Raw genomic sequence first — 116512 nt, forward strand, 5'->3', positions numbered from 1 at the left:
TGAGAGGCCCACATACTGAAAAAAAAAAAAAAAAAGAATAAGGTTTTCCCTGACTTGCCTACCTGGTAAGACCAATAAAAAGACATTAAATTTGCTCTATAAACTGCCACAAGAAGCTGCCTGCTAGTCTCTCTGTACATTGCCCAGCATCCTGAAAACACTGAAGGTACAATTTTTGGTAACAATGATATTAATAATGAGTACTATTTTGGACGAGCTTGGTTTCTGCCAAGTCTTCAGCATAGTCAGACAGACTGACAAATTAGACCAAAATACTTTGTAATTCTCATTCACTTCTTTCCATCTATTTACCTGCATGTTTCTAGGCTCCTGGTTATGATGAAAATGTGGAGGAATGCTTGATATACAGATATGATTGATTTAAAATCATCTAGATAATGGTAAGTAGGTGTTTTCTAAAGTGTTTTAGGGTGCTTGTAAATACTTTCTATGTATTTTAGGTATGCCATGAAAGGCTCCTTTTGCTTAGCTTAATTCATTTCAATTACGTATGAAAAAAAATTGTTAAGCAAAAATAGAACAATCAGAATTTTGTCTGGAATATTGGTATCAGTGCAATTCAAAATTTTTAATGATATTTAGATGTTTAGAACAGTACTTCAAGATATCTGTTTCCTATGTTATTATAAGAGAAATAACATTAGAACCATCCACCTCCTTAAAAGTGCTGGATTAAATATATATATATAACAAAAAGTGGTAAAGTAGCCATCCTCCAAAATAAAGTTATAAAGGGATCATACTACAAAAAATAAAATAAAATATATATTGCTGAAAACTTTGCTGAGCTGATAATAAGGCATCCGTAAGTGCAGATCAGCCTGATAGTTTCTGACAAAATTTCTGTTTTGACAGTTGCATGGGACTTAAGGATAGGAGATAAAATTTGACATTTTTCAAAGTTGGCATTCCAAAAGCCAACAAAAGGAGAATGTGGCATGAGGCTTCAAAGGGTTGTCTGATGTACAAAAAAGGAAGAGGAAACTTTCCTGGCTTGACTTTGACATTGAGTGGAAAAGAAAAAAAAAAAAAACTCTCATAAGTATTAATAACCTCAAATTAACCATCTCCAGCATGGGCTTGTGACTTATTGCACATTTTTTTGTGTATATTCCCAAAACCTCAAGCATAGAATTTAATTAAATTATACTCTGATTGTTGGTGTTTCCAGGTAACTGAACAAAGCAAAAGAGTATCTTTTCTAGAGGAGTCTATCTTCAATCTCAAATTCCCACAGATAGGGATCTATAGACTATGAGCTCACAATCAGATTTCAAAAACAACCCGCAAGAAAACAAGGGTTCAGCAGAGATAATAGAAAACAGACTAAGACATGAAAATACTTTAGATATTGGAATTATTGGACATGGAATATAAAATAAGATTTTTGAAAATGTTTGAAGAAATTAAAAATGGAAATTGACAGTATGAGTAAAGTACCAAAGACTATAAAATGGGCCAAGCAGATTTTTCAAAAAGTATCAAAATGATCTAGAAATAAAGTTATCACTGAATTTAAAAACCCAGTGAACAGATTTTGAGCATATTGGAAGTAGCTGAAGAGAGAATGAAGAAGAAATTACCTGGAATTCATCATAGTGAGAAAAAGAGAAATTTAGACATGGAAGATAAAAGGGGAAAGATCTAAGCTCTATGTAATGGGGTTTCCAAAAGGAGTGGTGAAAGAAAATGGGTGAGAGGGAACATTTGAGTAGATGAAACCTGAAATTTTCCAAAATGGATAAAAGACAACAATTCTTAGATTAAAGAGCCCAGCAAATCTCAAGCAAAGTAAATAGAGATCCACTCATACAAATCTTGTGATAAAATACAGAATACCAGAGGGAAAGCAAAAGATGAAGCACCTAGAGTGAAAAGAGCTACAAAGCATCAGTGACTATGCTGATTGCTTATTTCTCTAAAATAACAATGAAAGCTAGAAGACAATAGAATAATATCCTGAGTATCTGATAGAAAATCATTATCAACCTAGATTTGTATAGTCAGTGAGACCATTTTTTTTTTTTTTTTTTACAAAGCTACTTTTAATACTTTGGGGTGAGCCCCACAGGAATAAAAAACACTGGGAAGGGGTAACCCCCTCACCCCCAGGAGTGGCCCAGGGGGAGAGAGGCTACCTGAGGGGAAGGAAGCACAAAAGGGACTCGCTGCAGACTCAGGGCAAAGGGAATGCCATCGGTGCTGGGACCTGTGAGCACTACAGGAGAAAACGCGAGCGTGGTAGGACTGGCTCCAGGCACACAGGCGAAGGGCAAGAGGGTTGGACACGAAGCCACAAAGCTACTTGGGTTCCTCCTTCTTCTCGTTTGCCTTTTTCTGCTTCTGCTGCATGATCTCCGAGTCCCTCTGCTTGCGGGCAGCAGCAGAAAGCCCGTCATCTCGGCGCTTTCCCTTAACCGAGTCGCTCTGCTTTTTCATATTCTTCTGGCGGGTGAGCTCGCGCTGGTTACCGCGGGTCATGGCGACGGCAGCAGCTCCGGCCTGCCTCCGTTGCGTCCCCTCATTCAGTACAGTGAGACCATTTTTTAAAAACTAGAACAAAATAATATTTATAGATGTGTAACAACTAATATTGTTTACCACCCATAGAATCACATTAATGAAAACTTTAAAGGAAGCACTTTGGGCAGAAGGAAAATGACCCAAGATCATCTGAGATTCAAGAACAAATGATAAATAAGAGTAAAGGTGAATATATGGGTAAATCAAAACTAACATTGACTCTATTAAATGATAACAACAATGGCTAATTTAAAGACTATATAGGATAAAATTAAAATACCAGACCATACTTAACATACCTTGAGAGGGAGGTGTGATTGGAGCTAATGTTCTGTGATGCTTGTCTTTTCAGGAAAAGGTAAGTTTTTTTTTTTAACTTTAGACTTTAAGCATGCATGAGAAAATGCCTAGAGTAAAAGCTAAAAGATTAAAGAAAAATATTCTAAAATAAGAGGAGGAAGTTGTATGAGAAAGAAAGTCAGTCAAAATGGAAGGATGATGAGAGAAGCACTTCCACATTGGTGGAGTGAGGACCTCTGAAAATCCATTCCTTCACAGAGGAAATAAGAATACAGCAGAAAGTGTCAAAATTAGCTTTTTCACAGCTCTGAAAGTTTACCAAAGGCTTGTAAAAATCCAAGGAGCATTTATTTTTTAAAAAACAGCTGAATCTCAGTAAAACAACACTGTGAAGTTTTGACTTTCCCTATTCCCATCCTCCTTTCCTGAGTTCTGGGGTAGCCTTAAAAACCAGCAGTCTCAGGACCATGTGTAGCTGTGAATAACTGTAGCCTAGCAGACACAGAAGGGGGAAGATTGGATTTCGAGCTCCCCAAAGAGCCTCATACCCAGAGAAATGTCAGCATTTGACCTTTTTGGCAGTTCCCTGGGAAATCCTCATTATCAGGACTGGCTTTTGTTTGACCCAACTGTTGGCTTGCTCGATGAGGAAAACCTTATCCTTAGGACATTTTTCATTAAAAAAAAAATTAGAGGCAATTGTCTAATATCACAGTCTCCTGAGGGGACCATTAATAGTTGGGGCAAACAGACAGCAGGCCAAAAACCTTAAAAATCTGGGGAATGAAATGTCCATAGGGATCTTTGAAAAGTTCTGACATATCCCTGAGGATCTAGGTGGCCATGAACATGTGCACATCTGAGCAAATACCCAAGAAAGAACTGAGAAGACCCTAATCTCTTATCTGACTGACCTTGAAGCTCTGTAAAAAACAGGAAATAAAGGCTAAGGCAGGGTTGTAAACTGCCAGTATTGAAGGCATTTTTCAACAAACAGCACCTCAGCAAAGGGTGGGAAGCTTACTAGTTTGAGGTGATGGAGGTAATCTCTGTTCAATCATTAGCTAACCATTCAGCTATCTGAACAGACTTCAATGGCCACAAAAGCCAAAGAATATAGACTCTAAAGAATTAGTTAGAGTTAGTTAGGGAAGTCACTAAACAATAATCAACAAGAAACCCTGGGGAAGGAAGATCTGATTTCCAGAGTTGCCACATTATATTATTTAAAACATCCAATTTTCAATAACAAAAAATTAGAAGACACACAAACAGGAAAGTATGGTGCATATACATAAAAATTGTAGTCAATAGAAATTATCCCTGAGGAAGCCCTGAATTTTGATATACTACTCAATGAATATAAATAAGCAATTATAAATATGTTCAAAGAATTAAAGGAAACCATGTCTCAAGAGTTGAAGTATGAGAATGATGTTCACCAAATAGAGAATATCAATAAAGAGATAGAATTTATAAGACAGAACCAAATAGAAATTTCACAGTTGGAAAGTGCATTTCATTAGGGTCAGGCTCAAAAACAGATTTGAGCTAGCAGAAAAAATAATCAGAATTCTTGAAGATTGGACAATTGGGATTATCCAGTGTGAGGAACAGGAAAAAAAAAAAGATGAAAAAAATGAATAGAAACCCGTGGGACACCATCAAACACACTTACTTACACATAAAACTCCCAAATTTGACAAAAACATTGGTCTACACACCCAAGAAGCTTAACAAACTTTAAGTAGGATAAACTCAAAGAGATCTACTCCAAGACAAATCATGGTCAAACTGTCAAAAGACAATGAGGGAAACTTGAAAATAGCAAGAGGGGCACTAGGAGGCTGATCTCTGCTTGTGAGAACAAGGGCTGCTTCTTGCTCCCTCCATGCCTGTTTGCATTCTTGAGGAGCCCCTAACAAGATGGAGCAGATCTCAGAGGTGACTTCAGGAGAACAGGAGGGTGAAAAGGTCAAGCTGAAGGCTAAGGGAAGGGATAGAAACAGAGATAACCTGTCCACCATCTTCTTAAGTCCCAGGGCCCTTTGAAAACTCTGCAAGAAAAGGGAGTTCTGTTATTCTGCCTTGATCTCCAGTACCTCACTCAGTACCTAACACAGTGGGAGACACATAGACCTTTCTCTTTAGACACAGGGAGTAGCCAATTTCCTAGGCGAGGTGGGGAGAAAGTCCTACTCCTTTCAGAATGGATCAAAGGAAACATTCAGGGGTTAGTATGCAACAAAATTTGAATACCTACTATGTGCCAGACGTAATCTCCCACTCCTGCTACTACCCTTCTGTTACTTCAAGGGCCTCTCTCAGGAAACTGTCCATTTCTGGTAAATTGATCTGGAAATCTCATCCAGGGAAACACATCCAACCCAGCCCCTTTCCAACTCTGCATACCTCTTCTACTTTTACCATCTTTAACCCACAGACATGTCTACAAACTTGCTTATTGTAGTCTTAGGAGACTGAGCAGGCTCTACTTTTTGTTTAGTTCAGTCACCAAGGTTTCAGTAGTCATAGCAACATTTACACCTCCAACAATGAGCCTAGGCCTAGGAGTTGATTGGTCACCTGGACTGTTGCCCTGGAGACCTGAAGGGAATCCTGGTTCTCCAGACTTCTATTAATGACACAGGCAATTCTATGAGCAGGGACCACAGTCGCATTTTAGGATTTCTTCTTTTGTGGTCCCAAGGAGTATCTGTATGGTTCTAGGTCCAGGGAGCATATCACATGCCTGTTTTACTAAAGAACAACTATAAAGGAATGAATCATATGCTTCATTTTTTAATTGTTCATTTTATTAAATAGTTTATTATATAAAGTCAGACCAATTGGTCTGACCATAAAAAAGAAAAAAGAACACAGCAAGAAAAAAGTGACTGATTATGTACAAGGGATGCTTAATAAGATTCACAGCTGATTTCTCATCAGAAAGAGTGGAAGCCAGAAGGCAGTGAAATGACGAAGTGCTAAAAGAAAGATTCAATTAAAAATTCTATAACTAGCAAAATTATTCTTCCAAAGTGAAGGAGAAATTAAGATACTCTGAGATTAAAAACATAGAATTTGTCACTAGCTGACCTGCCCTACAAGAAATACTAAAACCTGAAGTGAAAGGACACTAGATAGGAGCTTGAATCCACATGAGATAAAGAGCACCCTAAAGGTAAGTACATAGATAAATATAGAAGTCAGTGTAAATGCAATTTTGTTTGTAACTCTTCTATCTGACATAAAAGACTTCTGTGTAAAACAGTAATTAGAAAACTGCACTCATGTGCTTATAATGTATAAAGATGTAATTTGTATGACAATGATAGAAAAAAGATGGGGGAGGGGCAGAGAAATATTGGAGCAAAGTGTTTGAATACTACTGAAATTAAGTTGGTACTAATCTGAACTATATTGGTTTAATGTTAGATATTAATTGTAACTCTCATGACCATCACTAAGAAAATAACTAAAAAGAGATTAAAAGAAACAAGGGAATGAAATGGTATACTACAAAATATCTATTTAAGAGAAAAGAAGACAGTAATTGAGGAATAGAGGAACCAAAAAGACATAAGATATATAGAAAACATTGCATTTACATTTACATTTATAAATACAAAACCATAATAAGGTACCACTTCACACCCACTAGGGTAGCTATAATCAAAAGGACAGATAATAACACGTGTTGGTGCAGGTGTGGAGAAATTTGAACCATCATATATTGCTGACGGGAACATAAAATATTGCAGATACTTTGGAAAATAGTCTGACAGTTTCTCAAATGGCTAAACATAGAATTACTATATTACCCAGCAATTCTATTTCTAAGTATATGCCCAAGAGAAATGAAAACGTGTCCACAACAAAACCTTGTACATGGATGTTTATAGTAGCATTATTTATAATAACCAAAAAGCAGAAACAACCCAGATGCCTATTAAATGATGAATGAATAAGCAAAAAGTTGTATATTCATACAATGTAATGTTATTAGGCAGTGAAAAGGAATGATGAACTGATTCAGGCCACAGCATGGATAAACCTTGAAAAAATGCCAGGAAGGCAGTCACTAAAGACCATACGTTATATGATTCCAATTACATGAAATGTCCAGGATAGACAAACCTATGGAACATAGGTTAGTGGTTTCATAGGACTGACAGGGTGAAAAAGGGGGTTGGGTGTACATACTACTGCATGTGGGGGTTTCTTTTTGTGGTGATGAATATATTCTAAAATTCATGGTATTGATGGCTGCACAACTCTGTATCTATATTAAAATCTATTAAACTGTACACTTTAAAAGGGTGGATTTTATCATGTGTGATTATATCTCAATAATGCTGTTATTTTAAAAGACAAAATATGGAGAAAAGCAAGACAAAAAGTAGAAAATAATTTTAGACAATAAATGTAAACGAAGCTATATTTCCAGTTAAAGGCACAGATTGTCAGATTGAATCAATATATAAAAGAAAAAAGATAGACAATTATATGCTGTCTGTAAGATACACTGAGAGGGAATTCCCCAGTGGTCCAGTGGTTAGGACTTTGAGCTTTCACTGCTGAGGGCCCGGGTTCATCAGGGAACTGAGATCCCACAGGCTGCACGGCATGCCACCCCCCCCCCCCAAAAAAGATACACTGATGTTGAACACTGAGGTCATAAAATCATGGTAAAGTTAGCAGGCAACTTTTAACAATAAAGAGCTTATGTATTATACTGAGGCAAAATAGACAATAAGTATGACACAGTCCTAGCAACAGTTAACACATTATAAAATTCTCAACTTGGGGCTTCCCTGGTGGCGCAGGGGTTGAGAGTTCGCCTGCCAATGCAGGGGACACGGGTTCGTGCCCCAGTCCGGAAGGATCCCACGTGCCGCGGAGCGGCTAGGCCCGTGAGCCATGGCCGCTGAGCCTGCGCTCCGCAACGGGAAAGGCCACAACAGTGAGAGGCCCGCATACGGCAAAAAAAAAAAAAAAAGTCTCAACTTACCATGAAGGTATAGTAAGTCCAAATTTGTGTGTACCCAGTATCTTAGCCTTAATATATATAAAGCAAAATCTCTAGATAGAAAATTTAAAAATTAACAAATCTACCGTCGTATTTTAATATATCTTTCTTAGTGTTTGATTCATTAAGAAGACCCCTCAAAAATGACTAAAGAATAGAGAAAATTTTGACAGCACAATTAACATATCTGATTAAAATCACTTTTATATAGAATGGTGCACCAAGCAAGTGTAAGGCCACAAAACATGGGAGTTGAGGATACTGACAACAGAAGGTTGAAGTGATAGATAGAACATGAAATCTAAATTTGATAGGGAAGAAAAGCAAAGATATTGGTAGGGTGAGAATCCTGAAAATATTCTCAAATGGTATGGTGACCAAATTTATTTCAGAAGTAATTAGTTCTGGGTGACTACAAGGTCCAGAGTGTTGCCATGGAAGTATATGGCTGAAATGGGGTAGAAGTCATGGGAGGTAGAGATTAAGGTACTGAAAGTTCAGAATGATGGATATGTCATTAACATAGATTTGAAATACCCTAAAATGTCAGGACTTGAAGCGGAAAAGTGTTCTGAACTAACCATAAGTCAAATCTTCATTGAATGGAGGAATATTAGCAGGAATTGGTAGTTCCACAACCAAAAAAGGTGTGGTTAGAGCTAGATGGCGTAAACCAGGGTTTTCACAGGCAACTAGATGTGTGAGGCTCTAAAAGTAATATGAAATGAAGAGAACACTGGTCCCATCACTTACCCAGAGCTAAACTGACTGTAGGAGAAATAGCAGCCTCTACCTGGCTGTATAGCAAGAGAAGTATTATCCAGAGATAAACCTGTTTAAATTAAGGTTAGAGAAGGAAATTGCAGTCAGTGAAGGAGCTTAAATTGTATCACAGTTTGTTAAAATATTTTGGAGGTTTAAAAGGAGAGGTAAGAGATTAAAGAGACCAGTGGTAGATTCAGTCAGGCGAAAATAATTGTTAGAAGGAGAATGGACAGCTGAATGAACTTATATTCATACAAAGATGACAGATGTGTGGATTAAGCTGGTTGATAGTTATAAGTAATCCTGGCTTTCCCTTAGTGGATGGTGACAAGCAGGTGTAGGTCCATTGCACTTCTGAGAGGATTTGAGTCTTTGATGGATTCAAAGGAGGGAGTTATTATCTGGCTTGAATTCTAAGGGGTCTGGCTCATAGCTCTAAAGATTCAGAGTAGATGTGAGGCTCCCATTACCTCTTTTTCATTTCATTAAGTCTTTTGAAGAGTCCAGGCTAGATGTTCTGCAGAATGTCACACATTCTGGATTTATTTGAAGTTTTCCTTATGATGAGTTTCAGGTGAAACATATCTAGCAAGAAGATAACATGAGAGTGTGTATAATTCCCACAGCATCACATTAGGTTACATATCATGTGAAGCCATTCCATTATTGTTGAGGTCAAGCTTGACCACTAGGTTAATGTGGTGACCACCAGATCTGTCCATTGTAAAGCACTATTTCCTCTTTGGTCTAATCAGCCATAGCTTGAGGGTGAACAGGGTCATTTGGTATAGACCATGGTGACATATACCTAGCAGGGTTGTGAGAAACAGGCAATAAGCCATGACTGGTATACACAAATAATCCACATATGATATAAATTGGTAAGAACTGTAAGAAAATTGCTTATAGAAACATACACGAGGGAGCAGTCTTTTCTGTGTGCCTAGAGTGGGGATGGTGGTTGTGGAGGAAATAAAGGAAAGCTGTGGAGCAAAGGTGATATTTGAGAGTTGGATCTTTCAAGACGAGTTAGGGCTTATTAGTGGTTGAAAGTGGTGAGGACATCCCAGGCTGAGAGAAAAATCATGAGGGGAAAAAACAAAAACAAAAATAGAGGCCTGAAATTATATGGTTCAACTAACCATATAAGAGAAAAAAATTCTGAGTGCTAGCATATATGATGCATAGAAACAAGTGACTGGGAGATAAGGTTGGAAAGGTAGACTAGGATAGGTTATGAAAAACCCTGAACTCCATGTTAAGGAATTTAGCCATGATTCTGTAAGTAATGATGCTAAGGAAGGTTTCAAAGAAAAGGAATATTCATATTGGGCTTTTAGAGAGACGTGTGGATGGCAGTGTGGCAGAATAAGAGGGAAGATTGGCAAGAAGTCTGACAGACAGGTTTTTGTGAGAAATGATGAGGGCACAGACTAGGTCAGTGGCAGTGGGTAGGAGAGGAAGGAATTGATATGAGAGATATTTTAGGGGCAAAATCAATTGAAGTTGATGAGTGGCTACATGTTGGCATTGGAGGGGAAGTCAAGAATATTCTAGGCTTTCTGCCTTGAATCATATTAATGGTGATGCCATTACCAATATAAGGAAGGTAGTAGGAGAAGCAGATTTGGAATAGGGCAGTTAAGTTCTAGATATATTGAATTTGAGTTACCTAAAGTGTACAATTTTCTGTTGTAATTTCAGTTGATTTCTTCTTCTTTTTTATAAAGCTTTTTTCCTCTATTTTATTCCATATTCCTATTTGGATCACAGGGAGTAAACTGGAGTGATGTATACAAGTTCCAAGTAGGCATGCAGAAAGCAAAATATGTCCTTTGACCTAAAGATAACTAGGAAGGAATCAATCAATTGTTTCCTGGGCTATACATTGGCAGTCATTATATCTGAACAAACTTGGATTAAAACTCTAGGGAAGACCTGTTCTCAAAGGATTTGTGTACCTACTCATTGATATGCTTTATGAAGTGACTTGAGCCATTTAATTTCTCAGTCGAATGAGAAAATCAACCCACAGATTGACCCTTAACTTTGAAAGATTTGCAAGGGTTAATTAGATAAAATGTTCCTTTTTCCTTAGAAGCCAAGGGTTTGTTATATTAGTCCCAACCAAGATAAATCAAGTGTTTTTTTTTTTCTCGAATTTCTTTGTTTTTCTGACAAAGCTGTTTTTATTTATTATTTAATTCCACTAAACTCTCTAATTTCAATAGATGCTAAGAATAAATCCCCTAGAGGAGAAAAAAATAATGAACAAAGAGAGAAAATAAGCCAACATTATGACATGGAGCTGCATACACAGCTGACTGCACACTAATAAACAATGTCCAAGAAGACTGGGTTCTGAAGAACATTTCCTTAATTATGGTCATGATCTGTGCCTTCCAAGAATAATATAGTATGTGCAGTATTTTAACAAGGGTAGAAAAGACATTAGTAACAAGATCTCTATTTTTACTGGAATTTTTCAGGTCATGACATGTATATAAAAATGTTTATCATATATTCCTAGGAAGGTAGGATAAGAAATCTTTAAACTGTAAAAGGTTGATAATTTTGAAAACATTTAAAAATGGAAATGATAAATTTATGAAACTTTAAATAAAACCTCAAGATTTCTAGGATGCTCAGGAGTTTCAAGGCGTGGGTGTTTTCCCCCCTCTAATTCAAAGCAAGTTCCTTCTTTTGGAAGTTCCACTGCCAATTCCCTTTTTGTTTAATTTAGGTTATGTTGGGTAATGTGCAGGGTTTATAACTCAGTCTTCCCAGATGTATTTTAATTTAATGTTCTTTCTCTGGACTGTCTCCCAGTTTTTTCTAGTCTAAAGATTGTCTAATATAATTTTGATTGTGAATGTTACTTGGGGTGAGAAAACAAACTGAGATTGAAGCACTCTAATGGGGAAAAAAGCCATAATACATGTTTGCCTGTACTTCATACTTTCCTGTTTATAACTTGGCTTTCTTCTTGTATACCTCCTCTATTTGTGCCCAGAAGTTTCACACTGATTTTTCATCTTCCAATCTGCTAGATCGACCTTTTCTGGATTAGGAATTAAAGAACAGTGATTAGGAAATGAAGTATAGAATGAGGAATCTGCAGAAAAAGAAAAATAAAGGGGGAACCAGAAGATCTGGAGATGGACCTAATCAAATTTATGAAGCAGACAAGCACATATCTTTGGTACCTTCTGTTCTCCTAGTTCAGCCTCTCTCCCCACTTCCACCATCCTACTTTTGCTCTTTCATCCCCTTCCCGCCTAGCTTGATTTTCCTTCCTATACCACCTTGCCCTTTGCTAGCTTGTCAGCTGTTTCCTCTAAGATAATAATGGACCCATCTAAAAGTATCCTTCACACAAGTATTTGCATTTTACTAAAAGTCTATTACAGAGTAGAATTCTCTCTAGGCCCAATAATGAGTTCCTAATGACTTAATGGAATTTGCTTCACCATTGTATATGGGTGTACTTTGTGCTCCTAACTTTCATACTTCTCACTTTCATGTCTGCTTCCCTCCTGAACTTCATTCTTCCAGCAACCCCAGTCTCACTAGGTTTTGTACATGTTCAATTCCCAGAAGATATTGCTACTTTCACCAGAAGAGTCAAAGTGAAGTGTGGTGGTTGTGTGTATGAGGAGAGTGGACAATACCTAAATGTACACACACACACACAGAAACACACACACACATACAGGAGGGACAGGTTTGCAAGCTTTACTGAAAGCTATAATTACAGTCTGCGGAATGAAGGCTCTTCCAATCAACATAAGAACCTCTTTCACAAGGGACATCTGCTTGACAACTGCATTCAGGGAAAGAGGATTTTATCTATTTCAGGAAACTCTTCTTGTATCTGTTATTATTTTTGGATTATTTTCCAGTGAACTATGACTATCAGATCTGTGATACAGACTTGAAAATAAGCTTTTTTTAGTTACTCTGAAATTATTTAGCAAGTGTCTCTCTCTCTCCTTTTCTCTCTCTCTCGCTTTCTGTATTCCCTTTGCATTAGCTTTTCTCTCCTTTTCCATGGGAACAGTATGTATTTGCAGGGATAGAAACTACTCCCTGTTGCTCTAGGGAACATAGGACATAGCCAAGATGGCCTTGGGGAATGTGGGAGGGAAAAGAGAATATGTAGAGGCTTAATTCTTCTGGAGGCCACTTTGATCATAAAGATGGAATAGGGAAGAAAAGAAAAATTGTAAACCTTGCCAGGCCATGAGAAAATTATCTGTTTTAGTATGATGTTCTTCTACGATCCCTGTGGAAAAGAGGAAGAGACAGTTTGAATGAGTAAAGGTACAGATGGGACTACAGACATACTCATTTTACTGTATTTTGCTGATACTGTGTTTTTCATACATTTCTTTCTTGGTGGCAACTCTGCTTCAAGCAAGTCTATCAGCACCATTTTTCAAGCAGCATTTGCTCGCTTTGTGTCTCTGTGTCACATTTTGGTAATCCTTACAGTATTTCAAACTTTTTTATTATTATTACATTTGTTATGGTGGTTTGTGATCAGTAATCTTTAATGTTACTATTGCAGTTGTTTGGGGACGCCATGAACCTCACCCATATAAGATGGTGAACTTATTTGATAATCATTGTGTGTGTTCTGACTGCTCCACTGACCAGCCATTCCCCCCATTACTCTGCCTCTCCTCAGGCCTCCCTATTCCTCTCTATAACAATATTGAAATTAGGCTAATTGAAAACCCTACAGTGGCCTCTAAGTGTTCAAGTGAAAGGAAGTCACATTTCTCTCACTTGATTGATTGATTGATTGATTGCTGGCTGCGTGGTTTGTGGGATCTTAGTTCCCTGACCAGGGGTCGAACTTGGGCCCTCGGCAATGAAAGTGCAGAGTCCTAGCCACTGGACCACCACATTTCTCTTACTTTAAATCAAAAGCTAGAAATGATTAAGCTTAGTGAGGAAGGTGTGTGTTGAAAGCCAAGATAGGCCAAATGCTAGGCCTCCTGCACCAGTCAAGTTGTGAATGCAAATGAAAAGGTCTTGAAGGAAATTGAAAGTGCTACTCCAGTGAGCACATGAGTGATAAGAAAGCAAAACAGCTTTATTGCTGATATGGAGAAAGTTTTAGTGGCTGGATAGATGATCAAACCAGTCACAACATTCTGTTAAGCCAAAACCTAATCCAGAGTAAGGGTCTAACTCTCTTCAATTCTATGAAGGCTGAGGGAGATGAGGAAGCTCCAGAAGAAAAGTTTGAAGTTAGCAGAGATTGGTTCATGAGGCTTAAGGAAAGAAGCCATCTCTATAACATTAAAGTGCAAGGTGAAGCAGCAAATACTGATGTAGAAGCTGAAGCAAGTTATCCTGACCATCTAGCTAAAATAATTAATGAAGGTGGCTCAACTAAACAATAGATTTTCAATGTAGAGGAAGCAGCCTTCTATTGGAAGATGATGCCATCTTGGACTTTCATAGCCAGAGAGAAGTCAATGCTTGCCTTCAAAGGACAGGCTGACTGTCTTGTTAGGAGCCAGTGCAGCTGGTGACTTTAAATTGAAGCTAGTGTTCATTTACCATTCTGAAAATCCTAGGGCCCTTAAGAATTATGCTAAATCTAGTCTGCCTGTGCTCTATACATGGAATGGCAAAGCCTGCATGACAGCACATCATGTTTACAACATGGTTTACTGAATATTTTAAGCCCACTGTTGAGACCTACTGCTCAGAAAAAAAATTGCTTTCAAAATATTCCAGCTCATTGAAAATACACCTGGTCACCCGGAAGCTCTGATGGAGATGTACAGTAAGATTAATGTTGTTTTCATGCCTGTTAACATAACAACCATTCTGCAACCCATGGAACAAGGAGTCATTTTCACTTTCAAGTCTTCTGATTTAAGAAATACATTTTGTAAAGCTATAGTTACCATAATGATCCCTCTGTTGGATATGGGCAAAGTGAACTGAAAGCCTTCTGGACAAGATTCACCATTCTAGATGCCATTAAGAACATTCCTGGGCTTCCCTGGTGGCGCAGTGGTTGAGAGTCTGCCTGCTGATGCAGGGGACGTGGGTTCGTGCCCCAGTCCGGGAGGATCCCACATGCCGCGGAGCGGCTGGGCCCATGAGCCATGGCTGCTGGGCCTGTGCTTCGCAACGGGAGAGACCACAACAGTGAGAGGCCCACATACTGCAAAAAAAAAAAAAAAAAAGGAACATTCATGTCATGGGAAGAGGTCAAAATATCAACATAAACAGGAGTTTGAGTAAAGTTGATTCCAACCCTCATGGATGACTTTTAGAGGTTCAAGACTTCAGTGGGGGAAGTAACTGCAGATATGGTGAAAATAGCAAGAGACTTAGCATTAGACGTGCCAGGTGAGTGAATTGCAGCAATTTCATGATAAAACTTTAATAGATGAGGAGTTCCTTCTTATGGATGAGCAAGAAAGTTGTTTCTTGAGATGGAGTCTACTCCTGGTGAAGATGCTGTGAAGATTGTTGAAATGACAGCAAAGGATTTAGAATATTACATGAACTTAGTTGATAAAGCAGTGTCAGGGTTTGAGAGGATTGACTCCAATTTTGAAAGCAGTTCTACTGTGGTAAGATGCTATCAAACAGCATTGCATGCTACAGAGAAATTGTTCGTGAAAGGAAGAGTTAGTCAACGCGGCAAACTTCATTGTTGTCTTATTTTAAGAAGCTGCCACAGCCACCCCAGCCTTCAGCAGTCGCCACCCTGATCAGTCAGCAGCCGTCAACGTCAAGGCAAGACCCTCCACCAGCAAAAAGATTGTGACTTGCTGAAGGCTGAGTTGATGGCTAGCATTTTAGCAAATAAAGTATTTTTAAAATTAAGGTATGTATATTGTTTTTTTAGACATAATGCTATCGCACACTTGATAAACTACAGTGTAAATGTAACTTCTATATGCACTGGGAAATTTTAAAGATTTGTGTGACTTGCTTTAAAGCAATATTTGCTTTACTGTGGTGGTCTGGAACCAAACCTGCAATATCTCCAAGGTATGCTTGTATAATAAATTGGAAGGTATGTAAACACAGTGATTTGGTTGTGAACCTTTTCTCCAACAGCAGTGGTGTGTTTCCCCATCCTTTCTATAAACTCTGATTTCCTATACATACAGACATTGTTGTCTTTCTTATGTCTGTTCAAAAATCAACTACAGACTGATAACTGTCTACCAAAGTCTGTTCTGTCCTACTTCCTGTGCACCCAGCTAGTCTACATTTCCCAGCTTCCCTTGCAGTTAGGTTAGGCCATCTGACTAAGTTCTCTCCAATGGAATGGGAGCAGAGGTTACATATGTCAATTCCAGGACGTGCCCATAGAACCTCCATATGTGCACTTCCAAGTTTTATTTGCCTTTCCATGGAAAAGAATGATGGCAACCAAAGCAACATTGGAAACCATATGTTGAAAGTAGAAAGATTACCTGGTGACCTGAATACCCACTCTGGATTGTTAAGTGAACAAGAATTAAGCCTTTGTTGCATTTGTGCAATTGCATATTTATGTTTATTTGTTAACAGGAGTCTAACCTACCCTACTATGTTGTAGTAGGAGAGCACTGTATTCCCCACAAAGTGTGGCACAGTGCTGAGCAGAGAGTTGGTACTCAATAAATATTAGTTGAATGAATGAGCCACTACACTAGCCCATTCATGAAAACTTTCCCAGAAGGTATAATTACCATGCAACACTAAGCTGAAAATTTTGCACCGTTTGCACATAATTTCATTTATTTTAAGTGATAATTGATATTCAGTTATTGAGCACTTAACTGAATGACATGTTTTACTCACAAAAAATCCTGATGAGGGAGATGATACTACTTCCATTCGACACCTGAGGAAACAGGTTCAGAGAATTAAGCTACTTTCCCAAGGCCACATAACTCCTAAATGGCTGAGCTGGAATTTAAATTCAAGCCTCTCTGACTTCAAAACTCTTTCCATTACATCATGCTGCCTTAAATACGTTTGGCTTAATACACCATGTTTGTTGTTTAGATTTATAATCTTGAGAATATAATATGATTCAAAGCAAAGTACAGTCACTTGGAACTTAGTCTCTAAATAAAGTAATAACACATGAGATAATCTTAGCCTATTAATAGAACCATTTAATTAGTCTGGTAACCAGTTTACGGCCATCTCTTACACTCTTTCTTCCTAAGTGTTCTTTAAAATTATAGAGTAAATATAGTAAAAGCTCAGCTAGAAGGCATGAGGATTGAATTTGAGACACCATGGCTAGACAATTTTCTGGTTAGGGATCAGAAAGCAACAGAAAACATTTTTAGTCCTTGTTGGAAAATACTTCAAAATTTATAAATTCATTTTCTCACCATCGCATGGACTGGTGCAGTGGTATGTCAAGCTAGAGAAATATACTCTAGGGGTTGTTTTAGGTGGACATTGTTGTTGAGTATACATATAAGAATGTCAATTTATATTTATTTTAATAAAAAATAATGAATCTTTTATTATATATAATTGCATATATATATATAAATAATGTTGTCATCACTTAGTCTGTTTGATAACAGAGGGTCACATGTGATGTCATATAATATCTCTGAGGTATCCCAGAGCAAAAGTGTAGAGGAATGGACCAAAACACTCATTTATTAAATTTCAGCATCGTGTAAGATATTGCAGTTTACATGTTCCCAGTTAGATTTCTCAATCACATCATCAAATTTTAAACTAGCCCTCACAAAATGACTCTAAAAGATTCCTGCAAAGAATATTGATGATATTACTAATAATGTAAGAATGACTGAATAAGAAATTGACAGCATTCTTTGCAAACTACATTATTAGTTTAAATACAAAACAAAAGAAATCCAAAAAACATGATGATCTAATAAGACCTGCTAAAATGTTGGCCTACAGTGTTCAAAGTTAACAAGACTTTGATATATGAATTTATATCCTGTATAGTAAAAGTGAACTTCACCTTGAAAATGCTTTTTGCCTTAAGATATTAGCTAATTATGACACTGTAGGTGTATAATTTATAAATGAACATACATCTACTGAGAGGATGTGTTCAAAATAAAACAGTGAATTTTATTATCTACAAAGTTTGGAGACCTCTTACTGTATTAGCAATATTTATTTACATGTCTGTTTTCTATACTAAATACTAATTTCCTTGAGGGGAGAGGGACTGTGTCTTATGTTTGTATCTAGAGTATGTAGCTCTTGGTTTTTTAGTGCTAGGTGCTAGGTGCTCAATTAATATCTTCTAAATGGAAATAGAAGAATATAGGAATACAGACAACAGTAAAAGACAGCCTGATCTCTGCTAAAAGATAGACAATTTTTTGTTATGTGATCTTGGAAAATGCACTATTTTCCTCATCTAGAAAATGGGGTGAATACTTCCTGTTCTTCCTATCTCAATGGTTTCCTATGAAACTCACATGTAAAAATAAATATAAAATTTAAAGTCATGTACAGCTCTGATGTGTCTATACTATTTTTCAAATATAAACTACTTTGGAAGCTTAGTATCATGAAAAACTAAAAAAAGAAGATGACAGAGGAGAAAAATATTAACTATGTGCTGAAAATTAAAATAAATGCCTTTTAATGTGTTTTGCCTTTGGAATGCTGACAGTTTCCTCCAGTTGTTCAAACAAATTATTTCAATGAACATACTATAAATGTTACAGGGTTTTTTGTTTTTTTTCTTACATCTTTATTGGAGTATAATTGCTTTACAATGGTGTGTTAGTTTCTGCTTTAATAACAAAGTGAATCAGTTATACATATACATATGTTCCCATATCTCTTCCCTCTTGCACCTCCCTCCCTCCCACCCTCCCTATCCCACCCTCCAGGCGGTCACAAAGAATGTAGCTGATCTCCCTGTGCTATGCGACTGCTTCCCACTAGCTATCTACCTTACGTTCGGTAGTGTATATATGTCCATGCCTCTCTCTCGCTTTGTCACACGTTACCCTTCCCCCTCCCCATATCCTCAAGTCCATTCTCTAGTAGGTCTGTGTCTTTATTCCTGTCTCACCCCTAGGTTCTTCATGACATTTTTTTTTCTTAAATTCCATATATATGTGTTAGCATACGGTATTTGTCTTTCTCTTTCTGACTTACTTCACTCTGTATGACAGACTCTAGGTCTATCCACCTCATTACAAATAGCTCAATTTCGTTTCTTTTTATGGCTGAGTAATATTCCATTGTATATATGTGCCACATCTTTATCCATTCATCCCAAGATGGGCACTTAGGTTGTTTCCATCTCCTGGCTATTGTAAATAGAGCTGCAATGAACATTTTGGTACATAACTCTTTTTGAATTATGGTTTTCTCAGGGTATATGCCCAGTAGTGGGATTGCTGGGTCATATGGCAGTTCTATTTGGAGTTTTTTAAGGAACTTCCATACTGTTCTCCACAGTGGCTGTACCAATTCACATTCCCACCAGCAGTGCAAGAGGGTTCCTGTTCTCCACACCCTCTCCAGCATTTATTGTTTCTAGATTTTTTGATGATGGCCATTCTGACTGGTGTGAGATGACATCTTATTGTAGTTTTGATTTGCATTTCTCGAATGATTAATGATGTTGAGCATTCTTTCATGTGTTTGTTGGCAGTCTGTATATCTTCTTTGGAGAAATGTCTATTTAGGTCTTCTGCCCATTTTCGGATTGGGTTGTTTGTTTTTTTGTTATTCAGCTGCATGAGCTGCTTGTAAATTTTGGAGATTAATCCTTTGTCAGTTGCTTCATTTGCAAATATTTTCTCCCATTCTGAGGGTTGTCTTTTGGTTTTGTGTATGGTTTCCTTTACTGTACAAAAGCTTTGAAGTTTCATTAGGTCCCATTTGTTTATTTTTGCTTTTATTTCCATTTCTCTAGGAGGTGGGTCAAACAGGATCTTGCTGTGATTTATGTCATAGAGTGTTCTGCCTAGGTTTTCCTCTAAGAGTTTGATAGTTTCTGACCTTACATTTAGGTCTTTAATCCATTTTGAGCTTATTTTTGTGTATGGTGTTAGGGAGTGATCTAATCTCATACTTTTACATGTAGCTGTCCAGTTTTCCCAGCACCACTTATTGAAGAGGCTGTCCTTTCTCCACTTTACATTCCTGCCTCCTTTATCAAAGATAAGGTGACCATACGTGCATGGGTTTATCTCTGGGCTTTCTATCCTGTTCCATTGATCTATCTTTCTGTTTTTGTGCTAGTACCATACTGTCTTGGATTACTGTAGCTTTGTAGTATAGTCTGAAGTCAGGGAGCCTGATTCCTCCAGCTCCGTTTTTCGTTCTCAAGATTTCTTCGGCTATTCGGGGTCTTTTGTGTTTCCATACAAATTGTGAAATTTTTTGTTCTAGTTCTGTGAAAAATGCCAGTGGTAGTTTGATAGGGATTGCATTGAATCTGTAGTTTGCTTTGGGTAGTAGAGTCATTTTCACAATGTTGATTCTTCCAATCCAAGAACATGGTATATCTCTCCATCTATTTGTATCATCTTTAATTTCTTTCATCAGTGTCTTATAATTTTCTGCATATAGGTCTTTTTTCTCCTTAGGTAGGTTTATTCCTAGATATTTTATTCTTTTTGTTGCAATGGTAAATGGGAGTGTTTTCTTGATTTCACTTTTAGATTTTTCATCATTAGTGTATAGGAATGCAAGAGATTTCTGTGCATTAATTTTGTGTCCTGCTACTTTACCAAATTCATTGATTAGCTCTAGGAGTTTTCTGGTAGCATCTTTAGGATTCTCTATGTATAGGATCATGTCATCTGCAAACAGTGACAGCTTTACTTCTTCTTTTCCGATTTGGATTCCTTTTATTTCCTTTTCTTCTCTGATTGCTGTGGCTAAAACTTCCAAAACTATGTTGAATAAGAGTGGTGAGAGTGGGCAACCTTGTCTTGTTCCTGATCTTAGTGGAAATGCTTTCAGTTTTTCACCATTGAGGATGATGTTAGCTGTGGGTTTGTCATATATGGCCTTTATTATGTTGAGGAAAGTTCCCTCTATGCCTACTTTCTGCAGGGTTTTTATCATAAATGGGTGTTGAATTTTGTCAAAAACTTTCTCTGCATCTATTGAGATGCCCATATCTTTTTTCTTCTTCAGTTTGTTAATATGGTGTATCATGTTGACTGATTTGTGTATACTGAAGAATCCTTGCATTCCTGGAATAAACCCCACTTGATCATGGTGTATGATCAGTTTAATGTGCTGTTGGATTCTGTTTGCTAGTATTTTGTTGAGGATTTTTGCATCTATGTTCATCAGTGATATTGGCCTGTAGTTTTCTTTCTTTGTGACATCCTTGCCTGGTTTTGGTCTCAGGGTGATGGTGGCCTAGTAGAATGAGTTTGGGAGTGTTCCTCCCTCTGCTATATTTTGGAAGAGTTTGAGAAGGATAGGTGTTAGCTCTTCTCTAAATGTTTGATAGAATTTGCCTGTGAAGCCATCTGGACCTGGGCTTTTGTTTGTTGGAAGATTTTTAATCACAGTTTCAATTTCAGTGCTTGTGATTGGTCTGTTCATATTTTCTATTTCTTCCCTATTCAGTCTTGGCAGGTTGTGCATTGCTAAGAATTTGTCCATTTCTTCCATGTTGTCCATTTTATTGGCATAGAGTTGCTTGTAGTAATCGCTCATGATGCTTTGTATTTCTGCAGTGTCAGTTGTTACTTCTCCTTTTTCATTTCTAATTCTATTGATTTGAGTCTTCTCCCTTGTTTTCTTGATGAGTCTGGCTAATGGTTTATCAATTTTGCTTATCTTCTCAAAGAACCAGCTTTTAGTTTTATTGATCTTTGCTATCGTTTCCTTCATTTCTTTTTAATTTATTTCTGATCTGATTTTTATGATTTCTTTCCTTATGCTAACTTTGGGTTTTTTTTGTTCTTCTTTCTCTAATTGCTTTAGGTGCAAGGTTAGGTTGTTTATTCGAGATGTTTCCTGTTTCATAAGGTAGGATTTTATTGCTATAAACTTCCCTCTTAGAACTGGTTTTGCTGCATCCCATAGGTTTTGGGTTGTCTGGTCTCCATTGTCATTTGTTTCTAGGTATTTTTTGATTTCCTCTTTGATTTCTTCAGTGATCACTTCGTTATTGAGTAGTGTATTTCTTAGCCTCCATGTGTTTGTATTTTTTACAGATCTTTTCCTGTAATTGATATCTAGTCTCATAGCGTTGTTGTCGGAAAAGATACGTGATAACAATTTCAATTTTCTTAAATTTACCAAGGCTTGATTTGTGACACAAGATATGATCTGTCCTGGAGAATGTTCCATGAGCACTTGAGAAAAATGTGTATTCTGTTGTTTTTGGATGGAATGTCCTATAAATATCAATTAAGTCCATCTTGTTTAATGTATCATGTAAAGCTTTTATCTCCTTATTTATTTTCATTTTGGATGATCTGTCCATTGGTCAAAGTGGGTTGTTAAAGTCCCCTACTATTAATATGTTACTGTTGACTTCCCCTTTTATGGATGTTAGTATTTGCCTTATGTGTTGAGGTGCTCCTATGTTGGGTGAATAAATATTTACAATTGTTATATCTTCTTCTTGGATCGGTCCCTTGATCATTATGTAGTGTCCTTCTTTGTCTCCTCTAATAGTCTTTATTTTAAAGTCTATTTTGTCTGATATGAGAATTGCTACTCCAGCTTTCTTTTGGTTTCCATTTGCATGAAATATCTTTTTCCATCCCTTTACTTTCAGTCTGTATGTGTCTCTAGGTCTGAAGTGGGTCTTTTTTAGAGAGCAAATATATGGGTCTTGTTTTTGTATCCATTCAGCCAATCTGTGTCTTTTGGTGGGAGCATTTAGTCCATTTACATTTAAAGTAATTATCGATATGTATGTTCCTATTACCATTTTCTTAATTGTTTTGGGTTCGTTATTGTAGGTCTTTTCCTTCTCTTGTGTTTCTTGCCTAGAGAAGTTCCTTTAGCAGTTGTTGTAAAGCTGGTTTGGTCGTGCTGAACTCTCTCAGCTTTTGCTTGTCTGTAAAGGTTTTAATTTCTCAAACAAATCTGAATGAGATCCTTGCTGGGTAGAGTAATCTTGGTTGCAGGTTTTTCTCCTTCATCACTTTAAATATGTCCTGCCAGTCCCTTCTGGCTTGCAGAGTTTCTGCTGAAAGATCAGCTGTTAACCTTATGGGGATTCCCTTGTGTGTTATTTGTTGTTTTTCCCTTGCTGCTTTTAATATGCTTTCTCTGTATTTCATTGTTGACAGTTTGATTAATATGTGTCTTGGTGTATTTCTCCTTGGATTTATCCTGTATGGGACTCTATGTGCTTCCTGGGCTTGATTAAGTATTTCCTTTCCCATATTAGGGAAGTTTTCAACTATAATCTCTTCAAATATTTTCTCAGTCCCTTTCTTTTTCTCTTCTTCTTCTGGAACCCCTATAATTCAAATGTTGGTGCATTTAATGTTGTCCCAGAGGTCTCTGTGACTTTCGTCAGTTCTTTTCATTCTTTTTTCTTTATTCTGCTCTTCAGTGGTTATTTCCACTATTTTATCTTGCAGGTCACTTATCCGTTCTTCTGCCTCAGTTATTCTGCTATTGATCCCATCTATAGTATTTTTAATTTCATTTATTGTGTTGTTCATTGTTGTTTGTTTCATCTTTAGTTCTTCTAGGTCCTTGTTAAATGTTTCTTGCATTTTGTCTATTCTATTTCCAAGATTCTGGATCATCTTTACTATCATTATTCTGAATTCTTTTTCAGGTAGACTGCTTATTTCCTCTTCATTTGTTAGGTCTGGTGGGTTTTTATCTTGCTCCTTCATCTGCTGTGTGTTTTTCTGTCTTCTCATTTTGCTTATCTTACTGTGTTTGGGGTCTCCTCTTTGCAGGCTGCAGGTTCGTAGTTCCCTTTATTCTAGGTGTCTGTCCCCAGTGGCTAAGGTTGGTTCAGTGGGTTGTGTAGGCTTCCTGGTAGAGGGGACTAGTGCCTGTGTTTTGGTGGATGAGGCTGGATCTTGTCTTTCTGGTGGGCAGGTCCACGTCTGGTGGTGTGTTTTGGAGTGTCTTTGGACTTATTATGATTTTAGGCAGCCTCTCTGGTAATGGGTGGGGTTGTGTTCCTGTCTTGCTAGTTGTTTGGCATAGGGCATCCAGCACTGTAGCTGCTGGTCATTGAGTGAACCTGGGTGCTGGTGTTGAGATGGAGATCTCTGGGAGATTTTCGCCATTCGATATTATGTGGAGCTGGGAGGTCTCTTCTGGGCCAGTGTCCTGAAGTTGGCTCTCCCTCCTCAGAGGCACAGCACTGACTCCAGGCTGCTGCACCAAGAGCCTTTTATCCACACGGCTCAGCATAAAAGGGAGAAAAAGTAGAAAGAAAGAATTAGTAGAAGCAGAAAGAAAGAAAGAAAGGAGGGAGGGAGCGAGGGAGGAAAGAAGGAACGAAGGAGGGAAGGAAGGAAAAAAGAAAGGAGATAAAGTAAAATAAAATAAAGTAAGATAAAATATAATAAAGTTATTAAAATAAAAAAATTATTAAGAGAAAAAAAAAGAAAAAAAATTAAAAAAAACGGACGGATAGATCCCTAGTACAAATGGTGGAAGCCAAGCTATACAGACAAAATCTCACACAGAAGCATACACATACACACTCACTAAAAGAGGAAAAGGGAAAAATATCATAAATCTTGCTCTCAAAGTCCACCTCCTTAATTGGGGATGATTCGTTGTCTGTTCATTTATTCCACAGATGCAGGGTACATCAAGTTGGTTGTGGAGGTTTAATCCGCTGCTTCTGAGGCTGCTGGGAGAGATTTCCCTTTCTCTTCTTTGTTCTCACAGCTCCCAGGGGCTCAACTTTGGATTTGGCCCCGCCTCTGTGTGTAGGCCCCCAGAGGGCGTCTGTTCTTCGCTCGGACAGGACGGGGTTAAAGGAGCCACTGATTCGCGGGCTCTGGCTCACTCAGGCCGCCCATTGGGGCAGCTTCCCCATTTGGTTTCAGACTCATTTCCAGAGAATGTGCATGCTTATAGTCACATGAAAAGGCAAGTCTAATACATCATTCCTATTTTGTTAACTAAGGTAAACAAATAAGTTTGGGTTTTTTTTTTTTCTTTTTTTTGAGTGTGAGGAAATGAACTACAGTAGTTTAATGAAACCAGGGGTATGTAGCACCTTGGGAGAAGGGAAATTGATTTTTAATAGGTAGGGATCCCAAGAGCAGGAAAAAATGAATGAGGTTTATATGGAGTGAGGCTGACCTATCCTACCTGATCTAAGTTAAGTTTCATGAGAGATCCAGGTGAGATATTTCCTGATTATGTTCTAATATCACCTCTAGATTTTTCCCTGACCATTTTAATACTCTCTTCAACTACTCCAAAACCACTTACTATCCTCTCAGTTCTCAAATCAGCCCATGGTTGTCTCCATTTTATTTTCACTTTCTTTCTTCTATTCTCCTTTACTCCTTTTGCTTCTTCCATGTGTGCCCTTGTCTAAGTGTTTATAGAAAATACATATGTGGTTGTGTATATGAATATATATATCTATATAAATGATGAAGTGCAACTTGTAAGCACTGAATAAATGTTTTGAAATAAATAAACGAAAGTAACATTCAATAATATTTTGCAATTGGTTGAATAATACTTGCTATTTCTGTTTTCAACTTAATGATTTAACTGATCATTGATGTGTTCAATAGTATATCAAAGTAGAGCATGTCATAATGCCAGTCTGTATACTAGCTATCCCTCAGGGATTAGTCAACTCCTTCATTCATTTAGAGCATATTTATTGAGCACTTAATGTGTGTCAGGTACTAGTTTTAGGTACTTGGGCATCATCAGTGAACAAAACAGACAAAAATACCTGCTGCATATAGCCTACAGTCTAGAGGAGAGAGACAGGCAATAAATGACAAATTAATTAATTCACTAACTAGATGATATTGTATATTAGAAGGAAATGCATGCTTTGAAATATAGAAATAGTAGATGTTCTGTGCATGTGTGTGCGTGTGCGTGTGTGTGATTGGAACAGGTTGCAGTTCTAAATAGAGTGGACCTAGTGTTGGTCTTATTGAGAAGGAGATGTTTGAGAACCAAAGAGAGCAAGTCAGGTACTGAACCAGACTGATCTTTTAGGGCCCCTCAAATCTCACTAGAAAGGTGATACTTATTCTGCCTATGTGTAGAGTTGGTCCGATTTGTATACCACGTCAGGGTTAAATCCAAAGGGCACCATTACTTTCTCTTGTTGAGAGTCTGATTCATCAATAGAAAACAGAAGCCTTAGAGAGGCATTAGTTCTTGTGCTATTGTGTAATATTTGGGAAGACAGCTTTTACATTGGCAATACCTTCATACATTCCAAAAGCTCAAATTTCAGATATATAGCATATGGCTATTAGAACATAAAAATGCACCTTGGCCTGCACTATGTAGTTCTCCAGAGAATCTAACTTCACAAAATGAAGTGGTCTGGAAATGAGGACAAGTATCGAGTGCTCAGCCAAAATATTTCTCTGGTGACATAAGAATTAGGGAGCCAAGAACTGCATCACCCACTCCAGATTTCTGGCTTTCTCCCAAGAGTTTAAACATTTGTTTCCTGAGAAATACCACAAATAATTTCTTGGCTTCTGGACAGGATACCACAAAGCTAAAACCGCACTGCTCTTATTTTGTGAGCTTGAATTAGGACTTTTACATTTTTTTAATTTATATTTTTTTGCACTGTGGTTATACAGCTATATTTTGGATAATCTGGGTGATTGCTTAATATTATTCTGGCAGATAAAATCTTAGGTAATGAGCAGATACTATAGACCCCATGTAAATTCTAAATACATTCTAAAGGGTTTTAGAGTGTAAAACATAAAATGAGAAGCTCAAATCTAGGCAGGCCTTACCAGAATTCTGAAGCAAAGCATTTACCTAGAAAAACAGAAAATAGGTCACGGGACATAAGAGATGTGTGCTCTCAGGGGAATGTTGAAAGAACAGTATTCATCAACCCAAAGAAGAAAAGCCTGAGGGATAATTTAATAATTGTCTTAAAATATCAATGACTCAGATGCAGAGGGTAGTCAATAGTCTCTTTATTCTTAGATGATTAAATAAACTTAAGAAAGGGCAAGGGAGATTTTTGTTAGACCCTTAAGGAGGAATCTTGATTGTGAAACACTGGAAATGGATTCTGAGGAAAGTAGTGGAATCTTCTCTCTAAAGAGGTTTATAAATAGGAGAAAGTCTCACTTGTCTATGATGGTTTGAATGTAGCAGCAAGACCTAGCGACCCTAAGGATTCTTCTGTAGTACTACATTTGGTACACTAGCTCTTTTGGAATCATGTCTTTATATAATGTTGGAGTGTGCTGGCATGATTTGCATTTAAAGTATTGGTTAAGTGATATTTAAAAAAAAAATCTTCTGTAAACAAGTTATAATCTTTAGTAGTTTCCTCTCATTTCAAAATATAATGATAGTGTGAGTAATATCTCAGTATGTTTCTTTACGGTATCAGTAATAATTATTTCACTGGTGATGATTAGTATAAATATTACCCATTCTTCTTGGAAGGAGGGAAAATAATGTGAACTGTGCCAGTCCACACAAGTTCTGTTACCTTAAACATTTTGTAAAAGCAAACAGTATTTATTTGAATAATTTCCTTTCCACAGATATCATCAAGGTTACTACATTTAATATGTTTTTTCATATAAGTTCATTTGCTTTTAACCCATATTACTCTTCTACAGGCCTTGTAGAGACAGTTCACAAGAAGTGGCTGGGTCTCACACATTTGGAAAGGTAAGTCTTAATTTTCTTAAAATTTATAATAAACTTGTGTAAAATAAATGTATTTTTAATAAAGCAAATTTTATTTTAAAGTATTTTTGGAGACTAATTAGAGCTGGATACGACTTTGTAGGTCATCAAGCTTATTTTACTGTTGAAGAAATTGAGGTCCTGAGAAAATGAAATTTGCATCCAATGTAGCAGTGGTAGCATTATGGCCAAAACTCAGGTCCCCTAATTCACAGTCTAGTGCTCTTAATACACATCACTAAATCTGTCTCTATTTTGATGGTTATTTGTCTGGTGAGGTGCCATGGGTATGTGTATGTCTGTGAGGGATAAGAATCTGTTGGTCCATAGAAGCGTGACAGGCATATGAGAGAGAGATGACTCAGAAGAGCATGTTCTTTAAGATCGAGGGACACAGGAAGGGTACCATGGCAGAGGGAGATTCATACAGAAGATATTTCTTATGACTTTAGAGATGACCTTTGTCTTTTGGGACTCTTCTAGAATAAGGGGTGAGGAGGAGAAGGGAGAGATACTAATTTACCATGCTTGGAAATTTTAAAAAAAGGTTGATATCAGTTGACATCATGGGAATTTGACTCATATTAAATATCATAGATGATAGTTAAGAAATTAAATGTGGCATATATTGGCCACAACAAATCCTACCAAACCTTATGAAAAAGAATGTTCACAGCTGTTTAATTTTTTTCTAAGGAGTCCATAGTAAGTAGCATCTATGTAGCTTGGAATTAGAGTCTGTCTGTGTCATTAAGTATTTGGATGACATAGCAAATGACAATTGTCAAACAGTGTGGCATTCTAAAAGACTCATGGTAATGTGGAAGGCTAATGCCACTGATACATTAAATGAAGGAAAAAGAAGATAGTCCAAATTTACACACAGTCAAGCTACCTTGTCCTAAATAAAAACTATGTTTGCTGGACCCATCTCAAGTTCTCCCTCCCTGGACAACTCAAGTCCTCCTTCATATTTTTCTTGTGTGGCCAGAGAGGGTGGGCCAGAGGGAAGATAGGAAATACTTTCAATACTCCAAAGAGAAGATAGTGAGACCTGTTTATCATTTAAAACTCCACTTAGACATCATCCCCTCGCTGAAACCCATAGCCTGGATTTCCATAGACCCACATGGAAAAAATGCTTCTCTCTATCATAGTATTTAGTAGACTGCATCATATTTGTCTTTGCCCCTGTCTACCTGCCTAGACTAGACTGTGAGCTTCTTGAGGGAAGAAAATATATTTTTATGCCTTTCCCCTAATTTAGGTTTTCCAAGCTTTAGGAAGAAGTGGAAGTGATAACTGCTTTTCTACACTGGCTTCCTTACAATCCTTTATTCTATCTTCTGGGTCTCTGAGATTCTGCAGCCCACTCTGGCATATGGAACTGATAAACTAGGGAAGGAATCTGGTCATTGCTATTTAAGTTTGAGAACTTATAATTATCTGTGGATATTATATCCTGAGACACTCTGCTGCATTTTCTCCAAAGGAGGGGCCTCTTTTGTACCAATAATGGAACTTTAAGGATTTCTGTTAAGCATTTACAGAAAATTGTTCCTCTTACTTGAAAAGAAATGCAGGAGGCTTAGGCATAGTTGCCAAGTATGGGAATGAGGTCTTTGATGGCTTAGCAATTCTTGCTTTCCCATCTCCTTCCCTTTTGATATTTTCTCATTATGTTTATCCTCCCTCTTCTAGGATTTTTTGTTTCGTTCATACATGCATCCATGTATTCATACCTTCATTCCTTACAGATCACTAAAATGTAGCAGTCCTAGTCTTTGTACTTTGCAAAATACTCAAGATAAGAATTAGTCATACTGTGCAAATGTGAAAGATTAACACTTACCTGCTTCTTTCCCATACAGACCTCTTGAGTACTTTATGTGAATATCAATGCGTGCTTTAGAGAAATAATTCCTGCTTTGAGAGTTTATCACAGAGGCGTTATGCCAAATTGGGACTTGTAACCCCAGTAGGTGGCAAGGGGTAAATCTTGACAAGTAAATGGACAGATGGAGCTTTATTTTATTCAACCCCTGCCCAATCTTCTGATTAAAATCTTCTATCACCTCATTCACACATAGGCTTACTGTGCACCAGGCACATAGTAGATGCTTTACACATATTCGTTTAATCCTCACTGCAATCCTGTGAAGTAAGCCCTTTTAAAGATGAGGAAAGTGAGGCATGAAGATGTTTAGTACATTCTCTAGGGTCACACAACTAGTAAATAATGGTGCTGAGATTCAAACCCAGGCAATATGACTCCAGATTTAATGTTCTTAGACACTATACTAAGATCTGAAACTTTTATGATTAATTTAGTATGTATATCTGCATTTCTCTTAGCTATTCTGTGTCTTCTTCTAAATGTGTGTCACATATATATGCTAGAGAGCAGCTCAGAACCAAGGAAAATGGTATGTAACTTTGCTCTCAACATTTAAACACAGCACACAAGGATTAATGGGGAATCTACCAGAAAGATCAATTGAAACTAGTAGTAACAGAAAATCAGTGCAACAATTTGGTGACACAGAATGAAGGAAGATTTTTTTAAAAATTATTTTTAACAGCTTAGTGAGGTATAATTGATATGCAAAGAACTGTACATATTTAATGTGTACAATTTGATGAGTTTGGAGGATTTTTTTTAAAGGTGTCTTTTGGGTCCTGAAATTATGAGTCTTTGAACAACTTTCTCTTCAGGGAAATTTTCATTTATTGTCCCTTAGTTGTCACATGAGCACAAAAATTTTTAATTGGTCTTCAAACTTGAATAGAAAAGAAAGGAAATGAGGGGTTTAAAAGTAAAGAAGTTTCATATTTTAATGCAGTAATGCCACCAGCCAGGCAAGGAAAAGTTCTAGAAAAGAGCTTTGTAAGAACGAGTCTTATAAAGTGAATAAAAGACTGTGTGGCTTTTAGAAACTTAGTGATTAGCACTGTAGAGTTAATATTGCTGAAACTTTGACTATTTAAAATAGAAGTTAAAAGAAAGATGACTGAATTAGTTCTGACATGTTACCATGTGAGATAATATACTTTTGTAGTTGAGAATAAAGGACAGAAAGATTAAAACCAATGAACACCATTTAGTTTATCTAGTGATGTTTGATAATTGTTCCAATCAGCAAATGTTCATCTTTTTTTTAACGGTGTGGTAATTCTCCAGAGTTCCTAATTTTCTAGTTTTAGAATGACCCATGCCTCAACCTGCTACACAATCCAAATGGTCACCGGACAATCTCATTCTCAGTCTCAGAGCTTTAAGGACCATGTATATATCATGAACTCTCAAATTTTATCTCTAGTACTGAGCTCTCTGCTACGCTCCAGATTTGTGTATCCAACTGTCTACCCTGTATCTTCACTTGGAAGTTTAATGAGCATCTCACACTTATCATGTCCAAAATTGAATTCTTTATTCCCACACCAAGCCTGCTCCTCCCCCACTGTGCCTCCTTTCGATAAACGGCATCACCATTTACCTAGTTGCTTAGATTAGAATCCTTGGTGTCATTTTAGATTACCCTCTCTCTCACATACCCTACGTCTAATCCTTTAGAAAATCACATCAGCCCTACCTTCAAAATATATTCAGAATATGGCACTCCCCACCATCATAATGCAGGCTGCCATCATCTCTTGGCTAGAAAATTACAAAACTTTCTCGGATAGAAAACTGTTTCCTTTTCCAGTTTATTGTCTACTCAGCAGCTGGAGTTATCTCTAAGCTATAACTAATTTCATATACTCCCCAATCAAAACCTTCCAATGGCTCCCCATCTCACTCAGAACAAAAGCCAAAGTCTAAAATGGCCTGGAAGGCACCACACAAACTGCCCCCTCTGTCTACCTCTCTGACCTTTCCTCTTCTTACTTTCTTCCTTGCTTACTTTGCTCCGGCAACACAGGCTTCCTTGTCACAACCTACACAGTCCCTCATCAGGGCCATTGCACTTGCTATTCCATTTGCCTGAAACACTCTCTACTCAGTTATCTTCATGACTCCCTCCATCCTTTTATTCAGATCCTTCCTCAGAGAGGCCTTCCTGATCATCCTTTCTAAAATAGCCTTGTTTCCTCACTCCACCCATTACTATTTAGCCTCTTACCCTGCCTCTTTTTTTTATGGCATTTATCATTACCTAACATATTTTTTTGTTTGCTTGTTTGTTTATGATCTATCTCCACCACTGGAATGTAAGTTCAGTGAGGGCAGGAATTTGTTCATTCATTGCTGTATCCCGCTTACCTAGCACAAAACTCAATGTTTGTCAAATAAATGACTGACTGAATGAATGACGGTAACCTAGGGAGAAAGTAGGTCATAGTCTTAGGAAAAAAATAAAACATTTCTTTAAAGATATGCTGCCAATCTAAAATATAGTTCACAAATATTAGTGTAAAGTATCCAGCTGTTCTCTTTTCAGGTGATACAGCCACTTTGAAGTCAAATGTTAATATGCAATAAATATGATCCATAAAATCTGTGGTTTTCTTCTAAATTAAATGCAAAGATTACTAGATGAGATGGTTTTGAAACCCAGTTTAGGAACTGTTTAAGCATTTTAAAACCCGTATGCCACTATTAGAATGACAACTTGAGAAAATTAATGTGTATTGTTGATCTTTATTTTTCCTAAAATTATGCTGGGCCCTGGCTGTTAGGAATTTTCTGCTGGCTGTCTGGCCTCCAGCTGGGACTTAACTTCCTAATTTTATTAAGGCTCAATACAAGGACACACATGTGTATACTCTGGTTTCCTGTTAGTAGTTAATTAACAAGTTCATTATATGTTTGTTCCTGTCTCAACATTATCAAGACAAATAGGGAAAGATCATGATGTTATGGTAAAATTCTATATGATTGTTTCTCTGAACTCTTTTGATTGAAAACTGTTTATTTTATAATACATTTAGATGTTAAAGGGGATAAGTGGGAGAGTTGTAACTTGTATTCTCAGAAAAATTCGGCAGAACAGACTCATCTGGAGAATAGCCTAGTCTGTTTTAATGAATTTATGGAAAAAAAGGCTTTTACCACGTTTCATCAATTATTTTCAAAGGATTCAAATAAACTAAGGAGTATTTAATACTAAATAGCAGTGTGATATAGTGGAAACTGATTCTTATATAGGCTGTTACTAACTAAATGGCCTTGATTAGGTCATCGCTGCATTCAGGGCTTTGGTTTACTTGGCTGTAAAAAGAGGGTGTTAGACTAGGATTTTTAGATTTGTTTCAGCATTTAAGCAGTATCTGTGAACATGATGCTTTCTTACCTTTGAAAGTAGGAATATCAGTTTTCATGATATGATTAATAAAAATTTTGTTGAATCTAGATAATGGGTACATGCAGTTTCATTATACTATTTCTACTTTTATATATCTTTGAATATTCTTAAACAATAGCAAACTTAGAAATATAATTGATGAATAAAATGCTTGATAGCAGATAATATGTTCAAACTGATCTTGTGAAGTCTATTTCATGTCTATGCTGTTTTCTTCCAGTGTCGTCTGAAACATTTATATAAAATAGCAGTTCCTCTTATGATCATTCCAGGGCAATTTTCTTCAGTTTTTAGGGAACTGTGCCAAGGTTCATGACCAGATTAAAAATATCCCCATGTACAGATTTTCAAGGTGAAAGTATTCCTTGATCAGAAAACTAACAAAAGTTTCTTACAAGCATCATATAATTTATATTGATTTGGCAACTCACAACATGAACTTTAGATTGGCTTAATTATCTGTACCTCATTCTTAAACCCAGGCTAATTTTTCCCCTCACCACCCTACACATTGCCAGGTCATTTCTGGAAGATAATATGGCAGACTACATTGCAGCTGAACAATCCTGGGTTTAAATCCCTATTTCAACCATTTCCTTAATGTGAGACCTTGGGAAAGCTTTTAAACTTCTCTGAGCCTTAGTTATCTTTTCTACAGAATGGGAATGTCAATAGTAGTATCTACATCATGGAGTTATTGTGAGGACTAAAGAACATGGGTAATCATTAAACACACTGCCTGACAAGCAGTTTAAACCAACATCATCAGCCTATTCTGTTATTATTATTTTTGTCACTTAGTTGTTTGCATTATTAGAATAAAGCTATGTGTGGAGAAATTTTTTTCAAAAGGGAGAAAATATGGCTGTTTTGGTTACCTTCACTAGAAGCATTCAATCCATATTTATTGAACATCTGCTATACTCTAGGAACTGGATTTATAGAGGCAAGTAAGGCACACTTCCTGCTCTTAAGGAAATCACATACTAAGGGGAAAAACTGACATGTGAAAGCTTAGAGTCAGGGCTGAACTTAAAAGAGTGACAGAGTAGGCAATTGTTGGCATGCTGAGATTTAAAGGGAGCTAAAAACAAAATATAACCAAAGCCAGAAACCTCTGGCCTATCACTACATCTGAATTACCATTAGCATATTTTTCTTTGGAGTTTATACATTCTTTGATTTTTGGATTCCATGTGCAAATGCCTTTGGGAAGAGTAACACATTAAGTAATATCAATTGCGTCTTTAAAAATATTGAAGTATAGTTGATTTACAGTATTGTGTTAGTTTCAGGTGTACCACATAGTGATTCTTTTTTAATTTTTTTTTGCAAATTATATCTCATTATAGGTTATTACAAGATAATGGCTATAATTCCCTGTGCTATACAGTAAATCCTTGTTGCTTATCTATTTTATGTATAGTAGTTTGTATCTGTTAATCCCATACCCCGAATTTGTCCCTCCCTCCCTCCCTCTCCCCTTTGGTAACCATAAATTTATTTTCTACGTCTGTGAGCCTGTTTCTGTTTTGTACACGGATTCATTTGTATTATTTTCTAGATTCCACGTATAGTGATTTCATATAATATTTGTCTTTTCTCTGTCTGACTTATTTCACTAAGCATAATATTCTCTAGGTCCATCCATGTTTCTGCAAATGGCAATATTTCATTCTTTTTTATGGCTGAGTAATATTCTATATATACCACACCTTCTTAAGCTAAGCATTTGTTGATGGGCACTTGGCTTGCTTCCATGTCTTGGCTATTGTAAATAGTGCTGCTATGAGCTCAATTGCACTTTTTTTTTTTTTTTTTTTTTTTTTTTTTTTTGCGGTACGCGGGCCTCTCACTGCTGTGGCCTTTCCCATCGCGGAGCACAGGCTCCGGATGCGCAGGCTCAGCGGCCACGGCTCACGGGCCCAGCCGCTCCGCAGCATGTGGGATCTTCCCGGACCGGGGCACGAACCTGCGTCCCCTGTATCGGCAGGCGGACTCTCAACCACTGCACCACCAGGGAAGCCCCCAATTGCACTTTTATGAGGATTTATTTCTATGTTATTTAGAGTACAGAGAAAATTGCTGTAATCAAGACACCTCAAAATATTATGGGGCTTCCCTGGTGGCGCAGTGGTTGAGAGTCCGCCTGCTGAGGCAGGGGACACGGGTTCATGCCCCGGTCCGGGAGGATCCCACATGCCGCGGAGCGGCTGGGCCCGTGGGCCATGGCCGCTGAGCCTGCGCGTCCGGAGCCTGTGCTCCGCAACGGGAGAGGCCACAGCAGTGAGAGGCCCGCGTACCAAAAAAATATATATATATATTATGGCTCAAGCAACAGACCAAAGGTGGGCAGGCAGCACTGCTGCAGGAGGTCATCCAAGGCCCAGGGTCCTTCTGCCTGTTGCTTTGCTATCTCCTAGTATGGTGACTTTGTCTATGTGGTCAAAGTTTGGCTCCCATTATCATGTCTGTGCTATAGCCTACTGGTTGAGTGAGGAGAGAGACAGAAGAGGACAAGAGTTTTTTTTTGTCAAAACATGATCCAAAGGTTGCACACATTGCTGCTGCTTGCATATCATTGTCTAAATTTCTATCATATCTTCATACCTAATTGCAAAGGAGTCTGGAAAATATAGTCTCTGGCTGGGAGGCCATGTACACAGCTAAAGGTTCTGTTACTAACAGGAAGAATAGGAGAATGGATACTGGGAAGCAATTAGGGTCTCTGCCACAGTTTATCAGACAACTTTATCTTGATAAGCTTCCTGAAAGACCTAGGCCTTTCCTAATAGGGGGGTTGTATGAGTCATAAAGAAATGGTTAAAAAGACGGTTGACTCGTCTGTGGTGTTTTCTGTCATCAACCAATTATTCAGTCTCAGATTTTCTAATACCAACTGGGTATCCTACCATTCAATTCAATTCTGACACTATCTGTAGTTAGCAAAGACCCCACAGGTTAAGAGGTCAGTCCATCAAGTCTGTCCCCACTTCAGATGCCAGTCGAAAGTCCCAGCACTTCTGACCAACTAGCTATAAATTTAGGAAGTCCTAACGACTCATTTCAGGTTTGATAGTTCACTAGAGTGACTCAAGGAACTTGGGGAAACACTTTACTTGCTATTAATGGTTTATTATAAGAGCAGCCAAATGGGAGAAATGTATAGGGCAAGGTATTGGTGGGGATGAGGGTACCACAGCTCATGGAGTTTTTATTCTCTCTCCAGGCATGTCAACTTCCTAATGCCTTAATGTGCTCACCAACCTGGAAGCTCTCCACACCCAGTTGTTTAGGGGTTTTTATGGAAGTCTCATTAGTAAGGCATAATTGATTAAATCTTTAGTGATTGAAACTCAACTTTCAGCCCCTCTCACCTTCCAGGAGCTCAGGGGGTGGGGATGATAGTTCCAACCTCTAATCTCAAGGTTGGTTTCTCTGGCAACCAGCCCTCATCCTGAGCTAAGTGGAGGCTCACCAATCATCACCTCATTAGCATAAACTCAAGTTTGCTGAAAGGAGCCCATTACGAATAACAAAAGACACTCCATTAACTCAGGAAATTCCAAGGGTTTTAGGAGCTTTGTGCCAGGAACTGGGGACAAAGGACCAAATATATCAGGAGCAGCAGTTCCCCGCACCCAAGCCATCTCTTCCTAAAGATGCTCACCTTTTTTACCACAATGCAGATAGAATGAGTTGTTCTTTCCTCTGAGCTCCCTTAGCTGCCAATGATTCTATCATAGTATACTGTTCTTATCACACAGTACTATAATTATCAATAGTTTCTAGTTTCTATCCCTCTATCTAGAATGTGAGCTACATGAGATACTATCTAGCTCACATTTGTACCCCCAGCATCTAGCAAGGTGCTTGACACATCATTGCTCTGTGAACCGTTAAATGAATGTGAGAGGATAGAAAGCAGAGACTGGCACTGCTGACTTTTGGCAGTCTGTGTGTCTGTGTTTAAGTGTGTTTGGTGTTAATCTGGGGACTAGGTCATGATGTTGCTGACTGTATTTCCCAGCTCATTTGGATTTCCTGAGAATCTCAGCTCTGGTATCCTGCTGTTGAATCTGTGGTAGTCTGTAGGGGAACTCAGAGTTCATAAATTAGCTGGTTTCAGAGTATTAAAAACTAGATTTGGGGGAACACAGGGAGTCTAGATGCCCTTTGTCTTATAGAGCATGTTCTTTATAGGACACTGCTTTTCTGTATACATGTCAACTATACCAAATAACTTTTCAAGTCAGTTTTCCGGCGTGTTATTATTTTAAAAAAATCCCCACAGAACCTAAGAAGTTTAACATTTGCCTGAAAGTTTAAAAACTGTTCTCAGATTCAGAGAATTTTTTTTAAGAATGGGGTGTCTGTGTGTGTGTGTGCGCATATATAAACTAGAATGGTTATTTTATTTACTTTTTAAATCTTTATTTTTCAAATCTTTAATTTTCTTGTTCATGCTAATTTGATGTCTTTTTAGCATTACAAAGGAAATAACACTTTGGGGCATTAAATAATGCCTTTGTTGATTGCCTCACTTGAACAGCAGTTCAGGAATACCCATTTCTTGGTTTGATGGTCCACAGAGTGGGAGTTACTGAGCTTTACACAATGAAAGAGATATCGTGATCCCTGCCAGTAAGCTATTTTAGCGGCTGAGGTACCAGGAAGAATCCCAGCAGTAGCTCTGTAGGAAGAGCACTGGACTATGTGTCAGGTCTACCTAGGTTTTATTTCTCTTGAATTTTTGACTTCTGGAAGTTATTTAACCTACTGAAACTTATATATGTTCCTGCTAAAGAGCTCAGAGATAGTACTTGTCTACCCTAGGCCCATCTAGCTTCACTTCATGGTGTCAGCCTAAGAAGTCTCAGTTCTGATATACCCCTGGCCCAATGAGAACCATTTTCTTTTAGCAGGTAGAAGTCTGGAAATAACCTAGTGTATGCTATGCCTCTGGAATTGATTTGGGCCCCTGGGAAACTTTGTAAGCATCAGGCTTTAGCATTTATCTCTTACCCCACCATCTGCTACTGGCTGTTTAATTGGACTTTGGTTCCAATCTGGAAGCTCAATTCTTTTTCCGTGTCTCTGTTGAAATTGGGATCCAGACCTAAATCTTTTGCCTAATTTCTGCTGGCCCCTTTCCAGGGACTGACAGTTGACTGCTTACAGAATCATTTGTATCATCTTGCCTTATTCTCTCAGAAGAATGACTTGACCCCAATTGTCCTTAGGAACTTCCCCACTCTGAGGCTTTGATGTACCTCTTCATTTCATGTCCCTTGGGTGAAATGAAGGGACATGACCCTGGCCTGCATCAAACGTGGGTTTATACACTTTTTTTGGTGTAGACCAGCTTCCAGCTATGGGGGAACCATTCCAACTAGTCTTATCCCACCTCCTTTCTCTACACCAATCAGGCTTACTCCCAAATTCTCTCTTAGGAGTTGCAACATGCCTTGTATCTGTGTCAGAGTAATGAGTGCTAAGGTATAAGCATACAGGTTTCACTGGCAACTTCTAATGATGTCACTAGAAAGCCATCAAATAGGACTTTTAGTATATTAAAATGAGTTGTCTTTTTAGTTTTTTTCTCTTCACACCAAGGAGCAAAGCTAAGCCTATGCTTTCACTGATTAAGCTATCAAATCAATGTAGAAGTTCAAATCTAATCAACTTTAACATCTGAGGCATGGTGCATTATTGTTTCCAACAGCACTTTATTAACTTTACAGTCAGCCCCCCATATCTGTGTGTTCTGCATCCACAGATAAGGAGGACCAACTATACTACACCATTTTATATAAGGGACTTGAGCATCCATGGATTTTGGTATCCATGTGGGGATCCTGGAACTAATCTCCTGTGGGTACCACGGGATGACTGTATTTAATTTATTGTTCACATGTCTACAAATAAATGTGCTGTATTATTCCAAGGTATTATTATACTTTTATTTCTTTGAATTGTACCTCTCCATTATACTACTATAAAGTATAGTATAATAAAATATTTGCAAGGGCCAGAAAATTTGGGGGAAATAGGAAGCTTGAAGAAAACTTCCTGGAGAGTTGTTTTTTGTTTTTTCTTTTTTTAAATAGAAGAAAGTAAATGAGTTAATTGGAATTGTAGTCACAGGGAAAGGAAAGAAGATTTTGCATCTAGGTCTCCTTTTTCTTACCATCATGTCAGCAAGTTCTGATTATAAAATTCCTCACGTAGGCCTGATAAGTAATTTCTGACAAAAATGACTGTGAAAGAGGCAAACTAGCTGACATCTGAAAAGCAGATACCAAACTCCCTAAACAATTCTCAGTTTCTTTCCACTTTCCAACTTCAATTTAGGGGGAAGCATTAACTATGCGAAAGAACACAGAAAGAAAAAAATATCTTAGGTAAAACATAAAGTTAGTAATGGAGTGAAGACTGTAATCCATGATCCCCTCTTCATTCAGACTCTTTGCTTTTTCTTTGTTTATTCATATATTTAGTGTAAAATATATCTTTGGTATTTGAGAGAAGCTATCAACTCTGAACCTGTGTTCCAAAGCAAGGACGATACTTTTTATCCATTGGAATATTAGATGGTATATAGACTGAGATCCAGTCTCAATTCATCCCTATTTCAGAATAAATCAATGATGTCACTTCATCTACTTTAGAAAAGCATCAAAAGTATCCTGGCTTCTTATAGTTTTGCATTGTTCCTGGTCATGGAGATAAAATCAGGGGTGGATTAAAAACTCTGTGGAGACTTGAAAGATGAGGGATGATTTGGTGTTGATCTGAGTTTCTTAATTTGATTTTATCTGGGCTGAAATAAAATCTTGTTTGGTTATGTAAAGAACTATTTGATAAACTTTCAATGGGAGAAAATATACATGACACTTAATGAATTTTAATTATAACACTGAGGATTTTAGAAATCAGGGAAACCTTAGCCATCATCTAGTTCTAATGCTAATTTTACATATGAGAAACTGACCATTTCTTAGGGAAAATACAGAGGCAATTTTTGCTTGGAATTGAAAGTTAGACTAGATGACTTCTGAGGTTACATTCAATAAATGTTTTGAAACTGAGGCCCAAAGAAGTTGAGGAAATCGCCCAAGGTCACCTAGTTGATTGTGGGAAGGAGAGCCTAGAGTTGAACCCAGGTTTCTGGATTCCTTGTCTACTTATGACTCTCTTCCTACTTAAAGATATTTGAAACTCAACACAGTGAGTTTATAGTCCTGGCATAGTCCTAGCATACACATTCTTACCTTTGGATTATCTTTTAATTCCCAATGTGGTGAGTCACATAGTAAAATAACATTAGCATACTGAAATGCTGTATCAGGAACTAATTAAAAGGGAAAGAAAATCACTCAGATGAACTTCATGATTTCCTCTGAGTCTTTTGACAAACGTAACCTTGAATGCTGAACTGCTTTGAATGCACATTTTCTCATGACAGTGCATTTGGTGGATAAAGCAGAGCTCCTCCTACATAAAGACTTCAGTTCTAAGGTCATATAAAATCCACTAAGTTAAGAAGCTGTTCAATGAGCAGATTTCAGTGATATTGCAGAAGAATTTGATTATAACTGGACACATTATTTACTTATAGTAAGTCTGGAACTTAAATTTGGGGGAGGGAGGGGATTAGAGGTAAATTGTTTTGAATAATTATTTTTTCACTTTCTTCACCTCTTTTAAAATGGGTTCATAAATCTCTTGTGGCAAAAATTGTTTGACTTGACATTATATTAATTTGGGGAAATAATGTAATTTTTTGCATGAAGCTAATTAATAGGTGCTGGTTAATCAGTATAAATAACACTAGTGATTTTAATTTTTATTGTTGTTTTCTTATTAGCCTTTATTTTCTATACAAATCATGCCTCTTATAAGCAAACCTGGTCCTTTAGAAATGGTAAGGATAGTTGCATTTTAGAGTTAAGAGGTTTTCTGAGATTGTTTTCTATGTGATTTTTTTTCTATAAGTGAGAATCTTACACTTTGCCATAACTTTTCTCTCTTAAGCTCAGAAATAACCATAGAGCTCCTCTAAAATGAATAATTTAATTTACCTTTATATGATATTTTGATTTAATTTATGGAACATGCATACCTGTATATATGGTGATTTCATTTATTTGAATATTATGGTTACATATATAGTAGATTATTAAAATAAAAATGACAATTTTCACTGCTTTTGCTCTGAAATGAACTAACATTTTATACATTTGATGCTTGTTTTCCTTTGAAAGAATCCATAGTTAAGATTTAAATCTGACCATCACTTTTATACATTGCACTCATTTTGGATGCTTCCAGGTTAGCTTTCTTTCTTCAATATGTAAAAAGATATATAAAACCAGAACGTGAATATAGGGCATTTATCAGCTGTTTTTGGTTAAAATTTTATTAATGTATAGAATTTTTAGAGCGTTCAAGACTTAACTGCATAGATTTATTATTATTAAGTAATAAACTAAGGACTAAGAGATCTGGGCTTTAGTTCTAGATCTTTTCCATATGGTCCTGTGACCTTAGGATGGACATCCTACCCCCTCTTCATCTTTATTTCTTCATCTGTAAAGTAAGCCAGATGTCCTGACTCTGCCTAATGTTGTGAAAGGCAGTAGAAATGTTAAAAATGATTATTTAAACAATAGGATTAAACAAAGGAGAGACAGAACAACTATTGGATTCTTCTTATTTTTTTTTAATGCTAAGATCTTACCTGTAAGTGAAAAGCTGCTTTCAGGGTATTTTTTTGAAAATAGGAGAAATATCACCTGTATTTTTCTGCAACTTGGAGGAGTGGGGGTGGGGTAGGTTGCTGGTTCCTTTTGATGTATTTTTCAGAGTGTCTTCAAAGAATTAATAGGAGGTGACTCCTGGATATGGGAGAAGCTGAAGGCAGCTAATAACAATTGGGTTATTATGGCCACTATGCTGCAGACATTTTATGTGAACTATCGCAGGGCTCCCCAACCTCTGGGCCATGGACCAGTACTGGTCTGCGGCCTGTTAGGAACCGGGCCGCACAGCAGGAGGTGAGCAGTGGGTGAGTGAGCAAAGCTTCATCTGTATTTACAGCTGCTCCCCATAGCTTGCGTTATGGCCTGAGCTCCGCCTCCTATCAGCATTATGGTGAGTTGTATAATTATTTCATTATATATTACAATGTAATAATAATAGAAATAAAGTGCACAATAAATGTAATGCACTTGAATCATCCCCAAACCATCCCCCACTCCCGCCACCCCCCCACCCAGTCCATGGAAAAATTGTCTTCCAGGAAACCGGTCCCTGGTGCCAAAAAGGTTAGGGACCACTGCACTATCCCATTTAATAATTTCCTAAGCCCCAAGTATTACTGCCTTCATTTTATAGATAAGAAAATTTAAGTGCAGAGAGCTGAAGTGTCTTCTTTAGATCTGTGTGGCTGCAGTGTCTGGGCTCTTTCCATTATTCCATGCTGCTCCAAGAGTCTCATGGGGCAATACTAAGAAGATTTGGAATTATGTCTTCCATTCTCTCTGTGGGATCAAGACTTATACTGGGGAGATGGATAACGTGGAGTCACAGAGTAGGTAGGCAGGTGCCTACATTATATGATTTGGGAAGCAGTTGACAGGCCTGCCCACAAGTATCATCTTCATTGGCTTGTCACATTCACTTTTCCTGAGATTTTACCACTAAAATGATTACTTTGCTTGTTTTGTTTTTCTTTGCCAGTGGGGAGGTTGTGAGGATTTTCAAATGCACATACTCCTAGGAGAGTTCATGTATTTAGCAGACAGTGTGAAATTGGAGAGAGAGCTCAGATTTGGGAGCCAGGAAGACCTGGAACTGAATTCTGATGCCACCAAGTCCTAGCTTTTTAACTTGCATGTGATAACTAATCTCTCAGAGCTTCACTTTCTTCTTGAATAAAACAGAGATAATAATGTATATGCATAGGCCCTTATTATAATAATTATATTAAATATCTGGTATGGGTAGTTGTGGTAGAGTGGGAAGAGCACTGGAATGGAAGTCAGGAGACTTGGTGTCCTGCCATATGCTTTCATTCATTTGCACAACATCAGTCACTAATACTATTTTTAAGCTGTGTAAATAACAAACCTGTACTTATCAAAGAAAAGCATGGAGAAGAAAGTATATCTTCCCTAGAACAGTGATAAATTCCATTTATGCAGATTTTCTTAAAATAGCCAGATGATCCTTCAATACATGATTTCAAAACACGGATGTTGTAATTCAGTTTTCTCTGTTTCAAAGAACATGAATACACAGGGATTATAAATATTCAAAATATTAATGCAATTTATCATCATTTTCCTTTCCTCTATTTCCAGTACCAAATGGTAGCATAAATTCCCAAGCAGTGTCCTAAACCAGAAACAGGAATCATCCTAGATTCCTTTCTGTCATTTATCTTCAACCATCATTTCATACCCACACACATCACAGATCTCCTTCTCTAAATACCCATTTTCAGATGGAAGATCATGATTTTGGTGTTTGATATTTTGCATTTGAGGTGTGTTTGAGACTTCTAAGTGAAAAATTTGAGAGAACAATTAGATATACAGGTCTGGAGCTCAGAACAGTAGCTTGAGTGAGAGATATATGTTTGAAAGTCATTGGCATATAGATAGTAATGGAAGCTGTGGGAGTGGATAAAATTACGTGGGGAGAACATAGAGTCAAAAGAGATGAGGGCTCCAAAGAACTTCATTTAATATTAGGATAAGTAAAGGGTGAACCTAAAAATGAAATGAAAAATGTGGCCAGAGAGGTAGAAGGAAAACTGGGAAGCTGGTGTGAGAAAAACCAAGGGAACAGTGTTTCAAGAAGGATGGTGGTAAACAGGTGAATGCCACTTTAAGATTGGGGTAAAAAATATTGATTGGATTCAGTAACATGGAGGCCATTAGTTATTTTAGTGGGACATGTTTCAGGAGAGTCATGGATTGGTGGTGGGATGAAGGAAGAAGCTAGAAGGGAATGGAGTGGTGAAGAGTGAGTGGGAGGTGTGAAAATAGCAAGTATAGACAACTCTTCCTAGAAATTTGGCTGTGAAGAATATGGGAGTATTGGGGCAGTAGCTGGAGACAAATATATGGACAAGATAGTTTTTTTTTAAGTTTGGGGAGAAATGAGCATATTTAAATGCTAATAGATATATCCACCTGATATTTACGTATGTATGTATACATACATCTCATGTATGTTGAAAATATATGAGAAGAAAAAATTAAATGGTAAGATTTCTGTTAATTGATCAGGGTTGGAATCCAAAACACACATGAGGAGTTTTACCTTAATAGGAAATATACTCCTTTATTATAGCAGTAGGGAAGGAAGAGAGGGTGTGGGGAAAATGTGGAATCAAGAAGATGAGGGAATTTCCATCTGATAGCTTCAATTTTGTTGTTATTTATTTTTTAATTTTTAGTATAGTTGATTTACAATGTTGTGTTAGTTTCTGCTGTACAGCAAAGTGAATAAGTTATACATATACATATGTATATGTTATACATATATTTATATGTATAAGTTATATGAATAAGTTATACATATATTTTTAGATTCTTTTCCCATATAGGTCATTACAGAGTATTGAGAAGAGTTCCCTGTGCTATACAGTAGGTCCTTATTCAATTTTGTTTTTAAAGAGACAAAGTCATGTGCTGAGATTGGGGAGAGGAGATGAGAGGATTGGAGATACTGGAAGAAGTTTGTAATTATTGTCAAGAATGGAATAAAGCTGAACAGAGACATGTAATGTTTCTGAGTAGTACTGTGGGTTCATGTGAATTTGAATATTATAACTTTATCATGGAACTAATCTATTGTGGGACTTATTCCTTCAGCACCCACCTTCTCCGGTATAGGCACAGAGAAAACCTGAAAGTTGGATTCATTCAAGCTTGGGATTTTGTTAGGAAGTTATGATAAACAGGCAGAGGGACAGCTTTAGTTTGGGGGTATGGAAACTAATCTAGATTGAATAAAAAAGGGAAGAAAGCAAAGTCTGCCAGATGGATTTGGAAAAAACAGTCAAGTCTTTGCAAAGCTGAAAAATGATCACAGTGGCAGTACTTAAAACGTAAGCTAGAATGAAAGGAGATTATGGGAAAATCACTTAACTTCTCTGGCTTGTTTTCTCATCTGTATATAAGCCATGGTGATAGACAGTGGAAGCCAAGTATGTTTTGTGTCTGTATAAATTTATGCATGTATCTCATTGTCTTTTGATAGTAAGTATCAAGAGAATCAGGAGGACCTAGGAATTTCTGAAGAGCATCCTGCCCACTTCTAAGGAATGAAGTAGGGTTGGAGGATAGGAAGTAGAATGAAACAGGGTTAGAGGGTAGGAGGTATGAGTCATTCTAACTTTCCCACTGATGCTCAGTCAAAGGAAGACAAAGCCATGCTTCTATAGGTGTGATTCTACTACAAGTAGTTCTCTTTTCTCTAGGTATGTTTGACTTTGCTCATCCAGCAGTGATTACTCTCTAACTATGGAATCAGCCATCTCCTTTATCTAGCACTTTTGCAGGAAGAACAGTGTACATTATTGGTGGAATTAGTACTGATTCATTGAGAGGAAACTTGAACTCCAGGGCATTTTGATAATAACCAAAGCATGTAGATGAACTATCAACATCTGGAAAAGGTGAAGCAGCATAGGATTAAAATTATGTGAGTGCACCATCAGAACATCATTCAGAAAACTGTGGCAGCAGCTTATGGTGGTGGGAAAAGTGCTGTGGTACCTGAGAGCAGCTCATATTAGCAGAATCTCCAGGTGTCCAGAGAGAGTTCTCTAGCACTTATTTAGCACAGTAAGGACTTTGAAGGCCTCAAAGGGGATGTTGGAGTTTTATCACATTGTGTTTTGTCACTGTGAAAAGTTTCTACTTCAGCATTTGTGGTTATAATATTTGCAAGTGGGGTGGTTCAGTATGATTTTTCCCCCCAGGTATCTGGTTGGAGATTTTAGCCAAGGAAGTGCTACACAGCTTAAATGTAGCTGACTCAAAGCCTACGTAGAAAATGAGGGGTTGGACTGTATAAGCGCATACTTTGATTACCTGGAAATTTGGGCTTAAAAGATTATGAACTTTTAAAGGATTTTTAGGGAATTCCCTGGGGGTCCAGTGGTTAGGACGCAGCACTTCCATTGCCGTGGGCCTGGGTTCAATCCCTGGTCGGGGAACTAAGATCCTGCAAGCCACGTGGCGCAGCCAAAGAAAAAGACTTTTATACACAGTGCTAAATATGCCTCTATTTAGGTTGCAGGCTCTTCTTAAATAAGAAAGTGGTTTATTTTGCTCTCACATAACTATCTGGAGGTAGCTAATCCAGGGCTGCATGAAGCTTTCCTTCATGAGGTCAAAGGCCCTGGGCTATTCCAAACTTGTTCTGCCATGCCTAGGGTGTTTTCCTCATCTGCTTAATCAAAGATGGCTCACTACCAGGACCACATTCTAAGAAGCAGAGTGGAGAAAAGGGGAAAGGGAAAGGGGAGAAATGGTCTATTCTCTTTAAAGGCATGACAGAGATTGGAGATAACACTTCTGTTTATACCTCTTAGGCAAGAACTTAATGTTGTCATGGTAGCCTTCATTTTGTATGCCCATGTGCCCAGCTAAAACATGGGGGTTTCATTACACTGAAGGAGAGGAGAATGAATATTAGGGGACAAGTAGTAATCTCAGCCACACTGCCTCCGAAAAAGATTCTATCAATTCACATTTCTGCCAGTAGCCCAAGGAAAGCTCACACACTATAGTAACCATTTTGTTTATTAATTTTGCTTATATTATAAATTATTTAACTGTAAGTTTATATAATTTAATTTTTAAAGACTTAATTTTTTTAGAGCATTTTTAGGTTCACAGCAAAACTAAGAGGAAGGTACAGAGATTTTCCATATACCTCCTGCCCCCACACATGTATAGCCTCTCCCATTATCAGCATCCCGCACCAGAGTGGTACGTTTGTTACAAGTGATGAGCCTACATTGACACATCATAATCACCCAAAGTCCACAGTTTACATTAGGGTTCATTCTTAGTGTTGTATAGTCTATGGGTTTGGGCAAATGTATAATGACATGTATCCATGATTATAATATCATACAGAGTATTTTCACTGCCCTAAAATTCCTCTGTGTTCTGCCTAGTCATCCCTCCCCCTCACTTCAACCCCTGGAAACCACTGAAGTTTTTGCTGTCTCCATAGTTTTGCCTTTTCCAGAATGTCATGTAGTTGGAATCATCACTTATATTGCCTTTTCAGATTGGCTTCTTTTACTTAGTAATAAGAACTCAAGGCTCCTCCAAGCCTTTTCATGGCTTGATTTCTTTTTAGTAGAGTAATATACCATTGTCTGGATGTACCACAGTTTATTTATCCATTCACCTACTGAGGGACATCTTGATTGCTTCCAAGTTTTTGCAATTATGAATAAAGCTGCGATAAATATTTGTGTGCAGGTTTTTGTGTGCACATAAATTTTAAACTCCTTTGGGTAAATAACCAAGGAGCATGATTGCTGGATCATATGGTAAGAGTATGTTTAGTTTTGTAAGAAATCACCAAACTATCTTCCAAAGTGGCTGTAACATTTTGCATTCCTACCAGCAAAGAATGAGAGTGCCTGTTGCTCAGCATCCTTGCCATCATTTGTTGTTGTTGTCAGTGTCCTGGATTTTGGCCATTCTGACAAGTGTGTAGTGAGTTACTGTGGGGTTTTGTTGTTGTTGTTTTTTGGTTTCTGGTTTCTTTGGCTCTCCTTCCATAAACTTGATGGCAGGGAACTCTGTGTCTTGCTTGCTTTCGTATCTGCAGCCTTGAGTGCAAAATGGATGCTCAGGAAATGTCTGTGAAATGAAGATCTGGATAGATGCCTATGATCGTATCAGCACCAATACAGCAATCAAAGGCACAGGCCATAAAAATAGAAAATAGGGGCTTGATGAGAAGCCCCTAAAGTCATTTAAGAAACATTGTCTAACCCAACCTGAAAAGCAGCTATCAAAAAAAGTGAGAAAGTAGGTGAGTAGGCAGACCTACCACTTAAAATTATTAGTGGATTCAGAGCTTTTAAGCAGATGATTATAAAGAACCAGTTCTCTTAAAGCAGGAAATTCATTTTTATGAAGGGCAATCAGTCCAGTGAAAAACAATAAAGCTCTGCTGACATACAAGTAAAAAATAACCTTTTTATCATAAGTACTTTAAAAAAGTAAACTCACAAAGTTACAAAACTGGTCTAATCTTCAAGTAATGCATGGAAAATATTCTGAAGCCAAACAACTAATGAAAATGTATTGAGGGACTTCCACTGGTGGTACAGTGGTTAAGAATCCCCCTGCCAATGCAGGGGACATGGGTTCAAGCCCTGGTCCAGGAAAATCCCACATGCTGCGGAGCAACTAAGCCCATGCGCCACAACTACTAAGGCTGCGCTGTAGAGCCTGCGAGCCACAACTACTGAAGCCCACACACCTAGAGCCTGTGTTCCGCAACAAGAGAAGCCACCACAATGAGAAGCCCGCGCACTGCAACAAAGAGTAGCCCCCGCTTGCCGCAACTAGAGAAAGCCTGCGTGCAGCAACGAAGGCCCAATGCAGGCAAAAATAAATTAAATAAATAAATAGATTTATTAAAAAAAAAAAAAAGAAGAAAAGAAAAGAAAATGTATTGAGAAGAGAGAATGCTCCAGTATATTTAAAATAAGGACAGCCAGGAATCTAAAAATATATTTATTTCCACTTAATGGAAAAGAGAAAACATCAGTAAGAAAGAGGAAAAGAGGGAGAAAATGGAAAAAGAAAAATATAAGGAAAGAAGATGAGGGGCGTGTGGGAGAAGAAGCAAACAGCAAGAGCCTGAATGATGAAATAGGATCATCCATGCTCTGAATCTCAAATAGGCTGCCAATCTAAGCCAGAATACAAATCCTCTTGCCTAGAGATATGCACTTATTGGAGCCCTTTGGGAGTATGGACAGTTATATTATTTGATCCCTCAGTTTCAGAGTTTTCAAAATACAATAAAGGCTTTATGTTCCCTAGAACAAGAATTTCTGATATCCCTTGATTCTGATTTTCAATCATGTTTCTAGACCAATAGCCAAGTTTTTAAAGTGCCCTATAAAAATATAGTTAAAGTTGTTTCTGATTACTTTTGTTGCAGGAGACAAATTTAGAAGAAAAACAATGAAATCTCAGATTGCACATAGATGGAAAGTAAAGATGTTCTACAGTCTGGAGAAATTGCAGGCTTTTAAAAATAATATTTCATTGGAAATGTGACAAGATGGAGATACCTTTGTAAAACAATTTGAGCAGATGGAAAGTATTTGTTAATCACTGGTGAAACTAAACTTTGATAGTTTCTAATTGTCTCAGAAAAATGTTCTACCTTGGTGTGGTACCCTTTGATAAGTACAATCCTAAAATACTTTGGCCTGCATCCCTCAAATAAGAACACTCACTGTTACTAAACAGGTACGACAAAAATCTAAGTAACAACAGGATCAAACCTTTATGTGAGATGTTCTCCATTCCTGTTTTCAAGAGGGAAGAAATGAGTGACTTCCTTCTAGCAAGAGAACCTTATGTCCCTTCATTGCAAACTACTCAAGAGAGTTATCCATACTCATTGTCTCCCTCCCATTCTTTCCTGAACCCACTTTAATCTGAGTTTTGCTCCAGACATTTCACTTACTTCCTTATCAATGTCACCAACTATCTTCAGTTTGCCAAATTTGTTAGACCATTCTCAGGCCTTATCTTACTTGGCCTATTGGTAGCTTTTGACATTGTCTATCACTTTATCCTTGAAACATTTTCCATACTTGGTTTCTGGGACACCACAAACTCTGGGTTTTCTTCTCACCTCCTTGGCCTCTCCTTAGTGTCCTTTGTTGATACCTCCTCATTTCTTTGGCCTCTATATATTGGAGGGTCCCAGATCTCAGTCCTTGGTCCTCTTCTCTTTATCTTATCTGCAGTATATCCTAGGTGACTTTAATTAATCCTATGGCTTTAAATACTACCTATATACTGATGACTCTCAAAAATATATCCATAGCTCTGGTCTTTCCCCTAATCTCCAGAGTCAACTATCCAACTGCCTACTCATCTTCTCCTCTTGGATGTTAGTTAGGCAGCACAAACTGAAACATATAAAACTGAACTCTTGTCCATCATCCCCAAGCCCCATAAACAATTATTCAGTTGCCCATGACAAAAATACAGGCATCATCCTCTGGTACTCCACACTCAATCCATCAGTAAAATCCTATCAGCATCTCCACTGCTGTCAAGTTGGTCCAACTTACCATCAACTCTAGCCTGGATTATTGCTTCTATCCTTCCCTTCCATACAGAGTAGCCTTTTCAAATGTAAGTTACATCATGTTATTCTACTCACAACTGTCCAATTCCTTCTCATTTTACTAAAAATAAATAGGAAATCCAGTACCATTGCCCACAGTCGGCCTATCTTTGTGAGATCATCTAACCTTTTCTGTTTCTTATCCTACCGTTGTTGCTATTCCTAGAACTATTAAGCTGATTCCCTCCCCAGGGCTTTTGAATGTGCTATTCCTTCTACCTGCAAGTTTCTTTCCCTGTATCTTCATCTGGTTCATTCCCTCACTTCATTGAGGTCCTTAATGTTACTTTTTCAGAGAGGCATTCCCTGACCACCCTATCTAAAATGAACTCTCATTACTCTCTTTCATATTATCCTGCTTTATTTCTTTTTGTGAAACTTATAATTATCTGATATTGTCCGTCTGTCTGTCTGTTTATTGTCTGTCTCCCACTCCAGAAAGTTAGTTCCAAGAAAGCAGGTTCTTTGTTTTGTCCACTGCTGTACCTCCAGTGGCTGGAACAGTGCCTGGCATGTAGTAGGCTTCCAGAAATAATCGTTGAATAATGAATACATGATAGAAATATTTATGTGTTTTTGTTAACATTCTTTTCCATAACTGATGGCAGTATATGTTACACAATACCATATTTTCATGTATTTACAGTTTATATCTTATGTACATGCAAGAGCATACTGGTAGAATAACATTGAAACAATGTAAAATCTGCTATTGTACATTTTCTATTCTGTTTTTACTTAGTATGGAGAGGGTGGGTCACACTCTGTTACTGACTTCTAAAGTTGTTATTCTAAAGTCATTACTTGAAGTGAATGTTTTGGGTACACAGTGTTTGCTTGCTAATAATTATTTGGGAGCATCTGGGAGTGAGGAGAAGTGTGTTGAACAAACAAAAGAGATTGTTTTGCTAGTTCCAGAGCAGTGGTGCCTTTCAAGAAACTGCATTGCTCTTCAGCTGTGACTTCATTTGAATAGAACTTAAGGTGTATTTAATAATAAGAATCTGACCTATTTTAAGAAAGCGATGACCTGGTAGATTTTTTAAAAACGGTTGTAAAAGCCTGTTGTTGGTTTATTTGGATGGAATTATAAGCTAAAAAGCTCTGATCTGCCCAGTTTAGGGACAGATTCTGAAATGTGTAAACTGCTTCATGAAGGAACACTATAAACCTGTCAGTTGCTGTGGTAGCTCAAAACGGAATTCTGTAGCTTTGACAGTGCTTCAGGAAACTTGTCAGCTGGATGAACTCAGGATGTCATACAGGAAACCATCTACAAAAAGGATTTGGGAATAAAATGACTACTTATGTTTTACAGGATTTATTGAACATATTTCATAAATATCAAGAAACAATATTAGTATGTAATGTTGGCAGGGACACAAATATAATCATGTTATATATAACTGGATGTTAAAGTGGTATTTGTTAAAAAGAGAGCCTACCTGTACTTCATTCGTCTGCAGTGATTTTCATCATTCAGCACGTGCCTAACTTCTTTGTGTATTTTTGTGGGAAATGACAGTTGACTAGGGGCAAGCATGATGAATCTGTCTGATTCAAAGTCCTTTTATGTTTGAAAGTACACAAAGTCATCTTCAGCATTCTTTATAAACTACTCCACTGCGTGAAATATTACGTGCTAGTTATTATCTAAATTAGATTTGACTCACCAACAGTTCATAGACTGATTGTACTATTATTGAGCTATGTATTGATCTTAAAATGTTGTCAGGCCTCAGGATCTGTCCCGTTCCAGAGGTGCTGATTTTGATGCCGAGTCATGGCTGTACTCTAGGAACTATGAATAGACATTTGTACATGTTGGATGGTCTCCTTGAAATGAGACAAGTTATTCAGGAAGCCGGTGCTTTTGAGTCACATCCTGAAACCATGGATGGATACACACCAGATTAACTGATAAAACAGAAAGATATCCCAGGGATAACTCATAGGAGAGGAAATTGAGTTTCACTAAAGTGAGATATGTTAATAGGAGCATAGTCTTTAGAATTAGATATACACATATTTTTTGCTTAAGTTGTATGACCTTGCGTAATTTACTTAACCTTTCTGAGCCTCAAACAACTCATTTATAATACAGTATTGCGATAATAATAATTGTAACTATCAACGACTTAAATGAGCTAATCCATATCAAACATCTGGCACAGAGCTTGACTCCTGGTAAGATAAACTATAGTCCCTATTATTATCATTTTCTAAATCCCCTGCCAAAGTTGGTGCTAGAGCCCAGATCTCCTAGTCAATGCCTTCTCATGTAAGATCATATAAATTTGTCATTTCACCCCCAGACAACATTTAAGCCTTGGCAATCACCCTAAGGCAGGGAAGACAGGGTGGGGCCCAAGGACATCCTCCTTATGTATATGCATTAGGCACAAGGCAAAGCCACCTCCTTGTTTTGCATTTAATGAGGCCATGACGCAGGTCAGAATGGCATCTAAAACAGAAACTTTGTAGCATCTGAGCAAGAAACTCTGAACATGAAAACAGTGGAGCATGTGCAAATAAAAATGCACAGGTTGCTGATGAGCCTGTACAACCTTCCAGGTGTGGTGCTCAACTAGTAAGGGAAAATATAAGGGCAAACAGCTCTTAGAACGCATGTACAGTGGCTTCAGGAGGCAAGTGTGCCGGAAGCTGATGCAACCTGGTGCAATCCAGGCCACACCTAAACCTTCCCCTCGAGTATTCTGCTCCTAATCAAAAAAACCCCCACCCATTCAAAGGACTAAAAATAAGATGAAAAGGGGGATCAACAAGCCTGTGGGCACTCCTCACTTGTGAGGACGCTGGCACTCTTAGCTTCTGCCCTAAATAAACTGCTTCTTTGTTCTCCTTGCTCCTCAGCCTCAGTGTGTGTGTGTGTGTGTGTGTGTTTATTTTTCCTTGGTGTCTTGTGTTCCTTGCCCAAACTCTTTTGGACAAGTTGAACAAGAGCCTGGACTTTTGATAAAGCTTTTCCAGTATCAACCCTACTTTTCCATTTCTCTCTCCTCAAGCATTACTTCTCTTCTATTTTCCCATTTTCTTTTTCTCTTATCCCTATTCTAATTGCTTTGGATGATATTTTTAGATATTTTAAATAATACAGAAAGTATCAAATTTCATAACTTTTTTTTTTTCTAAACAACGGCAACAGAAATGACATGGCCATACTTCCTTTAGGAGGTTTTCTTAGAAGCCACTTTAGTGACATTGCAAAACCCCATTCATCATTTTATAATAGATAATTATTTGTCTTTGTAACTTGGTCACTGCCTTTACAAACAAAACAAGAACATGTGGCTATTTCAGATACTTTGGAAGGATCTTTTTTTTTCTTTGTCAGGCAGAGAAGGAAATTTTCTACAAAACCGTATTATGTAAGGGACTGCATTATTAGCTTTACAACATATTTCTGTTCCTTATTTCTGTTACCTTTCCTTTCAGTGTGGATTGTACCAGCAGTGGAGTCTTGTTCAAGTCACATCACCCTCTAAGCCCCAATTTTACTGATTGTAAATATGTGATACCAACATTTCATGTCTGCAGATTTGTTAAAATAATTCAATAAATTCTTGGTAAACTATAAAAAGCTAAACAAATGCAATAGATTATTATTACTAAGCCAAAGACCAGTAAAGGCAGCTACTGGATCAACAAGGGTGGTAGAAGTTAGAGGTTAATAATAAGTACCTACTTATCAACTGTGCACAAGTCAAGTTTGCTGAATTAGTAGGAGCAGGTGTGTAGTTTGGAGCAAGTTGTTTTCAAGTTTTTTCATAGTAACAAGGTGCTCAGAAACAAACCCCTTGCAAGTATATAGAGCAATTTACTATTCTCTTTCACTTTTACATACATTATCTCATTTAATCTTAAAACTGCCAGGCTGGTGTCATTACCTCCATTTTATAGAAGAAAACTGAGTTATAATTTGCTTCCAAACACATTAGTGGTTGAGGCAGGGCTGAAATCCAGGTTGATATTTATACTATTGTGCCGGTATACAAGCTCCTCATCTATATATCTATTGGCTTATTCAAAGATTACTTAGTCCTGTCAACTTTTGCAACACTGTGCTGTGAGTCTAAGTTTGCTTTGGATGGCTTTTAGCCCTACCTGTAACCTCCCCTATCTTGTGACTTACAGAATCTGTATCCTGGCCCACTGGCTGTTTCAGGAATACCAATCTATTTTTTTTCAGTGTGCTTGATTATCAGACAGGAAGGGAAGTGTTAGAGTTTCAGTAACTGTCTCTCAGTTGGAGAGGGGAAGAAAAGAGGGGCTGTGATAATTGCCTGTGATAATCCATTTCTTGAGAAACTGTATTATTGGTAAGTACCTGTAGTTTCTGCAATAATGCAAGGATTATCTCAGCCAACTCTTAGAATGAAGGGATTATGTAGCATGGCTTTGAAGAGGTGGGGAAGTGAGGCTGAAACCAGGAAATAACTTTAGGCCTGCCATTCCAAAGGAGATTCTTAGTGGGAAACTGTCTAAGTAACAGTGTTGTGGGAAACTGAGTGGGTAGAAACAGGAAGCTGTCCTCCACAAGGGTTACACTTGTGTAGTGGTTATCAAGGGTTCTGATACTAGGCTGTCTGGGTTCAGATCCAAGCTTCACCATTTATAGCCTGTGGTAACTTGCAGGGAGTTGTTTAATTTCTCCTTGTCTCAGTTTCTGGTCTTTAAAATGGGAATAAAAATAGTACATACATCCAAGGCTGACCAAGTATTATATGAGATTATGCACGTAAAGGGTTTAGCACAGGCTAGTGCCTGGGATGCTGGGAAGGGTAAATAAATAGTAGGAGGTATTATTTTCGTTATTACAGATGTTATGATTCATCACTTGTACCTTGTGTCTTAGACAAGATTCAGCTGGGATAGTATTTGGTAAAAAAAAAAAAGTGCACAATGAAAGATTATTGAATTATTACTCTGCTAAAAATGTGATGATGATAAAACTATGTGGTGGGGTTGATGGTATGGGTGGTGACAATAGGTTGAGGAAGGTTCGCAGGGAGCCTTCTGGTAACATAGGTTCAGGACAGACTCCTTATAACAAGAAAGTTCATTTGCTAGTCAGTGGAAAGCACTTAAGAGAGCTGGTTTTCAGTCCTAGCTCTGCCCCCAATAAGTTGTGTGAGCTAGGATAACTCACTTTCCTCTCTGGGTATTTCCTCATTTTTTAAAATAAAATGACCAGATGAGTGGTTGTTAACTGTGGACTGGGGGTGGGGAGTATATCAGAAAATGTTTCAAATTTTGTATCTCTGCATTTCCATCCCCCATCTTCCCTTTGTCTTCAGATCCCTTCCCCTCTTGTGAAAAACTCTGTCCTCTGGTAACCATATAGTATACAAAATACCTCATTGCACTAGTGACAGTCCTGTAACCCACAAGCCAAAGAAAGAATTGTCTTCATGTTCATTTGGGTAAGAAAGTCTAGGTGGGACACTGAGGTTGATTCAGGAATTCCTTTTGTGGATTTCTAGGTAAGTGATTCAGGAAGCCAGCTATCCCATTTCCTACCTTTGCTTAATGTATTTGGCTAATCCAGGAAGTGCTATTTGATAGCCTGAATCAAATTTCAGTAGCCTATAAATAGAATAGAAGCAAGGTATTTTTAACTCTTAGCATTTATGCTGTACATGACACAGGGCTATGAAATATTTAAGGAAAGAACTTTAAGATCTCTCTGAGAGGGACTTCCCTGGTGGTCCAGTGGTTAAGAATCCTCCTTCCAATGCAGGGGACGTGGGTTCCATCCCTGGTTGGGGAACTAAGATCCCACATGCCCACTAAGCCCACGTGCTGCAACTACTGAGTTCGCAGCCCACAACTAGAGAGAAGCCACGTGCTGCAACAAGGAGCCCGCGTGCTGCAACTAAGACCCGATGCAGCCAAAATTAAAATAAAATAGTTATTAAAAAAAAAAAGATCTCTCTGAGAGCATTTTAAGGGAAACCTGATTGTCTTAGTCTTTATAGGTAATATGAAAGGATTTCTCTTTGTCAGACCTATTGCCTTGGATCCAAAAGTAACCCGTCTGTTCACCTCAATCTGTAAAAGCAGCTCTATGGCAGAAATATGGCTTTCTGTTGACGAAACCTACTTACTATTTACAGATGCCTTAGAAGGCAGCAGTGGGCTGGTGGTGGGGAGGGAGGAATTGAGGAGAGAGATTCACTGGACCTCAGTAAGAGAAATGGCATCCCCTTATGAGTTTATGAGACATAGAAAAAGAAACAGCATCGTGTTGATTCAGCCTGGCTAGCTAATTGAAGGAAGACTTAAATGCTGGAGTCTCAGAGGAAAAGCTTTCATAATCCTGAGTCAAACGTGTGGGATCCAGCATAGTAAGGTGGAAGTGCACTAGACTGGGAATCTCATCTCTGTTCTACTTCCAGCTCTGTTACTAACTTGCTGTGTAATCTTGGGTAAGTCTGAGTTTTACTTCCCAATATATGAAGGAGGATTGGACTAGCATTGCCTCCAATATACTTGCTGGCTCTAACAGTTTGTTCCCAAGGTTCCATTATGTAATAATCGAAGCCTACCAACATGAGAACACTACAAATGGAACAGGTAAGATGAAGAGGGTGGAGCAGGGAGAGAGGGTCTGTCCTGCTTAATTAATTTATGTAGGAGAAAAGAAAGGTAATCCCTGACTGTTGGGGTAAGTGACCTTTAATGCTTAACTTCCTGTGAAATTGTTGGTTTTAGGAATATAGACTCAAAGAGAAGTGTAGAACTGCAAGTAGTGATGTTTCATTGAAGGGAGAGTATTTTTTGATTGAATGGATATGTGGAGACATGAATCCTTTTAGTTTCAATCATAAACTATTAGTTTAGTTTCAATCATAAACTATTATTCTTCAATAATAAAAAGATGAATAAATTGTATTCTGTGACAGTGAAGTGCTCTTTTAAGAAAGAGGTGGTAAATTCAGATTTGTCCTTACTGTATGTGGTGTGAAAATGGTTTGGAGACAGGAAAAACTGGATAAGGAGACCCCTGATGATGAGATCCTCAATTTAGGAAGGGGAGATTGGATGGGAGAGGCAGGAGTTGAGGCAAACTCTCAGGTTTCTGCTTTGGGCAACTGGGAAGATGATGGTGCCATTTACTGATATAGGAAATAACAGGGAAGAGTAGAACAGATAGGAGAGTAGAAGATGATGATGATTTTAATATTTAAGAAGAAATGAAGCAAAGTTCTGAGTTATCTGAGGTTTTGGTGTAGATTCTGAGCTTTGTCATTATTCAGATAACTTTCAAATCCTGGTCATAGCATATGATGTGTAGAAAAGTGTGTGTGTGTGTGTGTGTGTGTGTGCGTGTGTGTGTGTGTGTGTGGCGGGGGTGGGGGTTGAAGGGATATGTTTGTTTGTTTTGCTTTTTTTTTTTTGCTCTCATAAGAAGAATGAGACTAAAATCCTCCTTTCCAATTATTTTGGTTCCAAACTTGATTTTTTTTCTGTTTAAATGGTTCAAAGGGGCACAGTTTTCACAAGTCTTGATAGAAAGCACACAGAGAGTTCCCAAATGTATTTTTAGTCACATTTAGTCCTTTTTGAGGTATGATAAAGTTAAACTGCTATATTTTTCCTTCTTAGAGTAGAAATTTGAAGGTATTAAATCTTGGAGAAATGGCTTTCATTCATTTGGATATCAGATGCCTGTATACCCTTCTTCTTTGCACAGCATTCGGCTCTACTTTGTCTTCAAATGCTGAGATAAAAGGTAAACCAAGAATGGAGTAGTTTTAAAATTAGGGATATTAACTGCCTTTTCAACCTACCCTATGAAAAGTGCATAACAAGTAGATGGCTTGTTATTGGAAATATTTCAGGGAGTCCATACACAAAAGATATGTTCTTACTAGTCAGCCTCATGTATAAGGTAACTGATGATAATAAACATTTTGTGGGATAAAAGCCAAACTAAAAGACACTTTCCATACCTTTCTGTGTAGTCTTTTCTAACAAAGGAGTTAATTATCCGAAACCTCATTGCCTGGTACCCAACTAACTGAAAACTTTCCTTTATTACTATCCTTAACTTTTAAGACAATTAGATAAATTTTCAAAATACAGAGATTTAAAATAAAATTTTAAAATAATTACAGAATTATTAAATCATGTCTAATGAACTTTTCATTGCAGAAGGTAATTAGAACAATGCATTTAACAAAGATTTCTAATCATAAAAGTTGAAACAATAGTATTGTCATTTCATCCTCAATAGAAACCTTCTTTATTGGTTCATGCAGGTCCCATTTCAAATCATTATTTGTGCCACCGTTTCTTTCTGTTGATTCTTTTCCTCACCTCAACAAGTAATATGAAGTGAAGTATTAAAATGAACAACAGGGCAGAAATGAGAGGAAATTGTTAGCAGAAAGGCAACATGAGGACAGTACTATAGTACTAGATTTGCTAGTAGGTTTAGTAAGTTTATAGAATAATTTGTTTGTTTTTATTGCTTTTTAAATCACCAGATGAGGGAGCCATTGCCTCCCACTGCCCCCACCCCCTCAAAATAAAACAGGCTGTTTCCTGTCACTCTACTCAGCTGCCTGCCACTTTTTCTTGAGCCCTTCCAAAGAGTGGCTCTGGTTTGCCATGTTCTACAAATACCTCTGAACTTCAGTTGACTAGAGGATTCAATTATCCTGAATGGACCAACAAGATCTGCCTGTTCTCCTAATTCTTAAGGCGCTTAGCCATAGTAGTCATATTTTATATTTTCTATCCCTTTTTTCATGTGGGCCATGATGTTATTTACATATGGTAAACACAGGATTAATACTGACTGATTCTTGCTATGAGAGAGATTTAGGTAATAAAGTGTTCCCATCCTAGACTAAATTCTTGTCTATATGACCACAGAGATAACTCCATGTTGAATTTCTTATTTCCATGAAAACTTATTACCTAGCTTGGCTAAGTCACATTTTACATATGCAATTCCTTAAAGAAGGGACAACTATGTAGCAGTAACCTAGATTTTTAAAAACAGCTTTATTGAGATACAATTTAAAGGCTGTAAAACTTACCCTTTTAAAGTATACTGGGCAGTGGTTTTTAGTATATTCACAAAGTTGTGTAACAGCCACAACTATCAAATTCCAGAATAGTTACATTACCACCAAAAGAAACCCCAAATCCATTCAGTAGTCACATCTCATTCTCCCCTCCCTCCAGCCCCTGGCAACCACTAATCGATTTTCTGTCCCTATGGATTTGTCTATTCTGATATTTCACATAAATGGAATCATACAATATGTGGTCTTTTGTGGCTGGCTTCTTTCACTTAGCTTAATGTTTTCAAGGTTCATTCATGTAGCATGTATCAGTATTTCATTCTTTCTTATGGCTGGATAATATTCCATTGTATGGATATATCACAGTTTATCCATTCATCAGTTGATGGACATATGGAAGTAATCTAGATTTAGCAATCTTTGTCATAAGATACAGGATAAAAATTAAAATATCTTATTGATTTTTTTCAGTTAATCCTCCTCAGGATTTTGAAATAATGGATCCTGGATATTTAGGCTATCTCTATTTGCAATGGCAACCTCCACTGTCTCTGGATAACTTTAAGGAATGCACAGTAGAATATGAATTAAAGTATCGAAACATTGGTAGTGCAAGCTGGAAGGTAAGTAAAGCATGCACTTAAGATATTGGAATGATTATTAGTTTTCTTGTGATTCCTGATGTCAGTGTCTACTTTTATTCCTGTATCTCAATAGCTATTATTAAGATATAAGCTGCATGCTAATGAGAACCTACTGTATAGCACAGGGAACTCTAACTCGCTGCTCTGTGGTGACCTAAATGGGAAGGAAATCCAGAAAAGAGGGGGTATACGTATACAGCTGAATCACTTTGCTGTACAGCAGAAACTGACACAGCAGTGTAAAGCAACTATACTCCAATAAAAAAAAAAAAGAATATTCTTCACAGTTTCACCACATTTTCCTCCTGAATTATCTAGGCATAAAATGGCAATTCGTTTATTTGTATTGGAAAAGAGTGGACATTTCAGTTATTTCTGAAATAGTAATTACAATGTCCATTGCATTAAATCAGCTTTTGATTGATTTATGACTCATTAAAGTATTGTATCATGGAATAAAAGTTCTTAAGAAAAAAAAAAAAAAGCTGCATGCCTGCTGCTATCTCCTGTGCATCCTGCAACATCTGTTTTCACCCCACCCAGTATTAAGTCTACCATTGGAAATACAGGAAAAAAGAAAACTTGGTCCCATAGAATACGGACTTGAAGAGTACTTACACATTTTACCATATTTCAAAGTTACTTATATACCTGTATATGGGTCTTATATATGCTACTGGGCTATGTGAGCTTTTGCTCTGTAGGAATCAAGCCTTATTTATCTTTGTACTCTCCCTACAGAACACAGCATGGTTCTGTGCATATATTGTATTAAGTGCTCAGTGAAGGTTTACTGAATTAACTATTTACATAGTCAACAAGCATGTTTATTCAAAGATTTTGGTTGTACAAGGCATTCTGTTACCTTCCTAATTCAGCTAGGTAGTTTCAAGGGACAATTCAAATCAAACATTCATTGTGCAACTTTTTTCTCCAAGCACTCCACTAGCTAGGTATCGGTAATAGAAGGATAAATGATACATGATTTTAGTCCTTCAGGAGGTCACACTTTGTCTGGCTTTCTTCAGTTACCTCCAAGATTTTATATGATTCCTGAAGAGTTCATATGATATTTGAAATGTGATAAATTGTCATGTAATAGGCATATGGTACATGAAAATTCTCTCTCAATTTCAACTTGACGGTTATAGCTCAAAAGTTCCTCCCATAGAGCCTTTTTTGTCTTCCAGAAATTTTTTTATTGAGATGCTAAGATTCAAATGATCTCATCAAATGATATAATATGCAGAAGTGAACTCTGCCAGAAATATATCTGGGACATTTTATCAGATAATCATCAGGAATTTCTTAGATATTGGGAACTCTCCAGGGTGTTAATGACTTTTTAGCCTTATTAATGTGGCTCATGATACCATTATTGTTTTAAGCTTAACTTTGTCTCATCTTTTTATCAAACAGACCATCATTACTAAGAATCTACATTACAAAGATGGATTTGATCTTAACAAAGGTGTTGAAGCAAAGATACACACACTTCTGCTAGGGCAATGCACAAATGGATCAGAAGTTCAAAGTTCATGGTCAGAAGCTACTTATTGGATATCACCACAAGGTTAAAACAAAGCTCTCTTTTCATATTTAATACTTTCAGAACAATCTATATGGGAAGTAAGTCCCTTAACCTTTATACATCAGATTACATGTACAATTGAGAATGTGGCACAAAAGAGAATCCTTCTTAGGAGTGGGTGACTGGCCTTTTTGAATTCTTTATATCAGCAAACACATGTGGCAAAACCTACATCTTATTAGGTTAATATAGTTCCCAGTTTGGGGCTCATATTAGTAAATATGCATGTGACTATTTATGCAACTGCTCAGAGCATCCTAGAATTATTAATTTAGTACTTTTGCATATGCTTACACTAGTACCAGTAAATAAGCCCTCAAAAGTTTTTGATTTTTCATGTCCCACTTACAGTGAAGTGATTTGCAACAACTTCCTTTTGGAATATTCCTGATTATGTTGATTGCTAAATCAAGTGGAGAGGTCAAAGGAAATGAAATAAAATTGCATAGTTATTTCCCATATGATTCATCGTCATGTCTTTCAAGCATTCACAGTTTTTTCATTTCTTAGGAAATCTGGAAACTAAAATTCAGGATATGTATTGTGTATATTACAACCGGCAACATTTACTTTGCTCTTGGAAACCTGGCATGTGTGTCCATTCTGATACCAATTACAACTTGTTTTATTGGTAAGTATTTTTATAATAAGAATTCCATATTAGGAAGATATCTATCAAAATTAATTCACAGTATGAGTAACTGTATTTTCATTAAATTAAATTCATTATATCTTTTCAGAGTTGTATTTATGATGAAGTTTATTTACAATTATTTGGGATTATCAATGGGAATAAGTAGGTTTAGGCTGTAGCTACTAGAAGGCACTCTATGGGCGATAATAAGGAATGCAGTCATTGTTTCCGTACTGGATTAAATATTTTGTATCTTTTAGATAGATGGAGTTATAACCTAAAAAGTTTTGGCATATTTCATATTCTTGCCTTTTGATCCTTTTTCTGACTTCTCTACGTTTGTTAACTGTCACTAAGGCTTTTAAACTTACAACCATCTTGAATCTTCTATCTCCTTCATTCCTTAATTTTTTCATGGTAACATTAATCACCATAATCAACAATGACACTGCTTTGCAAGGTCTCACATCTGTTCTTTACTTCCCATTTCTACTGTAAGAACTCTTCTTCAGGCTTACCTCGTTCCACACCTGGATGATTGCCATAGCCTCCCAAATGATGGTCTCTCTGCTTCTAGTCTCTCCCCTTCCTATTCATTCTGCACACTGTAGCCAGATTTATCTTCCTATTCTTCTATTTTCATATGCCATTCTTTTGCTCAAAAACTTGCCGTGGCTACTCATTGCCTCCAGGATAAAGTCTAGGCCATTCAAGTCTCTGCCTCACTGCATCACTGCCTTTCCAACATTACCTTCTACTACCACCAATGTGAATGTTCTGCTCCATTTAGACCCATCTCTACATATTTTTCTACCCATGTTATGATTGATCTTTTATGCCTTTGTGTGCATTGGTACCTAGAATACCATCTGACTCTCTCTTTCACTAACCCTTATCCATCCTTCAAGACCCATTTGGTATTCAATTTCATTAACCCTTTACTGCTCACATTAGCTTCCGTTCAGTTTTTCTCTGAACTATTACTTATTATAGTTCTTAACTACTTATTGTCTAGATGACCTTTAAATTTTTGTCTCCTTCCTCTCTTAAATTTTTAAGAGATTGGTGGGCACAAACTATTTCTGATACTTCTCTTGACCGTCTCTGCTGTGCTATGCCCATAGTAGATTATCGCTAAATAGTCATTAAATGAATGAACCAAATGATGATAATAACATCGGTAAGTTGATAGACAAGTATCAGAACTTATGCATTTTTAAATAACAGAAAAAACAAGAGAGGACAAAGCATTACTCTTTGTTGAGTCTCAGGCACAAATTATCATGGTGTTTTTCTTTAGAAAATTACAATGTATAAGCAATAAGGTATAAGCTATTAACAATCTCCTGAGTACTGGGTTCTAATCCATATTATGGCATCACTTAACTTAGTGGTCTCGGGCAAACAATTTCTTGTTTTGGGGTCTCAGTTTCCTCATCTGGAGTTGGATGGGTCAATTTCTAAGTTCTAATTTATTTGTTAATTAAATAAATTCAATAAATATTAAGCAATTATTAAATGCCAGGCATTGTTCTAGATAAAAGGAAGTATGAATAAGGCAAAGTCCCTGCCCTCTTGTTCATTGTAGCTCATGTTTAACATAACTTTATCCTCACCTTAGTAAAGTAGAGAGGAATAAATATTGACATTTTAGAGACTGGAAAATAAGGGTACCGTGAGGCTTTCCACTGGCATAAAGTAAATTATGTAAAGTCCAGCCTAGAAGGCAAATATCCCAAACTCTAACCAGGTGAACTAAACCAGAGAGTACAATTTTGCAGACTTGGCCTAAAATAAATACTTGGCATAAAGTGAATTCAGTAGAGTCCTGATATTTGTACCAGCACCTTATCAGCTGCTAGATTAGCCTCATTGCAAACGGAATTTTGGCTGCTTTTAAGATAATGTCAATTTGTATTACAAGTTATTCTTTAGGAAAATAAACCAGGCATTTGTTCCTTTGGAAATCAGTAGGGAAATTCTCCCCTAATTCCCATTAGCTTTATTACTGAAAAGAGGTTAACTTTCAATGATATGGCAACATTTCTTGTCTAGGAGAATGGGAAGTTAGATATTTACTTGCCAAACAACTCCTCTTTTTCTTTTTGAGCCCCTGTTGGCTTTTCTGAGGTTTATCTCTTGATGTGTATTATATCCTCAGAGGATTTTAATTCATTTTATTAAACATAATGATATTTTGTAAGTCTGCTTTTATTTTTTGTCAAAAAATTTTCTCTTAAATTTTAAAAATTTTATATATCTTTTATATTTAATTTTTGTTTTATATTGGAGTATAGTTGATTTACAATGTTGTGTTAGTTTCAAGTGTACAGCAAAGTGATTCAGTTATACATATACATATATCCATTCCTTTTCAGACTCTTTTTCCATATAAGTTATTACAGAATATTGAGTAGAGTTCCCTGTGCTATATAGTAGGTAATTGTTGATTTTCTATTTTATATATAGTAGTGTGCATATGTTAATCCCAAACTCCTAATTTATCCCTTCCCCCTTTGGTAACCATAAGTTTGTTTTTGAAGTCTGTGAGTCTGTTTCTGTTTTGTAAATAAGTTCATTTGTATCATTTTTTTAGATTCCACATATAAGTGATATCATATGATATTTGTCTTTCTCTTTCTGACTTACTTCACTTAGTATGATAATCTCCAGGTCCATCCATGTTGCTGCAAATGGCATTATTTCATTCTTTTTTTTTTATGACTGAGTAATATTCCATTGTATATATGTACCACATCTTCTTTATCCATTCCTCTGTTGATGGACATTTAGGTTGCTTCCATGTCTTGGCTACTGTAAATAGTGCTGCTGTGAACATTGGAGTGCATGTATCTTTTTGAATTAGTTTTCTCCAGCTATATGCCTGGAGTGGGATTGCTGGATCATATGGTAGTTCTATTTTTAGTTTTTTAAAGAACCTCCATACTGTTTTCCATAGTGGTTGTACCAATTTACATTCCTACCAACAGTGTGGGAGGGTTCCCTTTACTCCACACCCTCTCCAGCATTTATTGTTTGTAGACATTTTGATGATGGCCATTCTGAGTTGTGTGGGGTGATACCTCATTGTAGTTTTGATTTGCATTTCTCTAATAATTAGCGATGTTGAGCATCTTTGCATGTGCTTTTTGGCCATCTTGTAAGTCTGCTTTTAAATCTGTTTTCTTATTAAAAAATCCGTTTTCTTCTAATAAGTTCTCCAGTACAATAGAAAAAAAGCAGTATCATTTAGGATTATCATTATAAACCCCATATTTTCTTAATAGGAATCTTATTCTTTGATTCTCAAATCCTGTTCATGAGTCAACATAACCCAAGTATATGAGTAAGAATTCTTGCCTTATATCTGAGATTTTATAAAGACTCCCACCAGATTGTAAGCTCTGTAAAATCATGGCCTATCTCTACTTTCCTTACTATTGTAGCCCTAGCACTTATCATAGGATCTGGCACATAGTTGGTGCTCAATGAGTATTGTATGTTATTAAATGATTTTTTTATTTACCTAGTATCTTACAATAATTGAAAATTGAATACCATGCTACTAGAAGATATTGGTAAACACAGTTCTTACAACACTTCTTTTTACAGGTATGAGGGCTTGGACCATGTGTTACAGTGTGCTGATTACATCAAGGCTAATGGAAAAAATATTGGATGCATATTTCCCTACTTGGAGTCATCAGACTGTAAAGATTTCTACATCTGTGTTAATGGATCATCAGAATCCCAAGTTATCAGACCCAGCTATTTCATTTTTCACCTTCAAAATATAGGTGAGGTAAACAAACAACTTCAGAATGTTTCCAGTTTAGGCCATTTACAATTGACCATGTGGAAGAGAAGAGATAGAGATAGAGATAAAGGAGATACCTACAGAAATGCAAAGCCAGAAAACTGGGGGCCAACAGAGTATGAGGAAGCACTGATTAAATATGAAAGTATGGAAGATAAGGAATTGAATGAGTATAAAGTATCATTTTCATTTAGAACTCACAATTTGTTTCCCAGCTTGAGTCTCTCTGCTATATATTTTTTTTTTTTTTTTTTTTGTGGTACGTGGACCTCTCACTGTTGTGGCCTCTCCCGTTGTGGAGCACAGGCTCCCGACGCGCAGGCTCAGCGGCCATGGCTCACGGGCCCAGCTGCTCCGCGGCATGTGGGATCTTCCCAGACCGGGGCACGAACCCGCGTCCCCTGCATCGGCAGGCGGACTCTCAACCACTGCGCCACCAGGGAAGCCCCTGCTATAAAGTATTTTTGTCCAGTGTTGGTGATGGAGTAATTATGGGATCACTTATTCCAGGCCTCAATAGGCAAATGGGTGGATATTTTCTGAGTTTGTGTTCTCAGTCCTAACAGTTATGAGAATGACAGGTTCTAGGGTCAGCCATACCTGGGTCTGAATCTTGAATTTACCACTTCCTAGCTGTATGACTTTGGGCGAGTTACTTTTAACGTGTTTCAATTCCCTTATCAGTAAAATGAGGATAATAGAGGACCACCTCATAGATTTATTGTGAGACATGAATAAGTTTATGATGTAACATTCCTGGTTCACTGCCTGACACATCATAAGCTCTAAATAAGAATTAGCTATTAATAAAAATAGTAGTAGTAATATGTTGTGGTAGTTGTTTCTAGTGTTATAAAATGGAAAAATGACTGTAATGATTTGGATCATCTAACTTTTCTCTTGGACTTAAATATTTGTCAATATGTGACTTATCAAAAAATGAGTTCCCCAAATAACCAGGTTTCTTAATAAACTAATCTTGGTTGGCAAGCAGCTTTGATTTTAATTCACATTATAGTGAATAGTCTTGAGCCACCTAATTTATCCTGGAGGCTTCTGTTAGTAAGTGTCCCTAGCTTTTGATAAGGGCCACTGCTAAACTTTAATAACCTCCATGTTGAAATTATTTCCTTCTGCTTTTCAGTTAAACCTTTGCCACCAGACGACCTTAGTCTTACTGTGAAGAATTCAGAGGAAATTAACCTGAAGTGGAGCATTCCCAAAGGACCTATTCCAGCAAAGTGTTTCATTTATGAAATTGAATTCATAGAAGATGATACTGCCTGGGTGGTATGGATATTGCATTTATTTGAGAAAATCATGAACATAGCCTTTTAAATAAAATGGCAAACATAAGAACCAAAATCAGTTGCTATCCACATGAAGAATAGAACATGACATGTACCTTAGTTTAACTTCCAGAAAACCAAATAATCAAGTAATCTAGTGGACAAAAGAAAGATGCTTGCAGTCTGGAAGTATTATCAATCAATTATACCAATTTTAAAGCTACATAGGTCCTTAGAGATAATCTAGTCACTTGTTTCCAATATTATGTCAAAAAATTAAAGTTGTCAAGCACATGCATAAGACGGATTGCGAAGAGGCCTCATGTAAAAAGAACACAAAGCAAGAAGCACAAACAAACATAAAAACCACTTCTTGAGGAGCAACTATCAGGTCAAAATCAGAATAGAGCCTGGCAGGGCTACCAGAGAATTGCTTGTAGCAGGGAAGAGAGGCTAACTGGGGAAGTAAGCCATGGTTCCAAGACTGATTACCCCCCAGCGCCAGCAATGTGATGATGCCTTTAGCCCCACTGCGTTATATGTTAATTTTATTCATTGGTTTCCAACTTAGGGAGTGGTGGAGACAAGTAGGTGAGCCATTATTTCTAATCAATTCATTTCACTTACAGATGAGAAAACTGGGAGTTGAATATATTTACAAGTCCCAAGGAAGTGAGTTGACTTACAATCAAATTACACAGCTAGAACTAGAATCCAGATCTTATTCCCAGTCCACTTTAACCTACATTACATTGTGCTGTCTCCCAAGAAAAGTTACAACAAAAGAAAAGCTGGTATTTTGGATGAGAAACACTCTTCAGCTCTTTGAGATGCAAAATTTAAGTAATCACTTCAGTGATTTTTTTTCTTTTGGTTTTTTTGAGATCATCCAGCCTTGTGTATTCTCATATTGGAAGGGGTAGTTTCATGCCAAGCCCTGAGCACTATTACACTGGTCTTATGATGATTAACCAAAATAAGAATAAGGGAAAAAAGAAGCTTTGTGTATACGAACTCTACAGTTTCCATAGAAACAACATTCACATGATGACTCTTTTGGCTAACTCAGTATATATAGCATTTTCCAATTTATGGAATCTGGGAAATTTGACACTAATCCAAAATGGGTGTCATAAGCACCAAAACTACCTAGGAATTTTGCCCTGTCACACATGCCCTTTACTACTAGTAATCCATTATCACTATAGAAAAAAATTTAAATATAAATAAAGAAGAAAAATGAAAAATAAAACACCATACAGAGAGATAACCACTGTTAGGATTTTGGTATATACCTTTCTAGTCATTTGATGCATTTCTTTCATGTAACAAAACCCACTTAGAAAATGACAAATCAAATGGGGTGTGGCTAGCTGCAGTTAGATCAAATAATGATATCTCATTTTTACCTTGGCTTTCAGACTACCACAGTTGAAAATGAAATAAACATCACAAGAACATCAAATGAAAGCCACGAATTATGCTTTTTAGTAAGGAGCAAAGTAAATATTTATTGCTCAGATGATGGAATATGGAGTGAGTGGAGTGATGAACAATGCTGGAAAGGTATAAGATAAAATAACAGTAACTAGAGTATTTCTAGCACTGTTTGAGGAAGAAGATGCCTTACTGGATGTCATAGGTCACTACAGTTCAGTGACACTGGTTATGAAGGTCATAGGGTCAAATCTTCATTATTTTTTTATTGAAGTATGAGTTATAGGTGTACAATATAGTGATTCACAATTTTTAAAGGTTATATATACTCCATTTATAGTTATTATAAAATATTGGCTATATTCCATATTTTTATAGATGTCTATAACATTAATTGAGCTGTATCTTTTCCACATTCCAAGAGTTAACAGATTCTGTTTGATTCTTCCTACTTTCATTTGACAAACTAATCTTACCTGTTTTGCCTTGATTTTACTAGTGGATTACTTTCCAGTGGTAGTCTTAGCTCCAAAGTATGGTGGCACTATTCTCGAGCTTCTTATATACTAACTAGATGTTAACCAAATCTGCATGTATTAGTACCAATTGTAGTCGTACATTTACTCTGAAGTTTTACTTACAAGTATATATGTACTTTATCAGAATCTTGACATTATTGTGTGCCTTCTTTATATGGTTTGAAAAACTATGTGCTCATTATTCAAATTTTTTATAGTCTGTGCCTTTTCCCTATTGAGAGTTAAAGGAATCCATTTATACAATTTTAGAAAGAAGGAACAATCATAAAATATGTTGACATGGTTATTGAAGAAAATATATTTAAAAAAAGAACAGTAACTAAACTATTTTGCTAACTATTGGCTAGCAAAATAATTTTCTCTCAGTGTATTTTGTAATTATGGAAGTCAAAATACTCTTGCATATAGTCTATAAACAGAGAAGATAAATTAGCAATCACCACAATCGAACATAGATTTATGGAAAATCTAATGTTCAGTTTTAACTAGTTTAAGAGTCTTGTTATAGTTCAGTCATCAACATCTTGTTTTTCTGACTGTCAGTAAAGAGAATATGCTAGTTCTTTGCAGGGAAGCCTATTTTAATCAATATTTTCCTATGCTTTCAATTTTCAAGAGAACAAATCTTAAAGCAAGGATAGGTAGCATACACTTGTTTTTGAGTGTCTGGTACTGTGCCTAATGAATATTTTTCTAATTAATATGTCATCATTAGTAAAATGAACATTCCGTTCACTTCCAACACTGATTTAAAGTGACTTATGATAAAAAACATGTTTAAATTAAATATATTTGGGATTGACGTGTACACACTGCTATATTTAAAATAGATAACCAACGAGGACCTACTGTATAGCACAGGGAACTCTGCTCAGTACTCTGTAATAACCTAAATGGGAAAAGAATTTGAAAAAGAATAGATACATGTATATGTATAACTGAATCACTTTGCTGTACACCTGAAACTAATACAACATTGTTAATCAACTAGACTCCAATATAAAATTAAAAATTAAAAAAAGAAAATAAACTTTCATAGAAGACAAAAAATAGCAATATAAGCTAAAAAATCTTGAGAATGAGGCAAAATATTATTGTACTTCACAGTATACTGGCTTTATCAATAGAAAATATTAATAGTTGTTTGAAATTGAAGGAGATTAACTCAGCATTGTTCTTTCACGTAAAGGTATATAAATACATATACAGATATAGATGCAAACATAATGGCATTTCTATCAATCATCTCCTTTTATGTTGTTCCATTATAATAGAATTTGTGTTTGACTGTAATCTCCCTATTAATATAGTGGTATCATTGTTCTCTTTCATACACGAAATATTTATTAAGCACTTACTATGTGTCAGACTCTTTCAGGCACTGGAGATATAGCAGTAAAAAAAAAATCCTTGTCCTCATGGAATTTATATTTTATTCCCAAGTTGAGTAGAGATAGACAATAAATAAAGAAGCCAAATATATCATATAATCAGGGCCATGGAGAAAAAATAGGAAGAGAGAGGAAGAACTCAATTAACTAAAGATATATGGAATCAGAAAGAATACTTACTTGTACTGTTTTTCATTTTTGTCACTAATATAAAAAATCTGGAGACTCTGTGGAACTGACATTGAGAAAGTCATGCCCTGAATTATATCTTGTTATTATTCAGTGCATGGTTTAAAGTAGATATGGTGAGTTTTTAGGCATATCCTCAAAATATACATCCTTTTATGTATTTTATATGCAATCTTTTTTTTTAAATTGAAGAATAGTTGATTTACAATGTTGTTTTTTTGTTTTTTGTTTTTGTTTTTTAAATTTTTTTAAATATACACTTAACCATGTTATTTATGACAGATTTCTTTTGCCCTGATGGGTATCTCTTGGTAGAATCTTAATAAATTTCAGATTAGGAACAACGACTTTCCTGAGATGCATGTGGTCTTTAGTTCTTTTGGACATTTCTTATTGGATGTTTTAAGTTATAGAAAAATAGCACAATAATTTTTTTTGGAAATGACTATAAGATTAACTCTACTGAAACTTCACAAAAGAAGCCTGTTTTCCCACTGTTAATTTTGCATGCCAAAAAACTTACGTTATTAGTCATTTCTCTGGATTATATCGTTGCAATTCTTAACTGAACTGAGCCTATGAATTTGGTAATTTTCTAGTAGAAAATAAGATCCCAAGGGAATAGGACAAAGAAAAATGTGGGGTTGGAGGTAGGTTTGAGTATAGATATAGGCCTAGGATTCAAAGTGTTCCATAGTATTTCAAAACATGTGGGAGATACTAGTTTTAGAAGGACAAGCTTTGTGTACTTTTTAAGTTTATCTAGTGATTGCTCATTTCTTGCTATGCAGACAAACCATTAAAACTTCATCCCTAAAAAAAGAAAAGAAAAAAAAGAAGAGAAAAACCTCATCTCTTTAGGATCCAGAATGTGAGGCAACTTTAAAAACATGACCTTTAAAGACTAGCTCCATTATTTGCACTGAGACTTTTATTGAAGACCTGCTTTCACTCACTACATCATTGTATGATATAATGTAAACATTTGAGTTATTGAGAGTTAAGAGATACATACACAAGACATGTTTATCTAATCACTTGGCTAACGTTTTATCGTTTTGTTATTATGAAAAATTCGCAAGGTCAAATTTTAAACAAAATCATATAAGAAAATAAGAATGGGGCTTTAGGTAGTTATTTTTCTAAGCAAAATAAAGAGCTGTCACAGTTCAGTAAAGTAGTACAGCAAAAAAGTGCACAAATGAAAGGAATGCTGTTCTCAAGCATCACCATGGTATCTAGGTACTGGCAAATATGGTAGAAGTTGCCAAGTTTGACTCAGTTCTTCACCATTTACTAGTTTACTTATAAAATAATTCAGTTTTTAAAATAATTGTACACATCTAACCCTTCCCCCTTTTTTGGTGATTTTAATCCTAGGTAACACATGGAAGGAAACCTTAATATTTTTCATGATACCATTGGCTTTTGTCTCATTACTTGTTTTGTTAATAACTTGCCTTATTTTGTATAAGCAAAAAAGTTTGCTGAAAACGGTAAGTTGTATGACATTACAATGTTTAGTCTGAGATAGTAGATAAAAAATATTTTGCATTTAGAACTGATGGACCTACATTTTATAATTTTGCCTGTACACTGTGAGTGTTCATTGATGTTGTGTAGACTATGATAATGTCTTCAGGGAAAGTACAGTAATTTAAAAAATCAACCCTAAAAAGCTACGTTTTGGGGTGGATTTACTTTTGAATGGAATATAAGAATAATGTTGTAGAACATGAAACACTATTTACCTCTAGATAAAGGAAAAATATGAGAATTACAGGAGAAAAGCAGGATTGGGGAAAGGAAAGAGTGACTTAAAATGGACATAGACTGAGATATACTACTAGTGTGCCACAGGCAAAAGATCACAAAGATTAAAAAAACTTGGTGCGTACCCTCCAAGAGCTCACACTCTAGTTGGAGGAGCTAGAATCTATACAAAAAAATATAACCTTCATTATGAGCTGATTTTATCTGATTGCTTCTTGAGTTATACAGATAATGCCATAGAATTTCAGAAGATGGAGGGACCACTATGGGTTGGTGAGCTTTAAGGAGGAAGTGTGACTTGGAGAAAAAAAATATCTTAATGCCAGGTCTTTTAAAGATAAAGAGAACTGTGAATGTGTGTGAAATGTTTTGCTTTATTTCTCTGCTGAATGCTTTTTTGTCTATTTCTCTGAGTTATTAATCTAAGTGAAATAGTTTGTGTTATTAATGACTGTTAATAATGGAGCTCTTTCTTAATTTCAGATTTTTCATACCAAAAAAGAAGCTTCTTCTAATCAGGTGATACAGTGCTGACTCAGTAAATTCCAGGGTTATGGCCAAATGTTAAACAAGAGTCTTATCAAACTGAATTTTTTCCCCAAATGTTGAATAAATCTTATCTTGAAAGCATTGTTGTATTTAAATAAGCATTAGATTATTAAAATCCTCAACTAGTAGCAAATTATCTGAATCCTATTAACAGATTTTTTTCTTGTTAAAAAACAAAGTTCAACCAATTAAATTGACAATCTAATTGGCTTTATTAGATGATTGTGAATCCGGCAGTATCCCATCTAGCAAGTAGAAGGGTGCTCTGAGGGGTTGTACAAAATAAAAGGTTTTTATAGGAAGAAGGATGGGACAAGGTCCTATTAGCAAAAGAAAAAAGAAAAGATTATTTTTAGACCAAGACATCTTTTCTGAGGGGGAAGGGAAAGGAAAGGGTTTTATCATGCAGATTGCCTCTTCTTCTTCTTAGGGGATGTAGAGGGCCCATGTGGCAGATGACCTCATTGGTGCTGACCAGAAAATTCCAGGCTGGTTGATTAAGATTACATTTCTGGGGAAGGTCAAAACTGCAGTTAGGTTAGTTGTTAAATCTAGGTTTGGTATCATGGGCTTTAGCACAAGTTATGCCTTTTTGGGCCTGTGGTTTTTCTCTTTAACATTCCTCAATCCAAGATGAGAGTGCTGCATGTAGAAAAGTCAAGGGAGGGGTCAGAATCTAATCTGTGATGTATTCATAAAGCAATGTGATTTTGTGACTTTCACTGAGCCATAGAGATATTGTCAAATCTTGGAAGATGAGATTCTAGTTTTTTTTAACATTGCACTTGGGATGAAATTATTCACCATGAATAAGGTTGTTTGGCTTTAAAAATAACCTGTGAAGAGGATTAATAAGAAGCAAGAAGTTTTAAATACATTCATAGTCTAAATGTGTGCTTCACGTTTCATCAAAAGGTGGGAAGAATGCAGTGCTTAAAAGGCTGAAAATAATGAAATGACTAGAGATCATATTCGAAATATTCAGATGTCACAAACTACACAATACAAGCCTGAGAGTTTCCTATACTAGTTGGCAGGCAGTATTTCCTACCTTCTGATGGTGTGATTTTTTTTTTTTTTTTTTTAGTTCAGAGACCAAAAGGCACAAGCCTCTGAAATCAGTAAGAAGCCTTTCAAATTATATGCAAACTTCAGACTAATTGACAGTAGACTTCTAGGAGAAGATGTGGCAACCTAGTTATAGACAGTTACTTTAAAATTTAGAGAATAATGACCTACAGATTACAATCAAGTTTTAATTTGGATCAATATCTAATATTATTCATAATGGTTCTACTCTGTGGTCCACAGACCAATAGAGTGGGCATTACCTGGGAGCTTATTAGAAGAAATGCAGAATTCGGACCCCAACCCAGACACACTCAATTAGCAATCTGCATTTTAACAACATCCCCAGGTGATTCATTTGCACGTTCAATTTGAAAAACACTAATATATTCCAGTATTCTAGAATGAAAAAGACTAAAATAATATAATGGAGAGGTAAGCCCATGGGCAGAGTAACTATAGCTTTGACTATCATTGGCACTGATCATCTATCTCTAAAAGGGGAAAAAAGAGCTAAAACTGAGATGTAAACCAGAATACCATCCTCTACTATCACTTGTAATCAGTGATAGGATGCACCACCATTTCCTTAAGTAGACTTATCCTTGTTAAACATTAAAACCCCCAAGGTAATATGAATTAAGACATAACATGTTTGGCAAATTACTCTCAATTCAGGGCTTGCTAAAGTTGTTCTTAGTGTGTTAAGGGATTGTGGGGAGGAAGAAGGAGTGTGGAAGGGAGAGGTCATGGCTAGGCAGGGAAGATCGCAGGCAATCCCATCCTTGGAGGCTGAGTGGGTCTTTGGGACCTAGTATTTCAATTCCCCTGTTCAGAACGTGCATAGCAAGCTCTTCTAATCAAAGATTTCTGGAATCCCTGCCATAAACTTAGCAGTCCCTACCAGAATTGCCCCAATAAACTGGCTATAACAACCATGTGGCACCAAATCTGGACAGAGCTGGACCTTGCAAAAGGACCCCTGGAACTCCTGGCCTGCTAGCTGTATAGGTTTATTAACCTTTAAGTAATGTGACCCCAAATTTTCTGAAATTGAATTTTTTGAAATTGAATTTTTTGAAATCGCTCTCTCATTTTTGTTTTGCATTATGATAGAGTTTTAAGGTACTGAATATTTCCCAAATGCTTGGTATATACAGAGTGCCTTAAGCCATGGTCCCCCTCTTGGCCATCTGTCTTCTGCCACCTAGGGCTGCCCTAGCCCCTTACTTTGAACCCCCCTCCCCTGGGCTATCCCAGCAACTAAGGAATAATACCTTTTATATCAGGAGTTCCTTAGGATCCTACTCTTGGGCAAAAGTGAGCGAGGATGGCTGCATGGGTATGTGTTCTGTGCAGTTACACAGGGCCCTATTCTTGGATGCTTGGAAGGGCCTCAGCCATGGTTTAATGATCTGCTGTCACCATCTTGAAATTTTTAATCATTTTTGAAGAAGGGGCCCCATATTTTACTCTTTACTGTGTTCTGTTAATTATGTAGCCACTCCTGAGAGCCAGCATCAGTTCTGATTTAGTTTTCTCAGGATGCACCATTAAAACATTTTGGACATCACCCCTGTTTTTTTATATCGGTAAATCAATAATTAGAACCTTAGAAATCACTCACCACCCACCCATCATCCATTCATTTGTCCATCCTTCAATCCAGTTCAACATTTATTGCACAATACCATATTCCAGACACTGTGATAGTCACTAAAATAGCCATCCAGCCTGAGACAGTCATTTGCTTGAAGGGGAGAGAAGTGACATTTATTGAGTGTCTACTATGAGTCAACTTCTATGCTAGGTGCTTTATATAACACTATTTCAATAGTCTTTCAGTCCTCATCACAATCTGAGAGGTATAGAAAGTGCCCATGTTATAAATAAGGAAAAACTTAGGCTAAATAATACACTTAAAGTGTTAAAGCTAGAATGGGAATTCATTATTATTTCCATGCTCTGAACAGCCCTAGGTTTCATTCACTCTAAAAATAAGTTATTTGAAAAAGCACTCCTAGATTGGTGGCATGAGGAGCTCGATGGAGCCTATCAGCAAAACAACCATAACTGGTAAAAATTATTTTAAAAAAACAAATATTTAAAGTATCTAGAAATTGCTCTAAAAGCCTACAGCAAATGGAGAAACATTTATTCAAGAAAATCTGGTACATCTTGGTAAGATCAGCTAGAGTCTATGGCGTTTGAACCATGAACTATTCCCTACCTCCCACCTTTCCCAGCTCAGTGCAATGGGAATTCTATTCCAGGTAGGTGTAGCTAATAACACGGGACTTGCTCTTTTTCCAGATTTCAGTTTAAGACAATGATTTCTCCCCAGAAGGGGTTGGCCACCAGCGTTCTTTATCCTTCCCAGCTCTGTTGCAGAAGCTCTTTTCCAGGCAAGAGAGATCTGAGGCTCCCTTCCTCCACACAGCTCACATGCATAGGACAGAAACTCTACCCCAGGCATAGTAAACTGAGAATACTAGGCTTCAATAATCTTCACACCAGTTTCCCTGTAGGGCAGAGGTTCCATTCTGTGAGAGACAAACCAAGAAGACCAGCGATGCCCCATCCCCTCCTGCCTCCCAGCCTAGAGTCTTGCTTGTAACGGGTGGCACTGCAAGAGTAAAAGTTCCTGCCCACATCTCTGGAGCAGTAGCACAGAGGTTCTGCAAAGGGTGAGAGTCAGGCCATAAGAACAGAGAGCTGTGTAGCTCTCCCTGACTTTATTTGGAATAGAGACTGAGGAAGTTCAAGTCTAAGGGTGCTGTAAAGAAATGCAGATTTTGCTGGTGAGGAAACATAACACAAAAAGGCAGAAGAGGAGATAGAGCTCTATAACATTTCTGTATGTCACTGTCTTTAAGTTAGTATAAATCTGAAGTAGATCTAATAAGCTGTATACTGGAAGTCCACTTAACCACTAAGAAAATAAATATAAATGTAGAGAACAATCTTTAAAGTAATTCAAATGCTACACTGAAAACATTTACAAATGAAGGCAATAAAGCAGAAAAAGAAAGAAAAAACATGAGTCAGAAAAAAACAAAAAGTAAAATGACAGTCATAAATTCAATCATATTAATAATGACATAAAAGAAGGCTATATGAGGGCTATACGTACTCATTATTTCCCAGTTCCTCTCATTGGACAAGAGTTTGGGAAATGTACATGTGAGCGTGTATGCATGCATGGGTGTATCCTCCTTATATACCTCAGGCTGTGCTATCACAAAATGCTGGATTGTCCCCAACCCATGTGAATACCTTTCTCAACCTGCTCAGACTCTGACACCCCACTCCAGACCACCCTTTCACAGACATGCCCCCCCTTACCCTGCTTGGGCTTTGATATTTTGTGCTGGGACTCCCCCATGTGCAGATACTCTCCTTGTTCCACTCAGCCTCTAACTGCCCACACAGGGATGCCCCACCTCCATGCATGGATGCCCTCCTCACCTTGCTTGGCCGCTAACTTTCTACACTAGCCTGCCTCCCCCTTGTGGATTTCCTCTTCTCTGGACTTAGGCTTTTACTCTGCATGCCAGGCAAGCCTCCTATTTAATATCCTCCTGACTAAACTGACTTCTTGTGTCAAGCTGCTCGGCTCTGTGAATGCTTCTTAATCACACTTGGCCACTGACTGCCCATAACAAGTCCTAGCATGGTCATCCTGTTTACCCTGCTCACGTTCTGACATCTCATACTACACACCTCCCTTCCCTGCTTTTGTGGATCTTATCATCTCACCCTTTTTGAGTTCTGACTCTCCATACTGGGCTACTCTGACTGCATGGGTATTCTCTTCACCCGCACTTCACCTCTAACATATCGCTCTGGGTCACTATGATTCCACTCCTCCCTGTCATGGATGCCTATCTTGATCTATCTCACCTAATTGCTTTATGATGAGTTGCTCAGCAAGAGGAAGAAGGGGAAGGAAGGGGGGTCTTGAATTGAATTTGGAAGGACAAGTGGGCATTGCCAATCAAAGATAGATAAAGGGCATTTTGGGTAGGGAACTTATATGTGAATTATGGGGTATAGAAAAATAATTTTTCAAGCTTATATTTTTTCCAGAAGGTTACTAAATAATTGCATCACAATTTGTTGAACAAACTCTCTTCTCCCGATGCAAAATGACACCTTCTACCTTTATCATATACTTAATTTGTATGCGTATGTGTGTGTGTGTGTGTATCTTAGTCCGCTTGGGATGCTATAACAGAATACCACACACTAGGTTACTTATGAATAACAGAAATTTATTTCTCACAGTTCTGGAGGCTAGAGGTATAAAATTAGGGTACCAGCATGGCCAAGTGAGGGCCCTTTTCTGAATTGCCGACTTCTTTTGTATTCTCACATGGTGAAATGGGGCTAGGGAGCTCTGTGGATTCTCTTTTGTAAGAGCATTAATCCCCATTCTTGAGGGCTCCACCCTCATGACCTAAGCATCTCCCAAAGGCCCCACCTCCTAATATTATCACACTGGACATTAGGTTTTCAACATGAATTTTGTGGGGACACAAACATTCAGACAAGAGCTGTGTGCGTGTGTGTGTGTGTGTGTGTAGTTGAGTTTATTTCTGGGCTCTCTTCTTGCCTAGTGAGCTGTAAGTCTAATCATGTACCAGTACTAGTCATGTGCCAGTACTTCTCTATTTAACTATGTAGTCTAATAGTATGCTTTAATATCTAGTAAGGATAGGCCTCCATGCTCATAAGTCTTCTTTTCCAGAAATTTCCTGCCTCTTCTTAAATGTTTATTTTTCCACATATATTTTAGAATTAGCTTGTTTTATTCCCCACACCAATCATATTGGTATTTTTGTTGAGATCTCATCATAATTATAAAATAATTTGTGGGAGAATTGATATCTGTACAAAATTTTTCCAATCCAAAAAAATAGGTATCTTTCCATTTTGTCAGGTATTATATTGTGTTTTTCAGTAGCATTTCAGAGTTGTCTTCAAATAGCCATTGCACGTTTCTTGTTTAATATATTCCTAAGTAATTATCTGTTTGTAGCTTTTGTAAATGATGTATTCCATTATAAATGTAATTTGTTGTTACTATATAGGAACACTTTGTTTTATATATTGTTATTTTTACCCAGCCATCTTGCTCAATTCCTTTAAAGTACAGTTGTCCCTCGTTATCTGTGGGAGATTAGTTCCAGGACATCCTGCCCCCACCACAGCAGATACCAAAATCCACAGATGCTCAGGTCCCTTATATAAAGTATCATAGTATTTTAGTTTTTGCATATAACCTACACACATCCTCCCATATACTTTAAATCATCTCTAGATTATTTATAATACCTAATACAATGTAAATGATATGTAAATAGTTGTAAATACAATGTAAATTCTATGTAAATAGTTGCCAGCACATCATGAATTCAAGTTTTGCTTTTCGGAACTTTCTGGAGGTTTTTTTTTTTTTAATCCACACTTAGTTGAATCCTCAAATGTGAAACCCATGGATAGGAAAGGCCAACTGTATATAATAATTTTCTCTTGGGGTCTCCAGATATACAATTATGTCATCAGTAAGTAATGCTAATGTTACCTCCATCACTCTAGTTTTTAAAAATGAACTTAAAAAAATCTTAGAACAATTTTAGATTTACAAAAGAAAGCAAAGATAGTACAGAGAGTTCCCATATATCACACAGATTATTATTAACTAGAGTCCCCACTTTATTTCTAAGATTTTTCCTACTAAGATTTCCTTAGTTTTTACCTAATGTCCTTTTCCTGTTCCAAGAACCCATCCCAGATCCCACATTACATTTAGTAGCCATGTCTCCTTAGACTCCTCTTGGCTGTGACAATTTCTCAGGCTTTCCTTATTTTTTATGACCTTGATAGTTTTGAGGAGTACTAGTCAGGTATTTTATAAAATGTCCCTCAACTTGGATTTGTCTGATGTTTTTCCTATTAGCCTGGGACTATGGATTTTGGGGGAGGAAGACCACAGAGGAGGAGTGTCCTTTTCATCGAATGATACCAAGGTTACATACTATCAACATGACTTGTCCCTGTTAATGTTGACCTTGACCACTTGGCTGAAGTAGAGTTTGTCAGGTTATTCCACTGTAAAGTTACTTTTTCTCCCTCTCCATATTGTTGTATTTTGGGGGAAGAAAGTCACTCTGTGTAGCTCACTCTTAAGGAATACTCCACCTCCCTGAGAGCAGAATTACCTACATAAATTATCTGGAATTCTTCTGCATGGGAAATTGGTCCACTCTCTCACGTTTGTTTATTCAATCATTTATTTCTATCAGTGTGAACTCATAGATATTTATTTTATACTTTGGGGTCTAATCCAATATTACTTTATTTATTGTGTTGCTCATATTGTTACAGCTTTGGCCATTGGGAGGTCTTTCCTGTCTTCTTTGACATAACCCCATCACTGTGGGTCTTTTTTATTTTTTAGCACTTCTTTACTTTTTGACACAATAAGATCCTCCAGGCTCATCTTCTATATTTCCTCTCTGAGCCCTAGAATCAGTAATTTCTCCAAGAAGCCTGGTTACTTTTATTGGAAAATAGTATTAGGAACCAAGATCTGTGCTTATTTCTATGTTGTTGTTTCTTTCAGATTTTAGGAGTATCATTTCTTTTAGACCGTTTCAGCTAACAGAACAAAGAAATATATGTGTGAATACTCATATCTCATAATCATATAATATACTCAAATCATATTAGTTACATATACAGATATCTATAAATATTTCTATATATAAATATTTCTGTTTAAAAGTTATACTGATATATCCAACAGTAATACATTACCACGTGAATCACTTTGCTATCTATAACCTCCCACTCTAACAGTGAGAAACCTGTCTCCCAGCATCTGCCATCTATTTAATTAGTTGTTAAGTTCAAGTATACATGTATAACAATATCAGGATTGTTAACCTGTACCCCCATGAGAAAGAACGTTATCAACTAGAGTACAGTGCTTTTTTCTTTCGCTTTTAGTCTTACAAACTCTTATCATTTCCCAAGTTACTTGTCAGCACCGTTTTCCTCCACCCCCTTAGTGAGGTTGTTTCATACATTTGTAATATAGTTAGATTGTTTAGTCAAATTCTGCATTCCATTCTCGATGTCAAAATATATTTTTTTCATATGCATACATTAAGATTCGCTTTTTGTGCTGTAAAGTTCTGTGGGTTTTCACAAATGTGTGATGTCATGTATTTACCATAACATCATACAGAATAGTTTCACTGCCCTGAAAATCCTCTATGCTACACCTGAACCCCTGGCAACCACTGATATTTTTATTTATAGTTTTACCTTTTCCAGGATGTCATATAATTGATAACATACAGTTTATAGCCTTTTTCAGACTAGCTTATTTTACTTAGCAACATGCATTCAAGTTTCATCCATCTCTTCTCATGATTTGATAGCTCATTTCTTTTTATTCCTGAATAATAATCTGTTATATTGATGTACCATAGTTTGTTTATCCATTCAGCTATTAAAGGACATCTTGGTTGCTTCCAGTTTGTGTGTGTATGTGTGTGTGTGTGTGTGTGTGTGTGTGTGTGTGAGAGAGAGAGAGAGAGAGAGAGAGATTATGAATAAAGCTGGTATAAAGTTTGTGTGCATGTTCTTGTGTGGGCATTAGCTTTCAAATCAGTTGGTTAAATATCTAGGAGCATAATTGCTAGACATTTTGGTAAGACAATGTTTAGCTATGTAAGAAATTGCTTCCAGAGTGACTGTACCATTTTGCATTCCCACTAACAATGAATAAGAGTTCCTGTTGCTCCTCATCTTTGCCAGTAATTGGTATTGTCAGATTTTTGGATTTGACCATTCCAATAAGTGTGTAGTGGTATCTCGTTTTAATTCACAAGTATACTTTAAAAAGTTATTTCCATATTTCCACTGTAGCATTTATATTGTGTTTTAGTACCATAATTTCCACAGGTGTTTAATCTTATGTTTAAATAGATCCACTGCTCAACAAAACTTCTGCTGCTGTTTATACCATCAGTTCTTACTTTGCTAAATTTGTCCTCTAAAACTTTTTTCATTTATATTGGAAAATATTTATTTCTAATTGAACAACACTGTCCATATTTTCTTTTCCTGAGTACTGCTTTGTCCACTAATGTTTAATGCTTCTACACAAAAGTTTAAGTTCTGCATGAACTTCTCCCACTTTTTATTTGTTTATCCTGTATGGGACTCTCTGTGCTTCCTGGACTTGATTAACTATTTCCTTTCCCATATTAGGGAAGTTTTCAACTATAATCTCTTCAAATATTTTCTCAGTCCCTTTCTTTTTCTCTTCTTCTTCTGGAACCTGTATAATTCGAATGTTGGGGCATTTGATGTTGTCCCAGAGGTTTCTGAGACTGTCCTCAGTTCTTTTCATTCTTTTTTCTTTATTCTGCTCTGCAGTAGTTATTTCCACTATTTTATCTTCCAGGTCACTTATCCGTTCTTCTGCCTCACTTATTCTGCTATTGATCCCATCTAGAGGATTTTTAATTTCATTTATTGTGTTGTTCATCGTTGTTTCTTTCATCTTTAGTTCTTCTAGGTCCTTGTTAAATGTTTCTTGCATTTTGCCTATTCTATTTCCAAGATTCTGGATCATCTTTACTATCATTATTCTGAATTCTTTTTCAGGTAGACTGCTTATTTCCTCTTCATTTGTTAGGTCTGGTGGGTTTTTATCTTGCTCCTTCATCTACATCTACTGTGTGTTTTGCTGTCTTCTCATTTTGCTTACCTTACTGTGTTTGGGGTCTCCTTTTTGCAGGCTGCAGGTTCGTAGTTCCCATTGTTTTTGGTGTCTGTCCCCAGTGGCTAAGGTTGGTTCAGTGGGTTGTGTAGGCTTCCTGGTAGACAGGACTAGTGCCTCTGTTCTGGTGGATGAGGCTGGATCTTGTCTTTCTGGTGGGCAGGTCCACGTCTGGTGGTGTGTTTTGGAGTGTCTTTGGACTTATTATGATTTTAGGCAGCCTCTCTGCTAATGGGTGGGGTTGTGTTCCTGTCTTGCTAGTTGTTTGGCATAGGATGTCCAGCACTGTAGCTTGCTGGTCATTGAGTGAAGCTGGGTGCTGGTGTTGAGATGGAGATCTGTGGGAGATTTTCACCGTTTGATATTATGTGGAGCTGGGAGGTCTCTTGTGGACCAGTGTCCTGAAGTTGGCTCTCCCTCCTCAGAGGCACAGCACTGACTCCTGGCTGGAGCACCAAGAGCCTTTCATCCACACGGCTCAGAATAAAAGGGAGAAAAAGTAGAAAGAAAGAATTAGTAGAAGTAGAAAGAGAGGAAGAAAGAAAGAAAGGAGGGAGGGAGGAAGGAAGAAAGGAGGGAAGGAAGGAAAAAATGAAAGGAGATAAAGTAAAATAAAATAAGATAAAATATAATAAAGTTATTAAAATAAAGAAATAATTATTAAGAGAAAAAAATTTTTAAAACACCAAAAAAAAAAAAAAAAAGGACGGATAAAACCCTAGGACAAATGGTGGAAGCAAAGCTATACAGACAAAATCTCACACAGAAGCATACACACTCACAAAAAGAGGAAAAGGGGAAAAAATCATAAATCTTGCTCTCAAAGTCCACCTCCTCAATTTGGGATGACTGGTTGTCTATTCATGTATTCCACAGATGCAGGGTACATCAAGTTGATTGTGGAGCTTTAATCTGCTGCTTCTGAGGCTGCTGGGAGAGATTTCCCTTTCTCTTCTTTGTTCTCACAGCTCCCAGGGGCTCAGCTTTGGATTTGGCCCCGCCTCTGCGTGTAGGTCGCGGGAGGGCGTCTATTCTTCGCTCAGACAGGACGGGGTTAAAGGAGCTGCTGATTCGCGGGCTCTGGCTCACTCAGGCCTGGGGGAGGGGGGGGAGGGAGGGGCACGGAGTGCGGGGCGGGCCTGCGGCGGCAGACGCAAGCGTGACGTTGCACCAGCCTGAGGCGTGCCTTGCGTTCTCCTGGGGGAGTTATCGCTGGATCCTGGGACCCTGGCAGTGGCGGGCTGCACAGGCTCCCTGGAAGGGGGTGTGGATAGTGACCTGTGCTCGCACACAGGCTTCTTGGTGGCGGCAGCAGCAGCCTTAGCGTCTCATGCCCGTCTCTGGGGTCTGCGCTTTTAGCCGCGGCTCGCGCCCGTCTCTGGAGCTCCTTTAAGCAGCGCTCTTAATCCCCTCTCTTCGAGCACCAGGAAACAAAGAGGTAAGAAAAAATCTCTTGCCTCTTCGGCAGGTCCAGACTTTTCCCCGGACTCCCTCCTGGCTAGCCATGGTGCACTAACCCCCTGCAGGCTGTGTTCACGCCGTCAACCCCAGTTCTCTCCCGGCGCTCCGACCGAAGCCCGAGGCTCAACTCCCAGCCCCACCCGCCCCGGCGGGTGAGCAGACAAGCCTCTCAGGCTGGTGAGTGCCAGTCGGCCCTGATCCTCTGTGCGGGAATCTCTCCGCTTTGCCCTCCGCACCCCTGTGCCTGCGCTCTCCTCCGCAGCTCTGAAGCTCCCCCCTCCGCCTCCCGCAGTCTCCGCCCGCAAAGGGGCTTCCTAGTGTGTGGAAAACTTTCCTCTTTCACGGCTCCCTCCCACTGGTGCAGGTCCCGTCCCTATCCTTTTGTCTCTGTTTATTCTTTTTTCTGTTGCCCTACCCAGGTACGTGGGGGGTTTCTTGCCTTTTGGGAGGTCTGAGGTCTTCTGACAGCGTCCAGTAGGTGTTCTGTAGTTGTTCCACGTGTAGATGTATTTCTGGTGTATCTGTGGGGAGGAAGATGATCTCCGCGTCTTACTCTTCCGCCATCTTCCTGGAAGCCTCCAGATACTAAATTAGTAAGCAGGAATCCGGATTTCAGGACTCTCAGTTCGAGTCCCCTTTCCGCCATTCCAATTCAGGCTGATGATGTTTCTTCCCAAACATGGCGAGGAAAAACAAAACAAAACAAAATCAAACAAAACACCGCTTTTTGTTGGTTTCTTGGAGCCAAACAGCCTATTTGTGTCTCTTTGAACCACAAACCAGCCAAATTGGGACGCTGGGCCCTGCAGTGCTGTGAGGCGTGGGCAGGACGGAACCAACAGCCTCCTAAAGTACCCTCTTTTAAATTCCCATACTTGAAAAAAACTTTTTAATAACAGACCTACGTCAGACCTTCACAATGTTTTTTGAAAATTTACTGGTCTTTGAGATAAAATAATTTAAGAACCCCTATACTAAGGCCTGTGATCACTATGAGATACACTTAAAGATAAAACATCAAAGCATAAGTTCTCACTTCCTTTGGCTATCTATTAGTGCAAATAACCTATTTCTTCCAGCTGTCTTTGAAAGTGGTTTTGGTTTTCAATTGACAGTTTTCCAGAGCAGCTGCCATCTTGATATTAAACACAGCAACAGACTTTGCTCACACACTGGATAAAAGGCAAGATTCGTAAAGATGGTGGCAGTGATCTCTAGTTGTCATTTTAGGATTATTTATGTACTTCACAATCACCGAAAAGGCTTACTATGCTTATCAGTTAAATAATTAAGACATGAGACTATTAGAAGGGATTATTGATTCTGTTATTTAATGTTTCCACATTAATTCTATCAAAAAAGGAGATAAATTCTTATGATACACTGAGGTATCTACCATACAAGGCATTTAAAATGCTTTGCAAAGATTAAAGCACTAGAGAAATGCAAAATACTATTAGCTGGTACCCACCTGAAAACTATTTCTTCTACTTTTTTATTTGCCTCCCTCATAGATTTACGACTTTTCATGTGCTAGAGAAAAGACCTAGGCTATGTGTTTGGATACTCCTTCTAAAACACTATTGTTAGGACCTCAGTTATAATTAAAATTTCATTAAAAGCATTAGAGTTGTTGTTTCTTGATAATATGCTAATAAACAATAGTCTTTGAAATTTCTGTACTTTCCAAAAATTAAAAAAAATATTGTGAATATAAAAATAAAATAAAATACAAATATAAAATAAAGAATAAAATCATTCAGTGTAGCAGCTGGAAATGAAAATCATTAAATAAACCAAGCTTGCTTTATATCTGGTAACCACTGGGTGTCAGCAATGTATGATTTTCAACCTAGAATCTTTAAATGAAGTTGTATGATAATCTGAGTCTATTTTGTGTTTGTATTTCACTTAATATTTATTCTCATTTGAGATTTATATTGTTGCACCAATTTTATATATTTATGATAATTTTATTCCCTGGCTGATAATGCTTTATAATCACCACAATATTATAGAACACATAATAAATGACACCTCCTTGTAATTCGATAACATAATAAACTGAAGACCTCTAGAAAGCAAACAAAATGTAACCAAGCTGTTAGATTACAGTTTTTTTTAATTTTATTGAAGTATAGTTGATTTACAATGTTGTGTTAATTACTCCTGTACAGCAAAGTGACCCAGTTTTACATATGTATATTCTTTTTTATATTCTTTTCCATTATGGTTTATCACAGGATATTGAATATCGTTCCCTGTGCTATACAGTAGGACCTTGTTGTTTATCCATTCTATATATAATAGTTTGCATCTGCTAACTCCAAACTCCCACTTCATTCCTCCTCCATCTCCCCTCCTCCTTGGTAACCATAAGTCTGTTCTCTATGTCTGTGAGTCTGTTTCTGTTTTGTAGATATGTTAATTTGTGTTATATTTTAGATTCCACATATAAGTGATATCATATAGTATTTGTCTTTCTCTTTCTGACTTGCTTTGCTTAGTATGATAATCTCTAGGTCCATCCATGTTGCTGCAAATGACATTATTTCATTCTTTTAATGGCTGAGTAATATTCCATTGTATATCTATATACCACATCTTCTTTATCCATTCATCTGTCAATAGACATTTAGGTTGTTTCCATGTCTTGGCCATTCTAAATAGTGCTGCTATGAGCATAAGGGTGCATATATCTTTTTGAAATATTTTCTCTGGATATATGCCCAGGAGTGCAATTGCAGGATCATATGGTAGCTCTGTTTTAATTTTTTTTAAGAAACCTCCATACTGTTTTCCATAGTGGCTGCACCAGTTTACATTCTCATCAACAGTGTAGGAGGGTTCCCTTTTCTCCGTACCCTCTCTAGCATTTATTATCTGTAGACTTTTTAATGATGGCTATTCTGACCAGTGTGAGGAGGTACCTCATTGTAGTTTTGATTTTCATTTCTCTAATAGCCATAATAAGAATCTTTTCATGTGCCTATTGCTCATCTGTAGGTCTTCTTTGGAGAATTGTTTATTTAGGTCTTCTGCCCATTTTTTGATTGGGTTGTTTCTTTTTTGTTATTGAATTGTCTGAGTTGTTTGTACATTTTGGAAATTAAGTCCTTGTCAGTCACATCATTTGCAAATATTCTCTCCCATTCTGAGTGCTGTCTTTTCGTCTTGTCATGGTTTCCTTTGCTGTGCAAAAGTGTTTACGTTTAGTTAGGTCCCATTTGTTTATTTTGGTTTATTTTTGTTTTTAATAACAGACCTACAGTATTGAAAAACAGTATTTTTCAATACTCTAGGAGGTGGATCAAAAAAGATATTACTACAGCCACTATGGAGAACAGTATGGAGGTTCCTTAAAAAACTAAAAATAGGACTACCATATGACCCAGAAATCCCACTACTGGGCATATACCTTGAGAAAACCATAATTCAAAAAGAGTCATGTACCACAATGTTCATTGCAGCTCTATTTACAATAGCCAGGACATGGAAGCAACCTAAGTGTCCATCGACACATGAATGGATAAAGAAGATGTGGCACATATATACAGTGGAATATTACTCAGCCATAAAAAGAAATGAAATTGAGTTATTTGTAGTGAGGTCGATGGACCTAGAGTCTGTCATACAGAGTGAAGTAAGTCAGAAAGAGAAAAACAAATACCGTATGCTAACACATGTATGTGGAATCTAAAAAAAAAAAAAATTCTGATGAACCTAGGGGCAGGACAGGAATAAAGATGCAGATGTAGAGAATGGACTTGAGGATACGGGGAGGGGGAAGGGTAAGCTGAGACAAAATGAGAGAGTAGCACTGACATATATACACTACGAGATGTAAAATAGATAGCTAGTGGGAAGCAGCTGCATAGCACAGGGAGGTCAGCTCAGTGCTTTGTGACCATCTAGAGGGGTGGGATAGGGAGGGTGGGAGGGAGACACAAGAGGGAGGGGATATGGGGATATATATATACGTATAGCTGATTCACTTTGTTATACAGCAGAAACTAGCACAACATTGGAAAGCAATTATACTCCAATAAAGATGTTAAAAAAAGAAAAGATATTGCTGCAATTTATGTCAGAGTGTGTTCTGCCTATGTTTTCCTCTAAGAGTTTTATAGTATCTGGCCTTACATTTAAGTCTTTAATCCATTTTGAGTTTATTTTTTGTGTATGGTGTTAGGGAGTGTTCTAATTTTATTCTTTTACATGTAGCTGTCCAACTTCCCCAACACCACTTGTTGAAAAGACTGTCTTTTCCCCATTGTATACTCTTGCCTCCTTTGTTGAAGATTAATTGTCCATAAGCATGTGGGTTTATTTCTGGGCTCTCTATTCTGTTCCATTGATCTGTATGTCTGTTTTTGTGCCAATACCATGCTGTTTTGATTACTGTAGCTTTGTAGTATTGTCTGGAGTCTGGGGGGGTTATGCCTCCTGCTTTGTTCTTTTACCTCTGGATTGCTTTTACCATTCTGGGTCTTTTATGGTTCCATATAAATTTTTGGATTATTTGTTCTAGTTCTGTGAAAAATGTCATGGGTAATTTGATAGGGATCTCATTAAATCTGTAGATTGCTTTGGGTAGTATGGCTATTTTAACAATATTGATTCTTCCAATCCAAGAGCATGGGATATCTTTCCATTTTTTGGAATCATCTTCAATTTCCTTTATTAATGTTTTGTAGTTCTCAGCATATAGGTCTTTCACCTCCTTGGTGAGGTTTATTCCTATTTTTTAATGCAATTTAAAAGGGTTTTTTTTGTTTGTTTTGTTTTTTGCGGTATGCGGGCCTCCCACTGTTGTGGCCTCTCCCGTTGTGGAGCACAGGCTCCGGATGCGCAGGCTCAGCGGCCATGGCTCACGGGCCTAGCCGCTCCGCAGCATGTGGGATCTTCCCGGACCAGGGCACGAACCCATGTCCCCTGCATCGGCAGGCGGACTCTCAACCACTGTGCCATCAGGGAAGCCCTAAAAGGGATTTTTTGCTTGCATTCCCTTTCTGATATTTCATTGTTAGTATAAAGAAACACAACTGATTTCTGTATGTTAATCTGGTATTCTGCTACCTTGCTGAATTAATTTATCAGTTCTAGTAGTTTTTGTGTGGAGTCTTTAGGGTTTTCTATATATAGTATCATGTCATCTGTATATAATGACAATTTTACCTCTTCCCTACCAATTTGAATAACTTTTATCTCTTTTTCTTTTCTGATTGCTGTGACTAGGACTTCCAATACTATGTTGAAGAGAAGTGGTGAGAGTGGATATTCTTGTCTTATTCCAGATTTTAGCAGGAAGGCTTTCAACTTTTCACCATTGAGTATTATATTGAGTGTGGGTTTGTCATAAATAGCTTTTATTATGTTGAGATATGTTCCCTCTATACCCACTTTTGTAAGGGTTTCTATCATGAATGGATGTTGAATTTTATCAAATTCTTTTCCTGAGTCTATTGAGATGATCAAGTGCTTTTTGTGTTTTCTTTTGTTAATGTTGTTTATCACATCGATTGATTTGCGTATGTTGATCCATCCTTGTGACCCTGGGATGAATCCAACTTGGTCGTGGTTTATGATCTTTTTTATGTGTTGTTGGATTCAGTTTGCTAGCTTACAGTTTTTTGTATACGTGTATGTGTGTGTGTGTGTGGGGGGTGTTTATAGATTCAAATCATTTAAGTACTAGATAGAGTGGGATTGCCCAGAAAACACATTAAAGAAGCCATTCTTTGATTCAACTCTACAGTCACACACTTAACACACATTTACTGAGTGCTCACTGTGTGTTAGGAATTGTTCATGGTACAGAGGATAAAGTGGTGAATAAGATAGACATCATCCCTTCTCTCAAACTGTTCAGAGTCTAGTTGGGAAGGCAAAAAAGTAAAATTACAATTACAGGGAATATAATATGTGCTGTATAATACGTGAAGGGACGACAGCATAGTAGTGGGGTTAAGTGCTCCAACTCTGGAGTCTGGCTGTCGTTGTATTCCCATCCCTGGTTTTACCAGCCATCTGACCTGAGCACAAATACCTAATGTCTCTCAGCCTTGCTTTCCTCATATGTACAGTGATGATAATTATAGTACCCATCTCATGGGATTGTTTGGAAAATTAAGTGAGATGATCCATTTAAGGTACTGGACACAAAGCACTCAGTGTATCTCATAGTATTAGTTTGTTATTAATGAACCCACAGGTTGCTATGGGGGGGCAGTAAGGAAAGGACATAGGGATGAGAGTGAATAGTTATAGGGTTGGAACTTCCTTCCAAAGTTGACAGCATCTGCAAAAGCATGAATACACATTTTGGGAACTTAAAATTGTTTAGTATGGTTGGCAAAGAACATGTGTATAGAGCCACTGAAGTAATGACATTGGAAAAAAAATCAGTGGTTAATTTTGGACAGGTATATGAAGATGTTGGTGGACTTCTCATAGATAGTTGGATATAGGTTTGGAGTACAGTGGAAAGATTTGGGTTGAAGATTTGGGGGTCATCAGCATATAAGTGATAGTTGAAGCCATGAATGTGGATGATGGATAGGGAAGTAATTCAAAGAGTTTCAGCTCTGGAATTATGTGATTAGTGTTATAGAAATATCACTCTGATCACAGCGCGGAGGATAGATTTAGGATGGGTGGTGGGGATGCTTCTCTAATTCTAATGGCAGAAAGACAATAGAACTTGTCAAGAATATAAGATTTTCATTTGAACAGCATACTAACATGATTTATTTCAATAATAATAAACTATGACATAAAAAAGTAGTAAGAAAATTTTGTAAGAAATCATGCAAAGTGTACACAAAAACTTTAATGATATTTGCTTCAAAGTCATCACCTTAGGAAATCATACACTGTTATAGTAAGAAGATAATTTTTTTTGGTCACGCTCTGTGGCTTGTGGGATTTTAGTTCCACAACCAGGGATTGAACCTGGGTCCTGGGGCAGTGAGAGCACAGAGTCTTAACCACTGGACTGCCAGGGAATTCCCAAGAAGAGAATTTTTTGATTATGTATTAACATGATTTATTTTTCTTGTACTGATTTCCCTTTTATTCTAGAAGAGTCACACATGTCTGGTGAGGTTTAGGATAATTACAGCAGAAATTGAAAGACATAATTAGTTAATATGTTTCTAATCTTCAAAATAGATTAGATTGAGCCTCTACTGTGGGAAATTTTAGGAGTAAGTTGAAGAAGCAATTTTCATCTTAAAAGCCAGGCTTTATTAGAGGGAGGATTTTCTACCCCCTTATCTCTTTGTTGCACATATTTACACGGGAGATTTTGTTTTTAAATAGAGTGAGCAGAAGAGTTTTGGATTGGAGTAGGGATTTGTGGGAGGATTGAAGAAATAATGACAGAAGATGTCATGATAACTGGAGATTGAACTGTTAAGATGAAAAATGTTGAGACTGAAGTTGAAGGTGCTATTTTCATGAGACATGGTAAAACTTTCTGTCTTGGCTGATCTTTTCACAAAGAGATGGTGAAACATAATGTATTGGAGGGCAAACATAAAAAAATGACAGAGACTTGAGAAGATTTTGTTTACCAAGAAAGACATGCTTTACCTTATTATCTTTGATCAATGGACTGTGGATAACAAAATTTTTAACTGCACCACATTTGTACAAATATGGACTTCACGTTATGTAGACCAGGCCTGACAAGTTCTTTCAGTAAGCTAGTTGGCCAAGCTAGCAAGATGATATATGAAGTGGAATATTACCTAGTAGTTTAACAAATATAAGTATTGTACCCCAGTTTTCAAACATCTTCCAGTATAACCATGCTGATATTGATCTACTTTATTATATCAATCACAGAGAAAAATATTGCAGTATTCAAGTATAATTTTGTAATAGCTTATTTTTCAGTTCTCTCCATTTTTGCTTTTCAATTTTTAAATTTAATTTAATTTAATTTTTTTATACAGTAGGTTCTTATTAATCATCAGCTTTACACACATCAGTGTATACATGTCAATCCCAATCATCCAATTCATCCCACCACCACCCCCACCACCCCGCCACTTTCCCTGCTTGGTGTCCATACATTTGTTCTCTACATCTGTGTCTCAGTTTCTGCCCTGCAAACCAGTTCAGTTGTACCATTTTTCTAGGTTTGACATATATGCATTAATATATGATATTTGTTTTTCTCATTCTGACTTACTTCACTCTGTATGACAGTCTCTAGATCCATCCACTTCTCAACAAACCACCCAATTTTGTTCCTTTTTATGGCTGAGTAATATTCCATTGTATAGATGTACCACATCTTCTTCATCCATTCGTCTGTCGATGGGGGGTTAGGTTGCTTCCATGACCTGGCTATTGTAAATAGGGCTGCAATGAACATTGGGATGCATGTGTCTTTTTGAATTATGGTTTTCTCAAGGTATATGCCCAGTAGTGGGATTGCTGGATCATATGGTGATTCTATTTTTAGTTTTTTAAGGAACCTCCATACTGTTCTCCATAGTGGCTGTATCAAGTTACATTCCCACCAACAGTGCAAGAGGGTTCCCTTTTTCCACACCCTCTCCAGCATTTGTTTGTAGATTTTCTGATGATGCCCATTCTAACTGGTGTGAGGTGATACCTCATTGTAGTTTTGATTTGCATTTCTCTAATAATTAGTGATGTTGAGCATCTTTTCATGGGCCTCTTGGCCATCTGTATGTCTTCTAAGGAGAAATCTCTATTTAGGTCTGCTGCCCATTTTTGGATTGGGTTGTTTGTTTTTTTAATATTGAGCTGCATGAGCTATTTATATATTTTGGAGATGAATCCTTTGTCAGTTGACTTGCTTGCAACTATTTTCTCCCATTCTGAGGGTTGTCTTCTCGTCTTGTTTATGGTTTCCTTTGCTGTGCAAAAGCTTTGAAGTTTCATTAGGTTCCATTTGTTTATTTTTGTTTTTATTTCCATTACTCTAGGAGGTGGATCAAAAAAGATCTTGCTGTGATTTATGTCAAAGAGTGTTCTTCCTATGTTTTCCTCTAAGAGGTTTATAGTGTCTGGTCTTACATTTAGGTCTCTAATCCATTTTGAGTTTATTTTTGTGTATGGTGTTAGAGAGTGTTATTTTGTTATTTTTAAATGGTGTTAATTTCATTCTTTTACATATAACTGTCCAGTTTTCCCAGCACCACTTATTGAAGAGACTGTCTTTTCTCCATTGTATATTCTTGCCTCCTTTGTCATCGATTAGTTGACCCTAGGTGTGTGGTTTTATCTCTGGGCTTTCTATCTTGTTCCATTGATCTATGTTTCTGCTTTTGCGCCAGTACCATATTGTCTTGATTACTGTAGCTTTATAGTATAGTCTGAAGTCAGGGAGTCTGATTCCTCCAACTCCATTTTTTTCCCTCAAGACTGCTTTGGCTATTCGGGGTCTTTTGTGTCTCCATACAGATTTTAAGATTTTTTGTTCGAGTTCTGTAAAAAATTCCATTGGTAATTTGATAGGGATTGCATTGAATCTGTAGATTGCTTTGGGTAGTATAGTCATTTTCACAATGTTGATTCGTCCAATCCAAGAACATGGTATATCTCTCCATCTGTTGGTATCATCTTTAATTTCTTTCATCAGTGTCTTTAGTTTTCTGCATACAGGTCTTTTGTCTCCCTAGGTAGGTTTATTCCTAGGTAATTTATTCTTTTTGTTGCAATGGTAAATGGGAGTGTTTCCTTAATTTCCCTTTCAGGTTTTTCACCATTAGTGTGTAAGAATGCAAGAGATTTCTGTGCATTAGTTTTGTATCCTGCAGCTCTACCAAACTCATTGATTAGCTCTAGTAGTTTTCTGGTGGCATCTTTAGGATTTTCTGTGTATAAGTATCATGTCATCTGCAAACAGTGACAGTTTTACTTCTTCTTTTCCAATCGGTATTCCTTTTATTTCTTTTTCTTCTTGGATGGCCATGGCTAGGACTTCCAAAACTACATTGAATAATAGTGGTGAGAGCGGACATCCTTGTCTTGTTCCTGATCTTAGAGGAAATGCTTTCAGTTTTTCACCATTGAGAATGATGTTTGCTGTGGGTTTGTCATATATGGCCTTTACTATGTTGAGGTAGGTTCCCTCTATGCCCACTTTCTGGAGAGTTTTTATCATAAATCGGTGTTGAATCTTGTCAAAAGCTTTTTCTGCATCTATTGAGATGATCATATGATTTTTATCCTTCAGTTTTTTAATATGGTGTATCACATTGATTGATTTGCGTATATTGAAGAATCCTTGCATCCCTGGGATAAATCCCACTTAGTCATGGTGTATGATCCTTTTAATGTGTTGTTGGGTTCTGTTTGCTAGTATTTTGTTGAGGATTTTTGCATCTATATTCATGAGTGATATTGATCTGTAATTTTCCTTTTTTGTGGTATCTTTGTCTGGTTTTGGTATCAGGGTGATGGTGGCCTCATAGAATGAGTTCGGGAGTGTTCCTTCCTCTGCAATTTTTTGGAAGAGTTTGAGAAGGACGGGTGTTAGTGCTTCTCTAAATGTTTGATAGAATTCACCTGTGAAGCCATCTGGTCCTGGACTTTTGTTTGTTGGAAGATTTATAATCACAGTTTTAATTTCATTACCTGTGATTGGTCTGTTCATGTTTTCTATTTCTTCCTGGTTCAGTCTTGGAAGGTTATACCTTTCTAAGAATTTCTCCATTTCTTCTAGGTTGTCCATTTTATTGGCATAGAGTTGCTTGTAGTAGTCTCTTAGGATGCTTTGTATTTCTTTGGTGTCTGTCTTTTTTCATTTCTAATTTTATTGATTTGAGTCCTCTCCCTCTTTTTCTTGATGAGTCTGGCTGATGGTTTATCACTTTTGTTTATCTTCTCAAAGAACCAGCTTTTAGTTTTATTGATCTTTGCTATTGTTTTCTTTGTTTCTATTTCATTGATTTCTGCTCTGATCTTTATGATTTCTTTCCTTCTGCTAACTTTGGGTTTTGTTTGTTCTTCTTTCTCTAGTTCCTTTAGGTGTAAGTTTAGATTGTTTATTTAAGATTTTTCTTGCTTCTTGAGGTAGGCTTCTATAGCTATAAACTTCCCTCTTAGAACTGCTTTTGCGGCATCCCATAGGTTTTGGATCATCGTGTTTTCATTGTCATTTATCTCTAGGTATTTTTTTTTTACTCAGTGATCTCTTGGTTATTTAGTAACGTATTGTTTAGCCTCCATGTGTTTGTGTTTTTTACCTTTTTTCCCCTGTAATTCATTTCTAATCTCATAGCATTGTGGTCAGAAAAGAGATGCTTGATATGATTTCGATTTTCTTAAATTTACTGAGGCTTGATTTGTGACCCAAGTTGTGATCTATCCTGTAGATTGTTCCGTGCGCACTTGAGAAGAAAGTGTAATCTGCTGTTTTTGGATGGAATATCCTATAAATATCATTAAATCTATCTGGTCTATTGTGTCATTTAAAGCTTCTGTTTCCTTATTTATTTTCATTTTGGATGATCTGTCCATTGGTGTAAGTGAGGCGTTAAAGTCCACCACTATTATTGAGTTACTGTCGATTTCCTCTTTTATAGCTGTTAGCAGTTGCCTTATGTATTGGGGTGCTCCTATGTTGGGTGCATATATATTTATAATTGTTATATCTTCTTCTTGAATTGATCCCCTGATCAGTCTGTAGTGTCCTTCCTTGTCTCTTGTAACATTCTTTATTTTAAAGTCTATTTTATCTGATATGAGTATTGCTACTCCAGCTTTCTTTTGATTTCCATTTGCATGGAACATCATTTTCCATCCCCTCACTTTCAGTCTGAATGTGTCCCTAGGTCTGAAGTGGGTCTCTTGTAGACAGCATACGTATGGGTCTTGTTTTTGTATCCATTCAGCAAGCCTGTGTCTTTTGGTTGGAGCATTTAATCCATTCACGTTTAGAGTAATTATCGATATGTATGTTCCTGTGACCATATTCTTAATTGTTTCAGGTTTGTTTTTGTAGGTCCTTTTCTTCTCTCATGTTTCCCACTTAGATAAGTTCCATTAGCATTTGTTGTAGGGCTGGTTTGGTAGTGCTGAATTCTCTTAGCTTTTGCTTGTCTGTAAAGCTTTTGACTTCTCCATGGAATCTGAATGAGATCCTTGTGGGTAGAGTAATCTTGGTTGTAGGTTCTTCCCTTTCATCACTTTAAGTATATCATGCCACTCCCTTCTGGCTTGTAGAGTTTCTGCTGAGAAATCAGCTGTTAACCTTATAGGAGTTCCCTGGTATGTTATTTGTCATTTTTCCCTCGTTGCTTTTAATATTTTTTCTTTGTCTTTAATTTTTGGCAATTTGATTACTATGTGTCTGGGAGTGTTTCTCCTTGGGTTTATCCTGTATGGGACTCTCTGCACTTCCTGGACTTGGGTGGCTATTTCGTTTCCCATGTTAGGGAAGTTTTCGACTATAATCTCTTCAAATATTTTCTTGTGTCCTTTCTCTCTCTCTTCTCCTTCTGGGACCCCTATAATGTGAATGTTGTTGCATGTTGTCCCAGAGGTCTCTTAGGTTGTCTTCATTTCTTTTCATTCTTTTTTCTTAATTCTGTTCCGCAGCAGTGAATTCCACCATTCTGTCTTCCACGTCACTTATCCGTTCTTTTGCCTCAGTTATTCTGCTATTGATTCCTTCTAGTGTAGTTTTCATTTCAGTTATTGTATTGTTCATCTCTGTTTGTTCTTTAATTCCTGTAGGTCTTTGTTAAACATTTCTTGCATCTTCTTGATCTTTGTCTCCATTCTTTTTCCAAGGCCCTGGATCATCTTCACTATCATTATTCTGAATTCTTTTTCTGGAAGGTTGCCTATGTCCACTTCATTTAGTTGTTTTCCTGGGGTTTTATCTTGTTCCTTCATCTGGTACATAGTCCTCTGCCTTCTCATTTTGTCTATCTTTCTGTGAATGTGGTTTTCATTCCACAGGCTTCAGGATTGTAGTTCTTCTTGCTTCTACTGTCTACCCTCTGGTGGATGAGGCTATCTATGAGGTTTGTGCAAGCTTCCTGATGAGAGAGACTGGTGGTGGTAAAGCTGGGTGTTGCTCTGGTGGGCAGAACTGAGTAAAATTTTAATCGGCTTGTCTGCTGATGGGTGGGGCTGAGTTCCCTCCATTGGTTTTTCGTCCTGAGGCGACCCAGCACTGGAGGCTACAGGCTCTTTGGTGGGGCAAATGGTGGACTTTGGGAGGGCTCATGCCAAGGAGTACTTCCCTGAGTTTCTTCTGCCAGTGTCATTGTCCCTGCCGTGAGCCACAGCCACCCCCTGTCTCTGCAGGAGACCCTTCAACACTAGCTGGTAAATGTGGTTCAGTCTCCTTCGGTGTCACTGCTCCTTCCCCCTGCGTCCTGATGCACACACTACTTTTGTGTGTGGCCTCCATGCGTGCAGTCTCTGTTTCCCCAAGTTCTGTCAAAGTCCTGCAATCAAATCCTACTAGCCTTCAACGTCTGATTTTCTGGGAATTCCTCCTCCCATTGCTGGACCCCCAGGTTGGGAAGCCCGATGGGGAGCTCAGAACCTTCTCTTCAGTGGGTGGGCTTCTGTGGTAAAATTATTCTCCAGTTTGTGAGTCACACACCTAGCTGTTATGGGATTTGGTTTTATTGTGATTGCACCCCTCCTACCATCTCACTGTGGCTTCTCCTTTGTCTCTGGATGTGGGGTATCTTTTTTGGTGAGTTCCAGTGTCTTCCTTTTGATGATTGTTCGACAGTTAATTATGGTTCTGGTGCTCTTGCAAGAGGGAGTGAGGGCATGTCCTTCTACTCTGCGATCTTGAACCAATCTCCTCACAAATATATTAATTTTTTATTTTATGTGCATGGGGGTATCACAGAAAGAAATTAATGCCCAAATCAGCAGTGAGATTTGAGAGTTTATAGGGGAAAAGCAGGGGAGGGGATGAAAGGCCACTTATGGGAGAGCAAACGATTTTTAGGAAAGATAAATGAGCCCTTAGGAGAATGGATGGGAGATAATTTTTGACAGTGTCTGTTTGAGCATGGTACTGACTTCTCTCCTCTTTTGTGATAAGAGTCAGTCTTCCCTGGTTGATTAATCTCTGAAGGAGAAGATTTATGACAATTGCTTCTTTCTTTTTTTTTTTGGAGGATCTGTTTTTAAGCAGAGAAGGTAATTTCAGAGAAAGCCTCTTCTTAAATTCATTGATTCTCAAATGTCTTCAGCTCAAAATTATCCTTATTTAAGAGTGGCATATTTTGATCACCTGCAAGTTCTATATATGACCACTGAATCAAGATTGTTAACTGTGTTGTTTAAATCTACTCTATTCTTACTAAATATTTTTTACTTGACTGATCAGCAATTTAGAAAATCTTTTTTTTTTTTTTTTTTTTCTCGGTACGTGGGCCTCTCACTGTTGTGGCCTCTTCCATTGTGGAGCACAGGCTCTGGATGCGCAGGCTCAGCAGCCATGGCTCACGGGCCTAGCCGCTCTGCGGCATGTGGGATCTTCCCTGACCAGGGCACGAACCCGTGTCCCCTGCATCGGCAGGCAGACTCCCAACCACTGCGCAACCAGGGAAGCCCTAGAAAATCTTTTTTTTGGTGGTACGCGGGCCTCTCACTGCTGTTGCCTCTCCCGTTGCAGAGCACAGGCTCCGGACGCGTAGGCTCAGCGGCCATGGCTCACGGGCCCAGCCGCTCTGCGGCATGTGGGATCTTCCTGGACCGGGGCACGAACCCATGTCACCTGCATCGGCAGGCGGACTCTCAACCACTGCGCCACCAGGGAAGCCCTAGAAAATCATTTTGAAGTCTCCCACCAAGAGTGTAAATTTATTAAATTTTCTCCATAGCTCTGTCAATTTTGCTTATATTTTGAGTCAACATCTTTTGATTTATACTACTTAGGATCCTTATATTATATTTTCTGAGTCACCTGAACATTTTATCATTATGTAGTAGCCCTCTGTATCTCTTATAATGCATCATATTTTAAGGTATATGTTGATATATACTAATATAACTACCCAAGGTGGATTTGTGTGTGTGCATGTGCGTGTGTGTGTGTTGACCAAAATTCTGTCCTTGAGCAAACTCTACTCAAGCTCCTCTGAACTTTTTTCAACTAGGCCTTGACTTTTGTACTTCTGTATTCCTCTCTGTATTGCCCAATTTTAGCAAGAATCCAACTTAATCTGCTTAGGTAGAATCCCCTGTAGTCCATATCTGGTCCTTGATATCTGTTGGGTTACTCATCCTCTCCTGTCCCCCAGGTGATGTCTGATTACCCTGGCCTGTCTTAAGCAAGAATCCTATTAGGTTGGCTTAGCCAGAATCCTCCCTTACCTCTGATGTTTCCTCTTAGTAATGTTCCATTCAGTGACCCCCATCCTGCTCCTTGGCTTTAAATTCCCATTTTCCTATGCTGTATTCAGAGTTGTGCCCAATTTCTCTCCCCTACAGCAAGACTCCATTTCACTGGTCTTCTACTTATCACAATAGTCCCACCTTAAATAAAGTCTTACTGTCTTTATACAAATGTCATTGAATAATTGTTTTAAACAGTATGTGTATGTGTGTGTGTGTGTGTTTGTATGGTTGTGTGTGTGTGTGTGTCTGTCTGTGTGTTTTGGTTAGTAAATGCTTGGTGAATCCTTTTATTTTTACATTCAAATTTTTCTTGTCTCCCTAACTTGTGTTACACAAAGGCATCATCTCCTATCCTTGGGCCGCTGGTCATTTAACATTCAGGTCTCATCATTACAGTAATGAGAGAATGATTCCAGGGCAGCCATAGATTCCACTGTAACTTAACTCTCTGGTTTCCTGCTGCTTCTTTGTTTTTCGCCCTTGGGGATATCCTATCGTTTGTTTTGAGTACTATTATGAATTTGAAACAGCTGTTTTTAACCCAGATAGCATGTTTTGCATCATGTGGTGAGCTTTTAAAAGTACCGATGAACCTCCAACACAAAATAATTAAATCCAAATCTCTGGGGCTGATATCCTGGCATTGGTATTTTATAAGCTCCCCAAGTTGTTATAATGGCAGCTAGGTTTGAGAACTGCTAAGTTTGAGAACCTAGCTGCCATTATAACTGTAACAGGGAAGAGCTAAATCGGACTCCATGTTCAATCTCTTTCTTTGACTTTAACGTTTGATTTTCGTTGCTTTTGTTATTAGAATCATACATAATGGCCGACCTCAGGGAACCCTGCCCTTCTTCCTGAATGTTAAACTAAAGTGCCTCTGTTCAGCTCACAGGGAGACAATCTGACCTCACCTTCCTGTGAATGGCTGCAGAAAAGAAGAAATTAACACATCCCCTCACGGAGGCTAGCCATTCCAGGGGTTGTTTTGCAAGACTGATGGCCCTTTTACCTTACTTCCTCACCGCCTCTCCCTCTCTGATTCTATAAAAGAAACTGGCATCCAGACCCCGATAAGATAAGATGTTTTTTGGGGACCCTAGTCTGCCGTCTTCTTGGTCTGCTGGCTTTCCATAAAGTCATATTCCTTGCCTCAACACATCATCTCCGATTCATTGGCCTGTCACGTGGCGAGCAGAGTGAGCTTGGACTGGTAACATAACCACTTGGGGAGCTTTAAAAACTGCATATTTAAAAAACACTTATTATCTTTAATCCAAGATATTTATATGCTGCATAAAGGTGGTTTTTTGTTTTAAATTACTGTGCCATTTTGCAAGAAATATTAGTTAAATCTAAGTTTCATGTTTTAAAAACTGTAACCTTAAAATCTGACTAGAAGTTCTGGGCAATGTATATATTCAAAGAATTTTAGAGTGTAGATAGCTTTTGCTGAAACACTGAAATCTTAAAAGCTATTGAGTAATGGAAGAATATCTTTTTTTAAATAGTCAATTGAGAAGGCCTTGCTTTTCATTACTTTGAGCTTCTGCAGCACCCAACAACCCACAGCAGTTCTGTCTTTTTTTTTTTGTTTTTGGCTGTGCTGCTAAGCTTGCGGGATCTTAGTTTCCCCGACCAGGAATTGAACCTGGGCCCCTGGCAGTGAGAGCACCGAGTCCTGACCACTGGACTACTGGGGAATTCTGGGAAAAATATCTTTTGTCATGTTGGGGAGGAAAAAAATTTTCCTCTACCCTCCTAAGTTCTTATGGTTGGTCTAAGAATTAAAATGATGTGAGATAGAGTAATAGGTGAAAAACCCATTTAATTTTGTATATACAGAAAGATCATGAAAATCATGTTCAGAGAGTTACCAAAAGTAGGCAGCTTTGATATCTTTTTACATAAAGAAATGTTAAGTCTGTGAGGATTAGACAGCACAAAGAAGCTTAGGTTTGTGTGCCTAATTAGTGAGGAATTTAAGCGAAGTTTGGGCTTGGGGTAGTATATTATTAAAGAAGAAACATGGTTTGTTTATACAGGCTTCTCAGCCTGAATTCCCTATCTCTAGTGATAACGGTGTCTCTTGTTAGCTTCCTAGTGTAAGAAGGGTACCCTTCACACATGGGAGATTTATTTCCTTCATTCAGGGAGACAAAGGAGGGTCAAAGTGTTCTTTCTGAACCAGCTGCTTTTCAAGTAACTTTAATTCAAAAAAATCAATATGCCATTAAAGCATATTTTGGGGCAGCCAGCCCTGGGTCCCAACAATCAGAAAAGTTAAAAATTTCTGTGGATTAAAAATTCCATAAACAAATTACAATTTAAATGTAAAATTGAGAAAAGTATTTGGAGCACACAATAGAAATGGAGTGACTCTCTTACAAATAATTATAGACTAATATCTTGATACAAAAAAATGAAATGTTCAAGTGACAAAAAAAGTCTTATCTCCAAATAAGAATAATTCAAATAAAACAGAAAGGAAGTAAATATTCCTTTATCACATTAGTAATGGTGAAAAGATTGACTTCACACTGTCACTGTCACAATGTTGGCATGTGTAGGGGAGGAAAAATTGTCCTTGACCCTCTTATGGTTCCTAGCTGGGTCTGAAAATAAAACTGACAAAGATTAACAGGAGAAAAACATACAAATTTGTTTATGGGATACAAGAGCATTCATAGGGAAATGAAGACCCCAGGAAACAGTTAGACCTAAGTATTTTTATGCTAGGTTTGATAGAGTGTGCAGCTGTGCAGCAATATGGTAAGTTAAGGACTATGAGGAAACTGTAGTAAACTGGGGAAAACTTAGCAAGACCTGTTTGTTAGGATTCTTCTAGGTGTCCCCTGTCTTCAGAGATAAGGATGCTCCTTTCCTCCAAGTACAGGGAGAGCACCTCTCACATGAGTGTTTTATGACCTGTTTCTGGAGAGAAGAGCTAGAAGGGCTGGGTTGGAGTTGCGGGGAGAGGTGAGGAAGGTCAGCGTGACCTTCCTGATTTTACTGTGTTGGCTTAAAAAAAATGCACAACATGAGAATTGAGAGTTAAGTTTTATTTGGGGCAAAATGAGGATGATAGCCCAGGAGACAGCATTTCAGATAGCTCTAAGAAACTGCTCCTGAGAGGCAGGGGGGAAGGTCAGTATATATGTGATTTTGGTGAAGGGGGAGTACATGCAATCGAGCACATATTTTTTGCAGAAGGTTTCTGCTAGTCTCGTGAAAGTTACTGCTAGTCAAGAGGAGCAGACATCACCATGAAGGATTTTAGTGTTTTTCTGGATATGAGGAGATAAAAGAATTGGGCTCATAAAGTCGGCTTCTGAAAATATCTAACTATCTGAAGACCTATTCTGCCAGTTTTTCCCAGGGCACAGAGTGCCTCATTTCTGCTCTCCCCCCCGAACTCCTTTCAGGGGGTGTTGAAAGTCAGCAGCTGCAGCAGCACATGATTTAATCCTTGTAGAGGTAGATGGCAAGTGCCAATGGCGAGGGCCAATTTGTAGTTGACACCTGTTTTCTCAAACTCCTTCAGCTTAAAATATTCAATATCCCAAGGTGCTATAATTTGTGGTAGCATTTCCTGAATCCCATCACAATGTAGGAGTGGAAACATTTCCCCTTCTTCCCTTTCAGGTTCTTTAGCTGGTACAATAATGAAATTGATATGACAGATTAACAGGAGAAAAACAAACAAAATTACATACATACAGAAGCCGCATAAAGATATGAACACACAAATGGCAACCAGGTAACTGAAGCTTATATAACATCCTGAGTTAAGGAAAGGAGTAGGGGTCTGGGGATGCAAAGAGGAGAAAAGCCACCTCAGAGGAGATGTTTAGAAAACAAAGTTTGCCCTGTTATGCAGATAAGTTTCATAGGTAAAAAGGTATCTCTGGTGTTAAAAAAAGAAGCAACAGGCCCAAGGTGGAGTCATTTGCTCTGAGAAGAGCAAACCAAGACTTAATTGTAGTTTCAGCCTCTTTCAGGAGTGGAATTTTAAACTAATCAGTCTGGAATTTCCTGGCCATCACTAGTGAGCTAATCTGCTTGAGACCCCCTGCCTTCCCCTAATGGAAGGTAACTTTGCCTGAAATAATCCACTCTTTTAACTTCCCTACACCACCTCCTTTCTGCCTATAAAAACCTTCCATTTTGTACAGCTCCTCAGAGGGCCTTTCTACTTTCCTAGGTGAGATGCTGCCTGATTTATGAATCACTTAGTAAAGCCAATTAGATCTTCAAATTAACTTGTTTGAATTTTGTTTTTTAACACTGGTAATAGCTCTCTTCCTGGTACAGGCCCCTTTCCAATGTAAATTTAGGCAGTTGAGGGGGAGGTGAAGAGCTTTTCCTGAATCTGCTGGGTTTTAATCTGTCTTTTCTTCATCTCAAAATAATCCTCATGCCAAAGTGGCATATTTTGGGATGACAAATCCTAGTCCCCTTCAAGAAGAAACTGGAGGAAAAAGAAAAATTGGTAAAATCTCTATAGAGGACAAATAATACCTGTCAACACATAAAATGCATACACTGTGATTCAGAGATTTCATTTTTGTCTAATGAGTCCTCCATCTCTACTACCTCATATATTCACAGCATATATAAAAGACCGCCTACTGCAGAACTGTATTATCAAGACACTGAAGAAACTCTAAATTTACATCAGAAAGAGTCTATTTAAATACATTTTAGCATTTTTCTGCAACTGAATGAAGTAGTTTTGCATCTCCTGATTTTGAGTGCAAAACATTTCATAGTTGAGTTAAAAACCTTTTGGAATATAAAGTTGAGTGAGAAACTCTCAAATGCAGAATAATGCCTTTTATAAATAAGAGACACACAGTACTGATATACATATGTATGTATATGTCTGGAAGATTTTTGAAAGGACGAACAAGACAACTGTGATAATGTTTACCTCTAAAATACAGGATTATGGAGTATGGAACTAGTTAGAGGGAGCGTTTTCCTTTACTGAATATATGTACAATAAGAATTTTTACCCAGAGCAAGTTTTATTCTCATAATCACTCTTTGAAAAGCAACAAAGGTCCTTTTACTTCTAGGTATTACATAATAAATATGGCAGGTTAAAGCTTCCACTGACCATGACTAAAAAAAATTGGATATTTTACAAAATCATATTTTAAAGGCATCAGAAAACTATGGAAGCAACAATCACTAAATTGACTAAAATTCGGAGATTGAAGAACTGAGCAGATTATTGGTCACTATTTTTCCACTGTGGGCATTTGCTGTTTCTGGGCATAAAGGAAGGGCCACGTCTGGAGAAAGAGAAACCAGCAGAGCTTTTATTTATTACATGGTTCTGGTGTGACAAAACTGGAAATTAGGCCTCAAATACAGAGGCTTTATTATGATCCTATGTAGGAAGGTAAATAGCCAAGCTAAAAGCTTCAGAAGGGCAAAGTAAAATGTCCCGTGGGCTCAGAGTATTTAGGAAAAAGAGACTAGCGAGGAGGAAGGGCCTGCAAAATCAAAACAGAAAAGAAATGAAAGCTCTAAAAGGAGTGATTAGTTAACACTGAGGCTGTATGGTCCCTTTTAACCTGGGGGCATTTATTAATGCTGGATTCATCTAGAGTTTACAAATGTAGGTTGGACCTCGTTTAGAAGGCCACTGTTGGGGGCAAAGATCTGCAGAGATTTTGGCATTCATGTGAGGCTACAATGACAAAACTGGAAATTTGAAAGGCCTCCAAAAAACATTGCTATTTCCTGCTCAAGACGTTTACCAAATTTTGAAGCTGAAAATTTCTAAAGGGCAGAATTGAATCTTTAACAATCTTCCAGGCCAAGGAGACAAAGCTCTACCAAGGTTTCAGCTGAAAACAATGGAGGGACAATGCCATAAAATCACTGACGATGTAGAGGTAAACAACCTTATGAAAATTTAAATCCAGTAAAAATTAACTCAATCCCTGATTAGATTGTCATGACCATCCCTTCCCCCCCACATCATATACTATTAGCTTAATAGACAAAAGGTAGGCCACCTGTGGTAGAAGGTGGCCTCATTTGGAGTTTCTGTGGTTCTTTAATTAATAATGTTGGGTAAACAATAAAAATTATGACATATATAAAGACGCAAGATGATGTGACAGATGTCAAGAAAGAAAATAAAAGATGTCAAGCACCCTCACAGGTGATCAAGATACTGAAGTTAGTGGAAAATACTTGAAAATAACTATGACTAGGGCTTCCCTGGTGGTGCAGTGGTTGAGAGTCCGCCTGCCGATGCAGGGGATGCGGGTTCGTGCCCCGGTCCAGGAAGATCCCACATGCCGTGGAGCGGCTGGGCCTGTGAGCCGTGGATGCTGAGCCTGCGCGTCCGGAGCCTGTGCTCCGCAACGGGAGAGGCCACAACAGTGAGAGGCCCTCGTACAGCAAAAATAAATAAATAAATAACTATGACTAGAATGTTGAGTTTAATAGAGAAAATGAACAAACAAATAAATGACTGGATTATTTCATCTTAGAATTGGAATCTATAAAAATAATTAAATAGGCATTCTGAAACTGATAAATACAATACCTGAAATTAATAACTCAATGGATGAGTTTAACAGCAAATTGGACATCAATTCCAGAAATGGTTAAATAGGAGCTAGGTTAATAGAAAATACATAAACTGAAGTAAAAAGAGGAAAATAAAATGGATAAAAACAGATGACAGATTAAGAGACATGTTAGACATATTCAGAAGGTTGAACATATGGGTTGATGACTAGCATTTTTAGCAATAAAGTATTTTAAATTAAATATGTACATTTAAAAAATTTTATTTATTTATTTTGGCCATACCACGTGGCATGTGGGATCTTTGTTCCCCGACCAGAGATCGAACCGAACCGGCACCCCCTGCAGTGGAAGCGCAGAGTCTTAACAAATGGACTGCCAGGGAGTCCTTTACATTTTTTTAGACACAATGCTGTTGCACACTTAATTGACTACAGTATAGTGTAAACATAACTTTTATGCGCACTAGGAAACCAAAACATTTGTGTGACTTGCTTTATTATGATATTTGCTTTCTTACAGTGATCCGGAACTGAACCTGCAGCATTTCTGAGGTATGTCTGTAGTTCATTTATGTATGTTTAGAATTCTTAGAAATCATAACAGGAGAATAGTTTTATGGAGGAGCAGGCAGCTTTCTAGAGAAGACTTCTTTAGCACAAATGTAATATGTCAAGGTAACATATTTTGGGGTAGCATATCCTGAACACCATAAACTTTTTTAGTGTGTATTTTGGGCTGCATATATTTGATAACCTCTTCATATGTCAATAATTTTGTAGTATATTTTGCAGTAGAATGTTTTGAATGATAAGATAGCCTGTTTTTTTTAAAATTTAACATCTACATTGGAGTATAATTGCTTTACAATGTTGTGTTAGTTTCTGCTGTATAACAAAGTGAATCAGCTATATGTATACATATACCCCCATATCCCCTCCCTCTTGCATCTCCCTCCCACCCTCCCTATCCCACCCTTCTAGGTAGTCACAAAGCACTGAGCTGATCTCCCTGTGCTATGCAGCTGCTTCCCACTAGCTATCTATTTTATGTTTGGTAGTGTATATATGTCCATGCCACTCTCTCACTTCATCCCAGCTTACCCTTCCCCCTCCCCACGTCCTCAAGTCCATTCTCTATGTCTGTGTCTTTATTCCTGTCCTGCCCCTAGGTTCTTCAGAACCATTTTTCTTTTTAGATTCCATATATATGTGTTAGCATACAGTATTTGTTTTTCTCTTTCTGACTTACTTCACTCTGTATGATAGACTCTAGGTTTTTTCATACTGCTCACACTTTACATCATATAACCTACTTATAACTTAGCTAAAAATATGTCTCCCCTGAATGGAATGTAAACTGTATGGGTACAGAGATTTTTGGGGGCTGTTTTGTTCACACTTCATTCCCAGTACCTAAAGAAATGCCTGGTAAGTAGTAGCTGTTCGACAAATATTAGTTGAATAAAATAATAAATAAATGAATGATTATTGATTGTAAGCCAAATGTGAAGTTTTTTTTTAAAGTTGATTGCATTCAGATGTGTCATGGTAAGTAGAAAATAACCACTTTGCCTCAAATACCAGGAATAGTTCATAAGAGGAAATTGGTAGGCAGAGATAGAGAGGTTGTAAGGCAGCTCACACCTGAAGAGACCCCTAGAAGCCCCAGAGGCCCCTCAGGGCACTTAGGCTTCTCAACAGCAGGTCTGTCTATCTTAGTGGAACCAAGGGTGATCAGGCAAGCTGTGCCAAAAGCACTTTAAATGCAGTCTCACTGTTGTATATGAAGTCAGGTAAATTATGTAAACTCTTGTCAAGTATGAAGCTGTATTACTTCATAGAACGTGAAACTGCAATATTTGTGAGAACTTAATTGTCAGCATACAAATCCCATACACTGCTTTAGGACTGTTACAAGGTGGATTTGATTATGTTAAAAAAAAGTGCTTATAATATTAAATTTGAATTGTTACTTGTCTCTATCAATTTTCCTATGGCCTCATATGGAAGATGTTGGGACAATTACAGAGTTTATTGTAATCAACTCCTACTTACCAATGAAAGCCTTAAAGTACTCTGAAGATAATTCAGACAAACTCTATCAGGAATTCCAACAGTTCAGTCAATAAAGGGAATAGAAGCCTATGCTGTTTCTCATGTCAAGTATATTTTAGTAACACTATTTTGAATTGGCAACTTTGCATAATAAGATTGATAAAAATTTGAGCAACATAAAAAAATGAATACAAAGTTATCATTTGGGTTCAAAATTTATGACTGTACAGTCTTGTGCTTATCTCTTTTGTTTATTTCGTTTTTATAACATTACTCCAAATGGGTTATATTTATTGTGCTTATCTAAGAAGATATAATTATATTTCCTGTAACTGCTCTAATTGTTTATTTATTATAATACAAAATATGACAAAATATATAATGTTTTGTGGTGAGTTTTTTCCCAGTGGTATTGATTGGCATGAATATATTTGGGATATAATTCATTTGCAAACTCTGGTATTTAATAATTTATAATTTTAATAATTTAATGATTTTTATTTCTGTAGTTTATTTCTTGCTGACTTTACAGTTTTAATAAAAACTACTTTGGACTTCTTATTCAAGATGGCAATTATATCCCACATATTTATCACTCCTTCTGCCCTAGTTCTTGTAATTAAAGGAATATAATAATTTCAGTAAACCCTGGATCAGTACTAGAAGTAGGGAAGGTTGCCAGCAACAAGCTCAAATTTCTAAAAGATAATAAAAGACATGATCAAAATATAGGAGTATTGCCATTACTTTGATATCCAGAGTATGCAAAGAAAAAAATCTCCAAAGGAGGTTATTCCAGGGAAAAGAAAAATAGGAGCTAATGGGTTGGAAGAGTAGATAGCAAACCTACTAGCATCAGCACAATGAGGAGTTGGCCATGTCCTTCACTTTAAGACTTAATCTTTCAGAAGACCCTTAGATAATCCTGCTTGCAGGCTAACGGGTTTTGGGAAATTGGCCATGTAAGTCATTCCTCTTGGAAAGAGAAGGGATTGATGCACTGTCACTAGTGTTCCTAGAGCATAATACTAGAAGTCTCTGTCCATTCCATCCCAAGAGATGATTTACACAGGTTGTAAACAAGGGCTGGAAATGGACATATATATTAATCTACAAAATTCTTATGTATCTCATTGTCCAGAAAGCATATATGCATACAACATTTTAATGATTCTATTATAGAATAGGAAAAAGAAATCTGTCTTTCAGTGCCTTGAATGGAGATGAAATGTAAAATGTAAAAGTTGAATTTCATTATTGTGAATTAATACTACTCAGGAAAGTTTATAAATAAAAGCTGAGATCCAGACACTTTTCCCTTTCTAAGCAGTTACAGAATATGACTATGAAGCTTGACTTTGGGCTTGGCTTTCTCTTTGTCCATTCCTTCAATTTGGAGCACATAAAACACTACTGTGACTTCTGAAGAAAGAAAGAAAGAAAGAAAGAAAGGAAAGAAGGAAGGAAGGAAGGAAGGGAAGGAAGGAAAGGAAGGAAAGAAGAAAACTCACTAACAGAGATCTGAAAAGCATTGAAAATAATATCTGACCATTAATATTATATTAGGCTAAAAGATAAGGGAGTTGTATAAAAAGTTTGATATTTCTCTGTTTCTTGGTGTCTTGAGATTTTTATCTTATTCATTTTATAAATAGTCAATGAATTAGATGGAGGGGAACATAGAGAAGGAGGCAGTCCAGATTTTGACAAGATACTCAACTAAGGGAATGCGTAATAACTAAAATGAGATCCTTAGTTACAGTGGATTCCTAATGAGAACAAGCATGACAATTAAAGAAGTGTAGTGCCATGGCCATCATATATGGCTGGGCAGATTTTGTGAGGTGCTATACACTTACACTGCCAGAGTCACGCAACTCCGTGGCCCGGGGTGATGTCCCAGGTAATTTAGGGCTAACCCAGTTAAAATCAATTACAGAATATACATTTTGTTATAATATGTTACATGCATTCTAGAAAAATAAATCTCATATCATGCAATCTTTCACTAAAAATAACAAGGTTTATTGGAAAATAAGTTTGAAGCAGGTGATTCAAAACATATGCAACTTTGTAACTAGTGCACTAACAAAAACAATAACAATTTTTTATTTTTTTTGGCCACACAGCATGCAGGATCTTAGTTCCCTGACCAGGGATTGAACCCATGCCCCCTGCAGTAGAAGTGCAGAGTCCTAACCATTGGACTGCCAGGGAATTCCCTAAAAACAATAACAATTCTAACCAAGATAGTACCACAGTTAAAGTGCTCAAGAGGATATTGCATCCATAAAAAGGAAAGAATTTGAGATCAGAAATAATAATATTCAGATTAAAAAATTAAAATATATGCTCAGTTAATAAAATGTTGGGTATTTCAGAACATGAAATCAGTAAATCAAAGTTCAGTTTAAGGGACTTCCTTGGTGGCACAGTGGTTAAGAATCCGCCTGCCAATGCAGGAGACATGGGTTTAATTCCTGGTCTGGGAAGATCCCACATGCCATAGAGCAACTAAGCCCGTGTGCCACAACTACTGAGCCTGGGCTCTAGAGCCCGCGAGCTGCAACTACTGAGGCCTGCGTGCTCTAGGGCCTGCATCCTGCAACTACTGAAGCCCACATGCCTAGAGCCCGTGCTCCACAACAAGAGAACCCACCGCGATGAGAAGCCCATGCATTGCAACGAAAAGTAGACCCCGCTCACCACAACTAGAGAAAGCCCACACGCAGCAATGAAGACCCAACAAAGCCAAAAGAAAAAAAAATTCAGTTTAAGAAATTATGCTAGCACTTGGAAAAAAGGGATGTGTAAATGACTATCATGAATAAAAGGATGAGACATGAAAAAAATGATAAAAAACATCTAAAATGTATATCATAGGATCCTAGAAGCATAAAACAGAGTACATGGCTCAGAACAAACAATAAGAAATTATAGAAAAAATTTCCCTATAGCTATATAAAGTCTTTTCAAACTCAAAAAACCTACCAAGTACTATAAAAAATTAAGGAAAAGAGATCTACATGTATACAGTATTGAATTTTAAGAATGAAGTAAAATTCTACAAGCATTAAAAAAATAACCTGTCAGGAAATTTGGGTAGCAGATATGTAGGTTTGAGGGGAGAATATTTTTACCTACGAATTCTATGCCCAACTAAGCTATCATTTATGTGCAAGGGTAATAAAGAGATAGTCTCAGATTTGCAAAAACTCAGAAAATATACTAATAATTACTCTTCCTGGAAAAATATTGTTTAAATAGTTTTAGAAAACTGAAAATGGAAATAAATCAAGAGTTTAAGAAATAGGGACAAGTTATCAGAGCCATCACTGAAACCAGTAAGCTTTGAAATTAATGGATGATGTATAAAGGTTATAAAATCAATATTAATGGCAAAAACTCTTCAATATAGAATCTAAGTAATGTACAAAATAAATCAATAATGTGAATATCAGTTGCTGAGATTATTAACAAAAACTAGGTACAAGGAAAATACAAATGAGGGTCTAAAACCATTATCCATATCTCATGTTACATATGAGAAGGGAATAAATATTTTTACATTCGTTTTGGAAATTAAACCAATTCATGTAAATACTGAAAAAGAGCTGGTGAAATGTAATATATCAAAGAAATACAATTCGTCAAGTATGGAAGTAACAAGTTGCCTAAAATAATCAAGAAAGTTATTTAGAAAGCATAAATGCACTTAATTAGAACTAAGAATGTGGACATAACACTGATAAAAACCTAAAAGAATTAGATAGTACTTTATCATATCTCCGAAAATATATTTGAAAGTAAGATAAAATTAGTGATTTGAAATCAAAATTCCTTGGAGAAGAGATAGAGAATAAGAAGAGATAAATTAGTATGGAAGAAATTGAGAAAGTTGTCAATGAGATTTCCCTCTAACCCCAAAGAAAATCCCCAGGGCAAGATTTTGTAGCCCCAGAACCCAGGTTTTACAGGTGGAGTCTTTCTAAGCTTCAAGAAAAGATCAAACTTTTTTACTCAAATTCAAACTATTTTAGAGGTGTGGATCAGGAGGAAAGCTTCCAAACTCATTTTATGAAATACTGTTAATCAACATTGAGAAAGATTATAATAATGTAAGTAACTATATTATTTCTTTGTCTCTGATTTCTTTGACATGGCTGAATCACAACTTTTATAGGCTCACAACAACACACACACACGTGTATATATGTATATGTATGTATGTATATATGTAACATAAATATATATATAAATAGTTCTTTTGAATTTTCATTATATACCATAAAATTCATCATTCACCTGTTTTTTTTTTTTCTTTTGTTTTTCTTTTTTGGCCGTGCTGTGTGGCTTGCAGGATATTAGCTCCCCGAGCAGGGATCAAACTGGGGCTCTGGCAGTAAAAGAGCTGAGTCCTAACCACTGGACCTCCAGGGAATTTCTTCATTCACCTGTTTTAAGTGTACAACTTAATTTTAGAATGTTTCATTTGACCCAATAAGATCTCTGCTGCCCATTTACAGTTAATCCATGTTCCTATCCTTAGCCCTAGACAATCATTAATACACATTCTGTAGGTGAATTGTCAATATTCTGGACATTTCATATAAACATAATCATATTTATGAAATATGTGAAGTGAAAATACTGACTTCTTTCACTCCACATAATGTTTGCAAGCTTTATTCATTTGTAGCAGCTATCAGAACTACATTTTTTAAATTGCCAAATAATATTCCATTTCCTGAATCTACCACAATTTATTCATTCATCAGTTGATGGACATCTGGGTTGTTTCCACCTTTTGGCTATTATGAATAATGTTGCTATGTACAAGTTTTTATGTAGACATATTTTTTCCATTCTCTTGAGTATGTACCTGTGGGTAGAATTGTTGGATCACATGGTAACTCTTTGTTTAATCTTTTGAGGACCTGCCAAACTGCCCTTAGCAAAGGTTCATTTCAATTATTGTACTTTTTAGAGCTATAGGATTTCTATTTGGTTCTTATTGATAATTTCTACCTCTTGATTGATATTCTCTCTTTAGTGAGATGTTGTCATTCTTTCTTATTTATGGTTTAATAGCAGCTTTGAAGTCTTTTTCTGCTGAGTTTAACTGCTGGACCCCATCAGAATCAAATTCTATTGCCTTCTTTTTTTCCTGAACATGGTTCACACTATTTTGTCTCTTTGCTTGTCTAATTTTTTAAATGGATAACTAGATATTTTAGATCATATACTGTAGCAAGTCTGGATTCTGATTACCCACTAGGGCTTGGTTTTTTATTTTTGTTTGTTTCTCAATGACTTGTATAGACTAATTCTGCAAAATCTATTTCCCACACAGTGTGCAGGCCTCTGATGGTGCAACTCTATTTTTTCTCCTTGAGTTTATTTTATTTATATATATAAAAATGTATTATTTATTTTTGGCTGCGTTGGGCCTTTGTCGCTCGTTGCTGTGTGCAGGCTTTCTCTAGATGTGGCGAGCTGGGGCTACTCTTCGTTGCGGTGTGTGGGCTTCTCATTGCGGTGGCTTCTCTTGTTATGGAGCACGGGCTCTAGGTGTGCAGGCTTCAGTAGTTGTGGTGCACGGGCTCAGTAGTTGTGGCTCATGGGCTCTAGAACCCAAGCTCAGTAGTTGTGGTGCATGGGCTCAGTTGCTCCGTGGCATGTGGGATTTTCCTGGACGAGGGCTTGAACCCGTGTCTCCTGCATTGTCAGGCGGATTCTTAACCACTGTGCCACCAGGGGAAGCCCCTCCTTGTGTTTATTTTTAAAGTCTGGCTTCCTAGAAGTCATCCTTAAAGTTAGCACTGCTTAGTGTTCTGCTAGTGATTTGGCATAATTGGTTCTTGATTCTCGTGAGGCAGTAAAACTTCCATCCTTTGCAGATAAATCTGTGTGTGGCTTGGGGAAGGCTTTCAGATCTGTCCCATGTCTAAAATGTCCACTCTAGTCCCTCCTGAGTGAGTGCAGCCTAGCATGTGTGCACAGCTTTCTAGACCTCCAGCAGTGAGAATACTGTTAACAAGGCCCTTTTCTTTTGCTGGTTCTCTCTGTTAAACTTCTCTCTGGTTTTGTTGCTACTAGTTTCATTGCGTTATTAGCTTTCTCTGAACTGCTGACCACTAACAAAGTAAAGGATTATGTGTTTACTTACTGGCTTTACAGTGACTTGAAGTAGTAAGTAATATGTAATATGCTATTTTCTATTCTTCTTTAATCACCTAAGGGAAAATAGTGTACATTTGGAGGGCAGAAGATCTATTGATTGAATCGTAACAGAGAAATGAACCAAGAGTTTCCAAAATTGAACCGAAGGGTGGTTCCTACAATAAAATGAAGGACCAGTATCTTTCCCTTAAGACACTATCTCTTTGAAACAGCCTCTGGTCTGTTATCATGGTATCATTTCAGAAGACCAGGAGGAGTGACTGAGAAGGTGTATAGGTTAATGTATGTGCTTCTCAGTTGCTTTTAGTGAAGGTACTTTCAGGGCACTTGGCTCCCACTCTAATTGTTTTTTTAATTTGGCCACATCACGGGGCATGTGGGATCTTAGTTCCCAAACCAGGGATGGAACCCACACCCCCTGCATTGGAAGCGCAGAGTCTTAACCACTGGACCACTAGGGAACTCCCACACTCTAATTTTTAAAGATGACATATTCCTGAGGTACCATCTGAATTGGGGCATCAGGATCAGGAGGCATCTGGGTGGTTTAGATTATTCTCAAGGCCCAGTAAGCTATATGGCACAGCAATGGCAGTGTAAAAGGTCAAAGTGTTCTGAAGAAACCAATAGAATCACCAAAGTCCTTAGTTTCCACCTAGGTAAGAGATCCAGGCTGTCATGAAGCTCCAGTGGCAACGTAGGCTATGGTTTGTCCAGAGGTTGCCAAACTAACTGTGGTGGTATCTTTGAATTCATTACCTGCTTGAATGCATTTTTCACAGAGCATCCATTCAAAAGAATACAGACACTTAGTGTATAATTCAATAATTTTTAGTAGATTGATAGAATTGTGCTACCATCCCCACAATCTAGTTTTAGGACATTTTCATCACCCACAAAACTTCCTTCATGCCTATTTGCAGTAAATCTCTACTCCTACTACCAGTCCCAGACTTGTAGATTGTACCTCAATAGAACTGTGTTAAAAAATAATGCAAATAAAATCTTATCATGTATTGCTTCTTGTAATATTAATTGTATTTATTGTTAAAAAATAAAATATTTGTAAAACTGAAAAAAATTATACAGATATGAAAGAGGAAAGGAGTGAACAGTAGAGGAAAAGTACTTAATGATGGGGTCCGGAGACACTTGAAACTAGAGCAGCTCCACACTTCAGTGATTTACTGAGAACCCATACCCTTGATGCTCAAAGGCCTGCAAAATTCTCCTTAGAATCATGCAGTGGGGATATTAAATTATATTACCATCCAGGAGCAGCTTTCATGTAAGTTATTGCCAGTTCTGTTAAAAACATACCCTAGTAGGTTTTGGAATTGAATGTCTCTCCTGTTTTTTTTTCCCTTTGAGCCTTTTTGTTGACTGTCTCTGTTAGACCGTCTTACACAGAAAGATTACTTCAGCTGGGAAGAGCTAAGCTAGGTTTTTCCATAAAAAGCATATGGGTAATTTCTGAATTAAACATTGAAATAAAATTTTAGCCTTTTTGCCTAGTAAAATTAAACTACTTGCTATGGCCTGAATATTTGTGTCCCCCCTCCCCATTCATATATTGAAGTTCTAATGCTCAACATGATGGTATTTGGAGGTGGGTCTTTGGAAGATGCTTAGGCATGAGGCTGGAGCCCTCATGAATGGGATTAATGCCCTTATAAAAGAGGCTTCAGAAAGCTCCCTCACCCCTTCCACCATGTGAAGACAAGGCAGGACACAGGCAGTCTGCAACCTAGGAGAGGGCCTTCACCAGAATAGAACCGTGCTGACACCATGATCTTGGACTTCCCAGTGTCCAGAACTGTGAGAAATAAATTTCTATTGTTTACAGACCACCAAGTGTGTGGTATTTTGTTATAGCAGCCTGAATGGGCT

At 37.4% G+C, this 116512-nt stretch overlaps 2 protein-coding genes across 2 annotated transcripts; one reads left to right on the top strand and one right to left on the bottom strand.

Moving 5' to 3' along the window:
• Window positions 1–2084: 2084 nt before the first annotated feature.
• LOC117310103 (small EDRK-rich factor 2-like) lies at window positions 2085–2539 on the bottom strand. Its single transcript, XM_033849021.2, has one exon. The coding sequence runs from the start codon at window positions 2500–2502 to the stop codon at window positions 2323–2325; it is 180 nt and encodes a 59-aa protein (XP_033704912.1). The 5' UTR covers window positions 2503–2539; the 3' UTR covers window positions 2085–2322.
• Window positions 2540–5902: 3363 nt separating this feature from the next.
• On the top strand, window positions 5903–73276 carry IL13RA2 (interleukin 13 receptor subunit alpha 2). Its single transcript, XM_033849686.2, has 11 exons — window positions 5903–6028; window positions 27418–27469; window positions 57853–57979; window positions 59754–59905; window positions 61346–61499; window positions 62028–62148; window positions 65764–65948; window positions 67113–67258; window positions 68679–68823; window positions 72194–72309; window positions 73070–73276. Exons 3-11 carry the CDS (start codon window positions 57886–57888, stop codon window positions 73118–73120), a joined length of 1164 nt encoding a protein of 387 aa, XP_033705577.1. The 5' UTR covers window positions 5903–6028; window positions 27418–27469; window positions 57853–57885; the 3' UTR covers window positions 73121–73276.
• The last annotated feature ends 43236 nt before the right edge of the window (window positions 73277–116512 follow it).

Source organism: Tursiops truncatus, chromosome X, assembly GCF_011762595.2.
Source record: "Tursiops truncatus isolate mTurTru1 chromosome X, mTurTru1.mat.Y, whole genome shotgun sequence".
Lineage (NCBI taxonomy): Eukaryota > Metazoa > Chordata > Mammalia > Artiodactyla > Delphinidae > Tursiops > Tursiops truncatus.

Excerpts from the sequence above, each read along its gene's own strand:
- LOC117310103 (XM_033849021.2), bottom strand. The coding sequence starts at position 2,502 with ATGACCCGCGGTAACCAGCGCGAGCTCACCCGCCAGAAGAATATGAAA.
- IL13RA2 (XM_033849686.2), top strand. The coding sequence starts at position 57,886 with ATGGCTTTCATTCATTTGGATATCAGATGCCTGTATACCCTTCTTCTT. Across the intron at positions 62,149-65,763 it reads AATTACAACTTGTTTTATTG|GTATGAGGGCTTGGACCATG; the intron begins GTAAGTATTTTT and ends TTCTTTTTACAG. Across the intron at positions 67,259-68,678 it reads AAGATGATACTGCCTGGGTG|ACTACCACAGTTGAAAATGA; the intron begins GTATGGATATTG and ends CTTGGCTTTCAG.